Source organism: Tetrao urogallus (assembly GCF_951394365.1).
Source record: "Tetrao urogallus genome assembly, chromosome: 1".
Taxonomy (NCBI): Eukaryota; Metazoa; Chordata; class Aves; order Galliformes; family Phasianidae; genus Tetrao; species Tetrao urogallus.
Window position 1 is genome coordinate 102,660,793 of NC_136813.1, and position 144,179 is coordinate 102,804,971.

The 144,179-nt window shown below is 48.2% G+C and overlaps 2 protein-coding genes across 3 annotated transcripts; one reads left to right on the forward strand and one right to left on the reverse strand.

Annotated features, from left to right (window-relative positions):
• Positions 1-2,788: 2,788 nt before the first annotated feature.
• Positions 2,789-12,384, forward strand: ADPRH (ADP-ribosylarginine hydrolase; the record flags this gene model as incomplete). Of its 2 annotated transcripts, XM_079549424.1 has the most annotated exons (4): positions 2,789-2,844; positions 4,109-4,455; positions 10,822-11,182; positions 11,991-12,384. In XM_079549424.1, 4 exons carry the CDS (start codon positions 2,789-2,791, stop codon positions 12,382-12,384), a joined length of 1,158 nt encoding a protein of 385 aa, XP_079405550.1. The 2 variants fall into 2 exon arrangements, with proteins under 2 accessions (XP_079405550.1, XP_079405551.1); XM_079549425.1 differs by lacking the exons at positions 4,109-4,455; positions 10,822-11,182.
• Positions 12,385-16,411: 4,027 nt separating this feature from the next.
• IGSF3 (immunoglobulin superfamily member 3) lies at positions 16,412-90,936 on the reverse strand (the record flags this gene model as incomplete). The annotated part of the gene is made up of 10 exons (XM_079549581.1): positions 16,412-16,662; positions 16,927-17,361; positions 20,219-20,626; positions 22,359-22,769; positions 36,727-37,131; positions 39,648-40,049; positions 41,700-42,089; positions 43,364-43,774; positions 67,969-68,346; positions 90,876-90,936. 10 exons carry the CDS (start codon positions 90,934-90,936, stop codon positions 16,412-16,414), a joined length of 3,552 nt encoding a protein of 1,183 aa, XP_079405707.1.
• Between the last annotated feature and the right edge of the window lie 53,243 nt (positions 90,937-144,179).

Sequence of the window (144,179 nt, forward strand, 5' to 3'; positions counted from 1 at the left end):
TCACAGTTTGTTACTGTGTTTTGTTATTTATCGGTCGGTGACAAAAGCACACACCTGAGAATTAGGTGACTGAGAATTAGGGTAAGCCCAGGAGTATTCCCCACCTAGGAAAATTACAGAGAAAATGGAGCTGTTAAAAGAATGATGGGCTGTTAGAGATTGGCCCCACTCCAAAACGAACATGTATCAGAGCCCAAAAGACGCCATGGAAAGTTACCTATGAATCCTACGGGGGAAAGAAAAGATTCTGAAAATTTCAGCAAATTGGAGCTGTGACCATGTGCTTTTAATTTGCACCTTCTTTCAGCTCTTGGCCTGAAGGTGCTGTGCAGAAATGTCTCACAGGGTCTTAGCTGGCATGCAGCCTGAAGCATGCCCTTCACAGCCCCCTGCAGTGGGCTCTTGATCCTGGGCTCATCTAGAGAGGCACATTTTTTTTTTAGTCAGAGAGAATTACCCTTTTTTCTTCCAGATGAACATGAAGGAAAATTCTGAGTCTAAGCGAGTACTAACCACAGTGTCCAACACGTGGCACGGTGAACTGCTCCAAGTTGGTACTTTCCAGAAGGCATATCCTAGCCATTGGTTCACCACAGCCTAAATTTTCATTAAAAAAACCAACAAAACTGCAAGAGCAAAAAAAACCAACCACCCAACAACCCAGAAAGATGCAGTATGATGACTCTTTAACTCTTTGCATGACCCCAAACCAGAAGGTTGCCTTTGCCAAATGCAAAATGCACTTGTGCCCATCTCCCCATGTTATTGGGTGAGTTAGGGCAATTCTGCCCCACACTGTCCCAGACTTGTGTGTGCCTGATGGAGAGCTCTCCTCATGGTTTCCCCTGGGACTCTTCTGGGATCAGCACAAGCATCAAGCTTGAGAATTGCCCCTCTCCCCACCGCACGCTCTCAGGCTCCTGATGATGGCTTCGGTTGGCAGCTGCTCAGGAAATAGCACTCACTGCATTTTGGTGACATCTTTAACATCCTTAACTCCAAGGCATATTTTGGTTTCAGTTTCTAGGAGGCTGAAGGAAATGAAGTACCAGAAACAATGGCAAAATCCAATGATTTTGATATCCCGGGCATTTTGTGTTAATACAGAGGAGTTCTCCCATTTCCCTGTCCATGTAGGGAACCCTGTGACTCTGCTGTTACTGCTGCAGCAGGAGCCCTTCCTCATAGAGAGCCCACCAAAAGCAGGAGGAGTTTTCCCTCTCATAGGCCTAAACCATAGGAGACAAACCTCTGCTTTTAAGTGTCACAGAAACCCGAATAAATTCTAAGCTGCTCTGTATACAGCAGTCTGAATGAGAAAAGGTCAGAAGGCACTATTGGCTCTGCTGAGATACTGGCAAATCCTTTCCCCACTTCCTTTTCTGTTACTATTTTCTGTACCAGAGGCTTCTAGATCTCCATGTTTGCAGCAGGGTGCAGAGGAGCAGGAGAGCTCTGAATGGACACTAAGTATGAAGTTCCCGGGTTGGATGCTCAGTGCAGCTCAGTGCTCTCAGCCACCTGAAATCCCCCAGGCCCAGCTCCAGCCGGCACTCTTACTTGCCCCCAAATTCCCCAGGGACTCTGCTCTCGCCCAGCGCTGCACTCTTAATTGCACTGAAATCCCCCAAGTCTGCAGCTCAAAAACTACCAATGCTTTCTCTCATAGGCATTGGGGATTTTTTTTTTCCACGTCTATGAGCCGCTGGTACCTCTTTGCATGAATCAGGGCTCTGAAGTTGTGGTACACAGCACATGTCAGGGATCACCCACTGGTGAGAAAGTTCAGGCCTTGCACATGGGGGGCCTAAGCCATGTGCTCATTCCCATTTCTTGCTCCTGCTTCTTGCTTCTTTTCCTTCCTTGCATTCAGTAATGTGTGCACATTTGGCCACATAGCTGCCACCAGGACAAAAAAGAAAGTGCAGAACTTGCAGGAGGCAGTGGTATCCAGATGCTTCAAGGCAGCAGGACTGCTGCCAGAAGCCAAGGCAGGGATAAGCCCAGAGGAGGCTTGGCTCAGCGAGCTGCCAAGCTGCCCTGCTGCAGCTCTAGGCAGATGCTGAAGGCTCGCAGGTTCTAAAGGCTGAAGTGTGCTCATAGCCAGGAGGAGGCTGTGGATCGGGCTTAAAGGGGTGTGTGTGTATGTGTGTGTGTGTGTGTGTGTGCACTCACGAAACCAGTGCACAGCTTCAGTAGAAGCATAGGGAGGACGCTGAAGATGTTTTTGTAAAACAATTCATTTCCACATGGTGACTACATTTCTCAATCAACTGTTTGGCTCCAGAAGGTGATGAGATAGGAAAGAATCCTGAAAATGAAAGGAGAGAGAGGCCCCGAAGAGGAAGCAGCGGCCAACACAGGAGCAGCCAGGCTGTGGGGTGTAAGCACTGGAGCAGAGAGGCCGGAGGGGCCATGGGTGTGAAGCATGGTGGGGTCGTTGGGGGCAGCGAGGAATGGTGCTCCCTTTGGCTACCACCTTGCAGCTGGGGCAGCCTCTGTCTTCCTCTGTGCTCTGGGGCCATGGCCACTGTGATTTCTTCCTCTCAAGGGCGGCTGTGGGGGCTCCTCCACAGCCCTACTGCAGCTGCTATGGCTGAGAGCGTCCGTGCTGCCAGCGCAGGCCTCCCTCCCTCCTCCCCCTCTTTTTGGGCTGGGCTGTCGCAGCGCAATGACGCATGAACTCGCTGCCGCCGCTTCCACTGCCATCCTTGAGGCCTCGTCAGCTGCCGGGAGATCTGCACTGGCCCACGGAAGGGGCTGTTAACATCAGCTGGTACCCTGTCCGATGGTTGGGCGAGGTGGTGCAAAATACCGGCATCCCGTGGTCACCATCCTGACCCTGTAAGTAGTGGTGATGGGTAGCAGCGAAGCTGGTGGACAGGAAGCAGCCAGCTCTCCCCCAGCAAGTCTCACAGTGATGATTAACAATTCAGATATTTGCTGCGTCTGTGGTTTTTCTTTCGGCGTTTTTCCTGAGTCAAGTGGTGAAGGGAGAGTAGTGGGTTCTTTAGCCATATTGAGGGCAGAAATAAAAAGCAGCAGGCTTTAAGTGTTTTGGCTGGAAGGGAAATGTTGTTTACGATACCCACTCAAGTGCCTGACTGCCGATATCAATGCACACTTCCATAGCCAGCCTCTGGATACAGGCTTAGTGTTGGTCAGAGCCCCTCTCTGCCCATTTTGCCCTGCCCCATGTTGCTGAAGGGTAGACAAACTCACCCTGCTTATGTAAATGTGGGGCTCACTCTCAAGTTATCTTTGTGGTATGAAAGTCACTGGGAGCCTGCTCTGATCTCCTGGCTCCTGCGAGCTACTTTTGGCAAAAACGTTGAAAGGAGGTGCATTTATTATCTGCATGTTCATAGAATCATAGAATGCCTTAGGTTGGGGGGGACATTAAAGATCATCAAGCCCCAACCCCTGCCATGGGCAGGGCTGCCCCCCACCAGCTCAGGCTGCCCAGGGCCCCATCCAACCTCCAAGTATGGGGCATCCACAGCTTCTCTGTGCAGCCAGCCTGTGTCAATGCCTCTGAGTAAAGAACTTCTTTCTAACATCTAACCTTTCTTTTAGTTTGAAGCCAGTCCCCCTTGTCCCATCACTATCAAATGATGTAAAATGTCAGCCACCTTGTTGTAAGCTCCCTTCAAGTACCAGAAGGCTGCAATGAGTCTCCATGGAGTCTCCTCCAAGTTAAACAAGCCTAGCTCCCTTAGCCTTCATAGGAGAGGTATTCCAGCCCTCTGATCATCCTTGTGGCCTCCTCTGGATCCAATCCAACAGCTCCACATCCTTCTTGTACTGGGGGCTCCAGTTTTGGACGTGGTACTCCAAATGGGGCCTTACAAGGGCAGAATAGAGGGAGACAATCCCCTCCTTCTCCCTGCTCACCCCACACAGACTTACCAACACATGCCTGCACATTACACATGCATGCCAATATCCACAGACAAGGGTGTGCTTTGAAGGCATATAGTCCTTTAAGTGATGGGCCCAGTGTCCAGGCTGCTGAATGTTAGGTGTTTAGTAGTTGTACTAAACTGAGAAATAATTTTATTTTTTTTATTATCTTCCTCTCTTTTTTTTTTTTTTCTTTTCTTTGTAGTGCTTTCTACATTGAAGCAGTCCTGGGGCAAAACCTGTGTCCTAAATCGATGGAAAACTACGTGGCGTCAATGGTGCTGAGTGCACTGGGGGACACGCTGGGCTACTACAATGCAAAATGGGAGTTCCTGACAAGCGGCCCGGCCATCCACAAGGAGCTGGCAGCCATGGGGGGACTTGGCAATTTCAGCATCAAAGGCTGGAGGGTCAGCGATGACACAGTGATGCACCTGGCCACGGCCGAAGCCCTGGTAGCTGCTGGGAAGAATCCAGATTTAACGCATCTCTATTCCCTGATTGCAAAGAACTACAAGGAGTGCATGAATGACATGGACAACAGAGCTCCAGGTTACCTCTCATTGTGTTGCCTTGGCAGGTCTGCCCTCTGCCTCCTCTCTCCTTGTGGCTAAGCATCTCTCACTTTCCTGTAGCTTGGATTCAAGGCTGGCCATGCTTCTTACCTTCTGCTTTTGTCTATTGATTGCATTGGTTGTATTTCACACACAGCCAAAAGTTTTCTACGCTCATTAGCAGTTTCAGGATGAACTGGGGGAATAGAAAAAAGGCAGGGTGGAGTGGTTTGGGCTTCTCCGAACTAGATGAGAGAAGACAACATTTTGCTCACATTTATAAGACATTCTTACAGGTGTTTCAGGCCTTGTCTTGAGCTCAGGGGAGGAATGCTAGGTTTTGCACAGGGAATATGTCTTTTCCTACATTCCTAAAAGAAAAGCATGATTTCAGCCATGTAGAAGAGCCATCTTAAAGCAGAACAGGTAAACAAAGAGTTAATATAGAATTTCTGGTAATAAATGCTAAAAATTGCACATAAAATATATTTACAAGTGCAGAAATCCTTGCTTGGAATAATTACTAAGCCCAAAGCCCACTTTTGGCTAGTTCCACCTGTCCACTTTCTGCAGCTGAACAGTCAGGTCACAGTTATCTTTTCTGAGTCATGTAGCTCCAGGTTCTGTTTCTGCAGAAACAGAACTAAAAGCAGTGTTCAAAGTTCAGCCCACAAGCAGCAGGGATGGACAGGGTGCGGCAGCTTGGGGAACGATAAGTGGACAGGCTGCAGTGGCCAAGCTGCATGCAATATATTCCTGTCATTCCTGGTTCACCCAGGCCTGCTGACCAACCCTGTCTTTTTCTGTGCAGCTGGCCCAGCTTAATCCAAATGCTTGAATTAAATATGAGCAATTGAGGCTGGGCTAGTTTTAGCTACTTCAGGCAGCACAAACTGCCTAGCAAACACTCAAATGCTGTGATGTAATGCCCAGTTTATACAGTAAAAATAAATAGGTTTCAGACTTGCCTATTTGGAAAGGCCAAAATATATCATGAATGTTCTAGCTTGACATTAAAACTGTTTTCCTGGGAAAATACCCTGCATTATTCTTTTAGGGTCACTGAGCATAGAGTGACAGAGCTGTGCATTTCTACGTAGTAAACCAGATAATAAATTCAAGCAGGAATTTACTCTGCATACCTTTCCATGGCCACCTCCAACCCTCCCATAAAGGATGCAAGTATCAGCATTCTTATCCATCATAAGATGGATAATCTCTGTTGTCAGAGTAGACAACAAATAAAATATTTAAGACAAATAAAATATTTAAGAGGGGGTAATGATGCTCGCCAGGATAGCAGCCATCAGGAGGTTAAAACTTCAACAGAACCACTGCTGTTTTGGCAAAGGAATGTCTTGTAGGTCCCCTAGCTGATGGGGTCTGCAAAGATGGAGCAACCACAGCTGGCAGTGAGACAACAACTGGAAGCTAACTCTATCTCTGCCATCTAAGTTTGGTGACGAAATCCTGAGCTGAAAAGAGTCTGAAACTGAAATGTTAGTAATTAATGGCTATGGTTTATAGCATGCCTGCTGCAGTCTTTAGGTGGGTAACTGTGCCCCAGAGCTGTTCTCATATGGAAATGAAAGATTTCAAAATAAATTAGCTACGGCAACTAATTGGAGTAACAAGGAAAGGCCAGGTTAGCTGGCTAAATAAAGATGTGACGCTTAGTTAGTGGGAACTGTGTCCATGGACACTGACATCAAAACATTTTGGAGTGGAGGGAAACTATGGAAAAAATGGAAGTCTATTGAAAATGCTCTTTTCTATTGAAAATGCATTCAGGAGCGCTCCTGCTGCAACTGCAGGGAAGGAATTGGGCTTGCCTTGGCCTCTGAAAGCTGAAATCTAAGACCAAGCTGTTTAATGCTCACTAACAAACTACTAAAGGGAATGCCTAATTCGTATCCTGAAAAGCCGTCTGCAGTTCAGGGTCTCCATGACATAATGATAAGTCCTATCAATAGAAGTTGCCTGTCAGTAACTTGTTACGGCAATTCAGAATAGATTGTAACTGAGAGTATAACCTGAGATGATGCTTTTCTGGACAAATTGAATACTCACTGGGGAATTGCAGCTTTTAAGGTTGAGAATGGAAATTTGCTGTTGCAATTTTCACCCAATAGAGAGGAGATTCCCCCATAATGGTGGGGGAAAGTCACATTGCTCACCTACGCAAGGGAATCCAGATCTGAAAACCAAAACCTATGATAATAAAGGGATTCCCACAACTTTATTAGTCATCAGCCAGTCACAGCAGAGACAAAGGTCGTCTATCTCACTGTCTTAATTCAATGCCAAGTTAATCCCTACACCCATTATGGCTTTTTGTGATGTGCCACAGCCCCGACCATATTTCTTTTTTCATGATATAGTACTCGGCCTGCACAGCTCTCCAGTAAGCCTTCTTCTTCAAAACGTTGCTTTTCATTCTGTTTCTAAGTCTTCTACCTATGGCTACACGGTTGTTTTAACCCACCTTTGTTATATGTACTGACAATTCCTAACCAACCATTACCGTCTGCATCCATGTAAGAGTCTAGATAAATGGAATAAAAGCTTATTGTGGCTCTGGGCAGCTGGTCTAATGGTTGGGGACCCTAGATCATCATGGTCCTTTTCAACCTAGGGCATTCTATGATTCTGTGATTCTATGATATTATTCTATTCCAGAAATACCATCTAGTTGTACATGGTGCAACTTTCTCAATCCAGCTTTCTTCAGACTTTTTGCTTCTATTTCTTCTTTCTTTGGAACAGTCCCCTCCTCAGGTCACTTTTCGGTTCTCATTGTTAGTGAAAGAATTCCTAACCAGGATTTAGTAGGCTTCCAGAGTTTCTGGTTTCAGAGACTCCTACAGCAGTTCCTCCAAAATCTGATTTTCAAAAGTCTCAAGAGCATGATTTCAGCTCAGTCTCCCATCATCAGTTTTCCAATGATGTAACTTGTTAACTGTTTAAAAGCACATGATTTACAGTACTACTTAAATCTTGGGAGCCCTAGCTGTTGTGCACTGCTTCGTTCTACTTTTTTCTTTTCGTTTGCAGGGCATTAGTGGTGATGCCCTAAAGTAATATGCATATTGTGCAAGTGACTGTTTGCTTGTTATTGCAAAACAGCTTAAGCCTTGTCATCTTCCTCATTTTCCTTTCATTGCAGCTAATGAAAGAACAGTCTCGCTTCTTCTCTGCACTGTTTTGTTGCCTGCTCTCAACCTGCCCAAAAATGCCCTGACAAAATGTTTTCCTCACAGTTTCAACAGGATTGCGAAATTCTTTTTGTTGGGCAGATTTTGATTTTAAGCTGCCCTGGTTTCTTTGCTCTCTGTCCTCACCAAGAGGTCCATCTAACTAAGGACACATAGGATGATTGGCACAACTTTTTTAAAAATCATGGTTTTGTCCAATACAATCTTTTGGGGTCTTCTTATAGGTGTATAAACATAGTACATACAGATTTGAAAAATGCTTCAATTTTCAGTTAATCCTAGCAAAGTTGGAAATTATACTGCTGGCATTCTTAACAGTTTTGATGCGGAGCAGCCAGCACTGAACTAATCCATTCCATAGAAAGCTTCTTTAGAGGCTTGAATGCAATGCCTAATTTGAGACATCGTAGAAGGGACATCATAACTGTTCAGTTAGATCAGTTTTGCCATTCCTTATCAAACACCATGCCCACTACTTCCTCCAGCTGAGAAGTGTGGCCCTGAAGTTTTCTCTCTGTAAATCTCCTGCAGGCCGAGTCACAGAATCACAGAATGATTTGGGTTGGAAGAGACCTTAAAGCTCGCTCAGCTCCAACTCCCTGCCATGGGCAGGGATATCACCCAGTGGATCAGATGCCCAAGGCCACATTCAACCTGGCCTTGAAGGATGCATCAAGAACATCTGGGCAGAGCCAGGTTTTGGGTCTGGGCCGAGCAAAAGCAGCAGGGCTCATCTACTGGGCAGTGTGCGACACAAGCATCACACCAGAGGCCGGCACGTAGGCACACTATGGCTGAGGCTGGTGAAATTGCAGCACAGGTTTGTGCCTGGGTCATGCTGTGGGGAATTCATGAGAATGAAAGTAGCCTGACAGCGTGGGCTGCGCTGATCGGCAACCTGCTTTTTTTTCCTATGGGGAACCCTTGCATAGGCTGTTCCCATTCTCAAAGTTCATTTCAGCTGACAGGCTGGCTGGATGAACAGTCTGAAAGCAACAGGGTGAAGCTACATTTTCAGTTTGAGGCAACCATTCAGAGCGAGCAAGCACAGAGCTTGCATCCCACACCTATCTAATATGCCTATAATGTAGCAACTCTGTCAGAAAAAGAAGGATGCTACAGACACTCAGATCAGGACCATGAAATCATCCATGTGACCTTATTCCTGACAGCAGCCAACTGTGATTTATTGCTAACACATGGCTGGGAGGCAATCTTAGAACTGTGCTTGGATTTGGATGTATTTTGATTATTACAAGGGAGCTGTAAAATAGACCGCCATATACCAAGTCCTATTGCCAAGCTTATGTGTGCAAGTAAAGAAGCAAACTGTTCTGCAGAGTATGTAGTGCAGTGTCTCACTGTGACTAGCAAGGTCCTGGGACATGCAGGTCAAACTGCACCTGAGATAGCAGAAATGCCTGGTAACATGAAGTTTCTTGAGCAATCTTCTTCATACTCTCTCCCACTTACCTCAGCTTTCTAAGTGAGCACGAGGAACAAAACGGTGGGAGAACCCCAGCCTTCCAAATCCAGCTTTGCTGTTGTCTAACATACTGAAAAAGTCAAATGAAGGTACCTGAAATCCGCTCACGACTTTATTCTCTGCTGGAGGAGAAATATTTTAGAACTGTCTAGAAGAGAAAACTAGGTAAAAAGGCCAAAGCAAAAGAGAGTGAAAAATAATGTATTTTTGATATTTGATACTTGAAACTTGTTTGCCCTTCCTTGCACACAAACCGGATGCTTAGCACTCCCAACTTGTTTCATGGCTGAAGTCAAGGAAAGTATCTGCATACTGAAATTTAGATGCGTTTGCTCAAGTGGCTTTACCTATGGATGTGTTGGGCTAACTAACGTGTTACCAAAACTGCAGCACAGGAAGAAGCAGAATCATTGTTTTGAAAAGTGAATAGCAGAAATAGGAAAGGGATGAGGGCAGGCAGAGAGAAGTCAGTGTGTGCCATCCCACTTGAGGAGACGCAGAGCTGGGCTGCGGTTGGGCCAGGGGGTCTGCCTGGAGCAAGAGAGAGCTGAGGAGCAGGGACGAAGTGTTGAATAGAGTGGAGAATGGACCATCACCACTTGTATAATTTAAAAATTAGAAGGGAATTTAATAAAACTATTAAATGGGGGCTGGCCTAGATGATCTCCAGAGATCACTTCCAACACCTACAATTCTGTGAAATACTTTGCATAACAAAACTGTAGCTCTGATTACTGTAGGATGTTAAAGAAGCCTGAAAACACTCATTGTCTCAAGCTGGGGAGAACAGTTCAGGGTGGGTAGGTCTATGGGGATACGTATGGTACGTGTGGCCCTTCGGGTCTGAGCTCTCAGCCACGCAGAATCCTCTGCCTGCTGGGCAGTGCTGCTGGGCTGCGCTCACCGCACCTTTTGCAGTCTCAGCACAGTTAGCTGCTAGTGGCTCTGCTCAGAGAGCAACTGCAGTCGTTCTTCAGCTGATTTAGGAGAAACACGGCAAAGCCAGATACACACAACCTTGTTGCCACGAGGCAAGTACTTGATTTATCACTTTCCGACAAAGCAAAACTGCAGTGAGGGAGATCTGGGTTTCTTGCAGAGAACATTTCCTAGTGGCCGAGGCACTGGGAAGGATTCCTGGGCAGGATGGTGGCTCTCTGTCATTAACGGCTCCTGTGTAAGAGTTGAACAGCTATCAGGAAAAAAAGGAGAGAGACTCATTCTTGCAGTGAGTTGGGATCGAGGTGCTCTGATGGCCCTCCAAATTTCCCTTCCGCTTATGTCCATCTAGGTCACTAGTCCCGTGTGTGCGTAACATATCTAGCACATACAGTACGTGTGCTTTACAGATGCTATCAAGAAACATGAAATGCAAATATTGACTGTAACGGTTACACACATAAATCAGCAGGGGATTGTTTTTTACCTCCCTGGGCTTTTTAATTATTTTCACAAACCAGAACGATTGGCTCTCTCTGGGAATGTATACCCAGGGTACGCTGGCAATTTCAGGCAGGAGGCAGCAGCTGTTTTCTCAGGGAAGCCTGAATCCCTTACGCCAAATAACGGTCCCTGGGAGACCACCCTGCATGCAGCACCGGCAAGCACTGTGCTCCAGTGCAGAGGGGCACGTTACCAGCACCGGCTCTCTCTCCCTGCCCAGGTGGAACATGTATGGACAATGCACTGAAACTGGACCCGGCGAGACCGGAGACCTGGAAGGCTCCCTTCAGCCCCAGCGGGGGTGGCTGCGGTGCTGCCATGCGCTCCATGTGCATCGGGCTGCGTTTCCACCGTGCTGATGAGCTGGACACGCTGGTGAAAGTCAGTATTGAGAGCGGCCGGATGACTCACCACAACCCCACCGGCTACCTGGGCTCCCTGGCCTCTGCTCTCTTCACTGCACTTGCAGTGAATGGCGTGCCGCCCCTGGCCTGGGGGAAGCGGCTGCTGGATGCGCTGCCGAGTGCCAAGGCCTACGTGAGCAGCGCTGGTTCCTCCGTGGAGGAGAACATGAAGCACTGGTGAGCTGCTGGGATGGGTTCTGTGGGGAGCAAAATGAACCTAGAGCACAGGAGGGTGAGCTCTGTTCATACCTAAGCTTGAGGAGTCACGTTATGGTGGACTCGTAGAGCAGTGCATCCCTGCCATGGGATCTGATGGGTTTGGGAAAAATACATCTAACATACAAATGGCAGGTTTAGTGTCACGTAGCGCTTTTTGGACCCGATATAAGGCAGCCGGGCTTTTCATCTCAGCCATGATCTGATGAAAGAGAAGCGGGGCTGGGGAACAGAACCAGGCAAGGGGCTGAGCTCAGTCTGAAAGTGGTAACCAAATGGGGACGTGCACCCAGTGTAGCTCTGCACAGAAGCACTCTGAATCTTATGGATGACTCAGTTCTCGGTCTGAGCCTTTGAATCCTTTGAGGTGACAGCGGCAGGTGCTAGGCTGCCTTCACCCATGTGGCTGAAGAGAGGGGAAATCTCAGTGCCTTTTACTGTAAATCCTGTCCCTTTCAACAACGGGGGATGCCTGCCTTGATGCTGAGCTGCCACTCCGGGCTCTTTGGGTGGCATGTTTTCAGCTGTATGATTTGGCAGCAGGACTCCTCTTACTGTAGGTTCAGGTTGGAAATTAGGAAACATCTCTTCTCAGAAAGAGGCAGTGGCACAGGCTGCTCAGGGAGGTGGGAGAGTGACAGTCCCTGAAGTGTTCAAGAACCATTGTGGCACTGAGGGACACGGCTAGTGGGCATGGTGGGAATGGGCTGGTGGTTGGACTGGGTGATTTTAGTGATCTTTTCCAACTGTAATGATTCTGTGATTCTAGGTCTTACTTTGAAAAGCAATGGAAAGAGTACCTGGAAGAGAGAGGCATCTTGGATGGGGTCTCGCCACCCACCTTCCCCTCCAAGTATGGTGTGGAAGAGAGGGACTCTTTTTACACCTCCCTCAGCTACAGTGGCTGGGGGGGCAGCAGTGGGCATGATGCCCCCATGATTGCCTATGATGCACTGCTGGGTGCAGGGGACTCCTGGACAGAGCTGGCTCACCGTGCTTTCTTCCATGGGGGGGACAGTGACTCCACCGCTGCCATTGCAGCTTGCTGGTGGGGGGCCATGCATGGCTTCCGTGGCATCGCCTCCTCCCTCTACACTGACCTGGAGTACAGGGAGCGCCTGGAGCAGGTGGCCAAGGAGTTGTACCGTATTTCCCGGGCTTAATGTACTTGAGGCCACGATGAGGCTTGCATTTTCTGTCAGTGCGCTTGCTTCAGCACGGAGACCATTTGAGGGCTTGGTGGGGGTTTGATGGGAGCATACAGCAGTGTACCCAACCTGCAAGCAGCTGAGCTGAGAATTTCCTCCTCCTTTGCACAGTGCTTGAATCTTAAGCAGAGGAGGAGCACCCACTGCAGCGCTGCCAGCAATGCTCCAGCAGCTGGACAGGCAGCAAAATGCAAACAAGCTGCCCCAAAACAAGGTCCTCCCACTCTAAGCATGCCGGAGAGGATCAGGGATTCTCATGCCTGACTACAGGACTGGCAGAGCTGCTTTGCACTAAACCAGCAATGGCTAATACAAGCTCATTACCTTGTACTGTACTGTCAGTGAGAACTGTCACCAGCTCTAAAAGCTCTCCTCCTCTGCACAGTGAATACAACAGAAATTGCCTCAGCCTGCTAAGAGAGGAAGCAAACAGCCAGTTGCCTCAGGAACAAGAAAGCTTTCTTACGTGATTATTTTAACAGATTGCATTTTTTTTTTTTGTTTTGTTTTGTATGAGCGTAGAAAGAAACAGAAACTCTGCTGTTGCATCTCAAGTGCATTGTGCAGCTTCATGGCACTTCTGCTCTATGTGCAGGAATGTATCACACTCAGTTTGGTTAACAGGGGACGTAAGCCCTGCTGACCACACCTGTATTGAAGATAAGGGTGGGTATAAGGAGAACATTAGGAAGCTGCATTTTACATCAACTTCAGCAGCTTCTGTACTCAATTATACTTATCTGCTTACAGCGATGGTTATTGGTGTTAATGGTTATTTGCTTACCACTTACCATGTATTATTCCATTAAAAAATGTTTCTTCAAATCCAGACTATTGCACAGTAAAATACTTACTATTTCAAGAGCAATTTCAAAAACAGCGTGTCCCACTCAATACATCGCCCTGGAATGTCTCTGTTAAATGCTATTTTCCACGATGGGAGGAAGAAGGGGATGGGAAGGAAGAGTATGCTGGGAGAGCCAGAGGGGGGCATGGTGCCCACAGGCTCCACCTGGATGAGTAGTGAAGCACTGCTGGGGAGGATGGAGTTATTGCAGTGGAGAACAGGGCTGGAGGGAAAGGCTGCCCAACAGGGGGAGTTGGCTCTGGAATTCAGCACACCGCTATGCAGAGTCTGTGCATAAAGGCGCAATGAAAGCCCAGATCAGACAAACACCAGCAGCAGTATGAGTCACAATTTCAACACAGTTTACTACAGTTCTCGGGTGTGTTGTATAAAACATGTTTTAGTGCAACATAGTACAAAGTTTTTTTTGTTCTTTAAAAAAAAAAATCCCAAACATTTTTCCGACATCATGCATGGATAAGCTATCTCTCTTTCATCTTGGGTTCATAATAGAAAGTTACAGCAGAGAGAGTGGTCTGAAAAGCTTAATGTTGAAACTCATTAGAGTTCGCCTATAAAAACAGAGACGTCTGAGACTGGGCAACACACTGCCAGAACAATGAAGAAACGTCACTGGCAAGATACTTTCTGGACCATCACAGGCTCCGCTTCCTGGCAAAGCCTGGGCTTGGTGCAAGAGCTGCTGGGCTGGGGAGGGACCAGTTCTGGCCATGGAGAGGGGGCCAGGGGAAAGCCCTCCACCGGAGCCCTGGTCTGGGCAGCGCTGTTGAGGCAGCAGGCTGGGAGGAGGAGCTCGGTTCAGATGCAGCGCATGCGCTGGAAGAAGAGCTCCTGCTGACTTTCTCTTTCTCCTTTAAAGCTGAAATGAATTGCAGTTCCTACCCTCAAGCAGTATGTACAAGAGACACTAAATTTATGAAACAATACCCACTGGCTGCAGCTGCTGTTGTTCGTGTCGTGGTTCTTCAGTTCCATTCGCTTTTCATCCCACTCCTCTCTTTGCAGACTTCTTATCCAGAAAGGGAAGACAAGTGCGTGGGTGCGTGGTATGTATGTATATATATATGTATATATATAGAACTGTGATATTATGCATAATTATGCATATGGGGCCAGTAAGCAATTATGTCTCAAGGAGAGAGACTTTGCAGAGGGTGAGTGAAATTTGGGCTTCTCAGTGGAAGAACCAAATACCATTCTTGTGAAGGAGTAGAGGTGGTCGGCATCAAAGGTCTGACGGGCTCCCCCATCACTGGAATGGGACTGTCTGCATCCATGTGGGAAGATGCAAGCTCCACCTGTAGCTCATCTTCTAGAGAATGTGCTGTGCAGATCTCCCACCTGAGGCTTCACCACCAAATTATCAAGGCATTGGGGACCAACCCCATGAGTGCTACAGAGCATCTCCTGAAGTTCCCTTCTCTTCTCGAAGATCTGTCTGACCCTCCTGAAGAGGACAGCAGCTGTAGGCATGGCACCTCTCTCAGACAAGGCGGGGGGTCTTGTAGTTGCACCCATCTGCCCCAGTTGGTTTCAGCCATGCTGCAAGAAATAAATGGCTGGATTTGCCAGGAAGACATCAAGGAAGACAACAAAAGGCCGTTTTTGGCAAACACTTTCTTCCGCCAGACAAAATGTTTAAGGTGTATCGGGGAGGAGGCGGTTTCCTCCACAGGACACAACAGGGGTACTTGGCAGTATGGGGTACTGGAACACAGGTGCCCCATGTGGAGAGAGCCCCAGTTTGCTTTGTGAGAGCCATATCTTTCACAGAAAGAACAGCATTTCCTGTCACAGAGGTTGTGCACAACAAAAGCAGATGACTTTGCCAGGAGAGAGGGCTTACGGTGAAATGGTTTCTCCTCCTGACTTCCTCCTGAAGTCCTGGAGATGGCATACACAGACACACACATAGGATATTTCTCTCAACCCAGAGGGACATGGGAGCCCCCAGGGCGTAGATGTGCCGCAGGCCCCTTATCCAGTCCAAGCTAGCACTGGGAAGCAGTGCAAGGAGCGGGGAACCCTGGTGACACGAGGTTACCTGCATGTCCTCGCTGTGTGTCTGTGACTGGACTCCTTGGCTGAGCCACCCAGGGACTGGGAATCCAACCTCTGGTACTTTCTCTTTCCCCCTTTCTTTAGTCACTACTTTGGTCAAGTTGAAGCCTTCAGAGACTGGATCCAGCCACCCATCCCAGGCAAGCAGGGCACAGAGGGGAGCTGCCTTGTCAGAGGTGGCAGCATGGAGACACGGAGAAGCCAATCTCTGGTATACTGGACTGTAAGAGGACTCTCTTGGCAACCAACAAAGTCAGAGCTTTCAGGTATCTTCCTTCCATCCCCTCATTCAGTTCCTGGAGATAAACAAAACTGCTTTTGTCCCGATTTTGAGTGCACTGAGCATTCAGGTTCTCCAATATCAGGAAATGCTCCCAAAAGGTGAATTGCCTCCTCCCAGAACAGTACTGCCTTCTCTAGAACAGTAATGTGGAGGCACAAAGATGATGAGGACAAAGCCATTTTTGAGATGGACTTCCTAATACCCCAACCTGCCCATCAGGACATGGTCCTGGCTTTATCTGATGTCAAAGAGGAGTAGCTGGCTCAGCACACCTTGGGAAAAAGACCTTCTTCACCATGGCACAGAGCATAAGGAGGAAAAACAAGGTCTGTTTTGGTAAACAGACACATTGACCTCCATAAAGATGGTCCCAGGACCAAAAGCACCCCGGGAACTTCTTGCTCCGTGGAGAGAGGGGAAAGCCTACAGTTCTTTGGGAGACTAAACAGAAACGACGACAAAAAAGTAACGTCCCAAGGGACAACAACTGATGGCATCAAAAATTAACAAGAGGAATATCCGCTATGTACAGCAAACGCACAGACCTCCGGTCTGTCTCAGTGGCTGGGTGCATTCCCACACGTGCTGGAAGAAGCCTTAGACCTTCCCATCCATGCTGGCTGTGCGCTTCACAGAGCTCAGCTGCTGCATCGCAGCACAGACGCTGAAACAACTGAAACAAGAACAACAAGAACCACTCTTCCTCAGGGCTCCTGGCGTGCCTCTGCCTCTCTCTCTCTCTGCATGTCCCCCTGAGAGCCTCTGCCCCTTTAGTCTATGGTTCCTGGGTGGATGCTGAGCACCGGTGGCTCTAGGCAAGTGGGTGAGTAGTTGAGGTGCGGCTCTTTGATCCACAGCAAGGGAACCCCGTTTTTGCCCTCTGAATTCTTGCTGGAGTTCCGGCTCTTGAACCGTACCAGGAGGATGGTGATGATCAAGATGCCGAAGATGGGGAATGGGTAGAAGAAGACAAAGTAGAAGAGGGCGTCATTGGAGCAGATGACAGACTGCAGGGTGGAACCTGAAAAGATGAAAGATGTCACATTTTATACCGTCTGTAATGCAACAGCCCACAAACTTTCAGAAACATAAAATCAAACGCTTATTAATCTGTATCAATTCAGGAGATTGCGCTATGAGAAAGACATCAATACTGGAAAATGGAGCACCAGAAGAAAGGTATCACAGGCCATGTTTCAGGTTTATCTCCCACTAAGAGTTACACGAGTGCTAGAGAATTCCCTAGAGAAAGACTGGGATGCCTGGGGACATCGGCTCTTCTCACCTGCATCCTGCACGTGAACAGCAACTGTGCCTGACTCCTCCTCGGCCAGCCGGTACCACACGCCGCTGGGGTCTGCCAGCCACTCCTCCACACGACACGAGTAGTTGCCCGTGTCAGTACCACTGGCCTGCAGCACCGTCAGGCGGAAGAGCACTGCCGAGAGCCGCTGGAAGCACAGGCGGTCCTGCCAGCGACCTGTCCCAGAGCTGAAAATGGCGTCAAGGCCCACGCTCAGCACCACCTCCTTCTCCTCCTCGTCTTCCTTCTCTTCCTCTTCAGCACGGCCACCCACCTCTTTGGCTCGGAGGTTGTACCACGTCACTGCGAAGTGAGACTCGGGGCTGGAGCGGGACAGAATGCTGCAGTCCAGCTGGAAGGACTCCTTCTCCTGCACTGTGAGGTTGGCAGTGGCCGTGTCCACCTGCAAGGTGGGCTCTGAGATAACGAAAGAGGAGAGGTGAGCGTGGAGCAAAATGCTGCCTGCAAAGCCACCCTTTCCCAGCACAAACACATAATCATGGACAGAATCGCAGCATCATTAAGGTCAGAAAAGACCAGTAAGGTCACCCAGGCCAACCATCGGCTCATTCCCACCGCGCCCACAAACCATGTCCCTCAGTGCCACATCTACCCTTCTCTTGAAAACCACCAGTTGCAATGCCGGTGCAACTCAGGCAAAACCCAAAAGCTTGACACGATCTGCCAAGTCCCACAAGCACCCGTGCAGCCAACCCCACAGAAGCAGCATCCTCACCTCGCTGTGTTCCGCCTGGCCCAGAGCCAAACTGGAGCTAGCTGACTGACAGCCCTGTGCTGCTGCAGCTCACACAGACACACTAAAGGATGTGCCGGGAGGTACCAGCGGGCACTGAGGAGTAATCACAACTACTCAGCTGCCAGAGCAAAGTGTATTTCACTCCACTCTTAGCATGCCCGAAATTGCTCAATGGACTTGAAAAATCAGTATGTCTAACATGTGTGAGGACAGATTTTTTTTTTCCCACTGAGTTGGGAAGTTAATTAGTTAACAGGCTTCTCTGCAGAAATGACCGCAGAACAAAAACAGCAAGGACGCTTCCTAACGTTTCTGTTTCTTTTTTCTTACTGCAAGGCTAGAGAGATGTTTGTAGCTAACTGAGATACAGTGGCCAGAACTAAGATGAGTTGATTAAAGGCTGACTTCAGGAGCAATTAACATCTGATTTAGTCATCCTGCCAGGGAACACATACTCTGGGGATCACAATCAGCCCAGATCTAAGCTTTCATTTAAAGATTAAAAGCCCTTCCTAATGCACGAGTTCAGAACTAAGGGCAAGGCAGCAGCTCGCTGAGGAGAGGCCCCTTTCTCCTCTAGTGCTGACAGCAGGGCAAGCCCTACCTCTTGCAGGTAGCTGGGTGGGAGATGGCCCTGTGGGAGAGGGCACTAGGTACTGCTGTGCCCCAGAGTGAAGTCTGCAGGCTGTGGGTGCCCTCCCCAAGGAGAAGGAGAATGGGCTTTGCACTATGGCACCTGTCCTATAAGTTTTTCCTGTGGAAAATTTTCATTAAGGCCAGAGCTGTTAAGGCTGTAGGCAACACGAGTGTTTTCGGCTCCCATCTTCCTCAGGAGATTCCTACAGGAATGAGGTAAGCCTTGAGATTTCAGGGACTTCTGAGGTAAAAAGGAGGAAGGGAAGGAAATGAAATGGCTTGTCAAAACAAACAGCCTCCCCCATCTCAGCAAGTTAAACAGAAAGAGAATTGCACTCTGAAGATGCCGAGAGGCTTTTTTTTTTCTCTTAGCTCACAACTATGGTACTGGAAAATGAGTATGGAGATCCTCACTAATGAGATGTGAGTCACAAGCTATCTATTTTTAAATTCACTCATTTTTTAGGTACCGCCTGCCATGAGGAAAAAATAAACAACAACAAAACACTTTACACATATCTATATATCTTAAATTAGTGCACCCCCAACTCATCCTCTTCTTCCCACTCCACATCTTCCCACAATTCAGAAAGAACCTAAAGGATTTCTCCTCACACTCAGTCCCTCGTCCACTAAGTCTGGCAACATTTAGCCTGAATGAGGAGCTCCACTCACACTGTGCAGGCACACAAGGTACAGGGACTGCCCAGGGACCCTGGGGACCCTCTACTGAAGCCATCTCACACAGAGAAGCTTTGAGAACAAGGACTTTGTGAACAAAAGCTGGGCTGCCCCCTGAGACAACTCCTGCTCTGCAGCATAAATCTTCTCTGCAAGGAATTATAGCAAAAACCTTCCCAGAACTGTACTGTTTTGCCAGCTCTGTGGCAGAGCTACGTCATTGACACTGTGATGAAATGTGCAAGCATACAGCACCAAAAGATACTAGCACAGAATGTTTTTTTTTTTAAAGCTGGAAGGTACCCAGCGAGTCAGGACTGTAACTTTTGTTGAACCTACAGCCTTCCTTTCAAACAGGCATTTAAGATGGCGTCACTTGCCTAAAAGCTAGAGAATCCGTGTTTCCCAAGGCAAATTGTCCTTGCCTCTTGTTATCTATTATTAAAACTGACAGAACTGGAATTTTCTCCCTGCTTTTAAGTTCTTCAGCACTTTTCCCCCCCAAAGACAAAAGAAAGCATGAAAAACATCCTGATCCCTGCCTCCCTGTGGTCTGGACATGGCCAAAACAGTGTTATGGAACAGAGGGCACCTGAATCACTATTATGACTGAGAGGGGGGCCTCTCATGCCTCCTGGCCAACAACAAGTATCCACTCGCTCATACTGGCTGGCTCTTCCTAGCCAGTAATGAGTTGCCTGGTCCCAATCCACAAAGCCATGGAGCTGCATGCCCTACATGTACTTCTTTACCTGTGGAACAGAGAGCAGCATCATGCCAAACTGCCTGCACATCAGTGAATACCTTGACTCCACTGCTGCTTTCTTCCTATGCAAGGACCCGGCGCCTTGGGCACATGTCTGGGAAGCACAGAGTGCTTCTGCTATCTGACTTTCAATCCAAATGTGAATAACATTAAAGTTTATTTTACTGAATTTGACTAATGCGCTGTTAAAAAAGAAAAATATAGGTGCAGTGGTGACAAAAATCGCAGATCTATCTAAGCTCTGCAGGGCTTGCAGCATGCCTCTTTCAGAAAAAGGCAATGAAGACAGCCAAGAAAGCATTGTTGTGGCCCATAGCACAGTGGTCCCAACCACTGCCCAGATTCACTACCAGTGACACACAGATGGTGCCCTGTTGCATTGATTCAAGAGGGCAGAGAACTGCTCAAAGCCAGTGGCATGAGACCCTCCTCACCTGGCTGCTTTACGATGAGGGTGGTGAGTCCAGAGAGGTCCTCTGCCCGCTTATACCAGCGGTCACTGGGGTCAAGCAGCCACTCCTCCACACGGCAGTCATAGGCCCCGCTATCCCGCACAGTGGCATTCTGGATGGAGAGCAGGTAGAGGCCCGGTGATGGGCTCTCCAGGTGGAGCCGGCCCCGTAGATTCCCCAGTGTTGCCAGGTCCCCGTAGCGCAGAGTGCTCTGACGGCTCAGCCGGGCCACGGCTTCCTTCTCTGGGTGGCCTGGCCTCCAGACGTACCATTCCACCTGGAGCTGTGAGGAAGGGCTGGTCCGGCTGCTGACCTGGCACTCCAACATCACCCACTGGTTCTCCAGCACTGTGATGTTCCTGTGGGTTTGGTTCACGTGCAGGCGGTTATCTGCAGGAAAGGACCGCAAGAAAACAAAGAATCATTAAGGTTACGATCAGTTAGTCCAGCTGTCAACTCATCACCACCATGCCCGCTAACCATTTCCCTCAAATGCAAGGTGAACGAAGGCTGCAAGGGTCCTGTGTCTCCCCACATGCCCTTCCCTCAGGTCTACAATCCTATAGTGTGATGAAGAAAAAGAGGAAAAGGAGGAAAAAAAGGAAGAGAGAAGGAAAAGAAAATGAGACGGGCCTTCTGACCATTTGGCACAGAGAAGTGGGAAACTCCACATCTCCTGCTAGGACCTGGGGGGTCCCGGGTGCATGAAACCTCGTGAAGAGAGGTCACAGCTCAATTTTCTCACATTTTCCTGTTGTGGAAGGCACGAGCCTGGTCACACCCCAACCAGTAAGCTCTTCTGCTTTGGGAAAAGGAAAAAAAAGCAGAGGAGGGACTGCTGATTATAGGGAAATACTACTGCAAAACAAGAAGTGGCACAAGGGCAAAGTCACACAGTGTTTCGCTGCATTGTGAATGCCCCTGATTTTTGCTCCATAACTTCATTGATACAGCAGGAGTGATTGCAATCAGCTCTTTTATGCAAAATGACGTGTGGTACACTCCTAATTCCTTCACGACCTCGATGAAGGGGCACAGCTTGGACTTTCCTGGTACAGCTGCTGCAGTAAGCAATTGGCACTGCACAGTGAGAGGCAGGTGATGAAGGGGAGGGGACAGATCACAGCTTTCCCCTCCCTGACTGCCCCACAGCCATCTTGAGAACTTGCAGATGGAAACAAGCAGCTGGGACCAGCAATGAACAGTGTGCTCTGGCATGCTGTGCTCCCTGCACAACCAGGAGAACAAACACTTTGGGCACCGGCTATGGACCATACCCGATACCCTTCCCACACCCTTTCAGATAGAGTCTACACTGAGCTAGCCAAATCCAGACAAGAGAAAACTCACGTAGCATCTTACTCTGGTCCTGCTATCCAGCTGTTTCCGCCCTGCCTGAAAGATTTTCTTTCTCAGAAATAGGCATCTGGGGCAAGCAGGATCACGGCAGGCTTCTTTGTGAAGTAACGACACTTTGCCTCAGCATGCATGGGGTGCAAACTGCTCTCAGAGATGGTCTTTGCCCCTCTGCCTCCCATCTTACCATGAAATCAGGGCTCTGTCCCCAGCTTACGCTGGCCTGTCTTTACCAGAGATTTCCTTTACCACAGAAACCACCACCAGAGCAGATTTCTCCCCTCCTGGCAGCCAGCTCCCCCACCTCATTAAGCTCATTACTCACATCTCATGCATACAGTGCAGAGGGAAAAGAGATAAGACTCTCTACGCCTGCCAAGATACAGACTGTGCAGCAAAACATGACAATGCTTTCCTAGGCAGGCACACAGCAGTTCTCTCTCATTAGGTCGCTAGCTGACACTCTTGCTACATGATGCTCTTGCAGATAAAGAAACCAGATTGGTTACAGCAGCTCTTTCAATAGAGGGGAGCTGACATCCTTCACGTGGGACGCTGGAATGTACATCAACCCAGCCTAAGTGAAAGGGGGAACATCCCTTTGTGCAGGGATGCGCGGGCATGAGAATACAAAGAGTCAAAAAGCAAAGAGTGACAAAGCTGAGAGGGAAGTAGAACGAGGGACGCCAGCTGCTCAGCATGAGGTGAACATGAGAGCAAGCGCTCAATCAACCAAAGGGGACCCCACCAGCGTGCTGTGCAGTACCTGGCTGCTTGACAGTGACCTCGGTCCGTCCCGACACCTCCTCTGCCAGCTTGTACCAGGCGTGGTTGGGGCTGAGCAGCCACTCCTCCACATGGCAGTAGTAGCTGCCGCTGTCGCGGACTTCAGCCCGCTGGACCGTCAGGCTGAAGAGCCCTCCTGATGCTGAGCGCTCAAACTGCAGCCTGCCCCGCAGCCCCTCCTCCTCGGCGTAGGTGCCGTACTCGAAGGCTGAGCTGTGGGTGGTCTTCAGGATGAGCTTGCCGTCGGCATCGGAGGGCTTGTGCACGTACCACAGCACGGCAAAGTGCGAGTCGGGGCTGGTCTGGGATTTCACCGAGCAGTTGAGCGGGATGGGGCGGTTCTCCACCAGGGTGATGCTCCGCTTCGACTTGCTCACCTGCAGCTTGGTCACTGCCAGGGGGAGACAAAGGAAGGTGAGCAAAGGTGGGGTGTGAACATGGAAGAGAAACTCACCTGTCTGGGGAGGACCCAAGAGCTCTCCCCCAGCTGCACATGTGACTGCGCTTGCCTGGGTCCCACTTGCACTGGACTTTCGGAACAGAAGCATTTAGATGTTCTCTCACCAAAGCCCTTTTTTTTTGCTTTCTTTCTATTCTTGCATCCTCCCATCAGGTCCTTTCAGCAAGAGACTTGCTTTTTTCACAATTTCTCCTCTAAAATCCTTTCTTTCAATTCACTGTGGTCTAAGGCATCAAACGTAGCAAGAAGGCTACACCCAAACTCAAATTCCCTGTCTCTACAACGGTTCTCTAGACACAAGGGTGAGTTTTTCGACGATGGAATCACAGAAATTACAGCTTATACCAATGAGCTGTTGAGTAGTTTCACAGAAAACCATTTCCGGGAAGAGTGAATTAAACAAGTCTCTACTGCTGTCACACTGGTGGGACAAGTAACCCACAGACACGCTACAGCCAGGGAAGTGGTCAGGACTGCCAGCCCCAGGTCCACCATGCATTGTGTAACCTGAGAGAAGCCGCAGACACACCACTGCTCTTGCTTCCCAAGCGTAACGGCAGTTCCCATTCTGCTAGCTGAGCGGTCACAGCTTCAAGGACAACGTTAGGTCTTGTCCATGTAGGGGAGAGAGTGACGCTGGTTTCCAATTTCCCCCTCCCTGTAGGAGCAGACAGAGCCTTCCCCTGCACGTGTTCAAGCAGCTGCAGTGAGTGTGGACCAAAGGCACTGCTGCTTGCAGAGGATACAAGGCGCCCTCATGTGACACTTGCACTGGGTATACCCTGGAGGAAAGCTCACCAGCTAAAGGGCAGAAGAGACATGCAGCTTCTGCCACCACCTTCGCCTGAGTGCTGACATTCAGGAATAACTGATGAAGGGTGTCCCAATAACAGCCTATAATGGTTTGCGATAGCCGAGATGCAGAAGGCCCATAGCACTGTGCTGTTCCAGCCAGCCAATCCAAACCTCTCCCAGCTCCACCACCACCTCACATGGCTGCACCCCTCGAACAGGCAGCTGCTGAGAGAATAGTCCCTGTGCACAATCTCTAAATGAAACCCGCTGGGTACCAGAGGTACTGCATGAAGCGCAGCGCTACAGGCACAGAAGACTGAAATCTGCCAGGGGAGCTGTGCAGATCCATGCCCTGGAAACCTGGCCCACGCATCCCGTGTTTGCGAGGAAGACACGCTGCCCCCTCTCTCATTTCAAGTTCCGCCTTCCTTCCAGCTTCCCCTGGACCCCAGGGTCTCAGATGCCTGCCAGCACAAGTGATGATGACGAGTCCAGGGGGACAGAGGGTATACACAAACAACATCAAACAGAAAGAAGAAACTCCTGCTACAGTGACACTTTGTGCTTCAGTACAGTATCAGAGATAGGCATCCTGGTAACTCATTCCCCTGGAGCCCACCCTGCACACAGCATTAATAAGTATGCTAATAAAGCTGTGTTATGGGCATGGCATGCAGACGGTGGAGGGAGAGAAGGAGGGAAAGCAGCCCCTCGTTCTTCCTCTTTAAAAGACTTCAACTTAATGGAGAGATTTAGCATCGCATCACTGTATTTCTGTGGCACCCCTGCTACCCGACACACACCATTCCTCCATCCCCTTTGTTTCAGCCCAGGACAGCAGCCTCAGCCACCCGCCCATTCCACCTTCTGGGCTCTTAAGGAAGGTTATTTCAGGCATTAATCAATCTTCTGAGTCCCCGAGAGAGGAGCCAATAATGTGGAAGGTGATGCTCGGCAGCTTCCTTTCTCCCCCAACCCCCTTTCCAAACAGTTTATTTTTAATTGGTGCTGGATTATTTTCTGCAACCGTTACTAAGGAAACCTCTGTTACTATAGCAACTGTGTATGTTAAGTCAGTAGCCCTATATCTATTAAAATGCAGCATATACACACATGCTGTGTGTGGTAGGGTTGCTCAGCACCAAGATGTGTGTTGGAATTGGTGCTACCCCAGTGCCCAGGCCTGCAGTGATGGGACGATGACTTCTGCAGTGCTCCCCCTGGGACAGAAGGCCGCACAGGGAGCCACAGCCCTGACATCCTGCTAGTTAAAATTGCTTCAATGCAAAGAGAATCTTACTGCGCCCTGTGCAATTTGCCAGGTCATGTTTAAGTTACCACATGACATGGAAATTGCTGTAGTTGCTGAATGTGACATCCCAGGCACTCAGCCAGCCAAACCTTGCACTCTGACACTGGGAAACTCCCTTTCCTAGCCTGGGGATGTGTCTGGGCAGAGGGCCAGGAAGGGGCTCAGCCTCTACCTGCTGAATTGATACAGGCTGCCCCAGGGCACAGCATGCTCCACTGAGCACCCTGTGAGTTTGTGGGTGCCCCCTCTCAGGAGCCGTTAGAGGCCAGGCTGGATGGGGCTTTGAGCAACCTGGTCTAGTGGGAGGTATCCCTGCCTACAGCAGAGGGCTTGGCACTAGATGAACTCTAAGGTCCCTTCCAACCCAAATCTGTGATTCTATGCTCAAAGCACCCAGGTGGTGGGTGCAGCTGTGTCAGCTGGCAGGGTTACGGGCGGCTGCTGCTGTGCTGTCAGGAGGCTGATGTTCTCTTAGCAGTCTCCTGAACATCTGCTTAGGGAGGGAAACGGATGCACGTGTCTAGGTGAAACTACTCTGCATATTATCGACAAGCCATAATCCCGTTGCCACAACATCTCCCAGCTCCCTAGAGGGTGCCAGTAAAGAGGATATCATACTTTGACATGCTGTAATTGGCCCTGCATATGCTTTTGAGGCTCTCAATTTACACTGGCAACAAGTCATGGTTGCAACCTTCATATTTTTCATAAATCAGCCACACAAAACGGAGTGAATTCTTCAACAATGCTGGGGCCCTTAAGCCAGCACCAAGACTGCAGCTATCAGCTGCCCACTGACACAGAGAAATGCTGTCCTGCACCACTGTGGGCATCCCATCACTTCTGCTGGAGGACAGTGGGAAGCTAAATGGGTGATGACTGGAGCTGGAGCCTGGCCAGGACATGAGGATGCTGCATCCCTGCTCGGATGGCAAGGATTCTAAGTGTCCACAGAAGGTCTGTATTCTCTCTGGCCATCTCACCTCACGCAGTGTTCTCCAGCATTACAGGCCTTTTACATTACTTCCCAGGCTAAGGGTCGGGCCCTGGAACAGGCTGCGGTCGCAGCCCCAAGCTGCCAGAGTTCAAGGAGCATTTAGGCATCACTCTCAGATATAAGGCTTGAATTTTGGGTGTTCCTGCACAGAGCCAGGAGCTGGACTTGATGGTCCTTGTGGGTCTCTTCTAACTTAGGATATTCAGTGATTCTATGAGGTCCAGGAAGCTTGCACCTGTGGGCTGGGGTCCAAGCCTGACCCACCCCTACAGCCACTGCAGGTGAAAGTTTGGTTAGGTACTCTGCAATCTAATACATATTTTGTGGGTTTTTTGAACACCACAAGGCAAGCAGTCTCCTCAGGCCAAGCACTAGGCAAGCACAGTTATGCAGATATTCGGGGGAAGGGAAACCAGTCTTCAGTGAAGGAAGGCATGATGTACAGTTCTGCTGCTGCTCCTCGCAGTTGTTAAGGTGGGTGGCTTTCTTGCCTCTACTTCCTAATCATCAGGCAGAGGTTACAACACTCACTTTTATTAAAGCACACTGCAATCTGTAACTAAAAATGCCCTGATACAAAGATGCTCTGTCTCAAGACTCTTCACATCAACTTCCCTCATAGCTGTCAAGAAAATACAACAGCAGCCCTCTGCTAAATGTTTACCTTCCATGTGGGGACCACTATCACCATTATGGCAATGAATGACAGTATTTAACTGTAGCTGAAGGTGTGCTCCCCCCATCACAGCAAATACCATACAAAACCCAACGTGCCCCTCATTGCAAAGGAGAAGGGGGCTGGCTGCCAGCTGAGGGGCAACTGAGCTCTGCATGCCCCCAGGCAGCTGCCATTGGGTAGAAGGAGTGGGCATGGAGACAGCCATCAGCAACCCACAGAGTCTCCAGGGAGCCTGCTGTGGGCACAGGGAGGCAGCAAGGACTGCTGTGTCCCACTTTGGAGACCGTGACCCTCTGGGGAGCGCTCCTCCAGATGATGTGCTTTTCTGGAGAGAACTGGTGAAGTACTGAAGTTTTCCTGGGTACTGCTCTACTTCTAAAAGCCTCCATTGGGATCTCACTGATTGGAGGTGAGGGCTATAGGGAGAGAAGAAATGGGGACAAGCCAGCCTGAGCTCACACAGGGTTTGACAACAGGGATGGCGTCTATAAGGTCAGCCAGGAGAGACCTATTTCCAGAAGCCCCAAGATGATGTTCAGGCATAAGACCCGAGGGGCACCAGTCACACTTCAGCACAGCTGACAGTGGCCATGCACCCAGAAGCGCCTCATCATTTCTCCAAGAGCACTCTGTGCCCTAAATTCTACTTGCCTGGCTCCAAGAGACTTGTATGCAGATGACTGCTCTGCCACAGGCTACGACATGTTTTAACACTTGGCACCTCTGCCACCTCTTCCATAAAACACAGATGAAGAGCTTCCTCTGCCTTCTCATGCGTGTGTTGCAAGGGCACACGCTGATGACCATGGGGAACAGTGGCAATGGGAGCAAGCAAGCACACGTCAGCACAATGACCACATGACAAGGGATGGGTGCCTTGTGCTCACTAGGATAGCTGAAAGCACATTAATGCACAAAGGAGAAGATGTAGGAGCTGCAAGAAGTGGCTCTTTCACAGAAGAGAGGAGCCAGAGGAAAGGTGTTCATTTTAAGGAGAAAGAGGAATGGGTCCTACGAGGAGCTCACTTGATAGGCTTAAGTGTTGCACAGGAATCACTGCAAAGACAAAGACTTCCAGTGCCAGCACAGTCTCCCAGAGGGGCCAGGAACATGGCAGCACAGCTACCGACTGCTGTTATTCTCTTTTAATAGAACACAATCCCTACTGAAACTGGATTAGTGAGTTTGCAAATTGCATTAGCCAACATGGGCCTCTGCTGGTGCAACAGGAGTAGGAGAATGGGAAATAGCATTAGACTTTGCCTGCCATTATTACTGCCGTTATTAACTTGTCACTTTACTGTAGTGTTCGTATAACAATGAATTATTGCCTGCAAACAGGCTGACATGATTGAATTACTGTGAGAGCAGCTCCATGGAAAGGAGAGGAAACGTTAACCCTTTCTGGAGGAGTCGTTGCCTCTCCTCAGGTGGGCCAGGCCTTGGGGAAGTGTGCATTTGTGATCTAGAAAGTCTCCCTAAAACCCAGGAGCATCTTCAGACATAGCTGGAGAACGCTGTGTGGGATGGAGGAAGCTGGGAAGCCAGTGGCTTTCGGGTCCAGGACCTGCAGCTAAGCCTGGGGACACACCTCACATTCCTCCTGAGAAACCATGTCTCCCTGCAGGACAGCAAGGACTCAAGGACAATTTACCTTGGAGGAATAAAAACAAACACAGATACAACCCAAATCAAAATGCCCCACAGCTCTAAAATTAGAAACCTTCCTGTCAAACCCTGAAATAAATGTGTAAGTTGTGCGGGAGAGGGGAGGGGAGGGAATAAACGGCTCCCAGCATGAGTTGTGCCTGCTGTCAGAGAACAACGTACGGCTCACTGATCACTTGTAAATTAAAGTATGGAGATAGGATCACCAGAAGATAAATTCAGTACCAAGCTACAACCGCCAAGGATAAAGAAAGGAAAAAAAAAAACCACCAAAAACACACAGATATTTAATCAGCCCTTCATCAGAAAGAATTCAAACAAAAGAGTGCTATGTCAATTAGAAAAAAAAAAGTAATTAAACATAGCCAAAGGGCAAGTTACAACACATATGGCAGCACCACGCACAAACTCCCAAGTCATTCTGGAGTCTGGCCATTAATGGCCACAATTCCTCACCGAGTGTCAGACAGACACCTGAAAAGTTTGAGGCACATCCTAGCATAGAGCTGCTCCCCCTAACTGTGACTGCAATTTGTCTTGTTTGTGCTCACTAGGTTTGACTTGTGCTGTTTCAGAGGCTCCCACTGAACAGCTGGCTGCTACACACAGTGACATGAGATGCTAAGAGTGACATGCAATACCATTTTCTTGCCATCCAGACAGCAAGCCCCCCAGACAGACCTCACATAGGATTGTGAGGCTTTTCGTACTACCTGCACCAGCTCTGCCAGCTCCAGCTGTCAGTGCACAGATACTTGGGAAGATACAACCAAATCCATACAAGAGCTCACTCACCCCACTCATTGTTAATTATTTCTTTTCACCAGGTTAATTTGCTGCAGTGGGATCAATGGTGGCATAAGGAATGAAACAGGACCATGTAACTAGCTTAAGAGCCAGAGCTAAGGATCATTTCCCTCTGCACAATCAAGTGCACAGCTCCACTTGCCTTGTGAAACCTAAACTCATGATTCATGAGTTCATGATACTGCTGCCTCCATAAACTAATTGATGAATCCATCTACTGTGTGGAAGAACAACTGAAAGAAATGAGCCATCTGACATTTCTCAACACACTGTCACCTTAAACTTCTTAAGGACAGAGGAAGTATTACAGTGGGATAGAGTACAGATCCATCATTCTCTGGACTCTATGCTTCCCTATTACAGGACAGGGAAAACTGTAGGAATTTTCTTTGATAGCATCCCAAATTCCTACTTAAGCAAGTACAATGGCCCTGGGAGACAACTGTTATATATACACGTTAAGATAAAACACTCCAAGCCATAGATTTAGCATGTCCATAGTCTCCCATTTTGATGTAAGCAGGCTGCAGCTTAAATGAACCCAGTGTTTAAGTCTTCAACCAATGACAGGACAGGCAGAAAACCAAAAATAATCAGTCCCTTAAGAACCAGAGTTCTTGAAAAACATTACTATAGAAATTGCCCTTATATGTTCTGCTGACATAGGGCCACTAGCTTCACAGGTAAAATTGCCACTAGAAAAAATGGCTAGGCTTGTTTTACTGAAGTTACTTCCTTTACATGGGCACTGCTAAATCACCTGACTACGCAGGTGACCGCTGTGCTGAAGAGCAAAGTTGCTGAGAAGCCATCACCTGCAGTAGAAGATACCGCAGTCCATCAGTCGAACCAACACCTGTGGAGGCGAAGAGCGGGGGATTCACAGTAATTGGGACTGGGCTACTCATCTCATGGAGCCCAGCAGAAGGCCCTAGGCTCCATGGACTGGGGAAAAGAGAAGGGGGAAACCAGTGCTCTCTACCCAAAGGGCTGGCAGTCCCAGAGCCACCCTAATGGCTGCTTTTGAGTGCTTCAAAGACACGAGGAATGCACAAAGCTTTCGAGTGAGCAAATGCTGAAGGACTGCTCACTGCAGAATATTTCAGTTCAAGGACAGCAAGCAGGAAATCAATGAGAAGCTGAGTAGGGTGGGGAGAAGACGTTCAAGACAACATCAAAGAAGTTTTATGGGCACAGTCTGCCAACAGGCTGATGTTCTGCTTCTGCATAAGCATACTCCAAGCAGCATGGGAAGGCCGCTCATGAGGTAGCAGAGAGCAACACAATGCTCTAAAATGGAAGTGAAAAATTTGAAGTGCAAAATGTAACTGGGAAGAGCACTAATTTGAAAGAGCAGCGCATTCTGCACACAGCTAACATCTCCTGATGTCATCAGTTTTTTTTGGGGACTGAGAAGTGAGACATCCTGCAGTAAGATCAGTGGGCACACACGAAGCAGGTGGAGCAGAGTTAGGTCCTGCTAGGTGCAAGAATGCATTCCGGCTCCTCAACTTCATTGAATTCATCTGAGGTGCTTCACACATTTAAAATCCAGCTTCTCGGGCTATGCTCACGGGTGCATTTTGCAGGCTGAAGCCCCAAGGGAAGCCCTGATTTGTAACTGACTGCAGTCAGCAATGTGATCACCAGGCTTACAGCAACAGTTCACAAACAAACCTGAAGAGCAGCCAAGTACATTCCCACATCAGCAATGAGAAACCAAAGGCAAGGGCAGGTGAAACCCAGCTCTGATCCCACAAGGCTAAGATCAGTACCCCTGCCACAGAACCAGGAATGTCGAACACATTGGGCACAAACTCCTTCCCCCTGCCCACAAGTGGGCTCATGTGGACATGGCAGTTTTTTTGTTTTCCTCACGCAGATGTGTCCATGGGCAAAACTGCACCTCAAATCTGTATTTACAAAGCAATGTCCTGGAGACATTCAATGTGAGGCTGGACAGGGTTCTGAGCACCTGACCTAGCTGTTCATCACAGCAGAGTTAGGCTAGATGACCTTTAAAGGTCCCTTCCAACTCAAACAATTCCATGATTCTATGATATCACCATAATAGCAGTGAGAAGACTGGGCCCTCGGTATATGACAGTGACAATACAGAAAGATGAGGGTGTTGGGAGCAGGTGTAGAGAAAAAGCACACCAGGGTACCAGTCTGAGATGAATAACTATGCCAAACAGGCAGCAGCAAGTCCAGCTGCCCCAAGACACCCAACCCAGGGCAAATGTGCAAGGCTGAGAGGCTGCCATGAATACAAGCCCAAGGGAAAAGAGGTGGAGGAAGCAAATCCACCTGTGCCAACTGGAGGAGAAAAAGGGCTCCAGCTGGGCTGTTAATGCAGGTCTGCACAAAGGCACAGCCCTGAATCATGTACAACCGAGCCCCGTCCTCCCGCTTGCTCAGCGTGCTGAAAGCTGGTAGGGAGGAGCAGCAGCTCTGAAGCAGGACAGCAGGTCTCACCTGTGGGCAGCAAGGGGGAAAGAGTGAAGCTCTGAGCACATGGGGGACAGGAGGCTGCTCTGCACCATAGTCACGACTGCAGACGAGCAGCCTCCTGTCCCTGCTGAGTGCCTCTTGAACTCCTCCATCACTCATGCAAGTGCACAGCTATTTGCCAGATGGAGCAGAAGGCTTTAAAGCAGGGAAGCAGTGCTATTCTACAGAACAAAACCATTCTGAAATCAAGCAAGCAGCAAACTTGAGATAAGTTTCCAGACTCCACTTGTGCAGGGCAGTTTCCACCTCATTAACTTTCGTTGTTGAACTTTATTGTTGGATTCTGCCAGCAGCCAAAAGTATTCGGTTTCAAAGCGTGCATCTTTTGGTTCACACTCATTAGAGCCTCCACTGAAGAGTCTGGGAATGGTCAGTACACCACTGCCATCAATGTAGAAATTGTAGAAAATCCACATCCAAACACAGGAGGAGTCCTTAGACATAGACATTATTAAGAAATCAGAAGGAAGAAAGGTAGTAGTACTCAATTTTTATCAATTAGAAAAAGTCTCACAGACCTCTGCACAGACCTGCTGTATCTTGGCAACTGTTTGAAAAATCCCAAATCCCTCTCCCAGTGTTAAGAATGCCATAAGGCAGTTTATTTTTCCAGTTCTTGTCCATCCCCAGTCTGTATGGTCACCACCTGCTTGGCTGCTGACCATGTCTTTAGAGAGAAGGATGAGTAGGATGCTGACCTGCCTCTCTGCAACCGTCAGGGACAGCCTGGACCACAAGGTAAGAGTCCTCTTCTCTCTCCTCAGGTTTCTCTAGCCACTCAAACTCAGCGAGTCTGCTGCCAGGGGTCACGTTTAGAGCAACAGCTCTGCACCCCTCCAGGCACAGGACAGCTGGGGCAACAAAGCCCTTTCTCATGCTGATCCCAAAGAAAGTGAAGGCACAACAGTTCCCCCCCACTCCAAGGCTAGCTGAGGAGCCTTCTCCCTCCCCTCCACATTAAGTTTCAACCAGACAGCTTCTTGTAAACCAAACTTTATGGAGCAGCCCCTGGAGAGACCCTGGAAGCTAATTAATGCTCTAATGAAGAGTCTGACGTCTTGTTTGCTCAATGGCTCCCAGGTCAATCAATCTGTCATAGCCCAGCTTGCGAAAAAGCAGCAAGAAGCCCAGCACCCCAGTGTATGCTCAGTTCTCATCTCACTTCACTCCTCCCCATCCCTCCTCCCACGTTCATTACTGTCAAAAAAACAGTAGCAAGAGGACAGATTTATAGAGGTGATTGCAGTTTCTCCCTTTGTGCCAGCCTCAGGATTAGTCATGAAAGGGCCAGCGGAGAGATGACGCCAGGAGGGAGGAACGGGAAGGGCAGAAGATGGGAAAAAGAAATCAACTTGTGGGCACAAGGTGGCCGTGCATTTATCAGAGGCGAACTGTCTGCATGCAGCTTGCAGTGTGGGGCCAAAGGGCTGTGTCGAGCTGTACATGGGGACTGGGAAAGAGTGATCCCTGCAGTGAAGCCAGCCCACCTCCCCAGAGCCAGCTCCTGTGAAGGAGCTGTGATCAGACCCCCAGAGATCTGCCAAATCACCCCACACTCACTGCACGGGAAAGATAAGTCAGGGAATGCACACAAGGACAATAGCAATTTAATACACCAGTACAAATCTGCTAGAGCCTTCTTGCTAAAAGAATTATACCCAGACGTCCTAGCCTGCTCAGATCACAGCACAGCCCTACCCACCTACTGTGCTGCCAGGGACTGTCTGCTGCCCTTGTCTGTGTCCCACAGACTGCACAAACTCACACTGCTTGCAAGTAGCCTGCCCAGTCTCAGCTGCTCCACCTCTGTAAACTTGCCAGGGAGAACCAAGATCTGCAGAAGAGCCACAAACTAAGCAAGGCTGCTAAGCTCTCAGGTCCTCCCTGTCCCCCGTACACCTCCCGCATCCCTCCTGGGCTCCATAAGGCATTACAGGGCATATGTTCTCCCAGCAACGTGTGAGGAACTGATAAATGCAAACACTTTCACCTGGATTCAAAAGGAACCACTTGTACCACATCTTCCTCTAACACCACAGCGTCAGGGAGTGCTCCCACGTCTGACCCCTCCAAGGAAAGGAGTGCCAGGGGCCCTCAGAGGAAGCCCTAACTTCAGGTGCTAAAAGACCCAGGGTCTGCAGAGCAGGATAATGGAAGCCTCTCAAAAGGTTACAGGTGGGAAGAGATTTCACCCCTGCACTTGGGGCTTGCTCCAAGCTCAGCCCATGCTCCTCTTCGTGATCTCCTGCCAGCTTTGGCTGTGGGGAAGCAGCTAGCATGAATTGAACTGACTTATATTGTTCCTTCCCATTTGCTGCAACATGAGCTCACTGAGAAAGAAACAGGCAGCTCACAAGCTGGAAGAAGAGCACTGCCTTGGAAGGACATGAAACAGCTACAGGCAATCTAGCCAATCACCTCTCTAGCCCAAAATCCTTCCCAGACCCCCAGAACAAGCCCATAAAAGTTACAACCCAGCACTCACTCTACGGCAGTGCAACTTGCTCTCCAATGAAAACACATAGAAGCTGCCTGTGGCAGTGTGCCTCTTAGCCTGACACTATGGAAGTCAGCCATGAAAGAGAAATACTGGAGCTTCAGGTATTACTGTTGCTGCTGGTGGGCATCCATCCACCAATGTATCCAACACCAAGCAACAAACACCATGCCCTCTCAATACCTAGTTTTTCTACAAGCTCTGACATGTACAGATCACAACCTCCACAGGGCTTTTCTCCATGCTGCCAGTCCATGTAATAGCTTAATTCCCCAAGGACTGGGAACACCACACCCAAAGGTCAACTCTAGCTCCAGATGTCACACAGGACACTTCTGCCATTCCACCTACAGACCTTCAGTTCAGAGCTGGGCTCTCGCTGCCATTTCTTGCCTTATTCCCTTCCTCCTTCTGAGCTACACATTTTGTTTCTTCCAGGGAAGAAGAAGGTACACAAATGTTTAGAGCTGCATTTCGTCAGTGTTCCTGTTGGCTACCTGCTACAGCAGCAGGTGAAATTATGTTGCAGCCATGTTAACGTATGCCAATTCAGAACGGGAGCTGCAACTCCTGCAGTTGCAAATGCTTACCACTGCAAGACTGCCAAGAAGAGATGGCCAAAGTGCTGAAACAGCAAACCAGCACACCAGGAGAAGCTCTAGCACCTAAACCCTAGAGGATGTGGGACTTCACAAAGCAGAGAGATTAATGAAGCAATCGGGAAGCCACTGTTTTACCTTTCTCACCAAAAAACACTTAAAAGGCAGACATATATCGACTGCCACTTCTGCACCTCGAACCTGTCAAACAGAAAGGTCACTCTGACAAACAGGGAGCTGAGGTTTTAAGAGAAAACCAAAATCCCAACATTAACTTGCAGTCTGGAAAGACATGCTAGCTCAATTTGCTAAAAGATGTCCAGAGATGCCCTCTTCATTGCATATCCCCTAAGAGATCTGTAGTGGAGATAGCTCACCCCAAACTCGCTGGTATACGTGTCAAGGTAGGGGCTTAGGGCTAGCGGCAAAGGAAAGAGACTGGGACAACAGTTGCATCAGATTAAGGGGACAGGATTTCTGGGGCCACAGGCTTGGACTGTGACAGCATTCTCTGACACTCAACTCTGTTCAGTCCCAAACGACCCCTTCTGAAAAAGAGACAGCGAGAGGTGCTAAGAACCATGGAGTCACTTGTTCTGTTAACCACTTGATGGTTACAGCACCAGTAAAGGGGAACCGGCTGCCAGAGCATAGTTTAAATGTCCTCCTGGCCACACTGAGCTGTAATACAGAGGTTCTCTTCCTCCCTGTCTCACAAACATACGCATGCACAGAGACATGCCATAAAGAAGCCTATTACTCCAGGGATGATCTCCAGTCACTGCTGTTTCATAGGGAAATATGCTAAAATGATGAACATCAGAAACATGACCTTGAGAGCAGCAAAACATCTCACAAGGCAGGATAATCAAGACAAATAGAGAAGATTAACCTGGAGATGAGGGCGAGAGAAGAGAAAAGGAGGGAGGGGGGCGGGAGGGAGGGAGGCAGGAAGAGAGGGAGGAAAGGAGGGAGGGAAGAAAGAAGGTAGAGAACTCATGAGGCAGCAGCATCTCCTGACTTTCGCAAAGACATGCAAAGGATTGGGGAAGGTGGAAGAGTACAAAAAAAGCCACTAAGGGAAGAAAAACAACCCTCAAGCCAGAAGACAAACCCCAGGGAGGCATTCCTCTGCACAGGAACACAAGACCAGGACTGACAGTATTACAAAGACCTAATCCAAGAGTCTCTGAAGGTGCAAAAAGCCTCACTTCAAACAGGAACTCCAGCCCTAAGGCTGAGGCAGCAGTAAATCATTCTGCTCAGCAGGGTTCCACAGCTAGCTACCCTGACCTCATGTCTTGGCAGCCTTCAAGGAGAACAAGGGGCACCACCCACCAAGAAGTCAGCAACAAAGCCTGCAGAAGGTGCCTAACACTACTGGCTGCACAGGTTTTCTCATAGGTTTTTTTGACTGCCTCAGCCAAGCCAGATCCTTGTTTCCTAGATGGTGCACATTCCCCATTGGTGCACACCAAGGACTTGATGACTTCCAGCTGGACAGGGCTCAATTTCTAGCAGAGATGAAAGTCAGGCTCTTTAAACACTAGCTGCTTTTGAAAATATCACCAACAATGCAAGAGATACAGCCAGTTACTAAGAACTGCAGCACATCCCTTGTGATAGGTGTGCACATACAGGCCCTGGTGCAAGCATCACTCTTCTTTGATCCTGTCCCTCTTCTATGAGAGTCCGCTCTGATAAATGGAGGAGGCATTCCGAAAGCCATCTTTGTTTCACAGGAACACAGACTTGATTAAGCCTCACCCACCTCATCTCCCAGAAGCAAACCCTGAGAACAACACATGAGGAGCAAAGAAAGCACACAGTTCCCAAAGATGGAGAAAGAGACTCCAACGTATCCACCACCAAAAAGTCCCACCCAAGTCTTTCCCAATGGTCTGACATCAGTTGCAGCCACAGGAGAGGTCCATCTTTTGGACAGACATCCACAGCACTGGCATGTACCCATCCCATGCTGCACCTCCATGCTGTCGCCCTGTGTATTCTCAGCACTTACCTGGCCGTAGGACCCTGATCTCCAACAGGTTGGAGGTCCTGTCTGCCAGCCTAGTCCAGCTGCTGTTGTAGTTCTTCCTCCAGAGCTCAGCCACACACTGGTACTTGCCAGCCTCCGTGTCGCTTGCCCGGCTGATGCTGAGGCGCACGTTGTTGCTAGACTCAGCCTTCTCAATGGCAGTACGTGTCCGGAAGCCCAAGTACCTGTCACCCCACTGGACCCCACCATCACGTGTGAAGGTGACCAGGTCATGAAACTCGCTGCTGCCTGCCGGCTGGAAGCGCCATGTCACTGACACCGGCACCCAGGATGGGTAGTGTGGTTTGATGATGCACTGAAGGTCAAAGGACTCGTTGTAGGTTACCCCAGGGGTGCGAGAAATAGCTGTGACAGCAAAACCAGCCTCTGCAAAAAGAGAGAGAAAAGGGCCTTGAAGCACAAGGCTTGATGTTGCATGAGGAACAAGCATGAGCACTTGTAGATGCCACGATTCACAGCCATCTCCTGCCAAGGGACCCTCCCCCCTTCTTCCCCGCTCCAGGTCCGCAACTGGTCACTGCAGGGGAGAGAAAGGCGGGGGAAAGTGAGAAGAAACAGCTTTCTTCCACACTTTGGAGAAGTTATAACCTGGCAGAGGTTATGGAATCCCAGGATGGCAGCAATTTGAGTGAGAGAAGCTGGTTACTTCTCCACATAGCACGTTTTCCATTCTCTTCCAGATCACTGCCTTACAGCTCTATGGTTCTACAATATATATAGTTATCCTCACACACATACATCTCCACAAGCCAGTCAACACATTTTTACTTGTCTGCACCCAGTACTTTGTTGGTTAAGAGGAGTTTCAAACCATCAGCCTATTAATAATTTGAAAATAGCAAAGATAACATATTCCCATTTGACTGGCTTACATTTTGGGTCAGGGAATTTCCACTGCTCATTTGCTGGAGAGAGAAAATACTTTCTGTTCTGATACTTCAGCACAGCCTGTAGATACAGCAGGGACCCTGTTCCCTTCCAGCAGCTTCTCCAAGAAGCGTTCACTTCCTGGAGGGCTGTGCTGGGTGTCCAGGCAGGCTTTGGTATTCCCTCCCTTTCTCTCCTCCCTTGCCCTCTCCTTCCCATCGGCTGAGGACTGAAATCCCTTGCTAGGCACTTGAGAGCCTCTGAAGTCCAAGCACACGTAGTCTCACCTGAAAGCCCATCTCTTTTCTGGCTGTTGCATCATAACCATAGAGTATCTAGATTTATGGATTTAAATATCACCTGTGCTGGTTCAGCTAAAGAGTTTTTTACCCTGGCAGACTAGAAAGCGATTAGATCTTAACTTGAAATGCGAGTGTTTTACTAGCACTTTTTGGTAGCAATAAAACTCTCTTATTCTTTCTTAGCACCTTCCATTTGAGTTACTGAAGACATTTCAAAAGCATTAATCTGAACAAAAAACCTCAGATTCTGCGGTAGCAAAACAGTATTTGGTATTTTCGTCAGTAAACCCTACTGAGCTACTTCAGCTTTGTTAGTTATAGAATGAAGACCTTCTTAGAACTTGGCAGGATGTGCTCAACAGTCAGAAATTTCTCTGAAACAAAGGATGGAGGTAGAGGGACAACCTCCTTCCAATCCCACCTTTTGGAACTGCTGGGAAATTTCTAGCATCTTCAATTTTAGCATGACTAAAAGTGATATATTTTAAAATCTCAACTTCATCTACTCATTGTTTCACCCCCATAATCCTTCCAAAGTTGCAGAATAAAGAGAATAGCCGACACATGGACGTACAGCAGGCCAATTGTCACTGACCCCAAGACAAAGACACAGTCGAAGCCAGCTGAGAACCTGCCTTAAATTCTTCACAAAGTAATGTCCTCAACTGCTTTTGGATGCTTTACAGCAATGCTTTCTAGCTCTAAACAGAACAGTCTCTGAAAGAAGGTCAAAAGCAAAGGGGAGGAAAGGAGAATAAAAGCAAGATTTTAATCAGAGTATTTTACGACTTTAAAGTCTGGTCTCTCACACATCGTGCCGAAACTTAAGATTAATACTGTAGAGAATAAAAAAAAAATTAAAATTATATCTTGACTTTTCAACAGCACACCCCAATTGTTTATAGCTCTGGCATTCCGTAAATCAGTGGCCTTGAAGGAACATTCATCAGTTCTTCAGTCTCCTGCAGAACTCTTTGGGAACCGATCCAGGACCTGATACAGCAAGGCCTGAGCGGGACCCAAGTAATACATTCTGTGCAAAATCCCTAACGTCCTACCTACCCCTCCCTTACACTGATGTCGTTTGTGTTTGAAACAGATGAGCTCTTTGGCAGAGCTGAGTTCCAGACTCAACGACTACGGCTTCTAATCTGGCTTGACTTCAAGCAATGGTGCAGTTCTGGGCCAGCTGCTCAGGGCCTCCCAGCAGAGGCAATGAGGACCGGTCCCAATACGTGGCTCCTGTGGGCTTCTGATGCCGCTGGAGATGCTCATGATTTCTGGTGGATGGGCCAACAGATACCTGGTGTTTCCTTCTCCTGGTCTGGGGAGCTGAGCTGAGGTATGCCCAGGGCACGCAAGGAAGTTTTGATGCACATGGGTCACAGATGGAGAACCACCACCTCACTACCCACAGCCCAGCTCCCTTGCTGGTGGAACGTAGGGCACCATGTCAGCGCAAATCATGGTATGGCCAGTTTGTTTCATTGGAAGGACAACAGCCACTTTACCTTCCTCAGCCACCCCTACTTTGCCCCTGCCACAGCTACCCTTCAGATTTTGCCTTCAAACACCATAGGACACGCAGAAGTTTTGCATCAATCTATCCAGAAGCTGCAGGTAGTCAGCCAGTGCCTCCATTCCACTGGCAATGGGGGTGGGCCAGGCTCCAAGGGGGCACAGCCCCTCCGCCCCCACACCTCTAGTACTCACCAAGAGCAGTGATGGTCACTGGGGTGCCAGCGTGTCGCTCCCCAGCTATCTGCCACTCCCCATCCAGTGTCCGCATCCACTCGGCCACCCGGCACTCGTAGTGGCCCTCGTCTGCCCTGACACTGTTGAAGATCTCCAGGGTGAAGGAGCCAGGCCGGACCTGCTCCATCTGGATGCCGCCATAGCTACTGCGCTCAGCGTATAACGGGCCGGGCTGCAGGGTGCCATCTCGATCCAGGCGCACAATTTCACTTCGCCGGTTCTGCTTGTCCACCAGCTGCCAGATGATGGAGAGGCGGCTTTGGGGTCCCACACTTGAACGCACATTGCAGCCAAAGCGCAGGCTTTCCCCTTCCAAGACACTGCTGGCGTTGTTGATAATCTCCAAGGAGATGCTGGTCTCTGAGGAGAGAAACGCATACACACAGGGGAGATGATACACACTTGCCACTTCTCAGTCTGCAAGAAGGACGCTGCCGGTATTCTACCAGGTGCAGGAAACTGCCCACGCATTTGGGTCCAGGCACGTCTTAAGCTCAAGCGTGACCACATCCAAAACCAGTCTGTGGGCAGCGAGCTGCTCCTGGTGGCTTGCACATTCAAAGCAGGTGTTTGCCAAAGCTGGGGAAAATCTCTGCCTATGGCTCAGGAGACATAGCCATGTTTTCTGGTCGCAGGTCCGGGCTGGGGTCTCAGCAAAGCTTGAGGGAATTTGTGTTGCTATAACATGCAGGACATGCAACTGGCTTTGCAAAAAAGAAAAGCTTCCAACTCTCTGGGCTTTTCAGTTGGTGTCAATCTGATCAGCATCTTGCCACGTCCATTTCTGCAACACCTTTTGGGCGAAGCTGTCGCAAGCTCGCGTTGCTACCAATGCTAGAGGTAGCTATCAATGTTTAGCAACATCAAAAACACTGGCATTCTGAGCTTCCCAGAGATGTGAGGCTCTATGGCTAGTGTTTCAGAGATACTGAGTGCTGGTTACTCCTGTTGTCTTCCATTGGAGTTATGGACACTTAGCACCCTTGAAAAATCACATTTGTTCCTAGAGCTGGTGTTGTAAGAAATCTCAGCAATTATACATGCCTGGCTTTGCTGTAAGTACTGTACTTTAGACAATTGTCCAGTGTGAGATTTCTAATTAGAGTAATTTTCAATACCAAACAAATGAGACCAAATATTGGTAAGAGAGAAAATAATGAGAATTTATTTTGGAGAAGTGAGGAGAAAAAAAGCTAGAAGAAAGGGCTGCACTTCTCTATAAGCCTAAGTGAAAAGAGACAAACATTGCACTAAACTTTCTCCCAGACTCCTTCAGACTGTTTGGTCAACCCCCTGGCCATGGTCACGGGCAACACTTGCCTAGTTGGCCACGCCAAGGCTACCTGCATCATAGAGACCCCCCAAGTCAATTGACCCTCTTTTCTTACTCTGCTATGTACCTTATTCATCTCATCTGCCTGATAAAGACAAAAGGCACACAAGTGAACCCCCTGGCAGGGCTGTTTTCACCAACATTAGCAGATGCAACAACGACCACGACAGGGGCTCCATGCTAAAGAGCAAAGCAGAGCTTGAGGTGAATCCTGGCTTTTCCCACTGCAGGGCAAAACCCCAGTGCCCTGTACAATAACCAAACAACAGCCACTGAACACTCTGCAGAAGCTCAGCAGCAATTTGGATAAAGCAGGGACAAGCCTGCTGTTACACCTGCTGAATGTTTCAGAGCAGCTGGCTCTCTGCAGGGCAACGTGAGGGGAGAGGGGCAAGGAGCAAGTCGCACACACTTTCAGTTCATGGCCGAAACTGCCAGGCAGGGGTGATATGGGGAGCATGTTTCCTCACCTCTGAACCTGAGCAGCACACATCCTTCTTGCTTTACTCTTCCTTAGAAAAATGCCTTACCAATTGGGATTTCAAGCCTCCACAACATGCAAACTCTTACTCTTCCCCTTCCCGCACTGTTGGGCTGGACACACCACAGCCTCACTAGCTGGCTGCCCAGAAGCTCTTGGCAGCATCCTGGGAGAGGGTGGTGAGGTCCCTACTTACTGAGAGGCAGGACGGTGATGGGGATGTTCTTTGGCCGTTTGCTCTCCTTGTCAATGAAGTCCCCCGTCACAGTCTTCTCCCGCTCAGTCACCCGGCAGTTGTACTTGCCACTGTCCTCAAGGCGGAGGCGGTAGATCTTCAGTACAAAAACATTGTCACTTTCTTTGGCTACCTTGAGCTGGCCCAGAGCCTCACGCTGGGCAAATTCATTGTTAAGCACCGGCACAGCGTTTGGCCCCAGACTGGCGATGAGAGAGCTGTTGAAGGCCCAGGAGATGGAGAAGAAGCGGTCAGGGATGTTCTGCGCCTCCAGGATGCACCGAAACTCCACCGGCTCGCCCACGATGTACATCCGCTTCTCCGTCTCCAGCCTGACGCTGAACTCTTTATCTGGGGAGAAACAGCTCAAGTCAGCTCGGCAAAGCCAACCCAGGGAACCAGCACACCTCATGTTAGATGGCTGCAACTTACTGCATTCCTGTGACACATGCATGCACACACAATATGGAAGGCCAAGAGATTTGCTGCAGCTGTGAGAGGTAGCTTGCTGCTCAGCAGCCAAACTTTACAAAGCCTTCTCAGCCAAAGCACCTTTGTCCCAGCCCTTCCTCCTGGGAGCAGCTCTGCTGTCAGGCCAGGATCCAATGGCACAGAGGGATGTGCTCTGGAGCCTGGTTCTACTTGTACCCTGCTCACCAGCTCAGCAGCTCAGCTAGGGCCAAAAGACAGGGCCTTTGGGGGATATCAGAGAGGAAAAAACACTCATGCAGGTTTTTAGATCCTCAGCAGGAACCTGTGCTGCTGTGGAAGGATTTTGACTTGCAAATGGACCTCAGGGAATACAGAAACATTTTATTTTCTGCTCTGTCACTCCTATCTCCTCATTTCCCAAAATTCTCATTGCCTGTGCTAGCACCAAGAGCCCAATGTATATGCTTCAGCTCCCCTTTCAATCCAGATCACTGGCTGCATAAGGCAGTAGGGTATGCCATCAAGCTTCCTTCCTGCCTCATTCTTCCCTGGTTGCTATTTGCTGGCATCCTCCCTGCCCTTCAGCCTGCCAGCTCCTCTCAAGCAAGGTCATGTGGCAGAGGAGGGAGCCTGGGCTGAGGCAGCCATAGACACCTCCGAAGGCCATACAGAGGACCTGTCAGGATGGCCAGGGCAAAGGAGACCCCTCTCCTCACTCCAAAACATGGCTTTGTGCTGCCCTGCACCAGGTGTGGCAGGAAAAAAGTGGAGATTGTGGTAGAAGATGCCACTGGTCCAGGTCTCAGTGGTGCTAAGAGAAGTGGGCCTACCCTGCTTGGGTTACCAACAGTGAGGGACCTCAGCAACCCCTCCAGGAGCAGCTGCCGCCTATGAGTGCACCCTTTTGCTGGGCTTATCCTAGGAGACCACAAATCCCATCATACACTCAACAGAGAACCGAAGTCTAAGGCAGTGAAATCCCAGATCATGCATGGATTTGCAGGGCTTGCTCCACTTCCACTGTTAAGTGTAACTCAGACCAAGGGGAGCTCTGCAGCTGGCCCTGCAGATTCGTTTGTTTTGCCACTAACAGCAAGCTGAAAGGGAACCTAACAACGCATGGCGCTGTTTCCCACCTCCTCTGCTCTCTCCCACCACCCAGCCAAGCAAGAAAAGAGAAAGGAGACACTGACCAGTTGCTTGCACGTTGACGATGGTGCCCTGAGAACGCTTGCGGGTCATGGCATACCAAGACTTGTCTGGGTCCTGGATCCACTCAGCTGCTTCACAGTAAAACTCGCCTTGGTCTGAGGGGTGGAGGTTGAAGATCGTGAGCTTCGAGGTGGTTTCCCCCACCTTGTCCAAGCGCACGTCCCCTGTGGCGTGCCGTTGGGCGTAGGTGCCCCCGGCCCGCAGGACAAAGTCGCGGCTGAGGGAGATGATCTCCACGGGTGCCTCGCCACCCCGCTGCCGGTACCAGGAGATGGAGACGTGGCTGTGCTGGGCCGTGCTCTTGGACACCTCACACTTCAGCTCCAGGGAGTCGCGCTCCACTCTGTGCAGCGTCTGTGGGACCGCGGTCACTCGTAGCGAGTCGGGGATCACTGCAGGGAAGGAGCAGAGCTTTAGCTTGAGGGATGCTGAAACGCTGACCCACGGAAAGGACTACAACCCGGACGCATTAAAGGAAAGGTTTCTTTTTATGCTTGTAATTAATCATGAGCAAAGCCCATCCTTCCCGAGCTCCTCCTGCCCACATCTTTCAGCCACTCCAATGCCCCCATTTGCCCTTTTCCCTTTAGTCGCTGTTTGGCCAAACTAAATGTATTTAGCTCCTTTAATCTTCCCTCATAAAGAAGTCAGAAGATGCAATTCCCCTCTCCTTTGTTTATATCCTTTCACATCTTAATGACCCCCTCAGGCCAGGGAACTGAATCCTGCATTCAGAGAAAACTGGCTCCAGTAAGGGCAGCAACTCAATTGCTGGGACACAGACACAGCCAGGCACTGACTAACAAAACTGCCAACGAAGCCTCACTTCGATTAACAGGAGAAAAGGGAGAAAATGCCAGGAGCCCAGCCTGCGAGGAGCCTGAGCACAAGGTGAACTACTGCTGCTGCAAAGTCAATGGGTCACACAACCAGCAGGACAAGGCACAAAGCACTAACAGGGACGTGGTATGGGACAGAAAGCCCTGTCATGTCTTCTCCATGGCAGTTTCAGAGGTGGGCACATCAGTGCAAGCTGAGGCCAGGAGGTATCCCATCCCAGCTGTGTCACCTTGCTGTGCCTGCATGGCTGCCCTCTGGATGCAGGCAGTGATATCTGGAGAGAAGGGGACACATTCCCAGCAGACAGGCTTTCTTAGAAGGAAGTATTTCCTCGCTGTTTCAGGAAACATCACACAGAAGGAGCAATGCAAGCCTTCCCCTAAAGTCTGCAGACAAGACAGCACTTGTGAACCTGTCAGTGCCCACGGTTCCACCATGCACCAGGGGAATATCATTAACACATCTCAGCTCAGTTTCATTGACAACACTGGAAGATCTGACAAAATTGGTTATGTTGCCAAAAGCTGCATCTGCTTCATTCAGGCACTGCTAGAGAAAGCAATCAGTTGCCATGAAGACAACTGCTGGCGTTATTTATGGCAGCAAAATCAAAGGGAAGAAAAAAGCCACAAGACGGAGTAAACAAGAGGGAAATCTTTACTTGCCCAGCCCAGCCCAGCGCATTTGCTTTGACCAAGAGTGCATTTCCCAAGGAATTTACTGCCCCAGCAGTGCAGGGCTGGCAGCCAAACTCACCAGCTTGCTGCGCCTGCATGGAAGACTTCAATTTCTCATTTTGAACCTTTCTGAATAATTTCAAGAGCAGTGCAGCTCCTTTCTCTTAGCCCTCCAGCTATGGACTCCTATAACTTTTTTTAGATAGTTTAAATAAATTAAATCTGATCACCATCATCTCTCTGGAGTCACTTTCCCACTAGGCTGCTTTATAGGCAGAGCTCCCTCCTACACCTGCTTCCCTACGATGATGGGTGAAAGGAGTGCTCTGCCCACCCTGCTTCCTTTGATTTGAAAGCCCTGCAAATGCAACGAGAGGAAGCCTTTTCCCCATGCAAAGCCCATAGCAGCAGCTGCCCATGGCTCCCATGGTGGGAAGGGAAAAGTGCAGGACTACAGCCACGTCTTGCTCGCCATCCCACTCCCCAAGCCGTTTACAGGCTGACGCAGGCACCGTTGTGCCAACCGGATTCCATATTTCCAGGTCATAACCTGGTGGGAGGATTAGTATCTTACACACCATAACTATTGCAAAATGCATTCCTGGTGGAAAAACAGTGTGTAGCTCTGTCTCTCTGCTCCCCTCTCTCCTGCACCGTGCTTCTCCCAGTGCACAGCCTGGCCCTTAGCCCACCCCTAACTGCTGTCATGAGTCAGCAGGGTAAGAAATACAGCGTCTCCTATTAGCCCTGAGCCACCAGTTGCTGTAGAGGGGGTGATCGCAACCCCTAAGTTTGAAGAGCTGCTGAAATATTAGATGCCAATATTGCCACTAGAGGGTGCCAGGGACCCAGCCAGGGACAGGCCCAGAGCCCTGCTGCCAAGAGGAAGAGGAGGAAGGAGCCCAGCTGTGCTCCCCAAACCCCTCTTCCCAGGTATACCCATGAGCATCCCTCTGCTGCACACACAAGCTGCAGACAAACCCAACTCCAACACATACTTCAATAAGGCACAAGTGAGGAGCACCTGTGAAGAAAGCAGAACTATACGCAGAATAGGAATGAAGGTGTTTGCTTCAGGTTAAAGAACTCGCTTACAATCTCCAGGAGCACAGACCAGAGTTCCCTGGTCTAGACTCCCTACACATCTCAAGCTCTCCAACACACTTTCCTCCAAACCCCAAAACTAGCCCCACTTCCTGAACTTTCCCTCAAAAGGACAAAGAAAACCCAGGTGTCTCCCCTTCCCCAGGTTTGTTCTGGTTTGTTCTCGGCTATCCAAACCTCAATTACCCACAAGGAGTAGGCTGCAAAGCTGTTCTGTGCCAGCCACAAATCAGAGAGCTACTAACATCTCACGTGCTCCCAGGAAAGGCAGTGAACCTGGCTGGGATGCCATCTCCTTGTTAAGCGATGAACAAGGAGTAGCAGGCTGGGAGCCAGAGGCTCGGGCTGGTAACAATCACTCATTTCTATGGCAGCGTTATACTGCAGGCTCCTCAGGAGTAAAGCTACTTAAAGAGGACAGCCAGCACAGCAGGGCTATCTTGAAGGCCAAGCAAAGACCCACCAGCCTCTTCTTCCCTTGAGTTTCATTCTTGGTTTTACCCTCCAAGACACTATGGAGGCACTGCATGGTGCTACTTTGTGTCCCCAACTGCCCAGTTCCAACCTTCTGGATAGAGCTAAGCTTGCCAAGCCTCAAGTGTGAACTACTTAGGAAGAACAAATATGTGCACTCCCTACTCCCAGGGAGCTGCTTTTGGCTGAGAAATACTGCTCTGGATTTTAACAGGAATTAGTGCAAGAGTTATGTTTCCATCTGCCCTGTGACATCTTGCTGCCCCACAGGGATCCCAGCTCATTGCCACCAGCCCCCTTCCCATCCCTCTGGTTGTGTTTGCAAGAAAAGCTGCTCAAGACAAAAGCATGGTGCCAGCACCATCAGTTTGGGGCTGTTCAGCCTCTCAGGTCTGGGGAGACCTGAGAGTGGCCTTTCAGTATCTAAGGGGGGACTGTAAGAAAGAATGAGACAGACTCTTTAGCAGGGTCTGTGGTGATACAACAAGGGGAAATGGTTTCAAATTGACATGGGGGAGATTTAGACTGGATATGAGACAGACATTTTTTACAATAAGGGTGGTGAGACACAGGAACAGGCTGCCCAGAGAGGTGGTGGATGCCTCAGAGACACCCAAGGTCAGGCTAGACAGGACTGAGCACCTGATGGAGCTGTAGGTGTCCATGTTCACTGCAGGGGAGTTGGACTGGATGGCCTTTAAGGGTTCCTTCTGCCTCAAAAGACAGCGTGATTCTACGATGGTAACACAATTCAGAAAGAACAGGAGCCCACCACCCAAGCTGCCCTGAGGCAGCAGAAGGCACCCTGATTTCCATTCCTTATGGGAACCAAATACCTGCACGTGTGTGCAGCACAGGGAGGGGTGGCGATAAAGCTGAACAGATACCTAGATTAATGATTAGATTAATCCTCTCCAGCCCTCATTCCTAGCAATTAGCTGCACATGCTGCCGATCCATACTTGCTGCAGCACACCACGCACTTCCTACCTGGAATGCCTCCAGAGAAAGAAAACGTGCTGCTATATGCTGCAAAAAGAATGAAGACCCCCAAATGTCACCTCTGCATGTGGACAAAACCAAGCAGACAGTGCACTGACAATACCTTCCACTCACCTTATTCTCAAATCCCTCCTAGAAATCCGTGGCACCTTCAGCAGAGAGCAAGGGGAGCATGAGAAATGGTCTCCACACAAAACTCGTCCTTTACCTCACCTAGCAGCACGTAGTGATGGGTTCCTGGGTCACAAGGGTCAACAGCCTGCTCAGGGTGGAGATTACTTTTCTCCAGCAAAGCCCAACCTGCACTGTCTTGTCTGAAAAGTGGGGATAGGTAAAGGCAGCTGAAAAAATACTGATTTTTAAAACCCCTTTTAAAAAAGAAGTCATGTACTTGTAAAAATTGGTGAATTCCCTTCAGGATCCTGACAGGGAAGGCAGCATTTGTGCTGGGATACAAAGAAAAGCAGTCAGAACATGTTTGTAATCCCAATGTGAACGTTTAAGACTTGCTTCGAATGAGAAGCCCAGTCACAGTCACTTTTACTTACTCCACAACCAAGAAATCCATGGTGAAACATTGCAACTGTCTGCAATTACACCACTGCAGTACTCAGCAAAGAAAGCAGGAAAGCAGCAAACCAGCACACCCACAGCTCCCTAAAAGGGCAGCTTGCTACCTACCCAGCTGCAAGCAGAGGTGAATGGGGAACTGAAGAGTTAAGTAAGTGAGATGGCACAGCAGTTGTTTCACAGCAGCAGCAATAAATCCCCAGATTACAATAGTAGCCTTGTTTGTACATTAATGACTGGCTGGAGTGATTACAGCGACAGAAATGCTTTTCTCAAAACAGCCAGACAAGTTCAGACAGACAGTGGGAAAGGGCACAGAAGACAAGAAAGTAGAAGAAAGGGGAGAAAAGAATCAGATGGAGGATGTGTGAACTGCAAATGAGCTCGGCTTTCTGACTCAGGGCCTGAACTTCTCCCTTGGTGCTGTGGGGCCTGTTAGTCACACCCATCCTGCCCCATGCTACCCATTATTCATGCTCCTCCTGGTCCTGATGCAGCCATACCCTAGCAGCAGCACGTTCCCTGCCAGCACACCCTACGTGCCACACATTAGGATGCACCAACTTATCCTGGGGAAGCATTCAGCTGCAGCATGCTGAGCCCCAGGTGAATTGGTGGTGACCAGTGCTCCTCCGAGTTGCTGGTGCCCTTTCCCTTGGCTGCTCCTGATGCAAGGGTAGTGCCCCTGTTCTGCCAAGCTCTGCAGTCCCTCTGCTTTCAGCCAAAGTAGGAAGGGGCAGGCTTCTGCCAGCCAGCTGCTTTGGCTCTCCCCACACACCCAGTCCCAAAGCATCTTGAGGAGCATCTGGTTATCAGGACAGATAACTGAGGTGAAGAAGCTCAAGTGACTTCATAAGTGACTTCATTAAAAGAAAACAGAACGGGGAAGCCAGAAAGGAGTGGCACATGAAAAGGGGAGGTGGCACTCAGCAGGGAAAGTCATCATTTCTACATTAAGCAAAAATGAACCAGAGCAGTGTTGGAGCCAGTCTTGAGGACAGGGATACTCAGGATGCAGAAGTTTCCCAAGAGCCCAAGCACATGGCAGAGACAGAGTACAGAGGGAAACCTCCAAACATGAACGCTTTTTTTGCAGTCCTGCTCCATGGCTGCAGTGCTACAGGAGCAGAGGCAACAACCTCCTGCAGCAAGTCGAGGTGACTCAGCTCCCAAATCCTTCTTCCAGAACTCACCTCGCTGAGGGTTTAGCGCTCCCTCTGATCCTGAGCTGGGCAGCCACCAGCAAGCCACTGCAGCTTAATGCAAGCCTAAGCCACTGGAAATACAAGGGCAGAGCGCACACCTCTTTCACACAGGGTTAAGCCGATGTGTTTTACTTAACAACACTTGAGAGCTAAGAGCAGAGATATGGGAACTGACTGTACCAGAGACCATTGCTTGCCCGTCAGAGCTCAGCAGGCACGTATCAGCAACAGAGGTGGGCAAGCAGTGCATACCTCCAAAAAGCTGGCCCTGGATCTCCTGCCCTGATTTGTCCATCCCCTCCAAAACCCTCCTTCCTACTGATCACGCAAGAATAGAGCATTTCAGTCCCCACAAGCAAAGCACCAAAGGAAGGACAGAATTAGGTTTAATTTACATTACAGGCCTAATTTCTATTCAGCCTTTGTCTACGTCTTAAGTTCCCAAGGGAAGATAAAATAAAAGTGCAGGCTTTCTGCTGCACAGAGAGGGAAGGAGAGACCAGAATCACATCTTCATGTTTGTTTCTAAGCAAACTGTTGACAGCCACAGGTTAGCAGATAAAGCCTCATCCCTGGAGACATCCAAGGTCAGGCTGGACAGGGCTCTGAGCACCTGATGGAATCGTAGGTGTCCCTGTCCACTGCAGAGTTGGGCTTCATGGGTCCCTTCCAACTCAAACAATTCTATAAGCAGAACACAGAAAGCTCTGGAATCAAAGAGCAAAAAGATCCCATAGAGACTACAACTGGATTTTTTTTTCTCTAACAGACTCATTCAAAGCATAGAAATTGTTTATAACATAATACATAAATACACATCTTTATCAGACAGTAAGCTGTCTACCAACCCGCAAAGTCAGCATGAGTTGGAGTTATTTCTGGAGCTGGAACGAAGGGCATTGGCCCTTCTGGGCATTTCCAAGCCACCTTCTTCCAACAAGGCCTTGGCAGCCCAGAGCTGTTACTTTGAAGCTAGCACCCCCATGATGAATGAAAGGCTCAGTCCATCTCTTGCAGGATGGAGGCCAAGTTCTCCAACCACGAACACCACCTGCTCTCTTCCTGCACTGAGGACAGCACAAAGCAGAATTAAGACAAGCAAATTCAGCCTAATAGCTGACAGACTTCTGCAAACATAGAAGTCAAAATAATATCCACTATTGCAAATCCATTTTCCCAATGAGTTTCCTTTTACTGTACTTCTATCACCTTGCCTCTTACACACACAGCAACAGCCATCTCTTCTCTTTAAGCTCTTCATGCTCCAAGCTTCTTCTAGCTCAGGTGGCAGTGATTTAGGACACAGGGGATAAGAACAGGAAGAGAGGAGCCAAAGTGCTGTGCTTGGTAGTGCTCTAGAGACTCTGTAAACAGCTGTTCTGCTCAGCATAGCAATCAACCCCTCCACAAAAGCTAGGCTGGCTCACACATTTTCTGTGTGTTTCTGTTGGGCATCTTTATACTGAAACCTTTTAATAAATGTATTTTTACATCTGTCTGGGCATCTCAGAACACCCAGTGCCCTTCCCTTCTCTCAGACTCCAGCTGACCTCCCTGGCTGCCACCCCACCAACAGATGGCCACCATCAAGTTGCTCTTCCTGCAGAGCACTGCCTACAGGATTTAAGCAGCACCCTTCCAACAGCTAAAGAAGGGGACACCGCATTGCCTACCAACTGTGCTACATTTGAAGGAGGTGAAGAAGGGAACAGGGCTTCTTGAGGTGGTGGGAAAGTTGCAAATGAGGACCATTTGATGGATATGATGAATATGATGACGCCTCTGTCACGAAGTTCTACACTCCTCTGGTAAGGTATGCAAAGAAATCCTTTTGCTCACTGCCTCCAGGACAGTCGCTCCAATGTCAGGCAGGCAGGAATGATTCACTCAGTAGTTCCTGCTGCACAAATGACATATTCTAACTACTTTTATGCTTGTCAGTAATACATCTCACAAAGACCAAAGGTCCTGAATTCTGCCCCCCAACTTGAGGCACAGGCTGGTAGGTCTGAGTCTTGCAATATACTTGTAGGTCTTCTAGAGGTCAGGTCCAGGTTTTCCAGGCTATCCCACACACTTTATAGTGCTGAACAAGGAGACGCTTTTAAACGTTAAGTATTCAGGAAATAAACTGTCCATTAAATAAAGATGTTTTTCGTACTGCTATCATTAATCCAAAGGAACACGCTGTATCAAAGTAGTGCATTAAAGCAAACAAACAAACAAAAAAAGCAAAGAAAATGTCAAGAATAAACTAGTAAATAGGAGGTTTCTACGATGTCTCCAGTGCAGGATCAATATCACCGACTCCTGCAAAATCCAGGATTTTATTTATAGTGCTTCCAGCCTTCTGCTGGTGAAACCTCTGAGCGAGAGCCAACCACAGCTGACACGCTGCTGTCCCCAGGTCTCCAGACAGCTCATTTTTTACCAGTCAGTGCCTGTTTTGCTACTGCATCAGAGTGCAAAAGGCGCTGAAAGCTGTCAGCTTCCCAGCTGCCGTTCACCGCCCTGTAGGTAAATGGCAAAATGACCAGCACAAAGCTTTCCGCTTGCTTTGCTGCTCGAGTGCGTGCCCTCAGTGGAGGCAGGCTGAGAAACCAGCCCAGGCAAAGCACAGATGCTCTGCTGGCTGCCGCATGCTCAGGGGCTGGGAAAAGCACAGCACAATGGAAACACCCAGTGTTTCCCATCCAGAAACGCCACCAGCTCTGCCTGCTCCTCACCTGAAGCTCAGCTTGCTCAGTGTCTGCTCTCTCCACCACCAACCAAGATAACAGCTTGCCTCACAAGCACCTATAAAGACTGAAGGCTCAAGATTCCTCATGCAGAGGAGCTATGGTATGCAAATAAAGAACATACTGGGAGCCTGATAAGATACATGATCACCTGTGTCCTGGGGAAACAACTTCTCTTAATTACCTGATCCAAATGGCTTTTTTTTTTTTTTTTTTTTTTCTTACACAAGCAAGCAGAACTGGATATGAACACAGAGAGATGGATAGTGGTCTCAGAACAAATTCTCATTGGTTTCATGAAACAACTGAAGAAGCAGCGGAGATACACACCGCAGAAAACTATTTCTCAGAAAACGAGTGTAATGTTTGTTCAAACCTCAAACACCAAAGAAGTAACCCTGAAGATAACCATGGGAATATCCCAATCAAGGAAAAGCAATGATTACACTTTATTAGATACCCAGGAATTCAACCACGAAGCAAAAACCACAGGAAATCAAGCTTTACTAGTCCCTCTACTCACATCTTCCCCTCTTTCTTTCGTAAAAGAACTCTTACCAAAACTCAGCCCTGGTATCAGCACCAGTGGGGACCCATTCATCCACTCAAACAAAATAAAACAACCAAAGGTAGATTCAGGAGCACTGTTTGTGGCATAGCTAGGACACATACTCCCACCTTGCCTACCAAAGTTTTGTTCCCCAAAACCCAGACCTACAAAGTGGGCCAGTTATAAAGGCTATCATATTTCAAATTGTACCTAAGTTCCTGTAAACATAACCTTCAGAAAGGAAGAAGAAAAGAGATTTTGGCTGTTCCCTTTTCTGCTACATTAAAATGACAAGAAAGATTTATTTTTCTTAATCATTCTGTACTTTTTCCAAAAGCCCTGCTTGAACCCATTAGGTATTCTGGTCTCCTGCACCTGGCAGACTCAAGGGTGACTGAAGAGCTCATGGCAGTGCAGAAGGAAGAGTGGGGAAATCAATGAGGGAAGAGACTTTCTGTCAGACTCTGAGAGCTCTTAAGTCCTGGCTTACTTCTATTAACAAAGCACCTGGGAGAAAACTTCTTTGAGGAAGACTTGATGTCCGTGACCATTTGCAAAGATGGGAAGAGGGCTGACACCTGAGGTTCCAGACAGTTCCATCAGGCTGCTGCTTCCAGATGTCATCATTCTACAGTGAAATGAATTGCACAGCATTTCCCCACCCTGCTTCCCCTAACATGAACAAGCATGGAAGTGATCAAAAAAGGCAAAAAAAAACCCCTTGTTTAAGAAAAACATTCATTCTTCTAACCGTCACTGAGAAAAAGAAACAACGTAAGAGACAGAAAGCCATTTTTCCTTAAAATTCACTGCAAGTTTATTTGACTACTCGATCATCCCCAGACATCCTGGATCTATTAATGACTGGTTTATGCCAGAAAAATCCATGCAAAGTGATTTCAGTTCAACTAATGCAGCCTCTTGTTAAAATAGTTTTACTGCATACTTCAATCCATGCAGTTTATTTTGATAATCGAAGGATGTCCACATGGAGGAGGGGGTCTTAAAGAGACTGAAAAGGACATACAGCTCAAATCCGAAACTAACTGCCTCATACGGCGCAAGAAAAAGGTCAACCTCCAAGTTGCCAACTCAACCTCCAAGAGTGACACAAAACAGTGTGAAAAGAATTTGAAGAACTTAAGGGGCTGACAATCACAGAAACACAGAACTCTTTGGGTTGGAAGGGACCTCAAAGCCCACCCAGCCCCAACTTCCAGCCATGGGCATGGCTGCCCCCCACCAGCTCAGGCTGCCCAGGGCCCATTCAACCTAACCAGGAGCACCTCCAAGGACGGGGCAAATAATTGCAAGGTTTGAGCTTTGTTTGTTTTCCCAAAGCCTCCAGTACCTGTCACATATTAGAGGTGATTATGGAGCTTCTCTGCTGACATGCTCAACAGCACACACCTGCAAAAACCTCTCATTTCCCTTTTAAGCGTTTCTCTCCTTCCTGTCTTCCTCTTTTATTTATTTATTTATTGCTTCTTTGCAGGTTTCTCATTTGCCTTCAGACTCAACCATTTAATTTTTAATAAAAGGCTTCACTGTCTATCCCCTTTCTCTTCAAAGGACCAGTTTTATTCTTCTGCCTCCTCTCAGTCCCCCCTAGTCTAATTGTTATTATTATTTTCACCTTCAGTAGTTTCATTTGCTTTTTTCTCCGCTCTGTTCCTGTTTTCCCCTTCTGTACTAAGTCCCTTTCATCCCTCACCTCCCTCTTGCCCCCGGCCATGCATCCAGATACACACGGAGCAAGCGTAACCAAGCAGAAATATGAAAGGGATCATCAAATGCTTGCCCCTGCCTATTCAAATATTTGACTTGTAATGATTAAGTTCAAGAAGATCATAAATATTTTTTTATAGAGCTCTGCATGTCTTTAATAAACCCCAGCTTCTGCCTCAATGGCAGGCAGAACTGCAGTTGCTGAGCTGTTTCCTATGCATTACAGGAGATTTGCTCCAAGGTAAAAGAGAGGGATGCCCGAGCTGGGAGCTTGAATTATAAGCAAGGAGATTTCATTCCCCACTGCTGCTTGATTGAAATTCAATGCCTCCCTCTCACCTGCTGCTTTGCGATGCTAACCTCTCCTGAATGGCCTACAGTTCCCCTCCATGCACAGCAGAGCAGCCATGCTCTCACCCAACCCAGAGACCCTCATCACCCAAGCTGCTGCAGTTGCACAGGAGGCAGCTCAGCACAGCCTTTTTCAGGACACATCCTTGCTATGGAAGCGATGACTTCACTCCTTGCCAACCAAGGTGCTCAAAGCTGGCTGGAAAAGGAAACCAAAGATGGTGAAACTTTGGGTTTTTTTTCAGTGTTTTGATAACTTCTCTGTTTCTTTTAGGGGAAGCAGGGAAGCCCCTCTATCCCCAGACAAACAGTACAGGCTCCTGCCAGGAGATGCAGCTCCTGTCCTCCCTCTGCAGGGGAGCACATGCTGCTGTTTAGCATCCCACAGGAAAAGCAGGTCCCGCCAGCACAACAAGCCCCATAGCAGCAGGCCACGAACACTGCACAGGACAAATCCTGGAAAGCACTCCAAGCCCCTTATCCTGCTCTCAGGACAGAGCTGCTTGCTGGGACCTCAAAATGGTCTTCTGCCAGGAGGAAATAAATAAATGAAATAGAACATGCCCGCGTGCGGGCTCATGCAATTTTAATCAAACTAATGCCTGCAAAAAGGGGGGTGGGAGGGAGGGGGCAGGGAGGGATTACAGTGCCACTTGTTCAAAGCTCTCCTGTTTATTCCACATCTGCGATCCCTCCTGAGCTTCCACCAGCAGCAAGGAGCACGAGACGCACAAAGCGAACACGCTGTGCGCACCGAGCTGTCTCTTTGTTTTAGTCACTGTCTGCCACTAATGTCAGCCAGAGAGCACTCCTGGGAGCGATGCTTCGCTGCAGCTAATGACACACCAACAGAAGCACGCCGAAAGGGGAATGAGGAAGGCAGGAAACTCAGCACCCCAAAGGGCAGATGGAGGAGCAGCGATGGGAGTGTGGAGCCTTGACTTGCTTTCACAGAGCTGGGAGAAGGGGTGCCAGGAGGACACCCTGCGTCCTGCTTACAGCAGGGGGGATGAGGGACATTAACAGCAATGTGATGGGGATGGCAGCAAAGCTGCAACGCTGACACTTACCTGTCCTGTGGGAATATAGGAATCATTTGGGGAAGCTGGCCTCCACTCAATGCATCACTTCCCTGAGCTGCCCACCTGGGCACAGACACCAGAAGCAGGACCCCACAAGGCTTGGACCTGGGCCCCAGGCACCAGCCATCGTTCCCAGATGGGGATTAAAGTTAGGGAGATGGGAATTCCAAACATGCAGTGGGCAAAGCCACGTGCATTCCCCAGAGAAGCAAATAATCAGGTGCCAAGAAGAAGATTAACCTAAAGGAAACAAAGGCAAAATCTGCTGAAGAAGCTGCTGCTGCTGCTCCACCCAGAGGAGCACCAACATGATGAGCAGGGATGAGAGCAGCACGAGTAGCACTGACTGCTGCCAAACACAGACTCCTGATTTTACATGGCTGCACAACAAGCATCATGAACAACTTTGTTGGCCCAGTGATGCAACAGTACCTCACAGAGAGCAACATGAGAGGCTGCCCTGGTAGAGAAACTCTCTTTGCACACTGCCAGCAGGCTGGTGACCAGGAGACACATTTATACACTGCCTCCTCAACAGCCAGATGTGTGTCATGACAGGCTTCAAATGACATGTCCCCAATGCCAGTGCTGCTGTCGCAGAGTACGGCTGCCTGCAGCAATACCACCTTGGGCTGTGATGCTGTCATGTCTCATCAGCTTAACCAGGTTGGGTTCCTGGTAGCCTAGAGAGGCTGTCCCACTACTCCAGGCATACACCCCAACAGCAGCCCTGCATCCTGCCTGTCACCAGGAGGACCGGCATTTCTGTCGCGACAGTGTTACAGATGACAAGGGATCGGACAAGGCTCTGGCCATGCTGGACCCCCCATATGTGAGTCCAAGCCACAGTGCTGCTACCTATCCCACCACACCGATAGCCTCCTGATTCTTCCTCTCCCCTTCTCTCCATTGATATCAGACCCTTGGCAGGAGCCTCTTGAAACTGATGAGATCTGACGAGACCCAGGTCTCTGAGGATAGGCAGACAGCAGACTGCTGCTCTGGCCACAGACGTAAGGGAGTGGAAATGATCTGAGAGCAAAGAGTGCCAGCATCTCATTTCCTACAGCTCGGCAGCCTGTTACTCATAAAGTCACTTCAAAAAGGAGCTCCTCAAAGCGTGCCGTGCTGCCTCCTACTTCCCCGTTGCAAGGGGAGAGGAAGAAAGGGTGGGAGGCAGTGCAACAGTAATTACTGCATCCCGATGACCCTGGTGGAAGGCAGTACTAAAATCCTGCTCTCCTATTCTAGGGTCAGGAGCACAAAACCATACCTATGGTATTGCTGAAGGACACATGAAAAGGGTGGCAAATAGCCCCTGCAAGGCCCACAGCAGGAGACCAGCCAGAGGTGGTGGTGCCGTATTTCTGGTGAGCCTCCTCCCACTGCAGGAGGGAGTGAGTACATTCCCTCCACCCCATCTAGCCATCCCTACACACAGCCCTCCCTTGCTCCAACACCTCCTGGGTGCCACTCTCCTACACATCCCACTGCTCTTCTTCCCACCTGCCACTTCCACTCTCCCTCCTCCTCCTCTTGCCTTCCCATCCCTTTTTCTCCCTGCCTTTTACTAGATTCCAACTCCCAGCACAGCACTCTGATAATCACCAACTTTCCCATCCCATATGGACAGAAGCTCCACCATTCACCCTGATCAAGAGCTCCAGCTCTGCCTTGGCTATGTGCACCCCAGAAATAAGAGGCAGAAGCTCTTCATGCACAAGACCACCTGTACCAGCGCCACATCCTCTGGATGCACTCACACACTCGTGTGGGTTCAGCTGCCAAATGAGGCTTTTTGGATGACTGACAACCTCACCTCCTCTCCAGCCTTTTTCCCCGTGTCCAAGCGCAGCATTGCCAGGTGGGTCATCCCACCACACAGCCATCACCTGTCATTTTGCAGGGAGGTGTACAAGTGGACAGGTGGCCTCTGTACACCTGGCAGCTCAGAAGGTGACAGTGCAGTGCTAGAGGGCTGGTGGTCATCTGTGGTACACTGACACAATACTGGATAACAAGGCTTCAGTGTTTCATGTTAACCCTCTAATTTAATGACAGCCTTACATTAACCCTCTTAATTAAACCCTTAAATCATGGTTACCTGCTGCTTTGGGACCTGCTTCCAGTTTTCACCCTGCAGCACAAATCAGCAGGTGGACTTTGCACCTTCTCACCCTCAGCAAGAAATCCAGTACTACAAGTTACAATCACAACACCCATTTGCTAAGGGATGGTTCCATAAATACCTCGCTCTCAAAGAAGAGGACGGAAAATCTGAAGATTAAGGTCTGAGAAGATCTGAGCGTACACCATGCCTGAAACTGAAGGATGTCCCCAGGGCAGTCATCCCTACACCATCACCTCTTTGCAGAGCCCTGTGCTAACATTTTAAGCAGCACGAATAAAGTTCTACAAGACTCAGGGAGCAAGAGTGAGGACACTGAAAGGTGTGGTGGTGGTGCTCTTCCCATCTGAAGGCGGCACAGAAATCCAGAACTGGGGGAAGGCATTAGTGTAACTGTGCTGTGAGGTCAGCTAGCTGGCTCAGCGGCTGGGTAGGAGGGGGGAGATGCAAGCCCCTCCCCAAGGGACAAAGCAGCACTCTCACAGTTCTTGCTGCTCTGCTCCCCATTACATCCACTTGCAAACAGCTGTCTGGCAGCATTACCAATCAGTGCCGCATGGAATAACATTACATTTTCCCCAGCTCTGCTGTGCTATCTTCTTTCCTCCCCACCTCCAGCTGCTGCTTTCCTTCCACCACCTCCAAGCTGGAAAGCAGCAGTGCATTTCTTCATTTTATCCAGGATCTACTTTTCTAATAATGTAAACAATTTACTTGTAACCCATGCAAAAAAAAAAAAAAAAAAAAAAAAAAAAATTAAATACAGTTAAACCCACTTAAAATAAATACTTGCTGAAGGAATATCAGCTGGAGACTGCTCTCTGACTTATAATAATCCCACTGCGCCCAGGGAAATCCTCTTAAACCTATATCAGATAAAGATTGTAAAACTGTTATAGGGCTAAACTGACAGGGCAGCCACAGAGTCAAGATGGAAAAATTTGTCCCCCACCAGCTTTCTTTGCCCCCATCTCAGCTTTGGCTCTCATCCCAGGACATCAGAATTCCTCCTGCACTGGGCCTGCGCCGCAGGGCAGGAGGCACTGGGGGAAACTGCCAGAGTTTGGGACAGGACCACAGGCTGTTCAGCAATGGGCACTGCCCTTCCCCTCCACTGCATGGGGGCTTTGTCATTCACCACCAGCCCTGCTTTCCCCACAACACTCAAGGAAAGCATCGGCATCCTGGGAAGATCGTGGAGCAGATCCTCCTGGAAGAGATGTTAAGGCACATGTGGGATGTGGAGGTGATCTGACACAGCCAGCATAGCTTCACCACTGGCAGATTGTGCCTAACCAATGTGGCAGCCTTCTATGATGGAGTGACGGTATGGGTGGATGAAGGAAGGGCAACTGATGTTGTCCACCTGGACTTGTGCAAGGCCTTTAATATGGTCCCACACCATGTCCTTATCTCTGAATTGGAGAAACCTGGATTTGAAGGGTGGACTGTTCAGTGGGTAAAGAGTTCATCTGATGGTCACAGCTGAAGGGTTGCAGTCAGCGGCAGGAGGGTTGGACCCAGATGATCTTCAACGTCCTCTCCAACCCAAGCCACTCTAGGATCAGCTGCAGGAGCAGCTGCCCTCACCATTCTGGGCAGCAGATCAACAAGAATGCAGAGCAATCCAACCCAAGTTGGCACCAGAGGACAAATAGAGCAATTTTCAAGGGAAAGTGAAAATAAAAGGAGAAGGAAAAAGGAGCAAGCAGAGCAAGACGTCCCCAAAGAGATGGCAGGGAAAAACCAGGCAGCACGGAGTGCAAAATTTTGCTGTTAACAGAAAAATGGCCAGCTCCATCGTGGGATTTCTCAGCACCGCAGCTGGCAGGAGCTACGGGGATTGTCCTTCGCTTTCAGAGTTCACCGAGCAATTGCTGAGAGCAGGGATGTCTGCCATATGCTGCCAGCTGCACTCCACGTTAACGCCGAGAGGCTGTCATGAGGTGGGGGGAGAAGAGCACCCCACACCCCATCAGCCTGGCAGAGCTGCCAGAAATGCCAGTGGGGTATGTCAGCAGGCACAGAGTGGTCCCTGGGGCAGAGCCACCAGACTGACTGCTACCTGTCACACGCAGGGGTGCACGACAAAGAGATTGTGCCCCACGGCCACCCTCATCCAGTCAGCTGGTTCAGCTAGAGAAGGGCGAGACCCTCCAATGCCTCCATTTACAGAAAAGAGTCTGGGACAATCCAGATGCTCAGGCTAAAGATTTTTCTATCTCACCTTAAAAACCTTTGCACTCTTTACCTCTTATCGACACCGAGCACCCAGACGTGATGGCATCTATGTAAACAGCCTGTAAACCGCCCATTGCTCTTCTCAAAGCAACAGACTGAAAGACATCCTATTTATAAATAGGACATTTAGGACTACCAAATGCCTCATTTTACTGGGAACTGGCAGAGCACATGGGGGAAGTGCTGGAAGGATAAGTGATACGGGTACACAGGCTGTTGTGCATGGCTCCAGCAGCAGAGGATGGCAAGCCTTGCAGTGGCACCCAAGTGAGCACCCTGGCCCCATTGGGTGATGCCAAGCAGAGCCAAGTGTGTCTCAAACCACCAAGAGACCAAGCTGGAGGTTGCAGCCCTGAGCCTCCTGGAACGAGGCTGCTGCAGGCTCTTCTCCTTTCCAAGATCATTTTGGCTGGCTGGTCTCACTTTACTATTCAGGTTCAACACCGCACAGAAACCTACTCAAGCCAAATGCTGTGATTCTTCACCGGTTGAAGGCACATTTGCATTTGGGCTTCTGCACTTCCCTTTATGACAGGTAAAAGGCATCATAAGTCTAGGAGGGAGAGGCTGCATTTTAAAGGCCTAAAGGCTAGAGCTGAGAGCAGAGCACTGTGCAATCACCCGAGTCTGTATTCATTTCCATTTTTAGAAATGCATTTTAAAATACATTTCTTTCCTACAGTGCCTATGCATGAGCATACAGACGCACAGAAAAAATGGCACATATTCCCACCTTAAGCCTGTTCCACGTGCCAACTCAATTTTAAGAAGTACCCTGACCTGAAAAGGGTCAGTGGTAAGGCAAAACATATGGAACACAGTGATGCGACCCCAATGTGTCTCATGCTAGGTTTCCCACCAAGGGTAGGTGGGTGGGAAACAAGAAAGGATTCATTCCACAGTTGAAAGCCCAAAGGTGCCATGCAACTGGGCTGCCTACAGCTCAGAGTAATGGGGCAGGATGATGAGGAAGGGGAAAAATACCACGACACAAAGAAGGAAGAGAGTAGACACAACGGGCTATGCATTTGTTCAGGTACAATCTAGCTAAAATTTATTCTATTTCGCCTGCACATATAGAAGCAGAGATACGCAATATGATAACAAAAAAATAAAACTCAGGCAAGCAACTCCAATGTGAAAAGAGACTGCATGTTGCAACAAAACAGGAGTAATTGGAAGCATTTAGCAGGAAAAAAATAACAGCAGCAGAGAACAAGATAAAGATGCACACAATAACAAGTGAACCTTCTCCAGCAACGCAAGGATGCTTGGAGAGATTTCTGTTACAAGCTTTTCAGAACGGCACCCACAAAAAGGTATTGTAAAAAGCACACAGAAGAACTAGCCAGTGCAATGCATTGCCAGATTGTCTACAGCTAAAGCCAAGATTAAAAATAAAAAAAGAGAGGGAGGGAGGGAGGGAGGGAGACTGGCTCTGTCAGCAGGTCTTAGTGCCTTCCTCCTGCAGCAGGGTCACAGCTGGCAGGGCCCGGTGCCCCAGCCCAGCATCTCCTGCTATCTGCACCACTTCCCCAGGGCAAAGCCAGTGCAGAGCTGAAGCAGCACTGCTTCCAGGACACAGAGCTGGAAAAGAATCCTATTCAGGATCATTACCAGGCAGAGCAGAAATATAAGCCTTTGTTCCTAACTCCCGTTATCTGAGGAGCTCAAAGCACTTTACAATTATTTAGCTTAGACTTTGTGAAAGGCTTGTACAGCTTGTACGCTATTATCCCTAATTTCACCAGCTGGAAAGCAGGGAGGGAGACAGGGGGGACTGCACCCTGGGAGAGGCAGCAAGCTGGCAGCTTGGTGCAAGGGAGGACCTGATGGCCAAAGTCTCCCAGCCCCACATTGCTCCAGAAAATGGGTGCTGTGCTTTGCTGCTGCCACTGCCCAAGCTGCACCCATAGGAATGGCTGGAGGTAAATATGCTTACCCGTGCTCCTTGCTCCCTTGTTATCAAGCACTCCTTCTGCATCCATAGGAATAGAGAGAAAAAGCTGGGCAGTGTAGGCAAATGTGTTTTTTTCTTTTTTTTTTTTTCTTTTTTTCCAAGACTACTACAGGGAAATGCAGTCATGTGCAGGAGGACAGTAAAAACAAAATACCCTGTGCCTGGCTGCAGAGGACCACCTAGGAGAAGGTATTTGAATTTTTATTTTATTTTATTTTTTATGCCAGCTAAAGGGGAATTTGAAAGCGAAGGACATTTTACTCCTCTGGGGAACTAATTAGTGCAACAAGCACAGCCCGAACAAGCAAAGATGAATATAACTCACAGAGCAGGAATTTCAACAATAACCAACCCTAGAACTTACGTTGGTTAATTGACTGCTTGGCCAAATAAAACATACACATGCTTCACAGAGCTAGCAAAGCCAATGAGATGGCCTCAGATTTCCCAGTCTGAGATTAGGATCCCCAGATTTCACCTTCATACAAAGTAAGCAGGAGATAAACTCCTGCAAACTCTCAAAGGAAATAGGAACATACAAAATACAAGAAATAGGCCAGAAAAAAAAAAAAACAACACTCTTCCATACCACCTGGTATGGTGGTAACATTGCTGGTGCCTAATACTGCTTTCTACTGCCCCACAGCCAAGTGATGTACCATAGCACAATGCAGTGTGGAAGGGACCTTTGAGGTCTGCATTCCAACCTGCCCAAGCAGTGGTCAGATAAGGTCAGATCCAGCTGCTCCCTTGATCCTTGTCAGGTGCTGAAAACTCCTAGAGAGGTGGTGGTGTGCCACCTCACCAGGCAGTCTGAACATCTTGTTTGGACTTTTGTCTCCTGGCTCATTCTTCCACTATGCACAGCTGTTAAGGGTCTGGTCTCTGTCTTCCCCAGCATGCAACCTGCTGGCATGTACGACACTTTCCCTTGTCCCTCAGGGGGAGAAATAAGCAAAGGCAGCACAGAAAAAAGCACCTACGTTGTCTGCATGATTGTCGTCTTTCTCTTTGACACCTCCCTTCAGGGAAGCCACCTTCAGCCCAGTTAACAACTGGAATCACGTACAGCCAGTGAAGTCCATGAGATACATGTGAGCAGAAGTGACTACTCTCATGGTGAGTGACCCCAGGCCCCCAGGGCAGCTGCTGCTCTCTCCAGCACAGCAAAGCTGGGTGAAGGCATACTCCCTCAGCTCCGCACGCAGACAGATCACATATGGCAACAGTTGACAAAGAAGAGAAGCTGCTGGCAACAAGCAGCAGCAGCTGTTACAGGCAATAAAAGTTCACTTCATTCTTTTTGCCTCTTATGTCCCCTTCAGCTCTCCACAGTCAGTTCTCAAGATTTTTGGTTGCAAGTTTAACCAAAGAGAACAACCCTCTTCCCTCAAAAGCCTGTCTGAGTTGCACTTGGCTCCTTCCCTTCCAACACTGAGTATTTGGCCCATACAAATCTTTACCTAAAGCACCACCAAAACTTGTGATGCTGAATGCCAGGACAAGAGGCAACAGGCCCAAACTTGGACACAGGAGGCACCAACTGCACATCAGGAAGTGCTGCACTGAGCAGGGACAGAGCTCTGGCACAGGCTGCCTACACAGGTTGCAGGGTCTCCCTCCTTGCAATCTTCCAAGGCTGACTGGATGCTGTCCTGGACAGCCTGCTCTGGGTGACCCCTGCTTGACCAGGGGTTGGAGCAGGTGGCCTCCAGAGGTGCCTTTACATCCCAACCATGATGGAACTCTGTGAAAGCCTCTCAGGTGCTCAGCTCATGCTAATGCCCTTCTCTCATCCAACCCTGGGAGGACAGGAAGGACGGTATCCATCCCTGCAGGCACCAGCCTGCTCTTGCTCGCTGCTGAGGCCAAGTGCTGCTTGGCTCTCAAGTCTGCACCAATCGCTCCTCATTCTAAAGTACCTTGGAGTTTGCTATGCATCTCCCTGTCCTAAACGCTTTCATTTTTTTTTTTTGCTTAACTTGTTAAGGATTGATGCCGCACAGCTGCTTCCCCAAAAATACAGAGTTCAAGAGCTGCCACCTCCTCAAGTGCTTTGAAAGGCTTTCTCCCGCTCTGTCGCTACCTGTTAAAGAAAAACCTCAAAGCTTGATTTCCTCCCTCAAATCAGTTACTTTCTGAAGAAGAGCTCAATGTTTTTTGGAGCACAGATAAAAAACCTACTGAGATAAAAGCCTGAAACTTCTGAAGAGGTTAGACCTGGGCCTCTTGGCTGTAATCTAAGTAAGCATACAGGCACACAAACAACCCACTGCAGATACAGAGCGGAGTACAAATCTGCAGTGACTCACGCACTCTGAAGTAACTGCCATGTGCTCACTTCCACCCCTCAGCAACACACAAGTTTATTTACCCATCAACATAAGATGAGAATCACAGGCCAGAATCTCAGACTGCACGGCACTGCTTGCTGCTTCACCCAGCTGCACAGAAACACCTCACCAGCCACTATGGGAAGAACTCGACACTAAATGCCATGTTAAGGCTCTCTCTTCAGTCAACCTAGAGAAAGATACCTTAACCTAAACAAAGATGGGTTGCTCTCCAGGTTCGTCTCTGTCCTCCGACTGCAGACACTGCCTCAGCACCTAGCTTAGACAACATACATGGCATCAGATAAGTGGGACGACACCTCTGTAAAAAAAAAAAAAAAAACAACAAAAAAAAAAACCTTCCCCACAGCCAACAAATAGCTTCAGCAATTTCATATTGGCCTTGGAGAACCGAACTCTATCAGCTCTACTCAGAAGACAAACAATGGAACTGCAGACTTTGTACATGGGATTAATCCTTTCTCATAAATCAATCACAAGGCCATGATTCCATAACATCCTGCAGACTTGCACCTGGTTTTTTTTTTTGTTTGTTTTTTGCTGCCCCACTCAGCATCTGGAATTCATTTAAGATGCATTGGGAGGAAGAATGCAGGACATCTCCCAAACTGGGCATAACTTCTTCCCAATGATGCTGTTCAGGAGTAGAAGAGAGGCAACAAGATACAGAGAGAGACTTGTTTTTGAAGCAATTGAAGTGAACTTAAGGCTGATTAAAAACATTAAGCCTTTGTATACATTCCTCTATAGCAGAAGGCCCTTGAACCACATTACTGGCCTAATTCCTAGCACAGGTGAGATCAGTGCTTGTGATATGTGCCTAAATTCAGATCAGTGGAGATTACAGTCCCAAAAAGTGCCTGGGGAGCACTGTTTACTCCAGGCCACCACATAATCATTAAAGCTGAAAAAGACCACCAAGATCCTCTAGTCCAACCATCAACCCATCACAGCCATGCCTGCTACATCATGTCCTTCAGTGCCACACCTATCCTCTTCTGATGTTACATCAGAAAAGCAGTGCTAGATTCTAGCCAAGATCCCCAGTGAAGGAACCTCCTGATGAGGCACCAAAAATGGGAGAGGAACAACCAGACATGTTTGCTGACCATAAGGTGCACTGAGCTGTATTTTGAAGCCCAACTAGCTACCAACTCTCTTTTTTAGCAACCTCAGAAGCCCCGATACTGCTCAGAAGGCAAGAGCAAAGACACATCCTAGCCACTACTGCAAGCCAAGATGTGCCGGTACTGAAAGCAGCCCATGTGTGATCCTGTACTGCTGTCTCATCCAGCCCCAGCAAGCTACCCCGTCACAGGACTGTGTGCCTTGGTGAAAAGGGGGAAGACTCTTCCCTCAGCTCTTCCTTCAAGCCACAGGGCAAAGCAACTCAAAGCAGCGAGCCTAAAACTATCCATTTCACACATAAACAGAGAGAACAGAGATGCTAACAAACCTATCTCCCTCCAGGCTTTTTTGCTGCCAAAAAAGAGCCACTCAATCCAATGAATCAATTAAAAATTCATAACTGGATGAAAGAAAAAAAAGTTTTGTTCTGTTTCTGAGAAAATGAGAACAATAACTCTCCTACATAGCATTCGCGTAGCTCTTCTTGACTAAGGTCTGTAGCAATGAAGCCATTTTGAAAGCCCACCACCTGTAGCTGCTCATCCTTGTGTGCAGGTCCTCTCACAGAGACACACTGCCAGAAAACAGGGCTTCACATGGACACCTCACAATGGCTCCCAGCACTGCTTTCAAGTATGCTGCACCAGCAAACAAACCATTTACAAGAGACAGGATGGCACACATGGTTCTGGAGCACAGTGGAGACACAGCTGTACCTACACAGCTGCAAAAGCTGCCAGTGGGAGAAAGGCTAAGGGTAGCAGCACAGGCTGGAGGTGCTTCTACTGCCCTTCCTTCTGTGGGGGCTTGTCCTTCATGAGGCACTGTATAATCAAAGAACATTAGGATGTTATGATCACAAAATAAACAAGAGAGTTTGACAAAGCAGACTATGATAACAAAAGAGAATAAATAGAAGGCTTACCCCTATCCTGGACTCACTCATAAAACGCCAGCAGAGTGGATCTCCAGACAAGATCCTTCCCCACTGGTAGCCAGCTCTTAAATAGGTCTAGGAGAGGTGGAGCCAGGCTGCACAGCTGAATTGCCTTCACCTGTGCTCCTCTGGCTGACTCATGGCTCACCTCAGGTGATCAATCAGAGGTTCAGGCCGTGACTCAGCAGTTCCCATACAGGCATCACACGAGGGCATAAAAGAATTCAGTTTCTGTCAGAGTTTTGTTAAACCCCAGCAAACACCTACGTAGATACACACTCAAAATGCAAGTGACCCGAAGTCACTTCTGAAGTGGATTTTTGGAAATGAATTAAGCTAAAGCAAATTAGGGCCACGCATTCTGAGTGCGAGTATCCACAAAGGGGCATAAGGCGATTTAACTAATCCACTAGAAGTTACTTTAGATCAATTTCCTTGACTATCTCTGACACATGTAAGCCCTGAAGCTGATGTCCTCAAAGCACTAACCATGGATGCCTTCAGTGCCGAGACCCAAGTTCCATGTGCCCTGTGACCAGCGGTAAGGGCGGGACAGAGCACAATCATCTCACCCGGAAAGCCCAGGGCTGGCCACCAAGGAAGCTGCTGAGCAACAATTAAAACTTGGAAGGCACCAGTTCCTGAGCCCTAGGGACACAAAGCCAGCATCAGACACATCGGCTATGCTTACTCACAACCCCTCCCCACTGCACTCTATGTCCATGGCTAACACCAGTCCTCTCCCTTGCTCTCTGCTTTCCAAGGACTGTGGCTCAGATGCTGACTCCTTGTGGTACAGTTTCCTGAGAGATTAGCCCAGTACAAATCCCATGGCCACTCCCTCTCTCTGTCCCCAAGCACTCAACCACTTTTTGTTTTATGATAGGTTTCACTACCCCAAGTGCTGCGCTGTGCCAGCCTTCATTCAGATTGGTTTGAATGAGGAACCACAAATCCAGTTACCTGCAGCAAGCCACCTAATTACAATAAAGGAGTGTTTAGGTGTGGAGCTCCCCACTCAAGACGGCATACACTGATAGTAAATGGGAAGGTGGCCACCAAAATAACCATCTGAACTGCAGCCCTTGTGGCTTCTTTGCTTTGGGACAGCAGGTGAGAGAGTGGAATGATACCAGGTTAAAGGGCTTACAGTTGGATCATTTTCTTTACTTCTTCACCCTGCTGATTCTCTATCATCATCAGTACCCTGTGGATTCAAGTGCCATTCCCTGACCAGAGTAGACCCCAACAGGTAGTGCTCAGAGCCTGAGAACTCCTTATCTCGTAAGTGCTGGGATGTGGCTGTTGGGCTATGGCACAGCAGACTATGTGCCATAGAGCTGCAGATGAACACATCTCCCCATCTGCAGTGGGAAACCTGTCTGCATCCGTACAAGCTTGAGACCCATACGCACCCTCATGCCGCTGTGTACAGAACAGCACATCCTCCCTGGTAGCTTTACCATCACCTTGACGCTACCAGTAACAAAATGGTACAAGCCGTCCTTCGAGACCCACCTGTCAGGTTTGTCTTGGCACTGTAGCTCCCAAAGTACCTCTCATCGGTGTTGGGCGTGTGGCACTCATACTCCCCAGCATCTCGGTCCTGCAGCTCCGTGATGTGCAGCAGCACCGCATCCCCCTGCACCCGCTCCACGTAGATCTCCTGGGCGCGCACCCGCTGGGTGTAGATGGCGTAGGGGAAGGAGGGGTCGGCGGTGCTGACGATCTGCACCTCCCGCTCCGAGGCTGAGGGCAGGTAGATGGACCACTGGAAGGTCTGCTCTGCTGGGCCCTGGTAGCCGCTCACCTTGCACCAAAGCGTCACGTGTGAACCCTCTGTGCGGTAGAGAGGCCCCTCCTGCACTGCCACGTGCCGCTGAGCGAAGGCCATGCCTGTGGGAGGAAAGCAGAGCAGAGAAGCATTACTACCCAGCAGGCTGCCCGTGTGCCCCCCTCCCCCCTCCAATGCACCACGGCCACAGTCGGTGGAAGCTCCACCAGCAGACTTCCACACCCCACACAGGGCCACTGTGGCTGGTGAGGCACACGCTTGGCACCACTGAGGTGACACCGCCCAACTGGAGGGACACAGCAGAGATGCGTGTAAAGGCTCAGCTAATAGGGAGCTCAGCAAGAAGACGGCAGCTCCATCACATGCCTGCAGCATGGGGCTTTGCGGGGGGGCTCTGCTCAGCAAGGCTGCGTGTTCTCAGCACCATTTTGCTCCTCCACCACACAGCCACCGTTTTGTTTCACGTGCTCTGACCCTTCTTGGGTTTCAGGCCACAAGCCCCCTCCTCCCACAGTAAGCCTTGCAGTTGCTCCAGCTGGTGCAAAATCCCATTGTTTTTCCCTCATATCCAGCTCATCTTCATTTGCCAGCCTCTCAGTCACACTCACGAAGGCATACCAGGATACACCACATTCCTAGCACTTCCAAGTCTATTCAAAAGGAGTATATTTGGTACATAACAAAAACAATTAAAGTTAATGGAGGAAGCGGGCACATTACACTCTAAGACTCACCACCCCTGGCTGCTGGAAATCGAGACCTGGTATTGCACACTGTACACATGCAAAGTCACAGAGCTCTGAACAAAGACAGGGCAGCAATTTGCTGTATTTTTACACAGATTATGGATGGCTGGCCCTTGGGCTCATGGCACATTACCAGCAGAGCCCTCCAGGGGCCAGATAAATTACAGCAATCTATCTTGTTTGTTGCTACATCAAAGGCTGGAGGTCTGGAGACCACGGTGGGTGTTCATCGGTTATTGAGTTACCAGCAGCATGTGCACATGGTGAGGCCAATCACCCTGGCTTTTGTGACTGCTTGCTTGCCATCATAAAACAGCAATAAGCTGATTTAAAGCAGGTCCTGCATAATCACGTTTGCAAATTTCATCCTCCCCTTGTTTTTGTGCACACATGGTGATATTTTTTGTTTTCTCTCTAATTTTTGACAACAATGTTCAAGACCAGAGAAGAATTTCATCCTTCAAAAACTTGCAACTTGCAAGCAAAAGGGTCAGAGGATTACTGGCTCCATCTCACCCTCTGGCCATCAGTGTCCAGACAACTTTTTCTTGACAGACACCTTGGATGGGAGCCAGGGGAGACGGCTCTTACAATCTTAAAGCAAATGGTGAAAAACGGGTTCAGTATGTCCATCAAGCCATGCAGCTGAACAGATGGAGTGCAATTCAAACTATTAACTTGGGCTCAGCTAACTGCTGCTCAAAATTACATTTCTTTTGACTCTTGATGAAATAATGTGATTTCAAGAGATGGATGGATGGGGAAATCTAGCACATTTGAAAAAATAGTGGGAGGAATTGCAGAGGCAAGCACTCTCCCCAGTTTGCTCTCCATCCAATCTCTTCATCCCAAAGACACATGCCACCAGAGACAACTAACATCTAAGGTGCAACCAGACCCTCCTCTCTCCCTGCAAAGGCCAAAAGACAAAGCAAACACTACTGCCTTTGAAGTGAAGAACTGTTTTTAAAGCAGGAAGGGCAAGATCTTTATTGCATACAAAGGTAGCTTGGAATACACATTTGGGAGGCACATCTTAACCTTATTGTAGCATTCAGACACCCTGCTTGCAAGAACAATTAAAATTGCACCACCACACAAACATGCAGTGGCAGGAATTAACAGTTGCAAAACCAACACTCATTTGGTTATTTCTGAGTTTCTAAGTAGATGACTGCTGTACAGTTGGCTTTATCTAGGAAAACTTTGACGAGTTCTCCAACCAACCCACTGCAAAACAATGTTTCATCAGGGACTGACCCTTGCTCATTAGCAAAATAACCTCAAGCATACACAGTGTGGATCTCCACGTCCCAGTGTGTGCAGATAGGATCCCCTGAGCTGCACGGCAAGCACTAAGGTGGGCTTCTTCCTTCCCTTGCCAGTGGCTTTCGGGAACAAGCAGAAAACACCTCTCAAATGAATAATGTAACTGAGAAAGGGGAGGAGAAAAAACAATCAGCTTGAGACAGGCATTCACCACTATAAGGGCTCTCCCCAAATGGTTAACTTCTTATGTGGTGAAGTACGCTTGGCAGTTTTCAAGCTCTGGGAATTGCTGCATTCAGGCATGCACAGTATCAAATAGCATTTCTTAGTGAGCAAGCGTTTTGATTAGCAAAAATAATATGCCGAAGATCCCATTTTAAGCTCTTATCTTGTCCTCTTGAAGCGAGAGAAGAGCTCACTGAAGGAAGAGTTCTGTGCTCCACACCTCTCCTTGGAAGCCCAGGAGACGATTAAGGTTGGCATTTGACTGGTACTTCACTGGCACAGCTGGCTTTTAATTGCAAATCCAATATAATTTACTGACAATGCAAGGGCTGATATGGAGGAGGTAGAGAGCCAAGAGCAACTTTAAAATTAATAAGAAGTGATATGTTCATGCATCTGCTTCCCCACCCTTCCTCCCTCCAAAAGAAGTCAGCAAATACTGCATGCTTTAGAGGAAGCACTCCCTGATCCTTATCCCTTCCAGATAAGGGCTGAGTCATGGGCCTTTTGAGCTAAGAGCAAGCGAAGCAACAGCTGGGCAAGCCCCTCACACTTCTGCTGGCATTTCTCTCTCCCAGACCCCACTTTGGAGGAAGGAAGGTGCACAGGGAGAGGAGGTCTCATGCGACACAACAATAAAGCTCTGGGTCACATTGCAAGGGGACGGGCAGATGCTCATTCCCAGCACTTCCCATACACTCAGCAGGCTCCAGGGGCTGCAGTTTCATGCTGAGCAGCTGGGAAAGGCAGATGAAGAGGGATAGCTTCAGCAGCACAGCAGGGGAGAAGTGCAGTGTCTCTCAGCCAAGACTTCAATGACTCTCTGTTCAATCAACAAGCCAGAAAGGAGCATTGAGTATCCCTGTTAGCTAGACATTGCACCCAGAAGAGCTGTAATTCAGTCTTTTCAGAATCAACACCCTCCCAGTAGTGTCAACTGGCTACAGCCAGAGCTAGCCTTTCCACACAGAGACATGCAGAGCTCAGGTGTTCAAGCACAAGTGGTCCCATAAGGGGCATGATCTGAAACACTATGATGATGCCACCTTTCAGAAATGGCCAAACACTTATTCTCTGGGAAGGAGGTGGATCTTCAGTTTTATTTTAGACAAACAGGCATACAAACTGGGAACACTGACACAAGGCTTATCACAAGGAGTAAGTTGCTATGATGTAAGAAAGAAACTACCACAGCATCAACACACCCATAAAAATTAGGGAAGAATCACAGATTCAAGAAGGTTGGAAAAGACCACTGAAGTCATCTAGTCCAGTCACCAATCTACCATCACCATGTCCACTAAGCCATATCGCTCCGTGCCACATCTACAGTGAGTTATCAAAAGCTTCCTGCACAAACACTCCTCCCACTGCTGAAAGCGTGGGTCACATCCGCACCTCACCCAAAGGCGCCATAGAAAGCTGCATCAAGGTATATTAGAAAGCAATAGTCATTGCCAGCATAGCTTTAATCTGAAAGAGAAACTCAGGAGTATTATCCTGGGTCTCTAGTCACTAGAGAGCAATTAAAAAAATCTTCATATTTTCAATATCTTCCAGAAATGTAGGGCTGACAGCTCTGAACACCAAATGGAATTACGCAGCTTGAGGGGCTTTTTTCTACTCCTGCAGCTTTACAGCAGTCTTCCTTCTCTTGGAGGCTCTAAAGCAGTATTTGTCAATAACTGAACTGCATGCTAATAATCCTAAATTCTCCTTAAAAAATTACTTTGTGCTATTGACTACAGTTAGCAGACAGTAAACATTTCCAAAGAGATCCCTCTTCCTCCTCTCACTGTTGCCTGTACAAATACACTGAGCACATTTGTGGTTTCTTTTGTTATTCCTATTGTTTGTTCAATTTATGGGTTTTAGAGGAAGAGTTTCTGAAGAGAGCAAGAAGGAAAATAAACGGTAGAGAACGGTCTCTATGTAAGGAATTATGGGGCAGGCAAGGCCTTGGAAAACGATAACCTCTGAGGAGATCTGATAGAGGTCTGTACAACTGCATGTGTCATGGAGAAGATGGTCAAGAAGTGACCATTTATCATCTCTTCTTGTTTGAAAACCTAGCACTGTCAACCAAGATCAATCAGGTCCAGTTTCACAACAAAGGAGGGAATTCTTGCAACTATACACAGCTGAACTGGGGGCTTCCTTGTCTAGGAATATTGTGAAAAGATGCCCAGGTTCATACTGGGATGGGAATTACTTGAAAAAGGACTACTAGATAGGTAGTAGATCCCATCAGATTCAGGAGGCTCCCAAGATGAGCTACAACTCCATATTAGAGCTGTTTTCACATCCCCTTATCATCTGTGTAATTGCAGGTGATACCCTTCAGTCATACAGCCACATCTGATCTGCAGGCTGAGCTTAAAAAAAAAAGGAAAAAGAAAAAGGCACGATTACAGTTTTTTCCCTAACAGCACAGCCACCTCAGTTCTGAACTGAACTGTCTCCCCAGACATCCTCCGTACTAAAGCAGAAAGCATCACCTGTGCAGGGCAAGGAAGGGGAGCGCGCATAAATCCCACAGGGCTATGACAAGGGAACGTCTGTGTGAGAGCACAGGAGCTGGCAGGATGTTTCCAGCAAAGAAGACAATTCATGCACAAGTGCTAAAGAGCAGTTCTGCTAAAAACATCTACTTCCTAGCCTGAGTGAGGCTCCAGGCAAGCAGCACCCATGAGCAGGTGCCAACCACACCATGCATAGTGCTGACCACATGGGAGATGCCACGCCATCATGGGCAGAGCACTATGGGGAGCAGTAGGGCAGGTGAAAGCATCCTTGAGCTGCAGTAGCCTGTGTGTTGGCCACCCTCATACCACACTATTGGCTGCAGCCAAGCAAACCGGGCATCCCTGCAACCCATTCCTCATCCCTGTCACTATTCCCCCACCCTAGAACAGGAGCACCGTGCTCTGCAGCAACCTGTCTTAGTTCTGCTGCAGAGCCAATGGAATAATCAGACACAAAACCCTGTTTCCTTTCACAAAGGCTCTTCCAAGCTCACAGTTGTCTGGTCATTGAGAGCATTCCCCAAGTGGCCATCTTAATTTTCATTGACTGAGGACTAATGTAATCTCTACAGGTGACCCCACTACAACAGGCAATACCAAAACAGGGCCAATCTTCTAGCAATGCACACCTGCTATTCTGTGAAGTCTCCTGTTAACACGCACAAATAAAAATTAGGTTCGAGCTTAATTTTTGCATAAATGAGTCACAGCAGGTAGAATCTCTGTACGCTGCAACCTGCTGCCAGACGGAAAAAACAATGCTATCAGAAGAAAACATGCAGCATACCCCTTTGTTCCCTCCCCCCAACACCATTATTACTATGAAGCCTCATTCTGTGAAAACAGTATTTTGCTCGATGTATTTCTTCTCATGCCAGGACGGTTCACTGTACCAATGGACTGGATGGAACCACTTACAGAACAACCCCATCCTTACCCTATTGTTTTGATGTTTAAATCATGGTATCAAGGGGGCCTGATCCCATCTCACCCTCCTTTGCTCTTACCACCATCCCACCACTCAGACTTTCCCTCCTGAATCGACCCCAGAAGCTAATCATTCCTCGTTCAAATTCCTCCCACTGCTGAGCCAACTAAGGATGGCTAAGTGGCGAGGTCAGCCAGGAACAATTTATACAATAATTGGTATGGAAATATCACAATCAGTAGGGAAATATCAAAGCGCAGGGAAACGAGACAGGAGCAGCCAACGAAGCCCTTTGTTCTTCCAACACAACTGCTTTCACTCATCTCTGCATGCTGCTCCCTTTCACATCCACTCAGTTCCACAGCAGATGTTTACTGTCTTTAAAGAAAAATGTTTTCAATAAATATGAAAGAGGTGACATTTCTTTTAATCACCACAGATTGTTCTGGCCTGTGACTAGCTTTCCAAGTTCTGACTGCAAAAGAGGTCTTGTACCTCTGTTATAATTATGCAGCCAGTCAAACATCCAAGCCCCTCACCAAGATCAGAGCCATTTTTCATCCTTTGGTTCCTCTCAGATCTGGTCCTTATATTGACAGATGACTCCCTTCCTTTCCACAGTACAGAATTGGTATTCTGCAGCTGCAGTGTTAAATGTGATCTGCCCTTGGGATTTTTTAAGCAAACCTCATATTATATGAATCTCACACTCCTCTAACTGCTCCTTCTCTGAGCCTACAACTAGAGATGTTAAGATGCACCAGTTTTAAACACTGTCTTAGAATGGCATATTCTTGAGCCACATATCATCTCTATTGCTACAACTTGCACATTTCTGTATGTGCTGGAAGAAAGAAGGAAATCACTCACAGTATTGGATGTGGAGAAGACAAGAAGCAACAGACGTAGGTGTGAACAAGAGAGATTCAGTTTGGACATGGAGGCTAGGTATATTTCTGACTTCCCAGCAACCAGAAAAGTGCAGCACCAGAGACAACTGCTTTGTGAGATTATGAAGTCTCTCACACTTTAGCTTCCTCTAGAAGACATTCAGCTTCTTCAGGAATACCCTAGGTGGAGATCAGCCTGCCACGGGAGATGTACAGGACAAAAACTCCTGCTCTTATACTTTCACTGTTCTTAATCAGCCCATCAGAAAATTCATCTAAACCAACCTGACTGCACTAATTCTGAAACTGTTCTTTAATCTAATACAGCTTCACTTCAAATGTCAAGGAACCAAACATACAGAAGCCAGCCAACGTGGTCACACTTGGTCAGAAAAAAAAGGTGAAAGCCCATCTTGTGCAAAAACAAAGGAGGATGTCAGCGCACCTACTCTGCACATAGATTCCTGAGCTCAATGGGCCTGTGATGATCAGCCTCCTAACTTGACATGGCCTTTGAGGAAGTTGTATCTGATAAAAAAGATGGATAACATTACATGATGAGGTATGAGGGTAAGACTGAGCTGGCTGTCCTATTGGTTAGGATTCATTACAGTCAACACAATTGCTGAGGTCTCCAGTATCTCTGCAGCACACTCACTTCTTCATAGTTAAACTGTTTTCCTGCAAAGTTGCTGAAAAAGACTTCTTTGTATTCTGAAATCCTTGTATTCCCCAAAAAACACATCAGTTTTGACTAATCCTAGAAGATGGCCAAGCACTCAAGTAGCACTACTGGCATGTTTTGCAGCATGGGTTCCACCCTAAGCACTGGGCCTACTTAAATCAAGCATTTCTCTTCTTCCAAGGTCAGAACAGGACTTTACCAGCTCTTGGATCAGCATGTTCTCCATACACTGTTCCATCATTACCTTTATAATGATGGGAAAAATACGCAAGCAGAAGCTCTCTAGCTGATTATATTTATATTGGGAATATGAAGGCAGGAAGTGTTGATTTGCCCACGCATTACTCAAGACACAAGGAGCTGTGCAAATTTTATCCCTACAAGTGTTTTTTTCCTCCAGCACACTGAATACGTGCCCTGGTGACTTTTATCGCTGCTACTTGTTCAAGGTCTGGTTAAGCACTACTGTACTGAAAGCAGCACTTGCAGAGGCCTGGCCAGGATATCCAAGGTATCACCTACTTTCATATTTTGCAAAGAAAGGCAGCTCCAGTTCCATTACTGCCTTCCCAGCCTGAGCTTTGAAGCCATAACCAGAGATGCTCACATTAAGAGTAGACCCACATAAAAAAGAAAAGTCTCCCAAGATTGATAGGTGTTTTTTCTTCTGTTCTTTCAGGCTCTCAAAACATGTGTAAGGGCACACCATTTATTCCAGCACTTCTTGTAGCACTCTCAGACTTCTAATAGATTCAATATTGTCATGTTAGTACCAAAGATGCACAGCATCAACACACGCCTCAGGCCGCTGGGCTCTTAGATGGTCTGTGCTCCCAACCTATCCAGAGGGGGGCAAAAAATGATACGTTAGAGCAACAAAGCTAACAACAAAGCCAGGCAGGAAATTTCTGACATAGTTCATTATGCCCTGCAGCCTCTAAATTTCTTTTTATTATCCTTCTTTAGTCTTCAGGTCCTGCATGTTCAACAGCCAGGGTCAGTTCTGGGATTGCCAAACACAATTCCCTGAGCAATCACTCAGACAATAAGAAACTTCGTTTAGTTTCACAGTCAATAACATTTTAGTGTCGCTTCTTTTTGCATTTTCCTGCATGCTCTGCAGTCCCCCCCAACAACAGAATACCCTTATTATTGCCGTAATTCACTTCATAACATCCCACGTGCTTTAAACATTCTCCTAAGAGAGAAAAGAGTCGAGTCCCAAGTCTCACCTTCACAACATCCTTGCCAGAAGGAAATGCTTTTTACTACCTAGCCTTTCTTTAAAGGAATCCCCTCACTTTCATGAGGAAATCTTCCAAAATGCTTCTCATCCACAAAGAGCTTGGTTCCTTACCTTTTTAACTTCCTCTTTCCCCAAAGGAAAGAAAACTTCTTGCTGTCTTCATGTGAAGCAAGCACATGCCCTGTCCCCCACCCCAAATCCTCCTTTTACCTTCCAAGAGAAACTTCATTGTTTTGGTCCATCTTTACACGCTCATGGAATTTGCTTACTTGGCTCCTATCCCTTTCTAGTTCTACCCCTGGGTTTTCACTAATTTCGCTAAGGATGACATTTAGGAGTCCAGCACTCTAGGACCTTTATTTACATGTTTCTTCTGGGACGGGGCAAGAGCATCTTCTTTTCACACTGCGATCCAGTTCCTTCAGCTATCCATCCCCAAATCATTTCCTTACTAAGAAGAGAGACTTAGCAATAATATCTTAGATACAAAAAAAATTCAAAACCCCGATAACAAATTCCATTGGTGCACACTCTTCTCCATCTGTCCCACTGTCCCCAGTAGCCACACTGCTCCTCCAGCACTGTGGTGGGGTCCTCTGGCACAGGCTCTGTGTTTGGTCCTCCCTCCCTTTTTAGTGCACAGTTCTATAGAAGTAGCACAGCAAGAAGTTATGAAGTGTGATATCTAGAAACAAACGCAGCCAAGAGCAATCTCTCCTGCTTCCTCCTGGCATGCAGAAGAAACATTTGTGCCCCTCAGCCACGGCCATTAGCATGAGAGAATATCCAATTTGCAAGGTAATGCTGACACCTTGTACCTCTTCTTCAGCAGAAACAGCTTTCAGGTAAACAGTAAATTAAGTTATCCCCAAAGTCAAGTGTACTGTCTAGAAGCATTCAGTTATTTAAATAGATTTTCCCATCCCACCAAAAAGGATCACAAGAATGCAAAATGTGGCTGCACAACAGCAGACAGCTTCCATTTTTCCCCCCTAAATTCTCCTGGGTTCCACTTTGTGCTCTATTTGTCAGCAGGGTGCCAGGATGCTGCTTCTTGAAATTTCTGCAATTTGGTTACAGACCCTACCTGAAAGACAGATACAGATCAGGGGAGATTCTTCAGCTATTCACTGCCTCGTACTGCTAATTAATATGTCAGAACTCTTCAGCTTCTTACACTATAATTTATTAGTTTGGCATGCTACAGAGACTTCCAGCAGTTGTCACCAAATTACCAAGATTCCCATTTCAAAAGGGAGGACAGGTGCTTTCTGTTATTAGGGAATTAAAACAAAAAAAGGGGGGGAGGGGGATGCAGTAATTTACATTACTATTGCTTTCAGTCTGAGAGAAAGGCACAGTCCTTCCCCTACACCCATTCATAATATGATGCTATCATCGAGGACAAGGAAGGAGAATCAGATGCAATTCCCCACTCTGGGGAGGAACCACTCCCTGCACCATGACACACTGGGGCCACCCATCTGGAAAACAGCTTCGCAGAAACAGCCCTGGGGGACTTGCAGACACCAAGCTGAACGTGACCCAGCAATGTGCCCTTGCTGCAAAGGTATCCCAGTATTCTGGGCGGCATTAGACAGCAGGTGGAGGGAGGTAATGCTTCCTCTCTGGTCAGCTGGTGAGGCTGTTTGCAATGCTGGATGTATTTCTGAGTCTCCCACTACACAGAAACAAACTGGAGAGCATCCAAAGAAGGGTCACAAATATCACAAAGGGACTGCAGCACCTCTCCTACAAGGAGGCTGAGAGAGTTGGGGTGGATCAACCTGGAGAGGAGGTGACTCAAGAGCGATTTTACCAATGTGCACAAATACCTGCAAAGAGGATGAAGCCAGGCTCTTCTCCTTGGTGCCCAGCGCCAGGACAAGAAGCACTGGGCACAGATCAGAGCACCAGGAGGTTCACTCTGAACATCAGGAAGCACTTCTGTGCTGTGTGAGTGATGGAACACTAGCTCAGGCTGCCCAGAGAGGTTGTGGGGTCTCCTCCTTGAAGATCCTCCAAGGCTGTCTCCAGGGTGCTGGGCAGCCTGCTCTGGATGTCCCCCTGCTGGAACAGGAATTGGACCAGATAGACACAGAAGTCCCTTCCAGTCTCAGCCATGCTGTGATGGACACTCAGATGGGATCGCATTCACTGCTGATTGCATTTCATCAGCAGCTGCAGAACCTCATGAGCCCTGCCATGGAGCAGCACCTTCAGGCAGGCCAGGAGGCCGGGGCAGGCCACGCTGGCAACGTGCATAGACCCTGTGGCACTGTACCAGGTGAAGCAGCACTCTGGAGCTGCTTGCTGCAGGCTGCTCCCAGGCACACTGGAGAAAATAAAAGGGCTCTGAGGCACCGCTTTCAGCAAACAGCCCTAAGAGCAAGGGACTTAATGAAGCCTAGCTTCCTCTGCCAACAGGAGGGAGGCTGTCTCTAAGACTAATGATGCAACTGGAAGTTTCGGCTGAGGCTTCTGTCGCACTGGCACAGTAATTTGGAGGCACAGCTAGAGCCCATGAAGAAAGGGGTCTCCTTCGGTCCCATCATCCCCTTGCACTCAGCTACCTCCTCTTCACAAAACCTGTAGGAACTCGTTTATCTCCAAGCTCTCTACTTCTGTCATATTTGCCTGAAATTGGCCAAAGGGCTCCTAGGTTATCCAGGAATGGGAGGCAACACGATCAGATAAGCCACGATTCTCTGAGAAACCACCCTGAGGAAACCAAACTAGGAGGTGGGAATCACACAACAAGGAGAGCTAAGGCAAGGTGGAACAAGAAGAAGGGCTTTGAAAGACAAGCATCTTTCAATTGACAGGGCAGAGGGGGAGTAACTAATTTAAGAGTTCACAGGAATGAGGAGAAAGCACAAAGAAGTGAATAAATTTCAGAGGCAGAAACAGATAGGAAGTGCTGCAGCGTGAACAGAAAGACAGGCGGGCACGTGCACATACATAAGTGCTCAAGACAGAGGTCAAGATTTTGGCTCAAAGGGAAATGTGAAGCCAGTTGTAAAGCCAGCAGAGGCTGGTCCAACTTTATCAGTGGATAACATTACCCTGAGACAGAGACTCCAGGAAGAGGTGGGAAGGGTCACGTAGAGAGCCCCTTGAAGCCTGAAAAAAACAGCTACAAACAGTTCTGAGGCAGAGAGAAGAATACTCACAAGGACGTGAGAAAGGCTCTCCAGGACATGGAGAAAATTGGTCCAGAAAGAACAGATATGGTTATTGCGTGGACTACTGCTAAGGAAGATAGTGTTGGAGCACCACTGAGATACACAGCAGCAGGGGTCATCACGAAAACCGTTGCAGTGTAAATCATGGAGACAGAGTAAACTGGCAGAGATCTAGGCTGGGAGGTAGAGCTCCAGACACAGCACCCCATGGGGCTTGCAGAAACAGAACAGCTGCTGAAGGAGGAGGGGATAAAGCAGCTTTGCACTGACAGAGGGATGCTCTGAGTAACAAAGCGATGGCAGACACAGGAAAATGAGCAGGAAGCCTTAAGGAAAACAAAAAGGTTAGAAAAGTCTACATTTGGCAAAGGCACGGAGAAGAGGAGCAGAGGATGAACAACCAGGTCAAGGCAGGCTTTGATCTGCATACCAGACCTCTTGGTACCAGTTGGTACCATTTAAGGAACAAAGCTGAAGGTGGAAAAGGTGCTGCCCAAGGCAACCATCATTAGCATCACCGAAGAAAGCAGGACAAGTAAAAGCATCTATGAAGAACACTGCAGAGAGCAGGAGCTTTATACTCTCTGTGATGGTGAGGTCAGCGTGCCCAGGAGACTTAAGCCAGTGCCATGTCACTGTGTAACAGCAGGAGCAGAGGCAGCAGATGGCGAGGACAGGAGAGAGGGTGGGAAGTGTTCTGTGGGTGGGGGCAGGTGCCACTGCCTCAGTGGTGTGAATAGCTAAGGGATACATACCGATGGAAGATAAGGGGGAAAAAACAACAACAAAAAATTAATCCAGCATGCATGAATGATGGTCGTGACAGGGAGGGGAAAAGCAGAATGACCCAAGGGTACCCATAGGGTAGAGTAGTGTTGGCTGAAAACCAGGACGAGCTTAAGCCCAGCTGAGCACTGACAAGCCAGGCACCTGGCTGCTGCAAGCCAGATGCAGGGGGGAAGGACCCCAGATTAACCAATAGCTTCTGATGCACCAGAAGGACCCCAGCCTCCAGCACCACCCCAAGAGCTGGTGTTGGAAATGAGATGCAGAAAGGGGCATGCCCTCCATAACCACAGCCGCTATGGGCTCTTGATGGATAGAGGGAATCCAGAGAAAGCTGCAGACTGGATTTTTTTCAGGGTGGCAACATCAGCTCAGCCACACCACAGCTTGGGAGGCACAAGTCCAGGGGTCCTCTTGCTGTAGCACTTCTCAGCATCCATGTGGCATGGCTGAGATATGCTCCAAACACAACATTTGTCATTGCAACGAGAGCAGTCCTGCTCCTTCCTACAGCTACCGGCTTATCTGAAGGCTTGGAAGAAAGCACAGCCCCAGCTTCTGGGTATAGACCACACATCTCAGAGTAGCTGAGCATCATGTCACTTTAAACACAAAATCTTTTCCAATCAACTGCAGTAAGGGTGATGAACAAACTCCCCCTCTGCCAATACGCAGCACTGGCCGTCCTGCTGGCTTAGCTCCCTGACAAGCAGATGCATGCACAAGTTTTTATCTCCAGCTACGTATTTAGCAGAGCCTGGTGGCTTCTGATCAGGGAGTTAAGGGAAAGCTTACACAGCTACCAGGGAGAGAGGCTTTTCATTTATCTGATTTCAACGTGCTCATGTTATCAGAGTCTAGAAGAATTCAATTAATGGGAATAAAACTCTTATTTGATGCAAGTCAGGAATGGTTCCCCCTGCCTGCCTGTAAATAGCTATACCCTTGAGATTCTGCCCTGATTATGAGCCTTAGCAGCTACTGACAGATACCAGCTGAACAGACACAAGGACCACACCAAAATAGTACATCCACCAGAGCAGTCACAGACTGATGAACCTGGTGGAGACCAGCACAAAGCTGGGGAGAAGACAGGGAGGAAGAGTACCACAGAGCCCTCCAATAGCATGAAGCTGGGGGCTGAGCTTATGGCGTTTGGGAGTTTTTGTTCAGTAACTTTTACCATACCTCTAAAATGCTCCTTCCTTCTCGCCTAGAGAAAAGACCAGAAGCCACCTGAGCAAGCAAAAGGGAAACTGGACACAGCCATGTGGTGAAGCAAGGACAATGCTACTGGTTATACAGCATTACCAAGCACATCTGAGCATGAAGGGAAGCATGGAAAAGGCAAGCAAGACTGCAAGCAATTAAAAAAATGCAGCTGCACAAAGTGGAGACCAAATACATGGTGATTTCCCACCTGCTCTAGCATTGATGATCCACTCTGCAAGGGAAAGACTTGATCCCAAGCTTCTACCAGGTAAAGGAGTATAAACGTGACCCAAACCACCTCCAAGCCATAAAGGCAATGCAGGGCTGACAGGCTCCATCAGGCCACCAGGACAACCCTCGCACAACAGCACAACAGTGGGTCAGATAAACCCATCCAGGTCACCCACCAGCACCATGGAAGAGGGAGAAAGAACCAACACTGACAGCAATACATGCATACAAGATTTTTACCCAGCTAACCTTCTTCTAAAGTTGGTCGTTTTTAGAGGAAACATAAAAAGTAACATTACGAATGACCGAACCAGTGTAAACTAAATACACAGTGCAAAGTTCTTCTTAGGTGAAGATTTTTCTTAAAATCCTGCCATGGAGACAATGATGGTTCCAGGCACCAGCAGCGCTTGTCCTAGGAGATTTACCCAATGTTTATTCAATGCACATTTCACTAAAACATGCATTATTACATCCAGCCAGGAGACCAAGCAAACATCCATAATTTCATTTGACACCTCCTAGCTACGCTGCTCTGACAAAAGCAACCAGAGGCATCCAGTGCTACTATGTGCCAAAGAGAAAAGAAACTTCAACTATCTCGCTAAGCCACTTCTACACAGCAAGAGGAATCACAGCCTGAGCTAGTCAGAATCCATCCGTTGCTTAGTGCAGCACCAATAATACCTCCCTCCTGGCTGCGTACTTGGGAAACACTTGTAGGTGTTCCTGCAGCCTTCTTATTCAGAAACCTCAGGAACTCTTCCTCCTCTTCCCTAAGGGAAATTCAAGGCATTTGAGGTTTAACAGCTGCAACAAAACAGTCTCCTCTCGCAAGAGAAAATATTCAGGAACAAGATAACAAGAGACACGGTTACAGAAACAGGATGAAAACACAGAAAAAGCCTCTAGGGTCTAAGCACTGCCCTAATGACTGCCGACTGCTTCTCAGAAAATCAGAATCCAAGTATACAGCTCTCATCACTGCTCATAGATCAAATAGGAATGGCAAGATGCAAAGGCTGATGCCTGCAAGAGAGGTAATCTAAGCCACCATTTGTGAGCAACCTGCAAGCAACACCACAGCCCCTGAAAACACAGAAATATCTGCAAATGCCCTTGATCTTGCATTCATTCCCCAGATTACTGTGCTTAACCCAAACATCCCTACTTCTCGGTCTATGGGAGCTGAGAGCACAGTCTTTACTACACTTAATATGGCACAGGAATATATTCTCTATTCAAATTTGGTTGCAGATATAAGAGAGAGGTTAAAAAAAAGGTTAGAAGGGAAATAGTGCCAGCTATGCTCCTTTATAATAGCTTTAAGAAAATTATTTCACTTAACTCACAGCCAAGAGGCACAGCAATTGTATAAAGCCAACTCAAAATTAGCAAATACATTTTGCCTCTACACGAGAAAAGAATGCAGATGCTAAATACATTATATAGACATTGAAGTGTCATCAAAGCAAAGAAAGTAAAAATAGCAAAGTTATCTGTAAGATGACTGCTAAGCAAATGGATTTTCAAAAATATGCTTTCAAATACGACACCCTTTTCTAGGAGCTGCAGACATTCATTTAGCTTTGTTAATTTCTCAATTCTTTCTTTTGATAATTTATTTTTGGCCTCATACAGTTGAGCACACTATCGTACTTCCCAAGAAGCCTCTCTGCACCCTACCCGTACTCAACACTCTCAGGCACATATTGAGAATAATGTAAAAACTGGTGCTCATCATTGCAGAGCATCCTTAACATGGCATTTCTAGCATCACCTACGCGCATTCCCTCTACGTGAGACCATCCATTGGAAAACTGGATTCCTGCTGCCTTCCAGCTTCACTCTACCCCCTCCTCATCAACCCTACGGATCTCACTGGCCTTCGTGGCTCTGTGGGTGGCTTTCAGGACTGACAACCTCTTCTGACAGGCAAGTTTCACTTTCAGCACTCCTAATATCAAGAAGTGGTACACCTTTTTTCCTTTCCAAACCACTGCCTGGAGGAAGAGTTCAGATGTTACCACCTGAGGAAGAGCCTTAGTTGAAGGAAGCATGAGCAGTAGAGCCAGGCACTGCTCCTACTGTGTCTCCCAGTGGGTATGTACCTCCTGATGTGCTGAAGAGCAGCCAATAGCCCAGCCCTCCTCCTCCAGGAGCCACGTGTCAAATCTGGGCTGCCCTTCCTTGGGAGCACATTTCCAAGGCTCCAAGCCATTACATTCAGATCATTAGGATGCTTTTAGCAGTGTATTGCAGCAGGTCTGCTAGTGCAGCTATTAGGTGGTGGATACACAGTAACACTCCTCATGCTCACCCCCTCTTCTCCATATCCTCCTCCAAAACAAGCCATCCAAAAGATGATGACAGCCTGACACTCAAAGCACCCAGATTTCCATCCAGATGGAAATCCAGAGCCAGTAGAGCCTCTCCAAAGCACAGCTACCCTAGCTCAAGTCAGCCTCAGGTAGCACAGCCACACATCAACTTTGCCCAGGGAAAGCAACCTCCCTCCCAACACCTCCACTTTCAGCCAAGCACAAATCTGAGTAATTTCTTCACTAAGTGCTGTCCTTCCTGCTGTGGGTACAGTAGCTCTCAGGCAGCACACAGCAGCTCAGCTCACCTAGGTCTGCCTTCCGTACAGTACGGAGCAAGGGCTTGGCGACTTACAGCATTTGGCAGTTACACGATCTGAATTAGATTTAACTGCTGACTAGCTCGTGGCATGGGACTGATTAGACAGAACTGCTCTCCATGTGCCAGCGACCCGCAGATCAACCATGCATGGGTAAAAAAGCATGCCGCACAGCTCCAAGAAAAAAATTCGTCTCCTCTGCTCCTAACACTGACTGTGAAATCAATCAGGGCACAGCAACCTACCATGCTACACTCCCAGGGTGTGTAAGAGTGGCCTGCTTGGTTAATACCAGCAGGCAAACCCGTGGCCTCAGCTCCATGCTTTTCCCCCGACACACTAGGATTTGCATGCTGTGGTCCCACCGGGCACCACAGTGACAGGATCCTGCAGAAGGAGCTGCCAGGACACTGTGCAGGCAAGGGGCAGCCAGCAAAAAGCCGAGTGGCAGCACAAAGCCAGCCAGCACCTCGTGGTGTCTGTGCTCTCCACTGCAAAGCGCCTTAACACCCAGCCAGGCAGCTCAGCAGCAACCCAGCAGGATTAGGCAGCAGAAGACCGGCTGGCAGGAGCCAGGCAAAGAGCACAGGGAAGATGGAGCAGCCAAGAAGCAAGGGCTCTGTGTGGAGGAGGAAGGGAGCAGCACGTGCTGAGCCAGAGAGATGAAATGATAGGGTAAGAGGAGGCAGAGCAGTCTGAAAGCACACCGGAGATAAACGCATTCAGATAATTGCTTAGAAGGGAATAAATATTAGTAAGTACTATAATTACCACGAACACTTTACAAAGCCGTATGAAGAAACATGACTAGAAGAAGGGCTGGCACACATGCTTGTTGGGAGCTCCTATTTCAAGCTTGCAAGAAAGAACCAATGAGGCTCGACACCTGGGCTGGTAATTTTGGGCTGGCAGCCAGCCACAGCCCGTCGGCTAGATCCAAGTACTGGTAACCAGAGTTAATAAGTGCCAGACTCCAGCAGCAGGGCTTTCTGGAGCACAGAGCTCCTGGACTACTTCCGACAACAGCCTCCAGCCTTCTCCCTTGGCTCTCACCCCAGCCTGGCTCCACCTGTAGAGATGCAGTGAGACCTGGGCAGAGACCTGCGGATGTGGCAGAATGGAAGCAGCAGTTGTCCATACAGTAAAACCTCAACTTACCCAAGCAATCAAGCCCCCATACCCATGCCCATTCCCTCTTAAGCCCTTCCTTCCTAAGGAGACAAACGAAAAACTTTGTTTTATGGAAACTCGGGGCCTCACCCTCAGGTCTCCATTACTCTGAAGACCTCAGAAAACTCCCGTTTAGCTCAGCAGCCTGGCTCAGTGCCAAGTTCCTCTCGCATTTAGCTCTGCGGAGTCCACAGAGCAATGAGTCTACCTCACCCTGCTCCCAGCTGCCTCTAACAAGTTTATCAGCCTCCATACAAAGGCCAAAAGCCATAAAAGTGACAGTGTGCCGCAGGCAGGGACATCAGTGACACAGCTGGGGGGTGAACCGATCGCCAAGGAAACAAACAAACAAAATCCCCAGAAAACCTAGACACGCCTCCCGTTTCCACTCTTCCCCTGGAATCACAATGGCTCCAGAAGGGAATTTATTTGCTGGAAAACAAAGCAATCCGCATACGGTCAATTTTGAACTAGAAGTAAAACCAAACCACAAAATACACCACTTGGCGACACCACAACAGCTATGCATCCAAATCACCTCCAGTCACGTCAGGCCCTGATGAGCTGTTTGCAGGGCTGCAAGAACAAAACCCAGAAGGCCAAGCTGACCAAATTTTACAGTAGCACTAGCGTTGCTCATGGCTACACCTCACTCCTCCCCTTAGTGCTCTAGCTCAGAATATCTCCCATCTCTGCTCACTCCTCCACGTCACCATGGCTTGCCTCTTCCTTCCCTCTGGGCCTGGAGGAGACATGCCTGCGAACACCAAGGAGACAATAATGATGGAGTGACATTGGAAAGGAGCAGCCATAAAACCAGTGCTGCTTTTAAGCACTTGTGCAAGCGAGGCAGAGACACAGAGTGGCAAAGCCTTTCCCTTTTCGAGAAAACCTTCCCATCCTTTTACAGAGGTGGTTTGGCTTTGTGATGTTATTGAATTACTCTCAGGTTATTGAAATGCAACTTTAGCAGCAGCTAGAAAGGCAAGATTTTCTTTTGTCTCCTTGCCATTTACTACTTAAGCTTTTTGTCATTAGGTATTTTACTGACACACCTCACTGGAACACACTCTCAGCACACTGATGGAGGCAGAGTGAGCAACAGGTTCAAGCTGACAATGACACACAGGCATGCAGCCACTCAGGACTCACAGCAGACAGCTGCAGACTCTTTGCTTTGTGATTTGCTCAAGCCTCACTTTATCTAGAGAGGAATCAGCCTCTGCAGAGCTGATAGGAAACAGATGCTGAATGTCACCAGACATTTAGCCAGAGAACTACTCCTTAAGAGTATGCTATATGAAAAGAGATGGCAATATAAAGAACAGTGTCGAAACATATTTAGCAGGTTATTATTATGGGGTATTTAGTAACCCGAAAGCCAGAGGCAAATCATAATACTGTAGTTTTCCAGACACTGGCTGGAGGGCTGAACATCCATGGTATGAGCAGACAAGTCGCACTGCGAGCCGAAGAGCCCTAGCAACAAGAACACCACCCAGTTGTGCTTGAAAAGCGTTCCTCTTTCTTTCAGGCAGTTTTCCCAGTGCGGTAAGTTTGTGGGCAAAGTCTGCAGATAGCCATCCATCACACAGCATGGAACACACTTCCAGGCTACAGCACTCTCCAGTTCATGAGTTCCACTAGCCAAGATACCTCTGGCTTCATACCAGCCTGTATAACCTTCAGGATAATGGCTAGACCAGGATTGATTATGTAGGGGTACCAAAGAAGGCCAAGACATGGGGAAGGAAGGAAGGAAGGAAGAAAAGAAGAAAACAACAAACCACAAGAAACAAAATACATATCTGGTCCTATAAATTCATCAAGTCCCCCAACGCTGAAGAACTCTGCTTCCCAAACTCTCTGTGACCCTCTCCCCCGCAATGACCACGCGTCTCTTTATTCTGCCTTTCACTTTAGTTAATGGGTCTGGTACAAACGTTTCAAGTATGCATTCGATTTACAATAAAAACTGCTTTAATAAAGAAATCTAACTTGACAGAAGGTCAACTATGAGACAACAATTTGTTTTAAAACAAAACCTCCTGTGTAAATAAACAGGATTTGCTGGGGCCTCAGGAGATCATGCAGCCTGGCCAAGCAGCACGGCCAAGGCATAAGGGAGGGAGCCCCCCCACAAGGAGCCCCATTTGGGGATGGCAGGAATGACACGAGAGTGGAGCCTGCCAGCCCAGTGCTGGTGGCTGAGGTAGGCATACAGCTTCTGCTAGGCAGACAGACTAGACTGGCTTTGGAGCCACAGGATGCTGTGCAAAGGCAGCACAGCCACATCCTGCCTTGAGTCCTGCAGTACATACCTAGAGGCAAGAGAACACAATGCAATGGCAGTATAGTCTGTTTGCAAAAGGAAGCTCCGAGCACACGCAGATGGAGCAAGCATGATCTTGGCCACTGAAGCTAATAACGCATCTGGGAGCAGATGAGGTGCCACTGATGCTCCAAAGCTGCCAGTTTTGGTACACACAAACAGCCCCAAAGCTCGCGTGGGCAAACACCCACTCTGCTGCCTTCTTTGCCAGCATCAGTGAAGCTGGGGGAGCAGCAGCAGTGTGCTCCAGCAATGCTCTGCTGCTCCCCAGGCAGCGAGCTCTGGTAGCAGACAGACCTTCAGCTCATCCCTTGTCTTCTCTGGAGTCACCCCTGCATCATTATTCCCTCCAACATGCCATTTACAAGAGCTCTGCAGTTTCAAGACCTTCCGCAGGCTGTACTCCCCTCCAGGAATCACAAATAAATCACCAATTACTATGCATGAATAGAGAGAGGAAGAGGGTAATGAGTCTATGTACATATATACATATGCAATGTTTGAACACAAAGAGCCGTAAATTGCATTCACAGGTGGCATTCTGGATACTGCCAGAGCCTCACAGACAGAACTATTCATAAACCAGTCACCAACATGAATGGATTCAGCATTCCCCAGAAGCCTATTGTGTTTCCTATATATTACACCATAAATATGAGTAGCATCAGACTTTACATCCCTGCAACAAAAAAGAAGGTAAATCTTGTGGCTACATGCAGGATTAGCACTGGCTGGCACGAGTATTAATGGTCTCCTCGCTGCATGAGGGTTATTTACAGCACTTGCTCTATGTTCCCATTTTGTGCTCGCTGTGATGAAGTGCCACTTGTTTAGAGAACCCTGTAACAAACATCGCAGCCAGAGGGGAAGAAGCACAGCAACCTACCCACTCTATGCCCACGCACCAGATGTGGTTGCCGAGCCCTGGGCTGGCAGCTACACAGGTCCCGTTAGCTCGTTAACGCTCGATGCATTCCATCAAACCGTCCGCTGATTCCTTCCATAACCGCCACACCTCTCTCAGTGATTTTGATGAGTTTGCAAAAGGGGGCACAAAAACTGAGTTGTGTTTCTTGTATGCTCAGCCCACGGTACTCTATCCAGGCAGCCTAGCAGCAATGTTATTTGGTTGGAAAGCTGCAACCCCTTTACATCCAGCTGGACCTCTATGTTATGAAACGAGGCTTTTTTCCTCTCCCCCAGCCAATCCATTACGCCTCAGTTGTACACACAGCACCCAAAGCACTGAGTGCAACGCAAGGCTCTGAGTTGCATGGCCCCGCTCTTGTTGAGACTGTCAGCTTGGTGAATGCACACTAGCTGCCTATGGAAACCCAGGTGAAAGCACCCAAATGCAACTCGACATGGCCAAGGGGTGCCCAGGAGTGCCCCTTGCTCCCACCCTGAGGAAGCCTCGGGCCGAGCAATGCCCTCTGCTGCTACATCAGTGCATCGGCCGGGTGCGCCGGGACACCCAACCGCTCACTCCATATTAGGAGCGCTTAATCCAGCACACTGTTATTGTTCTTCAGCCAGAGAGAGCTCTGGCGTGCAGAGGCAAAGCACTGAGCATCTGCTGCCCAACTACACCCGTTTCATGGGCTGGGTGGGCACTCGGCTAAACTTAGCTGTGAGACGGTTGGTATCTGGGGGAGCTCCTGTTAGGGAAGTTTGAGCCCTCTCCAAAACCATCTCAAAGAGCCTTCTCTCTCTCATACACACTTCCCTGAGGAAAGGCAGCAGCATGAGAAACCACATGCAGGCGTGCACAAGCACAAATTACAGATGTGGAAGCACGGCTGCAATTCTAGTGAAGCTGTCGTTTTCAAATTGGCAGGGCAGGTACGTGACAGCTTCCCGGGCAGGGGAAGCTGCCAGCCCTGCTCCTGCTCCAGCAGCACGGATGAGAGGAGGAAATCCCCCCTACAAAAAGGCAAATCAGAACAGCTCCGAGGTGACTCCACGCACGCGGGCAGCCCCAGCATGAGGGTGCTTTCCGCAAACGTTCCCACTGACTCATGGGCACCGAGCCAGCCTGACAGCCTGTCGCAAAGAAAGGCGTTCTGATCGCCTCGCGCTCTGCCGTTCCCAAACCCGTTGGGAGGGAACCTCCGACAGCGGGACCGAAAGGGACGCGTAACACGCTGGCGCCGTGGGACGGGACAAGGCACAAACGGCAGCGGGACGGGGAGAGGGAACTGCCGGAGGAGTTCGCGGAGACGGCACAAAGCACTCCAACCGCGTTCCGCCGGAGCGGGGACCGCCCGCCCTCCCTCCGCGTTCACCCCGCTCCGGCAGAACACAGCGGAGGGCCCTCGTCCGCCCGCACAGATCTGCCAGTCCCTCCCGGGGCATCTCCTCTCGAGCGCCCGCCCGCCCGCTCCCACGCGGGACCCCCTCCCTCGGCGGCGATGCCGGCGGTGGAGACACAGCCCCGGTTCTACCCGCACGCACACGGAGGCGCTCCCCTCCTCCTTCCCCCGCCCGCAGGACCGCGGCACCCCGCGGGCCAGCCGCTCCCTGAGGTCCCGTCCTTCCCGCCCCGCCGCCGCTACTTACCGAGGAGGAGGACGAGGAGGAGAAGCAGCAGCGAGACCAGCGGCGGCCGCGCGGTCCGCATGGCTGCGAGGCTCGGGGGCGGCCGCCCTTACCTCCCGCCGCGGGGCGCCGCGGGCCGCCGGTAGCCGGGGCGGGCGTCGCGCCGGGCCCGGCGGCACAAAGGGAAGGCGGCGGGGCCGGCACGGGGAGGCGCCAAGGCGGGCGGGGGCATCGCCCCCGCAGCGGGGCGGCCGCCGCGCCTCCCCTCTTTTCCTCCCTGCCCGCCGCCCCGCTCGGCTTTCTGGGGAAGAGGCGGGAGGAGAGCGAAAACCCTCCTGGAGGTTCGGGAGGAGGCGGAATCGGCGGCCGGAAGCCCTCACGCCGAAAAGTTGCGGAAATCAACGGAGAGCAGCACCCAGCCGGCCCGCCGCCCTCACCTGCCCGCCCGGCTCTGTGCCGCCGCCGCGGGGTGCCCGGCGCTTCCTCCGCGCCGCCAAACTCCGCCCCCGGCCCGCCCCGGCCCGCCCCGCCCAGCGGAGAGGCGAGGGTTGCGGCGCGGGGTCCCGGCGGCAGGGCGGGGGGAGCTGAGGCAAGGGTAGAGCGCGGGGACAACTCGGGTCTCTTTGTGTTCACGGGCTAAAAGCAGCCTTCGGGGGCTCGTCGGGAGCCGGCTTGCTGGGGAACGTCCTAAACGCTCCCTTTGTTCTGTGCGAAGCCGGCGGGGAGGGCCGAGTTTGGGCCGAGCCCGTCCCGCTGTCCCGGGGCCGCCGCGGTGCCTAAGGGGCGCTGCCCAGTGCGTACGCCGGGGCCGCGTCGAAACCGCATCAGGAGGCTGCGAAATGCTCGAGTACGGCTGTGCTGGGCGCTGGGGGTTGTGTGGTTTGTAAATTAAAGATGAACGAGAAAGCGCTTCTCAAGAGTGCAGATGTTTGACCGTTCCTGCAAACGAATTCCCCAGCTGCTCTCTGGCTCAAGAAAGTTGGATTAGAGACAGGGAGAGGTAGCGAGAATGGAGCTGGGGTCCGCACAGACATTCCCTGCCTGTGCACACAGCGCTGGATGAGGCCCTGGTGCTGTGCGTGCAAAGAGCCAGCCTGTCTGTGCCACACGAAGACAGGGCACAGCCCCGACCTCCTGCTGCCCTGAGGAGCTGTGCAGCAGGAGGCAGGAGCTGCCTAGGTTGCCATATGGACGCATTGCTATCCCCAGTGTGGCGGTGGTAGCAGATCCAGCGGCAGCCAGCACTCGGTGACCCAGCAGATTCTGTTCCTGCGGGCTAATAGCGTTAAGCTGTGACATTTTCCGAGTGGGAGGTTTAATTTGCAGCTCTGTCATGCGCTCGGAGCGGAGGAGCAGAACGATGGGAGAGGTGTGGAGGAGAAAGGGTTAGCAGTGTCTTTGCACTGGAAATGAAGCTCACGCTTTGGCCCTTGAGCTTTAATTACATCTACGGTGCCTTCGAGTGAGAGTTGGAAAAGGAACAGGGTGTTGATAAGAGCGGGTGGAAAGTACTGCTGTGTTTGCCTTCTCTCTTAGGAGATAGTAGGGCTGAAACGTCACACAGGGGATCCAGCACATTCCTGTGTGGACAGATTATTTCCATCTTGGGATGGAAACAGAGGTACGATTCAGGCGAGTTGCCCAAGCAGGCAGGGCAAGGCCAGGAGCAGTGTGCTGCTTTCCTAGTGATGAATGCACATCCCTCACCAGCGGAGCCTGTTGCAAGGGAATTCAAGAGGAATTTAGGTGCGTTCTTGCTATTTACAGCACATGTGTGAGCACATGTGTGAGCACAAAAATGCCCCGCGAAAATGTTATCACAGACACACTGAACATCCACATCCCCTTCTCAGAGCTCTGGCAGGGTATTGCATTAATGCACGGGAACAATAAAAATGTAAAAAGAGCATGGAAATGACATTATAGCATTATAAGATTAATCCAATTCCAGTTGAATTAGATTACAATAAGAACTGCATTTGCTAAAGTCAATTAATGGGAACCTGTGTTTCCAAATTTTCATCACCTTTGCTCTTGACCCCAATAACAAAAAAGGTGTTGGTGTACACCCGAGCACTTCAGAGGGCTCTGCAATTTCTCCCTGATCTTTGGAGAAAAACCCAATCCCCTACCCTGTATCTGTGAGGAACTGAGCCTCCGCTGGGGCTCAGCTGGCTGTTTCTAGATGCTGATGGGGCTCCCATGTCCTGCAGATGCCCATCCACTCTGGGCTCCATTCCCATGCCTGGAGGAGAAGGAACAGGATGGCCGCCTCTCAGACAGGCATGTGCAGCACGTGGTGATCATGAGGAAGCTTCCCAGGACAATTGTGCCATTGAGAAGCGCCTTCCCCATGGCAGCCAGACTGTTTAGGTCAGGCCATGTGCATGCTCTTTGGTAGGAGGATGCTGCAATAGTATTTGCAGTGAGGAGCTGCATCCTTTGCCCTGGGAAGCAAAGTGACATCATTGCCCCAACTCCATGTGCTCTGCTCACCCAGGTAATGGCAGCAGAGCATGGCAAAATGCAGTCTTGGCTCATGCCAGGCCTGTGACTACGTGATTTGTCCCAAGACCATAAAAGAAGATCCACAGCAGTTGTGGTCTTCAGGCTCGAGGACGTGCATGGGAGAGGTCATGATCCGGTCCAACCTCCCCTGCCATACTGCTGAAGGGGAGACAGGAGGCATACCCAGAGCTCAGGGCTACAGTGGGGAGGGATAGCCACAGCAAGGAAGTGGTGAAATCACTACTTCTGGAGGTGTTCAAGAACTGTGTGGATGTGGCACTGAGGGATGTGGTTAGTGGGCATGGTGGGTGTGGGGTGGTGGTGGGACTGGGAGATCTTAGTGGTCTTTCCAACCTTGTTGATTCTGTGATTCTATGATTTGGCTGGACTGCAATGTTGCTGAAAACATTTTCTCCAGATCTTATTTACGTTGCAAAGTTTTCAACATCGGTTTCACCCAGAGGAAAAAGAACATATTTATATTTAATGGCCAGCATTTAAACTGCTTTAAAACGATCTGAGAGGCTGCAGTTGGAACAGAGATAAAACGCTAACTGCCCTGGCACGTGGCACAGCACTGCCATTGCAGGAAGGCTGGCATCGATATTTGGGTGCAGCACAGCTCGGGTGTGTGCATGGCACCAAGGCAGCTCCCTGGCTGCTGGTGAAGAGGGTTCCCATTTGTACTCTGGACAGAGGGATGAGGAGAGACAGAAGGAGGGAAAAGCACAAAACCCTATGTATAGATAGATAACACGCTTCCAGATTTCCAGGACATCTGTCAGCAAGCACCAGAGTGTATGGCAGCTAATCCCTTTGCAGATTTTCTTTAACTGTTGCTTGACAGAAGAGTACGCCAATTATTTCATAAATGTCCCCACGTCTGAAGTGGCTTCTCTGCCTGGGGTTATGATCTGTCTGTGAGGCAAGCGTGACGCTACCGGCTTGGGAATGCTGCTAGGGAAACGTCTTGCTGAGTGATGTGCAGCGACCCCCAGCATGTGCCGAGCTCAGAGTGTTTGCTGGAAATGAAAAAGTCCAGAGGTGAGGAGGCTGCTCAGCTGCTTTCTAATTCTACCTGCCAAAAGCAAGCTCGGGTCCCTGGTTTGTGACGTTCTGCAGGTTGATTTAAAGATTTCCCCGTGATTTGTGTGCATGCCAGAGTGAGACAGGTGAGTAAAGGGCTGGATTCCAGCCTTGTGATTATTGGCAGAGCAGCAGTTTGTCTTTGTTTTCTTATTTTCACTGGGAAGAAAAGTGTCATAGAGAAATGGGCAAATAAGCATTCCCATCGTCAACGTTTCTTAGGGGCAACCAGAAAAATAATGGATGTTTCATTAGCAAAAAGAAAAAAAAAAAAAGAACGCCTTTGCCAAAGTGACTTTTAGCCTCCCATTCCACAGGACTTTGAGCTCCTGGTCATAGTTCACATGTGTGCACAGAATCGTTTTGAAGAAAGAAAACTGATTGCCTGGCTAGATCTAATACTGTGGGACTCTGGGTGTGGCTGAATTCTTTCTAAACAGTCCTGGGCAACTGTACAAAAAAAAAGAAAAAGCAGTTTCTCTGCTGCTGTCATCTATCGTGAAACATTTCTTTCATCCAGTTAGCTATGATAAGCACTTTGATTGTTACTCTGAAAGAAGTATGTAATCATTAGGCTTCAGAGTCCACGCCTTCATTTCCGTGATTGAAGCCAATTCATAATTCATACTTCTCTCAATATTGGCCTGACAGCAGATTTGGGAAGATAGCAGCAACCTGCTTGCATTTTGTTGTGGGCGTTGGTCACCTTTATGCAATAACCAGGTGATTTGGGAATCATCTAGGAGGGAGAAGTCCAGGATGCCCTACCTGGTCTTCCAGGATTGTTTTGCATTTTACATGTGGGAATCACCACATACAACTTGAAGTATTTAAGAAAGCAGGAATGAAAGGCCAGGAATCTCACCTTCTGCCTGGATGCCTGAATATGAAATTTTAAGACTTGATCCTCTTGTTTGTTCCCTCCACCAAATTGTTCTTTTTTAACAGGAAAAGTCCTGGGGGACCTGGCAGACAGCAAAATGAACAAGAACCAGCAACTCACCCTTGCTGCAAAGAAAACTCGAATGGCACTATGGCTCAGACAGCTGTATTAGGGGAAGTACTGCCAGCAGGTGGAAGGAGGAGATCCTTGTCCTCTGTTCAGCACTGGTGGGTCCAGTCCTGGCCCCCCAATACAAGAGAGATCTGGACATACTGGAGAGACTCTCGTGAAAGACCAGGAAACTGGAGCATCTCTCCTATGAAGGGAAACTGAGAGCTGGGGTGGCTCAGCAGCTCAGCCTGAAGAGGAGGACTCAAGAAGGATCTTAGCAATATTTATGAATACCTGCAGGGATTTGGTACAAAGAGGACAGATCTAGGCTCTTTCGAGCATTGCCCAGTGGCAGGGTGAGAGGCAATGGGCACAAACTAGAGCACAGGAGGTTCAGTCTGAACATCAGGAAGCACTTCTGTACTGTGCAAGTGACAGAGCACGGGCACAGGTTGACCAGAGTGGTTGTGGGATCTCCTCTGTGGAGGTCATGGTGCTGGGGAGCCTACTCTGTGACTGTAGTGCTTATGGAGAGCAAACAGGAGCAATGAAGGCTCCCAACTCAGTGATTGGTTTAGGATTCAGGTAGTCAGGAGCCCTGCTTTAGCTTTGATCTCAGCTCACCTCAGGGTTACAAAGCTTTGTGGTTCAATCCTTCCTCTTCAGCATTTCATCCCCCATTCGAGGAGCACAGCCCCGCAAGGCAGCCCTCTCCAAACATGAAAAGCTTTGTTCACTCAATTCCAACCCCAACTGCAAGCTCAGAACATGGGCAGCTGGGCACCTGCCTGCAGCACACAGCTTCTGCACCACTTTGCCTGTGACTCATCACCTCCGACTCCTCAGCTCCTGGAGTCTCCCAAGGGAGGCAACAAGTTCTGTGCATTAGTGCTGTAGCCAGCTATTTTAAATTAGTGCACTGGCAGAGCAAACGCTGTCCTGCTCCTTGCATTGAGATGTTGGCAGCAGCTTGCCCAACCCAGACCCACTGTGCCCTTACAACAACCAAGTGGGTAGGCCTGCAGGTGAAAAAGCAAACCTACATCTCCAGAACCAACTGGAGCCATGGACACCTCCCTCACTTCTCTTTACTGTCATCTCCCACCCTTTTGAATTGGGAGAGGAGGCAACAGGTCTGCTGGATGCTCACTGCCAGGCAGATTTGCTGTCCTCAGCAAACATCTTTCCTGCAGACTTGTTTTAGGATAAGGTCACTAACACATCCTTCTCTGCTTTGGTTTCCACCCCAAGATGAAAAAGTAGCACTCACTGCAGCATCTCATGCACTTTCTGGCAAGTGCCCCTGCAGCAGAGGAAGAGCTGCCAGTCAACATGGTAGCACTTGGACTGATCTGTGTGGGCGCAGAGACAGAAGTCAGGTCTGATCCTAACCTTCTTCCAAGGCAGAAAGCAATCAGGAAAACATACCCAAAGCACTCTAGTAGAAATACACCAAAATGAGATGTTTGCAAATATATCACAGATTGGACTAGATGATCTTAGATGTCTTTTCCAACTTTGGTGATACTGTGTATGTGCTGAACAGACCAGCAACTGAGCCCAAGAAGGAACAAGGCAGAAGTGTTGCAATGCGATAAGAAGCTAAACTCCACTTCAACCTCAGTATGTAAAATACAGCAACGTTATAATGCAAACACAGCATCATCATGCTATTTCACAACTCACACCGATGGGATGGTCCTTCACACTCATCACAGGATCTTCTCCATACCAGCAGGACATGAGTCATCCTCTTGCTGGGCAGTGGGGTGATCTTGGAAGCCGTCATAGTTGTTAGGATCAACAGGCATGGAGTGCGGCCCCTGTCCACGTGGGGAGAGAAGGGAAAAGAAAATGCCCTGATTCACAGTTGTTGATCAGTAAGCAAAGTCACAACAGATGTATGTAGATAGAGGAGCATAAAGAAGCCATGAGGCAACATTAATCATTGTGATTAAGTTACTGATGTGTCTATGTTTGCAGTAACTTTGTTTACTTTTTAGTGGCCACACATGACAAGAACTCAGGAGGGATGTGAAAAGGATTGAGAACAGAGTGCTATGGATGTCCACGAATGTCTCCTCACTTGTCACACAGGTACAACTCAGAGGTGTTTGTTGTGCAGTGGCTTGAGTGCAGGCCATGTGCTGTGGGGCAGGGATGCCATACAAGGTATTAGTGGGGAGGACTGGGAGCAAGAATGGGCTGAGCTTAACATTGCTGAGCTTGAGGTTTTGACGACCATCCCTAAAGAAACAACAAACAGGATTACATTTTAGGTTGGACTGGAGAAGATGGATGCAAAGAAGAGCAGCAGGATGATTTGTGATCAGATCTAAGACAGTGGTTGGAATTCTATTGGTAGGTGAGGCTGGGGAGAGGAGACAGGACCTGTTCTGCACTCTCAGAGCCAGGAAGCTGGCAACCTAAAGCAAGGCGGATTTAATCTGTATGGAAGCATTTCCACTTCATGTGCTTGTCACTGCCTGAAATGAAAGTGCCTGTGTTGAGAGAGAGAAGGAAAAATAAGAAGGGCAGGATCCCCCTCTGTGTCTTCTGTGTCTTCCCCTCCCTCGCAGGTCAGCCATCAGCAGCCCTGCAGGAGGCATGGTGTTAAGTGAACAGCAGCAATGCTGCACCGTCAGCACACAGGGGTCCTACAGCTGCTCAGGGAAGCCATCAGCCCCCTCTGAGGGCAGCACATGAAGTTTTGCGGGGTGGAGCTTAGAGCAGGATATATGGGGATCAGTATTAAGGACTCACTATGCCCAGCTATCCCATTTGCAGTACAGCCCAGCAGTCCTGCCAAACAGCAAGCAGCATAACTAGGTAGAGCTTCCCAGAAGGGAAATTACAGTCCAAGTGCATTTTCTCTATAGGAAATCCAAAAGAAGGGAAAAAAGAAGCCCTTATCTATATTTATAAGATGAAGCTTTTCCTACACGAATAAACCTCTTAACACATTTTTCTGGGCGCTGAGGTTATATATTTAATAGGTTTTTCTGGTATCACTTAAAAGTAGATCACCACCATGCAATGACGCCTGCTGCACTCTTTTTCTGGCATCCTCACTAGCTCCCTTCACCCGTGCCCCCAGTAACTGGAGCACCGAGTGTTATTCTCACCAGACTGCAAGAGAGGTTTTTCCTTTACTTAGGAACTTCTTCTGCAGAACTGCTTGATCACCTCCTTTTTTGACCCTTCTTCTAACAAAGCAAGGATATGACACTTCTTGGCAGGGGAGGGAAAGCTCGAACCCTAACGTAACCCTAGTATAACTTGGCATTTGGACTTCTGTCTGACCTCTTTCTCCTTTCTGCTATGCTGTGGGCAGAAGTTTCATTTTGCTGCTTTATCGTCTCTCCCCTCTTTATTAAATGCAATAAGTTAAAACTGCTGCTGTTACTGCTGTCTCTCAGGAGGGCAGAACTGAGTTGCTCTGGTGTCACTCCCGTGCTTCTGACCTAAGAGAAAAACAGTGGCAGAACTGCACTCCTTTGCCTCTCCAAAGAATAAAAATCATGCACTGATTCTTGAGCTGTAGCTCACTGTAGAGTCCTTCTCTGTTTCCTCCATCCGCTTCCCACTCTAGGACAAAATAAATGCCTCTTCATCTCAAGAGATTTATCTATTCACTTTCGTGCATGGACAGAAAAAACATTTCTTCCCCCGCAACAATGCAGCTAACTCTGGGATAGAGCATGACAGCTATTTCACAGCACAGAAGGGGTGGCAGGGAAAATGCAGTTGCTTTTGTCTATAGAGATGGAACAGCAGATTGGAATGGCAAAAACTGCAATTTAACTGGAACCTTGAGAAATCCTTCACGGTTTTCATAATTTAGTCCAAACGAGAAAAAACGCTGCTTGTAAAGACTGGGTCACCACAGCGCAGGCTGACTCAAAGGGAAGGGCTCTGTTTAGTGAAGCACAGCACTATCTACTATAGCACCCACGTACTTCTTAGAAGTCTTTCCATCTCCCAAGTGAGTAAGCTAGTTTCTGCTTACTTGTGAAACCAGGCAAGCTCAAAGGCAGGAACATGTGGCTTGCAGGTGAGTGAGAAAAGGTGTGGGTCGCAGCTCCTTCTCTTGCCCCAGATGCAGCTCACAAGACATATTCTTATCTTACCAGATTAGAGGGTATTTTACCCTTGTGAGAGCTGATATTATTTCTAACAGATAGGTATTAGCCAACACTACCCCTTCTTCCCACTCTTACCACAGTTTCCCAGCCCAGATCTGCTCCAGAAAATAAAGGCAGAACTGCATCCCCACTGAGGCTGGATCTGAGTCTGCACCTGACAGAGAGCACAGGAAGGTGAAAGCTCCCAGGTATTGTGGTAATTAGCTCAATGTAATTATCTGCTCAAGACATTGCGGATAATTTGGGTGTTTGATAATTGGAGCTTCTGCAAAAGCAAGCCACCTCAGCACGGTTAAGAATGGAAGGCCCTGCGTGGCAGATACAAGCAGAATCTGAGCATTCACAAAGGCAGACACCTCTCCCACTGCCTGAAATCAGCTCTACAGAAGATGCAGGATGTGACTTCCAGTCACTCCCAAGACTGCCCTCTCTCCAGCCCTGGCCATTTTTTTATTCATTTAGCTGGAAGTATTTTGCAGCAGAGATCTCTGAGCAAAAGAGGCTGTATCAGAAGCGAAAGAGTGACTGATGCATTATGCAGCATCCAGTGACAACAAGGGAATTAGATTTTGATATGCTTGCTGAAGTCTGCTATTTCTACTCTGGTACCTGGTGGTCAATTCCTTGCCAACATCTGTATAACATCAAATATTTGCATCCATATGGAGAATGTATAATTAAGGCTTGCTGCATACAACTGTGAAAACTTTCTCATATCTTCCCTAAATTGCATTGCAACCCCCAGATGAGGGCTGGGAGCCAAAATGGAAAAAGTCTGGCATAAATATTTAACTAACTTGAAATACGTATTTCTTAACTATTAGCTAATTATTTTGTGCCATCCATAAATGGTATCTGGTTCTTTAGCACAGGCTAGGTACACAAGGATGATGCAGCTTCGACACATAAGTGGGAAATGAAACGTGACTTTATGCTAATTAATATTAATGAATGGATCAAGAACCAACATCTCTTTGAAAATATGAGCTCAATAGGAGCTTGAGTGTGATTCATTATGATTAGTGCTGGGATGACAACCACTAGCAATCTCAGACAAGCCTCTGTTTTTCTGATGTAGCATCTCTTCAGGAAAGACTTAATTGGCTTCTGGAAGAAGTGAAGATGAACAAAGGAGGTGGCTTCAGACCATCCTGTGGGTATGTATGTGATTATACCCTGGAATAAATGGAATAACAGATCCCTTTGTGTGGCTGTGCTGAGGGTCCCCTGCTTCCGTTTGGTTTGCCCCAGCAGAAGCAGCAGCATGCTGTCAAATCCCTGCCATACTCAGTCTCTTCTTTCAGCCTCAGTCTCTCTTCCTTCAGACTCAGTCTCTTCCTCTCCATACAGCACCTGCTCTGCTGCTGTTGCAGACCACCTTGGCAGCCAGTAGCTCTGCCCTGAGACTTTGTACCTGAACTGAACATGTTTCACCAGAGAAGGAGAAAGTTTCCCCTCTTTTACACAGCACCTCTCTGGGACATGCTCACCACAGTGCTGGTGGAATGTTTGGAATATTACCAGAACAATTTTCTTCCTTATCTACTTTACAGCCATTTGATGGGAACTGTTTCTGTTCTCTTCTTTCAAGTCACTCTGGACTACTCTCCATTCCTGAAACAAGCTAAGCAGTAACAGAAATGCTTGTCCTCATCTGAAGAACTTGAACAATCATTATTTGGTAGACAGTTGCTTTGCTTTGCTATGATGTCTGCGCATCACTTGGTTTCAGCAATGAGCTTCTCTGCAAATAGATCTGTAGCTTTAGTAGGGCTCAAAAAGAAATCCTAGACCATTTTTCTTCAGTTAATCCCGTTCAGTTAAGGAAAAGGCCTATAAGTTGGCTCTTGCCCTCAAAGCAGCTCCTGAACTTGCATTATTATACACAGTTAGAAAGTATGTTAGTGTTTTGGACTGCATCAGTCTTTTTGCTATGAGTACCTAGAAATTACCATTCATCTCATCATTCACCAACTGTTTCTCAGCTGCGTTCCCCATTTCTCAGTCAATTTTCTCCTAAGAGCCACTCTACCAGCTAATTTCCCTCAGGTCTTGAACAAACACCAGCAAAAATCATCTGAAAGCCTGATGTGATGCAGTTTTACACTATCATTTTCCCGAATAAAGCAAGTCTTGAAGATCCACTAGGACCAATCATATATGCCCAGAAAGTGAAGAAGTCCACTCTGAACTGTCATTACAGCTCCCATTAGTTTTAGCATTGCCACTCCTGCATTATCTTCACCACTCTCTCAAGTCTTCGTAAAATCAGTCCTATCATTAAGACTAACAGAGAGAGAGAGAGCAATCAATGTTCAACTTGTGCTGTTGGCTTATAACGGGAATTGGAAACTAGATCTAGGAATCCTTTCCCAAGGTAGTAGTCCATCATGTCTTGTGACTTTGTCTAAAACTCTTATCTTTCCTCCCATCTTGCTGAAGACTGGACGGAAAACTGAGTTAACAAAAATGTAAAGAATCTTTCAATGCAGCAGAGACTGCTTCAGATTTGAGCTTCCCAGGGGAAATAAATGATGAACAAAAACAAACAACAGCACAGCTCAAATGATTCCTCCCCTCACCACAGTCCTGAGATTTCATAATTGCTCCCTTCATGGCCGTTTTGGTTTGTAATATGCAGAGAAAAGATTTCCATTATAGCTGTGTTTACTTAATCACTATAATTTTTTTTAAGTGAAGTTCAGGCTGTTCAAAGCACCAGGCTGCCAGCCCCAAGGAAATTAGCCATCAGCTAGTTGCAATGGAAGCTGCTCTACTATGATCTGTTCCAAAGGGTTGCTGCCCAGCCATCTCTTGGTGCTCATCCGTCTCTAAGAGTGAGGAGGCTATTTACCACAGTCTGTTACACTCTTGGCCTTATTGGGCAAGATTAGGAAAAATTTCTGTGTTTGTATATGTAAAAATAAAAATCAAAATCAGTCTCTGGAATGGGATGATCACATGCGATGATCTGAGACTAGAGCGAAGTCCACCTTGGGGAAGCTGGAGGACTGACAAATGAAGAATTCATTTCAGAAAGCAGCAGCACATTGACTACACCTGCAACACAGTCCTTCTCAGCGAGGTTATATTGCATATTCTCATCATGCATGGCAGAATATACTGGCATGAATATTTAATCATGCAGGGTAAATATAAGTAGATTGAAATTCTAAGTGATGACAACTTTCAGATGACCTGGGGCCAGACTAGAATTTGTGATTTAGAATGGGAAGGCTCCACAAGCCATTCCCATCCTCCAGCACCATTTATCCCCTGCAATGTGAATTGGGAAACACCTCAGCCTTTATAAAAGCAGCAACAGCTAATACACAGGAGACTTAAGAGGAAAGGAGCAAAGACATGGAAATAGTGAAACCTGCAGCTGCTGGAATGAAGACACTTAGAGTGTATAAGGTTTCTTGTCACTTCAGGCAATTGGCAACATTAGCATTGTGTTGGCACTCTCATAGTTTCCAGCACCGTAAATCAGTATGGTCAAAACCAAAAACAGATTTTCACTGCTATTTTCAAGCCAGATTGACCTCAGTTCAAAACTCCCCCGTTCAGCTTGTAAACAAAATCGAGGAGTGCAGAAGATGAACTTCGTTGTCCCTACTGTACTTAGGACCCCAGAAGAGATTTCACAGAGCATACCAGTGGTCCTCCATCACATAGCCCTTTCTGGACGTGTTCTACCGTCATCCACCACACTTTCCAAAATCTTTACAGGTAAGAGAGAAGAGAGGAAAAGGGAGAGCACATGCATTGGTTAGAGCTGGGAGACCAGCTCTATCACAATGTCAGTGCCCAAGTCCCATAGAAACAACAGAAAGCAGACACCTCAATTCTTTTGGCCTGAGGCTACCACAGAGCTGGGGCTTGGTGCCTGATTAGACCAAAAAAAAAAAAAAAAAGATGTAAGCTGTCAAGAAGATGGGGCATTAACAATCTCATTTCTTCCCGTAGGAAGACGTGCAAAATCCTCCCTTTCCTTTTATAAAAAAACCTGTAACTCATTTCATACTCTCTGCTGATAGGAATGTAATTAAGACATTTCTGCAAGATTGTCAGGCACCATGAAAGGTCCCTGCATTGACAGCACCAAGTATTATCCTCATTTCCTAGTGGGAGAAATTCAGAACTCAGAAAGTTCAGTATCACGCCTGCGTGCAAAAACAAATCCATGTAAAGTGGAGCTATCATAGCAAATTTTAGTGAACATGTTTGCATTGCAGAGGTAGAGGGAGGACGCAGGAGGAATCTCACTGCACAGGCAAGATTCAGAGATTAGAAGAACATCAAGTGGCCAGGTGGTGAGGGAACCTACTTCCGAGTTACAATCGCAATGATTGCAATGAATAGGGAGAGTCTGTGATTAAAGACACGCCTGAAAATAACAGTAATGATTTCCTTTGTATGCCTTTGATCAGACAATCTTACAGTATGGTATAAATGAAACCTCCCAGCATCTCTGTGAGGTTGGAAAGCCTTCTACTGACGTGAACATGTCAGAAATAAATAGCAGCTGAATGGTGTTAGACAGGTGATGGCTTAGGTAATTCATCCTCTCTTGGAAGAAGAGTATCTGGATATGGAATTTGCCCCAATTATAGAGGAGGAATAGATCCTCAATATGAGCTATATTGGACTAGATGCATAAATTACTGTGCAAAATGATTCTCCAGCCCATTCAGTTCTTATTTCCACAGGTGAAAGTGCCAGTAAGGAAAATAATCACCTGTCTGTAAGGATGATTTTAAAAGATGAAGACATTGCCCATCAGGAACACCGCTGGGACTCATCAACACTTTTCAAACAGACTGCTATTGGTAACCACCAGGAGGTAAAGACTGCGTTTTTAGTCACTAGCTCCATAGGATTCATTTAAATTAGCCAGCCGGAGAGTAAAAATGTATACTTATTACCCTTGTGCACTGCATTGCCCAGAACAAAACTGTACAGGACATCATATTTGGCCATGATACAGATCTGAAGCGTGCAGCACTTCACCTTCCTCAGTAGGAATCAGGAGCTGTATGGGCAGCTTTTGAACTCAGCTCACTGGGCCTCACAGCTAAATCCCATCAAAGGTCAGGAAACATCACTGAATATTCCTCTTGCAAAAAAGAGAGGTGGACTTGAAACTGAACAGCACATATTGCTTACTTTGACAAGGCTATGTCTTATTTTTGTAATTATTACTGTTTAAACCAGTTATGTTTGGTCTCGATGAAGTGCTGAGAGGGTTAAATATGGCCTGGCACTTATTTCTCTTGTGATTGTGTTCGTCCTCCTCTCACCAAGAAAGAACTCAAAATACATTCTGATATTCAGATCTAGCTATTTTGGTTTGTGCTTTTCTCTATTAGTCAGTGAATATGAAATGACGCTTTACTGATTCAGAAGCTATTTGTATAGTATTTTTCAAAGATAAGTTGTAAGGGTCAGACACCCCAACTTCACTGTTATGACTGATTACCATAATTCCCGCTCCTTCTCAAGAGCCAATAATAAGCTGCCTACTTTAATCCTATTTAGATGTTTGATTTGGGTGTATTTTTCAGCAGAAAGATTATATAAATACAAGTGTTGATGGAAAGTCTTCATGCTGAAATGTAACCAAATGCAGTTTTACCCCTAATTAAGGCAAGAAATCATTACCTGGATAGTCAAATGCCAGAGGTGTTCTCCAGTTGTCCAGAGGGTCTTGACAGTCCTTAATTTATCTAGGGCCATGTCAAAACAACATCCTTAATAACTTAGATTTTGAGTGTGTTTTGGGAAGAAAGACTTGACCTGCATCCCCTGAAAACCTTCAGAAAGGAGAGGAGGTCCCAAAACAGTGCATTGTTCATCCCTCACTGCAGGAGCAGGGTGTGCAGGCAGGGGTCTTCCCTCACCATTTTGGGGGCCGTGAGAGCTGGCCAGACTCAGCACTCCTCTGCAGGCAGAAGGGATGGAGCCAGAGGCGAGCTCGTGCTCTGTGCTGCCCTGGAGCAGACTGAAGGCTTTCCACAAACAGCATAGAAGGCATTAGCTTTGTGAGCCCTCCAGCCACCAGCCCAGAGCTATGGCTGCAGAAGATCTCTGATGTATTTGTTAGGGAAGCAGTCATTAGTAACTCCAGCCTTAGCACAGATCAGTTCCCTCTGCTCCTCTTTCAGCCCTCATTCCCACTCAGCTTGAGTCTAGCTGGGACTTGCTAGAGGGAGGAGAGCTGCCCTGTCCTTCTCCTTGCCCCTCTCCCACCACTTTCTGCTCTTCTAACAGGTACTCAGCTAAGTGGGTCCTGCTGTGTTTAATGGTCTTCCCCCACCCCCATGTAACCTACTTACACATTTTCTGTGAGCCCTCTGGCCTGGCGTGCGTATTCCGGTCGTATGACAGCTGCTCCAGGAAGAGTCATGTGGCTGCTGTAATTAAAACAGGGTGAAAATGGGATTCCTCTGCTTACCAAGAGGAAAAAAAATGGAAGAAGGGTAGGAGACTGTTTGCTGTGAGAGTGAGGGTTAAGAGACAAGGCTGGAAGATCTTCAATGTTGCCCCTGAGGTGATCAGGCTCTGAGATATCAACGGATCACTCAAGTGACACTAATGATTATACTCATAGAAGGCAAGAATATGGTCACGTTTGATTTTTTCTGGCTTCCTTTCCTTTCCCTAGCTACCCTGAAATAAATCATGACGACTGAGCACACCAAGCAGCAATTTCTACTTCTGTTCCATCTCTCTTCAGCACCCCCAGTTTTGCAAAGAGTAGAAGCAGAACACCCTGGAACAGTTGCCGAGCACAAATCTCATTTGAGTCAGTGCTGCAGGTTCATTACCTGGGGTTTATATACAGCTCTGTACATTCTGCATTTGTCATGGTGTACATCTTGGTGTATTTCAAGTGGAAAATCCTTGAGGCAAGGAAGGAGCCTCCTGAGTAGCACACCGTGTCCCTGTACTGGGAGACAGGGAACAATTTCCCAATTGCAAGGCATTCAGCTGCTGAAAGATCCAGGTCAGTGCTGTGCCAACGTGGTCTCCTTCCTCTGAATTGATACATGTTGTTCTCTAATTGAAGGTGAATGTTACATGGTCCTATTTGGCATTGTGGTGGCATTGCACATTGTTAGGGGTTACCCTTATATATGCTGATGGATAGATATACACAGGAGGCAATGTAGGGTACCTGAGAGCTGTGGTGCATGGCTGTGAATAGTGAAAAAGCTGGAAGATAGATAGGATCTGAGAGGGGAAGGAAAAGTGGGACAATGCAAGTGAGAGCTTCTGTGGAGGCAGCTACAGAGATGGGACATGAGAGCCCACTCTAGGATGATGTTGGTCCATCAAAGCAAGGTGAGGGAAACCTCCATTTCTTATTACCTGACAAAAGACAGAGATGGTTCTATGCCACAGAGTGAGTCAGCAGGAGGCATCAATAGTGTGCCCTGTGCAGCTTCTGTGGAGCACCATAGGGTAACTCAAGTTACAGATGTCAGAATATAGTACATAAATTATAGGGGAGGGGGATGTAATGAAAAATAAGTACGGGATCTTTATGCATGAAATCAGGTGAAAGAGCACATTTTAAGTCATTTGGAAGAGCAAGAGGGGATCCAACAGAGAAATGGCTGTAGAATGCTGAAGAACGCACATACTGAGTAATGTGGAATATGCTGCAATGGAAGCTTTGAGTGCCATTCACATGACTGATTCTGAAGAGGTATGGAAGCAAAGGTTGCACCGCTTCCCTTCCCATCTGAGCTGTCTGTTTTCAAGTAAGCTTGAAAAACTACTCCACGAGTAGTCTTGCAAATGCTGTGTGGCTGAAAGCAAATCCACTCTATAAAGAGAGCCCTAAATTAGCATAAAATAAACGAGTACTTGTAAAATCCCCAGTGATATCCTTCACTCTACAACTCTCCTGAAAAGTTAGGAACATAAATAATGAACTGGAAGGAAAGGAGAGGCAGCTACTTGAAACCTCACTCTGTCAAGGAGAGCATTTGCTAGAATAAACCCTGGGTTTGTGGGTTGATTAGAAGAAAGCTGAATCTAGCAGGCAGAACGGAGTTAGGCTTTAAGGCTGTTGTTGAAGCTTTATGCTGCTTTCTCTTTCCTTAACCTTGTTTCCAAATATTGCAGTCAGATGCTTAACTTTGGGGGGGAAGGTATTGTTGTAAACTAACCTTGCTATTAATTCTGTCTGGTAATAAGATGTAAAGCTGATTTGCAAGTCACTTTTTTTTTTCTTCTTCTTCTTGTTACAAGGAGCAGAGATGTTTCTTCAGGTAGAACAAGATTTTTTCCAAGTCTTTCCCAGCCGGAGCTAACTGTGGTATTGCTGTTAGCCAAGACACAAGTTTTGTATCTCTCTGCAAGAGCTGATGCCCAGGAGAAAGGAATTATCTTTGGGGTGCAGCAAGAGAGGTGAGAGGACAGCTTGCGATGCTGAGAACAACTTGCTCATAAAAAGTGACTGCAAGAATTCATCCATGCGGGGGGAGCTGAAGGTACCGCCTGTGCCAAACAGTCTCCTGCACATTAGCCCAATGGGCCATGAGGCTCAGAAAGAAATTTGGTCATTATTTCTTCTGACAGGGATGGAGGTAGCATAGGGCCCTAGACACCGAGTTACCCATCCTGCCACAATAATTCTTTCAAAAATGCCATCACTCCTAAGGCCATTTAGCATTTGGGCAGTTGTTCTGATATACTCTGTGTGAACTGCTGCTCAATAAACTATAATAAACCTATTAGATAGCTTTGCTGAAGTGGACTGCCAGGTTGGGCCGGGGAATCTCTGAACCATTTTTCATGGCATTCAGTTACATCCTAAGTAACGGACTAACATGAATTAATGTTGATGTGATGGAGCAGTGTGGTCTGAAGATGACCTTTTCCTTTTATCCTCGTGTTATCTATTTTCTGAAAGCTCTCCCTCCTCTTGCTGCAGGGCAGGGCTGGTCTCTGTGCGACTGCAGAGGGGTCTCATGCCCACACTTGACATAGGGCTGTCATCATTTGGGGCTGGGGAACCATGCTCCAGCAGCTCCTAAATTATAAGAGAAAGAGATTTTTCTCCTCGCTATCTGAGGGCTTTTAGTACACTTTTCTTTATTAATTAATGTTATATTTAAAATATAAGTAGCTTCTTATTTCTGCTCGCTACTTATTTTAATGCCTCGTCAGCACTTCAGGCCTTGTCTTTCTCATCAGCCCTCAAGTTCAGTTCTACCCACAATGTGTTGGCCCTGGCCAAAATCATAGCTGGCCTGAGATCACCTACAGCAGGAGGATGGGACAGGAGCACATTTTTATAATGTGAATGTGTGTTCCCTACTGTCTGTCCGTCCTCCTGTCCTGTGCAGGACAGACCCCTGCCTGGCCAGCTGGAGCCACAGGCCAACAGCCGGGTAGGTGCTCACCCGTATCCTCAAACCATGCTGTATTTAGAGGCAACAGCAAACAAAGTGATAACAACAAGCAAAGTGAGCTGCTGCCCATCAATTATCCAGCAGCACGCGATGCTGAGGGGCGAGCGGGCACCGTGCTGCTGTACATGGAGAGGGATGAGGATGGAGGAGAAGCCATTTCCCCAGTTCTTGCGTGGCTCTCCCCGCATCGCCCCCGTCTCGCCTGCACTCCACCTCCCTGATAAGCCCAGGCAGTGTGAATCGCAGTTTAGCAGATGGTTGCCATGGGTTACCTCCCTGTGCAGCAGATATTCCCTTCAGAAATAGTAACGTTAATTGAAAACAGGAGCTCAACCCTTTCACTTGGCCCTGCTGCAGCGGGCCGGCCAGCGCTGGCTGCAGGCACAGCTGGGGCTCTCTCACCCACTCACCGCTCCTGGGCATCCTAAACAAGAGGAGAAGGCAGAGGGACAGGAACCCTGGGCAGGCAGTGACCTTGGATGAAAGCTATGGCCCAGGTTTCCTCGGTGGTCAGCAGCCAAGCTGAGAACAAATCCTACATCTCCTGTCCCCATGACGAAAGTCTTAAAAGAAGAATTTAGTGAGGCTTTCCACAGAAACCTAGTGGGGTGGCCATAGCACATGGGGAAGTGATTATAGAACAAGGGTACCAGCAGAGGTGTTTGGTGGGATGCTACAGGGTTCAGCAGTAGGTCTCATCCTGCTTTAACCTATTTCTTTTTCAGGATGATTAATGCATAATCAGTAGGCTTTGCAAAATTTAGGTAGTGTAATCTGTTGCCACCAGTTAGCGAGGCTATTTCTGTTCTGCAAAGGATTCTTAGCTGGAAGTGCGGGCTGGTGTTGCAGGCATGATGTATGCAAGCAAGGAGATCTTGCTCTTGGCTCAGGGGGCAACACTCTCCCACCCTCCCTGCCCATATCCAGATACTTCCTATCTCCTCAGCACATCATACCTGAGTTGCTCTGCCCACAGTGCGTGGGACCTCATCTCTGCCCAACCTGGGGTGCTCTGGAGACGCACACAGGCAGGATGTGCTCAGCATGGTGGGATTGAGCATTCCTGCACTCTCAGCACTAATAACTCAATCTCTGCACTGTTATTATCCTTCTGATCTATTCGAGTCCTACTCTAAGAACATTTTACCTGAGGCTGCACCACTTCACATGCAGATAAGACTTTTGCCTCTAAGGTGGAAGATATTCCACTCAGCTATTACTTTTCTTGTGTAATCCTTTCTGAAGATTCATCTCTGCCTTCCTTGATGCCAAAGCAAGACCTCTCATCTCCCACTGTTTCAGTCCTAAGCACCACAGGGTTTGATTCCCAGTGCTGCAGGCATCTCCAGGATCTGCTCCACTGGCTTGTCAGGGCTTCTTGGTCTTTTATGTGAGCTCAGAGGGACATCTGCAAAATTCAGCCTTTGGGCTCTGATTACATCAGCAGTCTTAGCATCCTAAATTTCTCTTGTCACATAGCTAAAAATGGAAAGTACAGAAGAGGTAACTTCAGCCTTTTCATTTTGTCAGTTATTTTTTCAAGGGATAAGTTATCAGGAATTTTTGTGCCCTCTCACTTCACTGTCCTGACTGTATGCTTACTGTGCAGATTACTCATAAGATCTGCAAGAAGTCCTGCTTTAAAAGGAGCTACTCCAATTACTCCTAAATAGTGATAACCTGCCCTCTCACCGCCCGCAGGGTTTGCTTTGTCCTCTACTTGCACAGGAGAACCCTGGAGGTCAGTGCTGTTCATATCAGGGAAACCCCATGACAGTCAGTAAGCTGGAGCATGAGCAAATCTGAGGTTAACAGAATCATTCTGCATACAGCAACGGCATCAGAAGGCTGACATCATCTGTGACATCTGCAAAGCATCAGTGTCTGCAACGCAGAGCAAATTAGCTTCGTAGAACAACTGGGAAAATTATGCTTCTTGAAAATGCATTAGCACAATGGGTGATGATGTGTTGGACCACAGAGACATGATATGATGCACTGGAAGAAGAGCAGTCTTTCTGCATCCACAGAGGCTGCTAAGTCCCATTCTATGCACTATGTTGTCAGAAAAGCATTATCCTGCTAGGAAAGCTCAAAGGAGATTTGACTTAGCAAAAACTGAAAGAGTTTAAGATGTCTCTCCCAGCCAAATGTCAGCTAAGAGTGCATAAGATCCTATTCTACAAGTATTCCAGGAGGTATAATGGTCACAGTGGGAAAGTAATTGCATCCAGAAACCAAAAGCAGAATTGATAAATGGAGCGAGATGAAATTGAGTTAAAGAAATTGGACAAAGATTTTCCTAACAGTGAAATCTGTCGAGCCATTAAGAAGCAGACTAGAGGGCGCAGCCCATATTGCTCTCTGGAGCAGAGCAGAGTACGCGCCAAGGAACAGGTCTTTTCTTTAGTCACAAGTCTGTATCATTGGGAAGGCAGCCCTTTATTTCCCTTTTCACAGCCAGTAGAGAACAAAAGCGGGATTTCTGTGCCTACCTAGCTCAAGCCTGGCAGGACGTTATCAAATGTTAGGGAAAGCAGCCAAATCGTACAGCAGAGCATTGCCAATTGCTCCCCAGAGCAGTCGTCTCTTGCTCTCAAACAAAACTCTGCAACGTGGGCTGTGAGCAGTGGGGCCACGGCCGCTTTGCTGGCTGGCTGAGAGAGCACGTCTCATTAGTGGGGATTCATCAGCACCGTTGTTAATAATGCAGGAGCTGCTTGTCTCTGGGGGAGTTCCTCAGCAAAAACGGCACTGCTTCTGTAATTCAAACACAGACTCCGCTGACATGATGGGCTTCCATGCTGACAAAGCATTTTGGTTATTTGTTATTCTCAAAAGGTATCTCAGCGCTAAGAAGTGACTGAGCTAGGAGAGGTTCACCCTGAGCAGAAGAGAGCGAAGCCAGCCCTGTGCCAGCCCTGGAGCTACCTATGTCTTGGCATCAGCGGGGAGCAGTGTGTTGCCTGATGAGAGCACTCTGGTCCTGAGGAATTCAGCCTGCCTTGGCTTTTTGCTTTGCTCCAATCTCTCCACTTGTTGTGGTTTAACCCAGCAGGTGGCTGAGCACCACACAGTCCTTTGCTGCAGGCAATTCCCAGTGGAATGGGGGAAAGAATCAGGAAAAAAGGGTAGAATTCATGGGTTGAGATAAAACTATTTACTAAGATAAGATATTTACTAAGATAAAAGAAAAAGGATAATAGTTATAAACTATATCTATCTGCTAATATCAATGTAAATAATAAGCGATGCACAAGCATTTTGCCACTACCCCACCAACAGATGCCCAGCTAGCCCCCTGAGCAGTGGAGGAGAGTGAGATGAACTCCCACTCCCTCGTAAAACTCCTTCCACATGATATTATATGGTATGGAATATCCCTTTGGCCAGTTTAAGCCAGCTGTCCTAATTCTGTTCCCTCCCAGCTCCTTGGGCTCTTCACTGCAAATGGCCTTGGCTCTGTACAGCGCTGCTTAGCAGCAGCTATAAACACTGGTGTGTTATCAACATTGTTTTTCTCCTAGAACCATAACATAGCTTCATACCAGACACTGAAGAAAACAATTCGGTCCCTGCTGAAACTAAGACGCTGTTGGAAAGAAAGCAGTGGTCCTGCTGCCTCTGACCTAATCCTTCTGAGGATGTCCCTGGAGCCTTCATGGTGGCTTTGATGGCTCCACCAGAACATGAGAAACTGCAGTTGGGGCCAGCAATTCACATGGAATTGCTCAGTCCTCCTAATATTGCAGCCTGCATGAAGGATGGAACAGATGTTGCAATTCCCTGATAGAATCACTTGAAAGCCTTATTTTGTCATTACCCACTTGTGCATTGCAGCACACAGGATAAGGGATAATTCCCCATATTACAGCAGGGATGCTGTACCACGTGCTCTCTAACACTAGTCTGCCGATGCCCACCTGCAAGCCTTGTAGCTGGTTGGGGTGGGCAGCCTCCTGGTGAAGACTGCCCTTCAACATTTTCCCAGAGAGGAAACCTGCAAGGAAGGAGAGACTTTAGAGCAAGCAGTATAGCAAAGCAACCTATTAAAACAAACAAACAAACTAACTAACTAACTAACTAACTAACGAAACACACCTAATTACCATGGACCCCTGCAGAGCAGCTGGCTTATGCTGTGGGATGCATGCATGCTCAGTCCAAGTTACCCATTGCATGCCATGGAACCAGCACAGAAGTGGCATCCCTCTGCCCTAAGCTATCACTGCTCCCTGCAGACAGCAGCATGGCAGATGGCTGCACAGATCAGCTACCATCTGGGGCTGTGTCCTACCTGCTGCCCTGCCTGCCACAGATAGGACCCTGCTCATGGGACCAGTGCAAGAACAGGAACATTGTGAGATGAAGTCAAGAAATGCATAGTTTCAAAGGTGGCTCTGCTTCTTCACATAGTATGAGGTCTTGCACCTAGCCCTGTTTCAAAGCAAATTTGCTGGCTCAGCCTCAAAGAAGTAAGACATTTCTTGCAGGCTTGTGGTGTGCAAGGAATGGGCAGCCATCCATAATGGCACGTGGTGTGACACCCCTCACACTGGGAATTAAGGCAGCACCATCTGCATAAGCATCTGTCTCATGTAGACACTATTGCTTGCGTGGCACACAGGAGCAGTCAGACCAGCAGAAGAAGGGAGGAGCACAGTAGACAGCGCTCTCTGTGACCACTAGGGAAACCAAATATGTGCTTGCAAAGCCATACAAAAATTCCAAATATTGAAATGACTTTAGCTGGGTGTAGGTATAGGTCTGGTTAACGCCTGTTCTGTTGCTGAGAGGGGACAGGGTTGTGACACACGTGGGAATTTCAGAGGATGCAGGGAGGGTGTTATAAAACAGCTGTGAAGCCACACCAGTCCAGCTGCCTGGAAAGAGATCATCATCTGGTTTCTGCAAGAGCCAAGGGCAGTGCAGTCCCAGGCCATGCACTCAACTTGTCTTGGGAGTTGGGAAGCTGAACTTCTTCTACCCTAGGGTTAGAGTTGCTCCAGCAAGTGTGGATGGTCCAAGACTTCAAAATCTCAGTGCCTGCGAGGAAGCTTATCTTGGATCCTTGCTTCCTGAGGCGTGTCTGTGCTAACGGGTACAGTCAGGCAGGTAGCTGAGGACATATCCCCCTCCCAAGCTTTCCAAAGGATGCACAGCACAGCCCTGCTCTGTGCTGCTGTGCTTCGTTCCCTCTCCCACTGCTATGTGTCTCCACTCTACTGTCCAGATGTCCAACACTTCTCTCTCTGGTGTTCATGTACCCATCATGATATCTTTATGCTTCTGCAGCTTCTGCTGTTGTATCCAGGATATGATATGCTTGCTGTGCTCTGCCACTGCCTGAAAACCCTCTGCCATCCTCTAAACTCTGCCAGTGCTGCCAAGTAAACCATATCTAAACATAGAAAACTGGCTAGCAGAGGTTGGGAAAGCACCCAAGAACCCAGATCATTTCCATTCCCTCCTAACACCCACAAAAATCTCATGAGCTGTCCAGCCCCATACACCAGGCACTTCAGATGCCAGGCTTTGAAAAATTACCATGATTTCTCTTTTTGGCTCGGTTTTCACACAACACTAGCCATTCACTATAGGAAGATGAAATATAAGGAAACCACTAAAAAGAGTGACATGAAAAAATGACAGAAACTCCCTGAAAAGGTCCAAATATAGTCACAATTCTGGGAAGAAGGTCTTATTTTCTAACTTCTCTCCACCAGTCTAGTAGCTCGGACTCTTTGAACTTCATATCCGTGCCTGGCAGCCCACAAAAGTAAAGCTTTGATCCCACAGGGACTTTCCAGCTCAGTGCTTGGAAAAGCATCCATCAAGACCCTAAATTTCTGCAGAGCTTTTGAATCGACATGCTTGCACACATTGCCCTAGGGAAGGGAAGGCCTGTGGGTCAGTGGTGGCTGCAGACCTTGGCTGCTCTGTGCAGGCTCCCAGAGCCCTGCTTTCCCAGGTTGGGGCAGCACAAAGAAACAACGAGCTCTTGTTCCTTCCCCTAGGGGCTCAACGCTGCAAAAGCCAGGAATGAATATTGTAACAGTGCAGTAAGAGACCTTCCTGAGCACACTGGACCCCCTGAGGTGCCCACCTTTTGTTGAAGCTGGGACAAAACCCTACTGGCTCATTGGGGCAGACAGGAAGAGCAAGGTTTATCTCCAAGTAGGTTAAATGGAAAGGAAGGACACGGAGCAGGAGCCCTTACCACCAGCCATGCACGCCTGCTTTCAGAGGCCAGATGCTGCCAAACACAGATCTCCTTATGTTTGTTTTAAAGCTTGAAGAATCTCTTGAGATAAACATCCTAAATTAAAGATGGAAGCATTGTGGGCTTGCTGGCAGCCTCCGCCTCCCTCCTGGGCAGATAAGCTTGAGTCACACACCCCTTTGCCCAGGCTGTCACCTAGGGGTGCCCTTCCCAGAGTGCCCAGAACACCCTACCCATGCTGCTGCAGCACCCAGAGATGCCAGGGTACCCACACAGTGCTCGCCCCACTTTCCGCTTTTAGGATCCCTCAGGAGAATGCTAAACCCCGGTTGGCCCTGGCTGTATTTAAAGTGATTGTAATTCACATGGATTGGGCCGCGGTTATAAGCTGAATTACATTCTGATTTAGCAGTGGGGATTAAGGCTCTGTTTTTTAACTTATTAACCCAAGCTGCATTTGAAGACTCCTCTTACTGCCCCTCTAAGCTCCCTCACAAGAAGACACGGGTCTGGGTGGTGGGGGGCAGTGGTATGACAGGAGGGGACCAGGAGCACGCTGCTGTGCAGCCTGGCACTGCTGATGGAAGGAGCAGCTCCTGCCCTCACCTTGCTGTCCTGCAGCCCCTGCTCTGCGTAGGGTATGCTGGAGCTGTGAGCAGCGCAGTATGAAATGATCCCCATGGCTACAGCTCCTGAGCAGGCAGCCCTGCACCTCCAGGCCTGGGTTCACCCACTTGACTCTTCTCCTTGTTGCCGTCAGACAGACAATTGAAAGCAGCCCAGGCACACTCTGGAAAAACTTCACTCCATTTAATATTTAATGAAAACCCACTGTAACTGTCATGTCCTTTTCTGTTTTCTCTCTCTAACGCTGCTGGCTGCACAGGTATCTGTATGTAAACAGAGCTGGTTTCCTTTCCACTTGGTTGCATCCTCAGCTTGGGGCACAGCTTGTGATATCCTTACTCACCTTCAGAGGAGGTCCTGGGGCAGGCTTGCCAAAAACTGTGGGGATCCCTGGATGGCATCAAGACCATCACCATCGTGGGTACCTGAGAACATCCCAGCCCAGCCACATGGCAGCTCTAGAGATTACAGCCACCTCCCAGTGTGATGTTGCAGGATCACAGCTGCCACATGGCATCCATCTCACATCTGTACCAAGAGCCCAACACTGCACACCACAATGCTTCCAACACTGGAACCCTGCCATTGTTGGCAAGGTAGGAGACAAGGCATTGCACTTTCATGCTGCTGCCAGTACTGAACTATTGGCTTGTAATGCATCCTAGTTGATCCTGCTGAACAATGTGCAGCCAGACCTGCAGCCAGAGCAAGGAAAGGAAAAGGGGAATATGTTGTCGTGAAACAGTTTGTCCCTTACAAAACTAAGGAGCAAATCCCTCTCATCTTTTGCCTTCTAGAACAAAGTGCAACATAGAGGGAGGTATCTCCTGGCACATGGGAGAAAAGAGAAAACCTTAAGGGCATACCACCTGCACCTCTTCCTCTGTCCAAGAAGAACTGACTGTGCATCAATCCTATCAGGAGATGCTCCTGCCCTCCTCCTGCTCTACAGCATAGACAGGAACTGTGGAAGGAGCCTCTGTCATACTCAGTATAACCCTCTCAAAAGGAGCAGACCCAAGAAGCGTGCCTACTGGGAAGAATAGAAGCAAAAGTAGTGCCTAAGGACTTTTAGGACCTGTTTTAAGGACAGAACTGCACCCCATGGCCTCCATCCTCTTGAACTCCATAACAGGGATATTCTGCTGACAACCTTAGTTTCAGCTGACCTGTGGCATCCTGTTAAGGGAAGAGAAAGTTGGCACAGAAATTCTTCACTTTTCCAAGTAACTGGAAAGCAGAAACTCAGCTTCTCCTACTCCCAGACAAAGTATAGCAACTCCTCAACTCCTTTCTCCCAGAGTGATTTAATGAAGGGCACTAAATGCCTCAAGCTGGGGGAGGCAGACGTCATAGGGATGGGAGAAGTCTAACAAGATGCAGACTGTGCATCTCTTAGCCACCCTTCCCAACCCTGCTTGTACCACTGGCAAAGTCATCGCAGAGCAATGGTCTCAATCATGCCCAAACCAAACCCTTAAGGCTAGGGGTTGCAAATGGAGTGGACAGGGGCCCTTCCTTACAGAGAGACCTGTCACTGACTGGAAGCCAAGGCCATCCCTCAGATCTGCTAGCTGGCAAACTCTCTGCTGTAGTCAGGCAGAGAAGTGCCATCTTCCAGACAAGTCTGGCATGCCTCAGTGACAGTAAATTTACTTAAAGGAGAAGAAAATGGCTTAACTAATCTTTGGTCACTCAGCTTAACTTCTGTCGCTGACACAGCAGGAGGAACTCACGAGCCCAGTGGTTTTATTTATTTAAGTGTATTGATTTTAGCCTATATTGGAAGAAAACAGGCGGATAAAGGGCAGGAAATTCCTCAGCTGTGAGAAACACACGGAGTTCTAGTAGTCAGATTTAAACTAACAGATGAAAATACATTTGCCAGAGCAAAGTAATGAATCATCCTGCAGGAGCACAGAGATCTGGCCAAAAGCCAAACCCTGCCCTCTTACAAGCAGCAATTTGGGATATTAAGTGGTCACTGCATTCCTATCACTGACCATCATTTAATATAACAGTAATGTTCAATTGCTCCCAACCAGAACTCAAAGCCTGCTGCGGAAAAACAGTGCAAGCGTGTCAGACCTGCCCCCAAGATCTTATTTATAATCAATGGCCTCAGAGTCAATCAGATTCAATAAGGGAAAGCTAAACGAGAAGAACAGAGGAGGACAAAACACACCAGAAGTGTACTCAGCCACAGAGGCTGCTGCGCGGAGGCAGTGCCACACTGAGATGTGCAGGGAGATGACAAGGGAAGGATTTTTGGAGGGTAATATTTTGTTTGTGTGTCAGCTCTGATTATCTGATTAACTTTTGCGATAGCCCAGTGTTTGGGACTCCACGGGAGAGGTCACCAGCTCTGCTGCCTGTTGCTACAGATCTTGCCATGTCTGCAGGTGCAATGTGACTTTATCCCTGTCTAGGGAAAGCAATGCACACGAAAGGAATGCTACAATTAAATCTTGGGATCTAGTGGAAAATGAACACTCAGAGCCTGTGAAACCATCACTACCATTTCTGGTGGCAGGAGACCTTGGGTAGCTCAGAACAAGAAACTCAGCTTCAGGCACTATTCCCTCTCCATCCAGAGAGCCTCTGAAGACATGGAGGTTCTTTGAAGGAACCATGCTGTGAACACAAACACATCATTCAGTGCAGAAAATGGTAGATGTGAAAAGGTAGCAAAAGGAACAGGTTGGCAGCTCTACCTTGAGAGATTAACAAGAGATGCACAGTAGATTCCTCTCCTCCCAGCAAGTGCTATGCTCTTTCTCATGCCAATCAGCTATGGCTTTGCCTGTTCCCCCTGCAGAATAGGCGCTAGATGTGAATACAGAGGCAGAAGCTGGGCTCTCTGCGGTCCCTCAGACCCAAGGACGAGGGCCTGTGCCTGGAAGCCTTGAGATCCCTGCTTACAGGGATGAGAAGAGAATTTCAATACCTAAAGGGAGCCTACAAACAGGAGGGGAATCAACTCTTTGAAAGGGTAGATAACAGCAGGACAAGGAGAAATGGTTTTAAATTGAGGGAAGGGAGAGTTAGGTTGGATGTCAGGGGGAAGTTCTTTACAATGAGAGTGATGAGGTGCTGGAACAGCTGCCCAGAGAAGTTGTGGATGCCCTGTCCCTTGAGGTGTTCAAGGCCAGGTTGGATGGGGCCCTGGGCAGCCTGGTCTGGTATTAAATGGGGAGGTTGGTGGCCCTGCATGAGGCAGGGGGGTTGGAGATTCATGATCATTGGGGTCCCTTCTGACCCTGGCCATTCTGTGATTCTGTAACAATTAGCGAGGCAGTGTGGTCTAGTGGTTGGCAAACCTGCCCATGGCAGAAGGATTTGAACTGGGTAGGCTTTAAGTCCCTTTCAACCCAGGCCATTCTATAATTCTATGGCAGAAACCAGGAGATAGGCAGCATTAAAGCGAGCAACACATGGAGCAACAAGACAGACAGCAGCTAAGAGCACATTTGTAAGCAGGCAGCTTGGCTAGCAGCACAGTTACAGTGGCATAGAGCCCTACATCTTTGCAACTATGAGGAGGAATTTACCTGATTTAAGGTAGTTTTGCATGGCTGATGATCTGTAGGCTGCCAGACCTATTCTCCTAACCATGTGAGCAGCTAGCAGCCTTCCAGAGCTGTGTCTCCCTACCTTGATGCAGGAAGCAGGGAAGAGTTACACCTCTGCACCACCTCTGCTGCAGAAGGCCTTGAAGGCAGGTGACTTGCAGCCATGGAGATGGAGACTCACTTCTGTCAGGCAAGGGCAGAAGGGATTCTCTCCAGCAAGGTCAGGCAGGTTGCTATCAGAGCTAACGAATATTGCCATAAACATTCATTACTTGCTGCCCTGCAGGCACAGCAAAGGGCAAAGTTTGTCTCTGTTATTGAAAACAAAGATAGGAGCATCCGATCTGATTTTTGCAATCCAAAGCCCTGGTGACCCATCTAAGCCTGAGGCAAATACACAGCAAGAAGCAGCTTTGGGAAACCAGTTTGTGTTTGTAGAGCCAGAATCCAAGCTGAGATATGAGGAATCCTGATACCTGCTATCCAGCAGTGGACCTGACATCTTTTACTTAAACATTTGCAAGTGATGTGCTGAACAGTAGTGAAATTTTCTTGAGCAAGTTGTTGAGTTGTCTTGCCTCCCATCCCACCAGGGAAAAGAAAAACATAGCTTTCTGAGGTCCTCCACTGAACAAGGAGCTGCAGAACTGAGCTTCTTCACAGAAGTAGCACCTTCCAATCACATCCAAATATCACTGGGGAGGAAAGTTCAGTTCTTAGAGTCAGGGGGATTTGCCTTATTGCTCGGCAGGGCTCACAGAAGCCTATTCACAGTCCATACAGGTTTTCAGTCTCTCAGGCTTTGTTCTGAATCCTGTATTCAGGACAAGTCAAAAACTTCAGAGCAAACACAAACTAAAGGGGCAGATCGATCTAGTTTTTCCATCAGAGTTACACCCAATGAGTTTTCTTCTAAGGAAAGACACTGTGACTCCATTCATCTAGCATGCTGGGATCATGGTATAAACGCCAATATGCAGGACAGCCAAGGCTGGACTATATTTTATTCTGCCATTTTTCAGATGACATTAAATGTGATAAAAATCCCCCAAACTGTGCAACTAACCCGTCAAAACCACAGCTTGCTCACAAAGGAGTCACTGAGAATTGTACATGTTCAGCACTTCTGGAAAAAGAAAAGCAGATAGCGCAAGGCAGGCAGTCGGTCAGCTCATATCAAAATGACAAGCTATTTTCTTTGCACACAGGGACTACTGCTTCCCCAGGAGCCCCAGAAAGCCTTTGCAGTGCAGGAAGTTTCAGTCCTGCCCCCTAATAAAGCCTCAGAACAGACAATGGGTAAATCCAACCTGGTACTAAAATCTAATGCTGGCAGAGCTTTGCTTTCTCATAAATGCTGTTTTCATATTTCAAATCCTTTTGTACAACTGGAAGAAATGGAGAAAGGGCATAACTTAATGCTGCACACAACTGTGTTCAGGGAGAATGCTACACAACGACAACATGCGAAGAAAAGCACTTAAATTATTGAAATAAGCCTTCCTACACGGTGTTTTCACTTAAGAGAAGACAGAAGATGCAGGTTTGAACAAGGGTTCTGTGAAAAGGGGCTATTTTGAGAGTGGGATGAAGATCCCAAGCAACAACATTGTCTTACTACCTTACTCACAAGGGCTGCAGGGCTCCCAGGAGTAGTGCCTCATAGACCCTGCAAGGCTTCAGAAGTAGAAGTCTCCTTTTAGCAGGGCCTGATGTCTTGGCAGGCACCAGGTCTGCTGTAGGGTTTGGGACAGATGCAAACTCTGTGCTATTCAGGCCCCGCACCACCTCAGATCCCTCCTGGACTTCCCACTGAAAACAAAGATGCTTCCCCTGCTGGGAGAGCATTTTGCCATTTTAGCTGGCCACAGAGGACTTCCCATGCTTGTTGTCTGCAGGCAGCTCCCAGGAACAGAAACACAGACCTTTGTCTGTACAACACACAGCTGCCTCATCCTGCCCTACCAAAACCCATCTTGGCTACAGCTCTGACCATCTGGCTGGCCACAACTGAAGACTTAAACCACTGGTAAGCTAGTGAGATCTGAGCTCAGCTATTTTGGTTCTAAGCTTGCCCGGTGACACTGCCCCTAGAGAGTGTTGAAGGGACCTGCTTCCTTGGATGAGCCACTGCAGGAATGAGGAACCAAAAGCTATGGCCAGACATGTGGGATAGAGCACCCTTGGACAGGCACCACCAAGGGGCCATAAGGAGACAGAAGCTAATTGCCACTCTGGGAGGAGCACATACGCCTGGCCTCTTCCTGTGCTGCAGCTTGTCTGCAGTGAAGTTCAGGCAGCTCCCTCCCCTCCTGAGCATGGTCCCCTGGTTCAGCATCCACACCTTGTCCTAACAGAGAACACGGTGAGAGGATATTTAATGATTACCCCAGCTCACAGAAGAAGTCAAAACTCAGAGAGGGTGGTCTGAACCTGCCTCTGCAGGAAGCATCCTGAAAGTTCACAGAGGAAGGATGGGGCTGTGCTAATTGCTAAGGTGTCTGGCAGCAGAGAAACAAATTCTGGCAGGGAAGAATTTATCCTCTAAGCTTGTTATTCTGTCAAAAGAAGTAAATGAGGTTAGTTGAGGCTCATTTATTAGTGCCAAACTCCTGTCTCTCACTATTCATCATTGGGTGTGATTACCAACTGACTTACACCAAGTGAATCGTTGTGGCGAGACCAACGGTGCTGCAGAGAGGAAGGGACAGCCCCCAGAACATCACCTGCTGTCTTCTGCACACACCGAATGAGGCTGCAGTGGGCTCATCAAGATGGAATGAAGTTCCTGAGAGTTCCATGGTGGGTCTCAAATGGTAGCACATCATAGGACAGGAGTATATTTAACAACTGGCTCTGTTAGTTTTGTTGGCTCTCTGCAGTAGGATGAGACATCTCCATGGCAGTGTCACACCTACCTCCTGACTCTAAGCCAGCTTCAGGGAGGACTGTTGTAAGGCACTTGACATCAGGCCTTACAACACTCTGATTAAAAAATTAGCACTACGTAATATCAATAAACTGCACGTTAACTAGATTAAGCACTGGCTGACAGTTCTCAACAACTAATTGCCAGTGGTGAATCATCTTCAAATGGCAGTATTTCTAGCAGAGCTCTTCAGGGAGCTGCTTGAGGCCTGCCACTTCCCAGCGTTTTCATCACAGAGAAGCAAATGCAAATCTCAAGGCTGGTGCAGTGCATAAATGACAAAAAGATTCAAAATGATGAATAACGAGGAGCACAGGGTAACCATGCAAAACACTCTACTGCTTAGTGAGCAAAGCCTGTTTAAACAAACATCATTTTACTGCAGAAAGTTATTCCTGGAATAAGGAATGCCAGGCAGACCTCCTAGGGTGACATGTCTGGAAAGCAGAGCCTCTGGGAGGAATTTTGGAGATTGTGACAAACTGGCTATTCAATATGAACTAACAGCAGAAAGCTGCGGCGAGGGAGCAATAATGCAATTCTGGGACATACGCTCTGGGAATAATGAGTAAGAGTGTCATATACACCTTTGATGCAAGTGAGCTAGACAAATCCCTCCCAGCTCACTGCCTCTACAGCTGTGGCAACACCCTGCAAAGCCTGCTGAAAGATCAGGGCGTAAAGGGGAGCCAGATGATCTCAGTGCTCAAGGGGGGAAAAAACTCCACACTGCTCTGGCAGACCGCAAAGCACTCCATGTTTTTGTTTATCAAAAAGAACTCAGAGATGACTTCTCTACCCTGAGGAAGGAAATGCTGTCTTAAGCTCACAGTGAGGATGATGTGCACGAGAAGAAAGGGTGATAGGAACAAGGATTTGTAAGGGACCTTTCAGCTTCCAGGTGGGACTGAAAGGCTGCTGAACTCAGCTGGGTAAAGGGACTTGAAGGCAGACCAGCACCCAGAGAGCTGTCAGGAGATGGGCTGGCAGCAGGGTGTCCTCAGGGACCAGGCAAGGAGAGGAAGAGGAGGTGTAGCACTAGAAAGCTAGAAAACAGTCTGTAATAGGCACCCAGACAGCACGGAAGCACTAAAACATTGCATGCCTCATATTAAGGAAAAGCCTGTAAAGAAGAGAAAGATAAGTAAAATTCAGACATGAGTTGTGCTTTCCAGCAGAGAAGTCATGCTGTGTGCCAATGTAATTGCCTGGTGAAGTGCTTTTTTAGACAGAGGTAAGACAGTACATCTCATCAATCTGGACTTCACAGAAAGCATTTTCTAGTGGAAAATTAACAGTTAGGCCAACAAAGCTGAGAATTAGTGCACATGGGGGAAACTGGATAGAAAGGATTTGATAAACAGTCCTAGCACAGACATACAGGGGTGTGCAGATGCAATTTTTTTGGAGACAGAGGAGAAAGCATTGCCTATACAATAGAATACCAAAACACACAAGAGGGAATAGGTCACTTTTAGGAGCCTGGCAACCAAAAACAAAAAACAGACAGCAGCCCAGAAGAAAGGGTCTGACAGCCAGGAACAAATAGTTAGAATTCTTAGTACTAAGTAGAGGAGTACTGACATTGGAGAGGAAAGAAAGACTTGAGTTTGCTAAACAGACCTTTTCCCTGCTGGTTTCCCACACAATATAGTGCCTGGATTGGATGGGTCTCACTGATAAGCCCACATACAGCATCATTTTAACCTTACTATCCAGAAACCAAGTATCGCTTGTCTTTTGCACTCCGAAGAGTGCAAAAGAGTTCAGCAGCCTCCCTGAAGAAAGGGTCAATAATCTCTTAAGGGACTGTTCTCTCAAGTTCATGCTTACAGCATGGGGGGTTTACATCAGATTCTAATGATCTGATTTTCATTGCAGCCTTATAAAAAAAAGCAGAGAGGAAACGGGGCTGAGACTGAAACAGAGAGTGAGGTTTGTTATTTAGTACTTTGTATAATCAATAGATATTAAGATATTATAATCACAAAATAAACAAGAGAGTTAAGTGAAGTAGACTATGATAACAAAAGAGAATATGAGGAAGGCTTACTGTTATGCTGAGCTCACCTACAAAACTCCAGCGGAGCAGATCTCCAGAAGAGATCCTTCCCCACTGGTAGCCAGCTCTTAAATAGGTCTGGGAGAGGTGGAGCCAGGCTCCACCCCTTCTGGCAGCACAGGTGAATTGCCTTCACCTGTGCTCCTCTGGCTGACTCAAAGGTGAGTCGCCAAAGGTGATCAATCAGAGGTTCAGGTCGTGACTCAGCAGTTCCCATACATACCTTACACACTCAAACAACTCCATCCTCCTCCTAAGGCTACTGCAGCATCAAAACAAAAGAGCAGCAGAGGTGGCTGGCTGGCCATCGCCCCATCATTCTGTATTGGAGATAGATACAGGGCAGGCAACAGGTCCCCACTGGGGATGGAGATGCCTGTGCTTCTCAAACATAGCAATAGTTTTTATTAACATGTTTTCCCTTAGTCTTGCTCCAAAGAAAAAAACAGCATTGCAGTTGATACACTGGAGGGAAGGGATGCCATCCAGAGAGACCTGGACAGGCTGGAGAAGTGGGCCCATGAGAACCTAATGAGGTTCAGCAAGGGCAACAAGAGAGTTAGGCGAAACAGACTATGACAACAAGAGAAAATAAATGGAAGTCTTACCCTTATGCTGGGCTCACCACAAAACACCAGAAGGAGGGATCTCCAGACAAGATCCTTCCCTGCTGGTAGCCAGCTCTTAAATAGGTCTAGGAGGGGTGCAGCCAGGTTCCACTCCTTCCAGCAGCACAGGAGAATTGCCTTCACCTGTGCTCCTCTGGCTGACTCACGGCTCGCCTCAGGTGATCAATCAGAGGTTCAGGCCATGACACAGTAGTTCCCATACACATGTGTAGCTCTTGGAGTGGGTCCAGAGGAGGGCCACTAAGATGATCAGAGGGCTGGAGCACCTCTCCTATGAAGAAAGGTTGAGGGAACTGGGCTTGTTTAGCTTGGAGAAGAGAAGGCTTTGGGGAGACCTCATTGTGGTCTTCTAATATTTGAAGGGAGGTTATGAACTGAGACAGGGGAGGTTTAGGTTAGATATTAGGAGGAAGTTTTTCACACAGAGAGTTGTGACACACTGGAACAGGTTGCCCAAGGAGGTTGTGGATGCCCCATCCCTGGAGGCATACAAGGCCAGGCTGGATGTGGCTCCTACAAACAGTAGGGGAATCAACTCTTTGAAAGGGTAGATAATGGCAGGACAGGGGGAAATCATTGAAGCTGAGGGAAGGAACATTTAGGTTGGATGTCAAGGGGAAGTTCTTTACTATGAGAGTGGTGAGGTGCTGGAACAGGCTGCCCAGAGAGGTTGTGGTTGCCCCATCCCTGGAGGTGTTCAAGGTCAGATTGGATGGGGCCCTGGGCAGCCTGGTTTAGCATTAAATAGGGAGGTTGGTGGCCCTGCATGAGGCAGGGGGTTGGAGATTCATGATCCTTGAAGTCCCTTCCAACCCTGGCCGTTCTGTGATTCTGTGGCTCTGGGCAGCCTGGTCTGGTGGTTGGCAACTTTGCACATATCAGGGGGGTTGAAACTAGATTATCATTGTGGTCCTTTTCAATCCAGGCCATTCTATGATTCTGTGATTCTGTGATTCTATGATTCTATGAACAAATGAACCATTTTAACTGATGCTTCTGCTTAAAGGAACAAAAAAAACCTCCTAGCCTTGGGCAGACATTTGGCACGAAAATTCTCAGCTGCAGATTCTTGCTGAATCTGGCAATGCTACAAGCAACCCAAGAAGGCTCTGGTTATCAGAGTCTGGGTCCCATATTAACAGAGGCACCTCAAGGCCTACCTAGAAGAGAGGCTTGGTGCCATCAGGGCCAGAGAGCCATCAGAAGCCAGAAGCTTATGCACATCTTCATGACCCTTGGCTGGAACCATAGTTGTCATCTCTTTGCTGCTGCCTTCTCTTTCTCTAATGACATTTCCAGCAGCCTGGCTGAGTCCAGAGCAGCAAGCAACAGAGATCTAGCATTCACTGTGATTTAAGAGCCACTTGTTGGGTCATCACTGTTCTCTCTGTAACGGACCTGTCAGACAGGGAGCAGCCTTACAGCTGGAAGTTCTGTGCTCCAGACACAGGTATTAGGAGCTGTTCTAGCTGGCCTTACCTTTAAACTCCAGTTTCACAGCAGTGCAGAGCAGCAGGTGAGAGCACCCTGCCCTAGCATACTGTGGGCAAGGATGTAGGAAGCTTCAGGGAGCAGTGTTCATATCCAGCATCTTCTGTGCATGGCACATAGGAGGGGCAGTGCTGGGGGAAAGCCAGGAAGGTGCATTACATACCTGTGGGCAGCTATTTGCTCAGCAGCCTGGGGTACTGGTGGGGAGGAATGACAGAGTCCTTTAGGAGTTGTTTTAAAGGCAGAATGCTGTTTTTCTTCTTTTTGTACCCTGATGGCTGTGATTCATGGTTATATATCGTCCCTCTTTTGTGAGAGTACATGCCCAGGCACCCAGCAGGATTGGTGCTGCCCAAACCAAAGCCTCCACAACAGGTGTCTCTACCCAGAGCTGCCCACAGCTAGGTGAACACAAAGGTAGGAAAACCTGGTCCACGTCTCTATGTCAAACAGACCAAGATTTTTACCCTAGTCACTGACAGGGCCTCCAGCATCCCTCCTCTGGCTCAGGGTCACACACCTGCCTGGAGCCAGTTCAGTCCTGTTGCACTCTGCAGCAAAGGCAACTCCATCTGACTTCATCACTCTGACAAGCCATTTTGCAGGCTCCTCTTTCAATTCCTCCCCAAAATCCAGCCACCAACATTCAACATTCCCTCTCACCTCCTTTTATTTTGAGAGAAACCAAAATTATTTGCCAGCTGAAGTTGCACTTTTCAGCGCAACCCAGCAGAGATTCGCTAGGGTCTGCTTAGGACTTCAGCTGCTGGTGGTTTGTAGACTTGTTTCCCTGCAGAAAAGAAATGCTCACAGGGTTCAACTACAGAGTTTCTTCCTCTTATAAGTGGTACCTTATAAGTCACCTCAGGACTCCAGGTTTTGAAAAGTTTACAGCAAAACCTCAAAAATCCTAAAACAGCAAGGCTGTCCAGAATAGGTGAGTAGAAAGAGGCTGGAGCCTCTAGGGAGAAAGACTGCGAAGGCTTCCCAGCTCCTGCTACTGGGCTGAGACAAGCAGAGTGAAATCACAAGCAGCAGGAAGGATGTTGCTCAGGACATCACTCCTACTGCATATCCATAGCCCTTGCCCATTTCCTTCACTGCCGTGTCCTCCCTGAACCAGCACTCTCCAGGGGATACAGGAGTGGGCACAAGACAAGAACAGGTAGGAGCTGTAGGTTGAGAACTGCTGCCTTGCATGATGGAGCAGGTCTGAGGCTGGAGGACATGGGCTCCAGCAGCAGCTTTCCTGTGCTCATGTGCCAGCCACCTCGTGCCGTACCTCCCTTCTTCCACACAGCTGTAATATTTATATCCCTCTGTGAGATATCCAGGCCCTCCAGAAGAAGTAGCACTGCTCAGGACTGAAACATTAAAAAATAACCACTGCTAAGGAGAACAGTAAGCTAGCCTGGAGAAATGTCAGCATTCCCAGGTGCTGAAGTAGACAAAGAAGCACTGCCTGCCAACTTGCACAGACCTCCTGGCAGGTAAGGGATGTGCCAGCCATTCAGTTGGCTGCACAGACAGCAGCCTAGGCTTTGCAGCCTTCAGATCCCTTAACTGTAAGCTTCAAGGGGTTGAAGGGACGTTTCTTGCTCTCTGCTGTGCCGCCCAAGTGCCATGCGAGTCAGGGACCAGCAGGTTCCCACTGCACACAGCTCTGAGCACCAGTGCTAGGACCTTCATCTCTCCTCCCTGACAAATGCAGTGCAGTTCTTGGCAGGCCCTTGTTATTTCAGCTAAGGCTCATCAACCATCCTTCTGTCACTAAATGCCTTATTATGTGCAATTAATGGACTGACTGAGAGCAGCTACAAAGTCATTCTCCCTGTGAACCAACGGAGACAGCTGAGCTACTTCTGGTGACTTTCTGATGCTGCCAGCCTCATTACTAAGTGCAGCTGTGTAAGGGCAAAGAGGGAGGCAGACAGGGAGCACGAAGTGGAAGAACAAGCTGGGATCTAGCAGCCCTGCCTTTCACACAGCTGCAGGCATTGTGGCAGAGCTCCATGCTGTCCCCAGAGCCGGCCATGCTCCTGTGAGGGACACTTGGGCACCACCATCAGTGACTTCTAGACAGACGTTGGCTCCAGCCCTGCCCCATGCAAATCCATCTTTACCAATATCTTCAGCTTTTTATTATTATTATTAATAATACAACAAGAGGAAAGAGAGATGAGAGCAAACTGACAGTGCGGGCTGAAACAGCTAATTTGACTGTAGCCAAACTGCACTCAGATGTGCAAAGCAAGAGAATAATTTCCTCTCTCTGATCTCTCAAAGATCATCCTCTTAGGTGTCACGATTACATCTGAAAACAGTCTGACTGTGCTTGAAGGCTGTGTCCCTTGACAATTAACCTACATGTGCACACCTTTTGTGACTTTGTGCTGCATTCTGAACTATTGCTGTGCTCCTGATATATGCTGAGCACAAAACCTAGGTGGAAGAAGATTCCTCAGCCAGTCCCTGGCAAAAGGACACTGGTTTCATTGGAGCGTGGCTCTGAATTAATCTGCCTTTAGTAATGCCTTGTTACCAAAAATAAGAGAGTTACAGCTGGCATTTATGCAATCAATTCTTCCACTGTGCAAGGCAATTCCGAAGGACTGAGAGATAGCATATTTTCCGTGCCTATTTCAAAAAACAAAATGAATTTCATGTATTTTAAGTCACCTTGCCTTTGCTTCCTGTGTGCAGAAAGCCAGGTGCCCTTCTACCACAGGATATCAACTCTTTTCTTGAGGATGAGCAGTCCAAAAAAAGCTCAAAACAAAATAAAGCCACACAGACCTGTAGACAGAGAAGTTCAGGGGCAAAATTCATCTCTGAGTGAAATGGACCTTAGCCCTTTGAAGGAGCAGGCAAGGGAAGTGCTTAGATTAATCCTAATGACCCACACCAGAACTCGTGGGCAAAACCCTTGCAGGATTTCCAGCTCTTGAGTAAACTCAGCCTGAGCAGCTGTTACATTTTGGAAAGCAAGCAAAATCCTGAAGATTTGTCTTAAAGCAATTTGTGTCCATCCTAATAGCAAGATGTAATGCTTTGCATTTTAACCAAGGGCTAGCCAGCCTGTCACGACTACAGAACTGTGAGATGCTAGTAGTTCCTCCCCTGCCCTGCTGGGCAAGATCACTTTCCATGCCTGTATGCACCTCTGGGAGAGACACCACAATGTCCCCTCTGTGGATGGAGGGTCCCTCTTCAACAGCACTGGCTAGGTCTGCTAAACCAGAGCCATAGACTGCTCCAGGCAGCCCAACAGCCACCATCGGCACACTTGCCTGACTTTGTTTTTCCATACACCAAATTCTCCAATCCCATTGGAGAAAGGATGGCCCCTTTTTAATCTGGCAAAATTTCAGATTGTCGTAGACAGTCCAAACTGGGGGTCTCTGGATAAAACCTGCCCTGCAGACCAGTAAGGAACTGCCTTCCGACTCCACGCAGGCTCTCCCTGAGAAGTGGTTTAGCTTAGCCCTTCTTTCACACTGGGTTTGTGGAGTGCAACCACCATACCCCTGCCAACACTAGGCCGACGGGTCAGCAGACAGTGCCTGGGGACAGCAGAGCAGTTCCCCATCTGCTGCAGGATGCACGAGGCCAGAGGAAGGTAGGATAGGATTTACTTCCAAACATGTGACTGAGTGCTCTGGGATTACAAACAATGCAAGGGCACAGGCATTACCAAGGCTCAGGAAAGGGAGAAATTACTATTAAAGACAATAACTATGAAATAGATTTGTTCCTGTGTAGAATCAGATTAAAGACTGAGAAGAGGGGAAATCCCCCTCTAAAAAATCTTACTGGGATGCTTGTTGAAGTCTGGCAGGAGTTAGGATGGCAAACATGAATTTTAGAGGAAAAGCAGAGGGGGTATAATAATCCTGGCCCTCTTCTCCCTCCTCCTTCCTGTCCTCCACCTACAGCTCACCTCTCCTCAGCACAAAGGACTTCTTACAGCCCCACATGAAAGAGCAGCAAAGTGGTTTTCTTCACATGTAACCCAAAGGAAAACATGAGACGCTGTTTTCCACTTCAGCCAAGATGTCTTTTAATACTATGCAAGCTGGGAGCATCTTCAAGGCTTTGTTGTTTCTTAAGCAGAGAGGAAAGGAGTAAAGGTTGAATGAGAATGCTAAAATCATTTCTTTGAACTGGTGAGATTTACTGGTATGCACATGGCTCCCAATACAGAGGCATATTTGGAAGAAAGAAAAAAAAGAAAAGCAAAAACATATCTATTCCCCCTTGGTTTCTGTCTCTATTTGATTCCACTGCACTGCAGTTTTATCAGGGAAATTATTGGGAAAAGGGAGTTAGGCAGCATTTCCCTGACAGCAGCTTGTCAGCCTGTTGTTTTAGCATCAGGGGAAAGAATAGCAGCTCACATCCTTAAAGCACCATCCTGCCACAGCAGAGATAGGAAAACACACACATCTGGCTTCCTGGGGGCCATGTGCAACATACGCCTTCTTCCCCATCCAGACAACAACCACTGCTCACGAGGCAACAGCCCATGGCCTGTGTCCCATGACCTGCCCAACTCTGTGTGCTCAGACTCTCACTGGAATCTCACCAGAATCTCACTACCAGTCATATTCAAGGGCTGGATAAACAAGCAGGGGTTTTTTAGTACTCTTAATAGAATAGCTTGGGTTGGAAGGAACCTTGAAGATCATCTAGTTCCAACCCTCTGCTGCGGGCAGGTTTGCTGACTGCTAAATCAAGCACTAGATCAGCCTGCCCAGGGCCCCAGCTAGCCTGACCTTGAACATCTCCAGGGATGGGGCATCCACACTTTTCTGAGCAGTCTGTGCCAACACCTTACTACCCTCTTGGGTAACTACCCTCCTGTTTGTAATCTCCCTTTAAATACTGGAAGGTCACAATGAGTTTCTTTCTGAAGCCTTCTCTTCTTTAGACCGAAGAAGTCCAGCTCCCTCAGCTTATCTTCATAGGAAGGCTACTCCAGACCTCTAATAATCTTTGTGGTCTTCTCTGGACCCACTCCAATAGTTCTGCACCCCTACAGTACGGAGTACTCCAAGTCTGGATGTGGTACACCAGATGGGGCCTCACAAGGGCTGAGCAGAGGGGGACAATCCCTCCCTCTCCCTGCTGGCCACCCCTCTTTCGGCACAGCCCAGGGTACAGTTGAACTTCTGGGCTGCAAGCACACACTGCTGGCTCATGTCCAGCTTCTCATCCATCAGGACCCCCAAGTCCTTCTCAGCGGGGCTGCTCTCAATGAGTTCTTCTCCAAAACCTGGGATGGTCCTGACCCAAGAGCAACACCTTGTACTTGGCTTTGTTGAACTTTTGGGCTCACTTTTCAAGCCTGTCCACGTCCCTCTGGATGGCATTCTTTCCTTCTGCCATATCAACTATATCACTTAACTTGAAACACAAGACCTCAGAAAGCCTAATACCCAAACCCTTCTGTGTAGCGAAGTATTTACTGGGCCAGGTAATACTGAAAAAAGGAAGAGGTGGAAAACCCATGCAGTACTAAGATCAGTTTAGGGCCAAAGCTGAACTGGAGTAGCTGACAGAGCGCGTGGTATTGCAGGAGGAGGCAGACAAAACATGAACACCCTCTGCAGAGCCCCAGTCCAGCCCTGCAGATTGGGCAGCTTAGGGCTCCTGGAGTCCTTTGCCTTCCCCACTGTGGCGAGTGTAGAGCCAGGAACTGGCCACCTGACCTGGGGCTGAGCATAAGGAGGGTGTGTGCTCAGCCCTTGTGATCCTGCTATATCCTACAGCAGCAGCATCAACTCTGCTCTTTGTCCTTGACCAGCAAGATAGCGTACTGGCAATTGCTGGACACAGCCAAGACCAGGCAGATCTCCAGCTGCTTGCTTGTCATCTCCACGGGGCTCTGGACATCATCCTCTTCCCTCCTCCCCTGTGCCCCACTGGTAATTAGTGTCCACACACCAGGCAAATGCTCATCCCTCACTGCTGATGACATAGCTGACCAATCAGCTGCACGCAACAGAAGAGATGCTGGGAAGGTCCAGGGAAAAACAGTGGACATGCTCTTCTCTTCTGCTGCAAAGATAGTTCCAGTCTTCTGCCACCCAGATAGTCTTGCTTCAGAAGGAAACATCTTTTAGTCTGCAAATAGCCTAATCGTCCAAAGTCCACCTTTCCTGAGATGAGATTTAGTGCTTGTGGTACTAATAGGAATGGGAGGGTGGTTGGACTAGATGATCTTGCAGGTCGTTTCCAACCTTGTGATTCTGTGTGACTTCTGTGTGTGAGATACTTACAACCAAGCACTGGCATTTCTGGAGATGCCAGCTGTGCTTCAGAAGAGAAGGGGACCTGGATTGCATCTGTGCTCAGGTTATCTCCTGCAAGGTTTCCCTGGCAACCAAAAAGCTCAAGGTCTGGGTGACAGTTGTGAAGCATAATAGTTTCTGAAAGGAAAAATACACGTTTTGTCAGTTGGTGTTGTGCTTCCCTTGAGCTAGGCCAAAAAAACAAAAAAGAAATTCCACTGAGAGCTGATTAGCCTCCATGTAAATAGAAAAGTTACCTGCCATCATTTCCCAACACATGAGGTGTAGCACTGTGCTTCTATACTGCTTGTGCACTTAGTCACCACTCACCTAGGACCTCAAGATAACATTTAGAAAGTGTATGGGAACTGTTGAGTCACAGCCTGAACCACTGATTGATCACATGGGGAAAGGACCGGCTCAGCCCTGGGAGCACAGGTGAAGGCACCTCTCTTAGACCCCATTTAAGGACTGGCTGCCATTGGGAAAGGATGTCTGGTTGGAGATTTCTCCCTTGTGGAGTTTTTCCCTGTGAGCTCAGATCCTTGGAGACAGGGGCATTATTCTCCTGATTGTCCTTTTACCATTCCGCTCCTGTATTGCCTTTTCACTGCACTAGTCATTCTGACTGTAACAGAAAGCATAATTAAAGAAAACAAAATAGACTTGGGATGCACCCAGGACTATTCCTGCAAATTCAGACTAGAAAAGATGCAAGGTGCTGTAGGGTATACAGGAGAGGTTGGAGAAGACTTGCCTGTAGCAACAGGGCAGCAGTTCCTTGGTCAGGACCATAGCTTTCTTCATTTCCACCCATCTTATAGCCATCTAGCACCGTGCTTTCATCAGGAAAATTTGATTCCCAAGTGCTCCCATGCAACTAACTCTATCCCTGTACCAAAAACTAGCATAACTACCAAGGCGTACATACCCTCCTCTCTGCCCTTCTCTACAGCTACAGCTGCCGAAGGAGGGATACAAAGCCAGCCGAGTAGAAATCCACTCCTTTCCAATTCCAGGTACAAGGGTTGCACTAAGGAAAATGCAAGAAAAAGCTTATTGTTATTATTTTCCTTTCTACTCAGAAAATCTGTGAAGAGGCAGTTCCAAGTAATTTCTGGCTCTTTTGTATCAGCACCAAGAGCAACTTTGAGCTGGGCTCTCAGCATCAAGCCTAGGTCAGTTTTGTGGGTTTTTTTCCCACAGGATCGTTTCTCTGTATTTTTATGCTCCATTTTTCATTGGAGCTGCTGTTCTTTGAAAATTATTTTGCAATATGAAGTTTTCAATCTATTTCTAAATAGCAGCAGGTGTGTGAAGAATCACCCTCCAGGTGATGCTGCCCGCAGGTTAATAACAGGGTTAGGCATTTCTTCTCAGATGAGTTTCTGATGTGTGAGTTGTAGCTTTCAAGACAAGAAGGGTTTGTGAAAGCAAACTTCTGGTGGTGGTTACATCAAGGGCAGGACAAACAAAACTCTCCTGCGTGGGCAGAAGTTGGCTGCCACAGCCTAAACATCTGAATGTGTTGTTTTTTCCCTTCCTCCCTCTCTCTTGCTTGGCTTGCTTGTGCTCCAGAGGACCTGTGAGCTCCCAAGTACGTAACAACCAGATCAGGTGCTGTTCTGCTCCACAAACACTCGCCACTGGGAGGATAAACAAGCATACGTTGGGCTCCTTGTAAGCCACATCTCCAAGCTGCTCTGCAATGGCTGCAATGTGCAAAGGGTGCGTGGTGCTAAGAATGTGCTGCCAAAGGGTACAGTGTTCACCTGGCTCCATGGTTTTGAGAGACGCCTGAACAACCAAGCGCAGATTACCATTGTGCACAGCAACATGTTTGGGTCAAATTGCAAAACTATGGGAATAATGCCAGAGCTCATTGCTTGTGGTAGGGGAAAGAAAAAACATATGGTGCTGGCTTCCTCCCTGTGATTGGGGCTCAGGTGTCATCCAGAGGACCCGGGCAGGGTGAGAAGCGCTTCCATGCAGTGCTCAGTTTAGGTGCACATCAGCTGCAGTGTGGTTCCTTTAAGGCAGTTTTGCTGCTGTGGAAATATTTATAGGATGCTCATCACCATGGTATCTGAACACTACCGACTAATGGGGCGTATGAGATGCGCCTGGTGTATTTGTTATTAATTTCTTTAATGGTGGATTTTTTGACATTTTGTTTTCATTGCTGGCTTCAATTTGGACATGCAGCTTGTGTACACAGAACCTTTGTGGTGGTGTTTGTTGAAGGCAGCGTGGAAGAGATGAGCATTCAGAGAGAGGATAATTAAAGGAATCCTGTCAGCCGGATCTGTACCTAAGGTTTAGAGGTGGTTTAAAAAAGGAAAGGGGAGGGGTAGAAAGGGTAGTGTTAAAGATATTGGGAGTTAAAATGTCTTTTCCTTTTAAAAAAAATAATATCAAAACACTCAATGAAATGGCTAAATCACCATTTCTCTTCACTTCTGGGACAAAAGCAGGAAAGCAACACTGGAGAATACAGCGACTACATGGACCAGAAAGAATGAAGCGAAGGGAGCGAACAGCAGTACCAGCCAGGACAAGTGATGCTTTTCAAGTGTATGACTTGAGCATGATAGGATTTTATTTCCTTTTTAGCTAGAAAAATTATATTGGCAATGATCCTAGAATAATAATCCCCGATGAAAAACTGAAGTCAGAACTGTGACTTTTCTTTGAATAGACAGTTCTACTGTGTAGAGCTGAACACTTTTGTTAGCCCCTTGGCCAGATCTGGCCAGCTGGCAGCTGCCTCTTGCCAAGGAATCCTTTTGTGAAGACAAAAAAAGCACACTGCAGAAGGGAAGTGGTGTAGAGCAAATCCTTGCTGCAAGATCATAGTTGCAGGGAAGTATTTTGTGGTTTTAGCCTTTCCACAAGGAGATTGCTGGCAAAGGCTCTCGATGTGCATCCGTGCCCTGTGCTGTTTTGTATGATGGCCCCTGAGGCTGTTCTGCTGATCACCTTGATCAAAGTATCCCAGATTTGTCCACAGTTCTGACCTGTCCAGTTCTTTCTGAATTCTTTACTGTGCCCTGTCTCACCTACATTACCCACATTTCTGGAGTGGCATCACTGTTTTTAGGGACAAAAAAATCACTTGTAGCAAAGGGAGAGAATGAAAAATAAGGCTAGACCCAGGCCGGTGGGCTATTTATTTGCCCCATGATTTGGATGTATTCTGTCTGCAGTTATTTAGGAGCCTGCACATGGGCAAATGCCAGATATCTTCTGTTAGTGTGAAAACTCCAGAAATTAGTGAACCTCTTTGACAAAGTAAGGCTGAGGGAACTGGACTTCTTCAGTCTGGAGATGAGAAGGCTTCAGGGAGACCTTTATTGAAGCCTTTCAGTACTGGAGGGCAGCTTATAAACAAGATGGAGACCGGTTTTTTACACTGTCTGATCGTGACAGGACAAGGCAGAATGCTTTAAACAAAAAGGGAGGAGATCTAGGTTAGACATTAGAAGGAAATTCTTCACTCAGGGCAGAGAGGTGCTGGCACAGCTGCCCAGAGAAGCTGTGGCTGTCCCATCCCTGGAGGTGTTCAAGGCTGGGTTGGATGGGGCCCTGGGTAGCAGCCCTGCCCATGGCGGAGAAGGTTGGAACCGAAGTCATAAATATGTCACATCCTGGGGAAATTGAAAGAGGCTGTACCTTCCTACATCTGCTCAAGACAGCCAGACTGCCAGGTTAGACCTGCAGGTTTGCCTGTGCTTGGAGCTGTTTTCTGAGTTTTTCCCAGTGGAGACTTTTTTATTTAAAACTGCGTCTGCAAGGTGTGGGAAGGTCAATCCAGACACTGAGAAAAGCCTGGGCTCTGACAGGTGGATGTCCATGTAACATCTCAGCTTTCAACAGCATAAGTCAGATCCTGAAATAGACTGGATAAATGCAGTCAGTAATTTTGCCTATTAAAGCCACAGGGCTCCTCGCAAATCCTTACAATAAGATCAAGCTGTCTACAGACTCAAAAACTGCCTTGCAGAAGGTGAGGGTAGAGTCCACCTCAAGGACTGAAAAATGAGTTGAGAAGGCTGTGGCGACACTTCTGCAACACTGGTGTTTTTGGAAGAAGCCAGCATGACAAGCAAGATTGCTTTGCCCTGGAACAATAGTGTTTAGGGCTTCATTGGCTAAAAGCATCTTGCAGGGCAGGCAACATTGAGCTGTGCTGCCCTGGAGATTGAGACAGAACTGGGGCATCCCTGAGAAGGATAGGAGAGGAGATGGAGTGGGAGAATGCTCCACAGAAGGGGGATATGGCAAGTGCCCTCAGCTCTTCACTGTCCATTTTTTGTAAGCCCTACTATACAACATGACCTCAGGATATCCCCAAACTTGGATTACCCTGATATCTCCCACTTCTTCAGGGCACCTGGCAGACAGTGAAGCAGCCAAATGAAAAGAGGCAGCTCTGTCTGGGAGCAGTGGAAGAGCTCGTGTGCCTGAGCCAGAGGCAAGCAGGGCAGGGGGATTGCCTGGCCAGGAGTGGCCCACATGTGCCCACCTGGGATTCCCCCCAGGGAACGCAGTGTTCATGGTGATAAAATGGGCGGCAGACAGGCTGCAGGGATGGGGCATGGGGAGGGGAAATCAGTGGAAATGTGGGATTTTTTCCAGTAGCAGCACAGCCCCTTTCCTTCTGCTTTCCTGGGTTTCTGACTTCTCAGTCGGCAGTAGCAGCCACAACCCCTGTCTGTGGAATGTTCTCCCACTCCATCTCCTCTCTTGTGCTTCTAAGAGACACCCCAGTGCTGTCTCCATCTCTAGGGCAGCACATTCACTTTTGCCTTCCTTGTGAGATGCTTTGAGCCAGCTCTGACTTCTCAGTCCCTAATCGAATTTATGTTTTGTTTTCAGTAGCACAATCCCTTAAGCAGCTCATAACACAGGCCAAGCTACATTTCTTAGGTAGACCATCTATTCTGCCTGTGGGAGAGGGGGAAAAAAAAATAAAATACTTTTGCAGCAATTATTCCAGTGCAGCAAACCACTGGTAAAACATCTTCTGATTTGTTTAGCTGTTTCCCAAACATCTTGAAGTGTTGTTGTTTCATGAGGAAGATCTCTTCTGAGGGAGAGAACGAGACATCCAAAGAATGCAAATAAAACGTTCTTGTAAATCTCAGATCAAGCCCACTTTTCTTCAGTCCAAATGTTTTATTTGGTCACCAAACCAAAGAAAAAGGTTGTTTTTTTCACACAGATAAGGCATTAATGGGAGCAAGACAGATCTGTGCAACTCATGCTCTCACCTACCTGTAATTTGTCCCACAAGCAACTAGGGCTGATTACATATCTGAACACTCACAGCAATTCAGACTGGGAATGCAGTTAGCAACTGGTTGATGTACTCTGGTTACAGGGCAAAGGCAACTGTGTCACTAGCAGATTCTATTTACTAGCTTTGTTATCTGCTATCCTGCATACAGACTAGCAAAGTCTAATAGCAGGGAATTTTAATAATCTTGTATTCCTCACAATAATAACCTTTTTTTTTTTGTTTGTTTTAACATGTGATTTCACAATCATCTTGGTTCTGTCACACAGAGAGGGTACACAACTGATGCTCCTTTGTACTGAGGATGACATTTTGTTTGGCTTTGCTTCCTGTTCTCTTATCTTGTTTGGGGAGAGAAGTCTCTCTGGAAATTTGTCTCTCAAATCACTATCATTCTCAGGTATGGGCTACTTTCCTTTTTCTCTCAAGATCCAAGCTCTGGAGTAACATCCAACTTATTACTCTTAGTGTTCATGAGAAATATGTGTGTGAGTATGTACTATCAGACAATGTTTTGTGTTGCTGAACATAATAAATGTTTCCTATATTCCTTTGTAGCTTATTCCTAGAACACCTGGCATACTGCATATATTTTGCCAGCACGAGCATACCCACGTGGATAGGAGAGACTTAGTTACACTAGGACAATTGCTGTGCGGATGTGATTTGAATTTTTTTGCTATCATTCATCACAGGCAAAACAATGGGAATAGCATTTTGTGTACTGACGTCGGGGACTTTGCAGCATAATGCATAATTCAGTCAGGTAGGTGTGTGATATTTCTCTCCTGACACTGCTAATTCTTGTGAGCAAGTCTCACCCTCTCACCCTACGATTTGCTTTTAGCTGCTGCTTCCATCAAACAATCCATGAGGATGCAAAGAACATACTAACGAGCTTACAGCTGAATCAGATCCCACAGAAGCAGGCGTGCTGTGCAATTTCCTCCCACCTCAAATGTGTATTTCGTAACAGGGAATGGTATTTTTAACCATTTTTACATTTATCTCTCCCCATTAGGTTCTTTTGAAGTTGCTCAGCTTTTTTTCTGGTTGTTTCAAATCCAAGCACACTGGCAGCATTATGTGCTCGTCCAATTCAGCGCTCCCTCACCAGCTTTCCAAGAGCATTTGCTTGCTTAACGCAGGAGTGTGTTTGTTCAGATGCCCTGGGAGCCCACTCCTGTGTGAACTCACCTGGAAGGAGAGTTTATCTCCTCTGCTGTGTTTGCATAGCTCCCAAGATAAGCCATCAAAAGCTGTTTCTTTGCTGGGGGGAGGGAGAGGAGGAGGAGGGGGATCCATGTAGGTATTGTTTGTCAAAACATTAGGCCAGGTGATGTGCTGTGAAGCAGTGGAAACACAGGTAGGCTATTTTGGAGAAGATGATGATTTCAAGTCAAAGCAGACACAAACGTGAAATGTGGCAAAGAATTTCCACCCCCAAAACTGTCTTAAAATCACCTGTTATTACACGACTGCACAATCCTTCTTGCCTCCTCGAGGCACCCAAAGCAGCCAGAAGACCAAAGGGACATTTCCCTGACAAAGAGCAAATGCCCAGTCTACAAAGATGACAGCTTCTGTTGTGTCACCTTCACCCCAGGGGACTTGGTCAGGCTGTTGCAGCCCATGAGGAGAAGGAATCCCATCCTCTTCTTCAGTGGCTGGTGAGCTCTCAGTCCTGCCTCCAGCCTTAGCAGCTCAGGGGCCCTCTAATTTAGGGGAAATCCATGTGCTCCACTGTCTTGTCTCGCCACTGTGGCTGACACAGGCAATAAGGGAGCGACCTGCATGCTGGTGTATTACAAATGATTTATTGGTCTAATAAACAGCCTCAAATTACCCACTGCCTCCTTCCTCTCCCCCTTTGCCCCAAGGACCAATACAGCTACTGTACAAACATTTCCTACCTCATATTATGTAATGCAACTGAGAAGAAAAACAAGTATAAATCCCTTCATGGTCCCCTGGCCAGCGTGTTTGGCCATGGTGCTGGCACCAGGGCAGAAACACATTGTTCCACACCCGGGCATAGAAGCAGCTTTGCTGCTGCTGTTTGCTAACCCTAACCCACATCACTTCTTTTCTCCTGTGTCTAGGAGGAAATATGAATCTCCATCTTTTTGCCCTCAGCATCTGCCGTGTGCTGCCCAAGAGAGAGCCCCAAGCCCATGGGGCTGCCTCCCCATCCAGCTTGCTCCAGCCAGTCGCTGCTTCTTGCTATACACAGAGCGGGAGGAATAAATTAACCTACTTTGGGTGGCTTGCAGGCCTTAACAAGCAGCTGCTGCCTAAGGGCTCATAGAGCTTCAGACAGCAAAGCTGAAAAACAGCAGAATATTATCATCCTCCTCATCATCTGGTGCCATCCTGAAGAGCAGGAGGTCAGATGGGGTGAACTGAAGACAACACAACAGTCTTAAATATTCAGCATCAAATTATTTGAAGTGTGGTGAAGGAAAAGAAAGAAAAAACTCTAAAAAAGAATAAAGAGTAGCTACAGCTCAGTTGTCCTTCCAGGCATTTTCACTTCAGAAAGTGACAGGAGCTCCTCTCCTCTCCTCTCCTCTCCTCTCCTCTCCTCTCCTCTCCTCTCCTCTCCTCTCCTCTCCTCTCCTCTCCTCTCCTCTCCTCTCCTCTCCTCTCCTCTCCTCTCCTCTCCTCTCCTCTCCTCTCCTCTCCTCTCCTCTCCTCTCCTCTCCTCTCCTCTCCTCTCCTCTCCTCTCCTCTCCTCTCCTCTCCTCTCCTCTCCTCTCCTCTCCTCTCCTCTCCTCTCCTCTCCTCTCCTCTCCTCTCCTCTCCTCTCCTCTCCTCTCCTCTCCTCTCCTCTCCTCTCCTCTCCTCTCCTCTCCTCTCCTCTCCTCTCCTCTCTGTCACAGATGCCATAGAGCTATGCCTGAACCCATGAGGTCTCCTCCAGTCTTACTGAGCCAGTGGGACCAGTAATGCTCGGATAGAACTGGAGATGGTGCATAGATCTGAGAGACTCTTTGTTGGAGTGTGAGTTGCTTGGCCATGGCAAATGAGAGAACAGAACCCCTAAGACTGATGTTACAAAGCGTGTATTTTTTTTTATTTTGAGTAGTTACATTCCTTGTAAGGCTGACCTAATAAGTGCAGGGACTTGAGCCTCTGGGAAAAATGGGATAGCAGTGTCAGGAAACAGGAATCGAAGCAGCCTGAGGTCTCTGCTGCACACACCCAGGCAGCCCAAAGCAACCACGCTTACCCATCCGAATGGCTGATACTCATCTCTAACCTTTACCAAAAGGCGCCCAGCCATGCCTTGATCTGTGCTAGATGGAACTGCCCTCAGGGAGGAAACAGTCAAAGAGGAGACTTAAAAGCATTTGCTCTGTTGCCTCTAATACGCTTAGCCCTCCCCATCACCACCACCACACTTGATAACTGGGTACACATAGAGGGGACTTTGTTTCCATATGTCTCGTCTATATATGTCTGCTATATACAGCAGCACTGTATGTATAGTTTGTTTTTAATTCCTCTCTTTTCTCCTAAAATTTACACAGTTGCTGACGGTACTCAGGGGCAGGTCTCAGGGCTGAACCCCCGGTCTGTAAGCAAGAGAGGTCCACTAAAGAGGGGCCACAGCCAAACAGCTCCACATGACTTAGAGAAGCCACTTTGATGGCACCAGGCGATGGATGTCAGCCAGAGCCCAGCAAGGCCATCACAGCTCCCGTACATCCCCTGCCTTCCCGGCCACTCAGGCTTAACCCGCCCCTGCCCTACCACCATGTTCAGGCCCATATGTGCAATGCTTCCAGTGCCACTTCTTTAAATGAGTTTCACACATTGTTCTGATTTCAGACCAAGATTTATGGAGTCCTGTTTCATTATGCACAATGAAGTTCAGCCGTAGCCTGCTTCTTCTTTCTGGGAGACCTCAGTGTGGCTGTTGGTAGATGGCTGGAGGGATGTGCATCTTGATTTTCTAATACTCTCCTACGCACTCCCAGAAAACTCAGCTCTTTTCCAGAGTGGAATGATGAATACATGAAGTCTGCAAAAATTTCTCCCTCTAGGAATCTGAGATAAGAGGGAGTCACATCTCCTCTGCTCCCACTCCTCATCTCTTTCATATGCCAAATCCCGTCTCCACTGGATCTTGTGTTTTGTTTTCAGATCCTTTCATTGGTGTTGTCTGCCTTGTTGTCCTTCACACTGGAGAAGACTTCCTGAAAAACCATGTCCTTCTCTAAATCCCTGCTATAGCACACCTGTGGACTGCAGAATCACAGAATCACAGAATGGCCAGGGTTGGAAGGTACCTCAAGGATCATGAATCTCCAACCCCCCTGCCTCATGCAGGGCCACAAACCTCCCCATTTAATACCAGACCAGGCTGCCCAGGGCCCCATCCAATCTGGCCTTGAACACCTCTCTGGGCAGCCTGTTCCAGCACCTCATCACTCTCATTGTAAAGAACTTCTCCCTAACATCCAACCTAAATCTCCCTTCCCTCAACTTAAAACCACTTCCCCTTGTCCTGCTGTTATCAACCCTTTCAAAGGGTTGATTTCCCCTCCTGTTTGTAGGCTCCCTTTAGGTACTGAAAGGCTGCAATGAGGTCACCCCACAGCCTTCTTTTCTCCAGGCTGAACAAGCCCAGCTCCTTCAGCTTGTCTTCATAGGGAAGGTGCTGCAGCCCTCTGATCATCTTTGTGTCTCTCCTCTGGACCCTCTCAACAGCTCTCTGTCTTTCTTGTACTGGGGGCTCCAAACCTGGACACAGTACTCCAGATGGAGCCTTACAAGAGCGGAATAGAGAGGGACAGTCACCTCCCTGTCCCTGTCAGCCACCCCTCTTCTGATGGACCACAAAGTACTCCATAAACCATAGGCTTGTGCTTTGCTGAGGCTGCCACCCATCATACTTACCAGTACAGCCTGCGGATGCAACAGTCTGCTGTTGCCCTCTTCACGTACGCCTTTCTGAACAGACTATTAGTCACTGGCAGTACAGTGGAGCTAGCACAAGATACTGGGTTAGTGGGTCCCAATATACCCATTTGCATGTTCTTTTAAGTGGGGCTGTAATAAACGGCAAGCAACACTGAAAAGCCTAGTTATTAATAATTGCCTACACCCATCTGCTCCCTTTTGCGGTGCTCTGCTGCTTGGCTGAACAGGCAGAAGAGGGCTGAGCTCGCCTCAAGCTCCAACAGCAGGCTGCAGCCGTGGGTCACTGCACCCAGGGCTCCTGTGCCAGGCTGCCTGCTGGCGCCAGCCTTCACCGCAGCACCGCAGGGCTCTCCCAGCATGGAAACTGCAATGGCTGACGAGGGATCGCTAGGGAGCTGGCAATAGCTGGTGGTGCTTTTACTTTTTTTTGCTGTTATTTATTCTTATTTGCACTGCCATTGTGCTCTGCAGACTCTGTTTGAATTAGGATGCTGTGGTCACAGGCCCAGGAATATTCAACTGGAGAAGCATGGCCAGGTACAAGGTGTATGCTTAGCCTCTCTTGGAAGGGTGCTGCTGTGCATACAAAGAAGTCTCTAGCCCATGAGTCTCAGTCTCTCCTGCTGCCTTTGCATTCCACCTTCCGAATGTGGCACTTCCATGGATTTACCAGCCTTCAGAAAGAATTTGTGGCTCAGCAGAAATGCTTTTGTTTCTGATCAACAGAGTATCCTGGCAATCCTTCACAACATCTAGGATCAAAAAGCAGTCCAGAAACCTAGGAGACACCATGTGAAATCTGCCAGGACCTGCAGCTCTAAAGAAGGGTTGCGCTCACCTGATGCAGCAGAGAGGCAGTGGGCACAGTGTTGGGTTACTGGTCCTCTGCAGGTCAGCCCTTGGGTTATCGCCAATCCTTCTCGCTCTCAGCATGGCCACTGGGAAGCAGAACAGCCTGCAGAAAGCACAGTTTGCCTTGGCTGCTGCTGGGAAGTTGTTCAGACAAAACCCAAGCCAGGAGGTCTGCAATTGTTCTCATTTCCACAAAGCAAACATGGCAAAACCCAGGAGTTCCTAAGGCATAATGTGGCAGATATCTAATGGCATTTA